General features: G+C 38.9%; 8 protein-coding genes and 2 pseudogenes across 10 annotated transcripts; 4 read left to right on the top strand and 6 right to left on the bottom strand.

Moving 5' to 3' along the window:
• Positions 1–5,109: 5,109 nt before the first annotated feature.
• Positions 5,110–19,233, bottom strand: LOC144639496 (proprotein convertase subtilisin/kexin type 4-like). The gene is made up of 13 exons (XM_078498794.1): positions 19,049–19,233; positions 18,538–18,642; positions 18,061–18,153; positions 16,415–16,552; positions 16,160–16,224; positions 13,641–13,729; positions 13,133–13,311; positions 12,253–12,468; positions 11,730–11,830; positions 10,536–10,775; positions 9,399–9,691; positions 8,732–8,866; positions 5,110–7,346 (listed from the first exon to the last, which is right to left on the bottom strand). Exons 1-13 carry the CDS (start codon positions 19,208–19,210, stop codon positions 6,790–6,792), a joined length of 2,373 nt encoding a protein of 790 aa, XP_078354920.1. The 5' UTR covers positions 19,211–19,233; the 3' UTR covers positions 5,110–6,789.
• Positions 19,234–24,324: 5,091 nt separating this feature from the next.
• LOC144639505 (uncharacterized) lies at positions 24,325–30,288 on the bottom strand. Its single transcript, XM_078498801.1, has 6 exons — positions 30,157–30,288; positions 27,149–27,214; positions 26,711–26,890; positions 25,864–25,977; positions 24,763–24,937; positions 24,325–24,551 (listed from the first exon to the last, which is right to left on the bottom strand). The coding sequence occupies exons 1-6, from the start codon at positions 30,286–30,288 to the stop codon at positions 24,325–24,327; spliced, it is 894 nt and encodes a 297-aa protein (XP_078354927.1).
• Positions 30,289–34,090: 3,802 nt separating this feature from the next.
• On the bottom strand, positions 34,091–38,463 carry LOC144639504 (uncharacterized; annotated as a pseudogene). The gene is made up of 6 exons (XR_013568163.1): positions 38,368–38,463; positions 37,784–37,849; positions 37,303–37,482; positions 35,872–35,985; positions 35,355–35,535; positions 34,091–34,526 (listed from the first exon to the last, which is right to left on the bottom strand). The product of XR_013568163.1 is annotated as an uncharacterized LOC144639504 (transcript).
• Positions 38,464–41,476: 3,013 nt separating this feature from the next.
• On the bottom strand, positions 41,477–45,892 carry LOC144639499 (uncharacterized). Its single transcript, XM_078498797.1, has 6 exons — positions 45,791–45,892; positions 45,239–45,304; positions 43,693–43,872; positions 43,161–43,274; positions 42,169–42,349; positions 41,477–41,791 (listed from the first exon to the last, which is right to left on the bottom strand). Exons 1-6 carry the CDS (start codon positions 45,791–45,793, stop codon positions 41,619–41,621), a joined length of 717 nt encoding a protein of 238 aa, XP_078354923.1. The 5' UTR covers positions 45,794–45,892; the 3' UTR covers positions 41,477–41,618.
• A 2,293-nt stretch (positions 45,893–48,185) lies between these two features.
• On the top strand, positions 48,186–49,438 carry LOC144639502 (uncharacterized; annotated as a pseudogene).
• A 12,956-nt stretch (positions 49,439–62,394) lies between these two features.
• Positions 62,395–64,083, top strand: LOC144639498 (uncharacterized). Its single transcript, XM_078498796.1, has one exon. The coding sequence runs from the start codon at positions 62,504–62,506 to the stop codon at positions 64,079–64,081; it is 1,578 nt and encodes a 525-aa protein (XP_078354922.1). The 5' UTR covers positions 62,395–62,503; the 3' UTR covers positions 64,082–64,083.
• A 1,698-nt stretch (positions 64,084–65,781) lies between these two features.
• Positions 65,782–73,598, bottom strand: LOC144639503 (uncharacterized). The gene is made up of 6 exons (XM_078498800.1): positions 73,548–73,598; positions 73,182–73,314; positions 72,949–73,095; positions 72,308–72,418; positions 71,782–71,950; positions 65,782–66,201 (listed from the first exon to the last, which is right to left on the bottom strand). The coding sequence occupies exons 2-6, from the start codon at positions 73,287–73,289 to the stop codon at positions 65,861–65,863; spliced, it is 876 nt and encodes a 291-aa protein (XP_078354926.1). The 5' UTR covers positions 73,290–73,314; positions 73,548–73,598; the 3' UTR covers positions 65,782–65,860.
• Positions 73,599–76,742: 3,144 nt separating this feature from the next.
• Positions 76,743–81,975, bottom strand: LOC144639501 (uncharacterized). The gene is made up of 6 exons (XM_078498798.1): positions 81,872–81,975; positions 81,451–81,580; positions 80,789–80,941; positions 79,034–79,144; positions 78,233–78,401; positions 76,743–77,185 (listed from the first exon to the last, which is right to left on the bottom strand). The coding sequence occupies exons 2-6, from the start codon at positions 81,553–81,555 to the stop codon at positions 76,863–76,865; spliced, it is 861 nt and encodes a 286-aa protein (XP_078354924.1). The 5' UTR covers positions 81,556–81,580; positions 81,872–81,975; the 3' UTR covers positions 76,743–76,862.
• Positions 81,976–85,569: 3,594 nt separating this feature from the next.
• LOC144639497 (uncharacterized) lies at positions 85,570–96,956 on the top strand. The gene is made up of 6 exons (XM_078498795.1): positions 85,570–85,685; positions 93,234–93,363; positions 93,961–94,113; positions 94,595–94,705; positions 95,186–95,354; positions 95,795–96,956. The coding sequence occupies exons 2-6, from the start codon at positions 93,259–93,261 to the stop codon at positions 96,142–96,144; spliced, it is 888 nt and encodes a 295-aa protein (XP_078354921.1). The 5' UTR covers positions 85,570–85,685; positions 93,234–93,258; the 3' UTR covers positions 96,145–96,956.
• Positions 96,957–100,594: 3,638 nt separating this feature from the next.
• On the top strand, positions 100,595–104,461 carry LOC144639495 (uncharacterized). 2 transcript variants are annotated; one of them, XM_078498791.1, is made up of 5 exons: positions 100,595–100,815; positions 100,938–101,090; positions 102,345–102,455; positions 102,914–103,082; positions 103,788–104,461. In XM_078498791.1, exons 1-5 carry the CDS (start codon positions 100,714–100,716, stop codon positions 104,132–104,134), a joined length of 882 nt encoding a protein of 293 aa, XP_078354917.1. In that variant the 5' UTR covers positions 100,595–100,713; the 3' UTR covers positions 104,135–104,461. The 2 variants fall into 2 exon arrangements, with proteins under 2 accessions (XP_078354917.1, XP_078354918.1); XM_078498792.1 differs by having other exon boundaries at positions 100,608–100,819.
• The last annotated feature ends 1,004 nt before the right edge of the window (positions 104,462–105,465 follow it).

The raw sequence follows: 105,465 nt of genomic DNA, 5'->3' as shown, positions 1-105,465 counted from the left end.
GCGGGTTTTTACTGTATATATATTTTAATCGCGAAAAACAGGACTTATCTCGTGTCCTCCCAATCCGATTCTTAAAATATACTTAAAAGAACCTTGTTATTGCTACTGAATGTAAAAATAGAAATTTTGCAGTTTCTTTGAAAAAGAGAAAGCCCAAAATTAATGAGACAGTTAGATTCAAACAACGAGAAAGCCATCAGAAGGGTTCTATCACACGCCAAACATGATGCCAAAGATGATGCGAGAAATGATGCGAGAGCTTTCATTCAATCGCCAGATACTGAATGAGTGATGTACTGGTACTCATTTATACGCAAGAAATTGACTGCCAAGAGCCGTGGTTCCGGATGGTGTTTAAAGTTCAAACAAAATACACTCAAGTACACAAAATTGTTTCATCAATGTTTGGTAAACAGTTGTGAAAAGTTGTTCATGCTTTCTCACTACTGGGATGCGATTCTGCAAACTTTGACATTGATAATGGAAAGCAAAATACTTGAAAACTCATACGTATTAACGCAGGCTTATCAAGAAATCTTAGGATGGTTGGAGAAAGCAGCAGGGTAGACCCGAGAACGGAGTTTGCTGGAGGAACTTCTGCCTGAATCTCTTCCCAAGCAAGGCTGACTAACTTGTACTATGGATGAGTCAAGTTGTGTCAAACTTGAGAAACAAAATAGCAAGTCTCTTCAACAAACGTCATTCAATCTTCCACTTAGGTTCTTGAATTAGTAAGATACATCAAAATTATTTTCCTTTAGTCAGGTAGCCCTTAGCTGAGTTTGTTTTACAAGGTAAGAGTGTAATTGAGCAACCCAATGAAGGGCCGAAAGCCACAGTTGACAGTCACTTTCTGCAAAATAACTTTTTAAGACTTATTCTGAAATATCTTGTCAACTTTTGCAGTGTTTTTTTTCTTGATGTCTTTCGTTGGTTTTTCACGACGTATGGCAGCATTATATCTTTTTTTTTACATATCCTCAACATTACATCATAAATGTCACTATTTCAGACACGAAGTCAGAAAATAATGTAAAATAATGCAACATTCATCCCAGAATGATAATGGCTGGCTACAATCTACTCATTCTGTATTGGAGCCTAAAATTAGTCAGGAACGTCGTGATTGCAACGAAGAAATATGTCGAAAAGCTGAAATAGGCTTAACCTACATGTCACTTAACAGGGTCCCAGGCAAACGCTCGGCACATCAAAACATTCACAGGGAAAATTGCTATAATGAACATTTCTGTATCAAAAAGTAGATCTTTTTTTAAAGTTTCAGAAAAAATCTCGAGGCTAAGTCTTACATCTTTCAGTTTTAAACGTTCGAGGGCTGAGGGAATAGAGCAGACATGGCAGGATTTTTAAAAAACGTAACAGTCTTGGATATCATTTTTTCTGTCGTTTCTTGAAAGCTATCTTCAAGGAAATGTATGTTTGTGCATGGAAGTTTACAAGCAGCTGCATCGCAAATTTTTTGTCAAGCCAGTGCAATCTCGGACACCACTGTTGAGACACTTGGCCAACTTACAACAGTTCTTTTTTTACCCTCCACCACCCTCCCTCATTTGTTCATTACTTATGTGGTGTTGTGAAAACAAAAAGAAATGAATAAAAAACCTTTAAAACCGACTAATGCAGTTCGAACGCGCTCTTGAGTAGAGACATTTGAAAGAACAAAATGTGACTACTTGTTACTTGGAATTTGTAACATTCTTGATGTCATTACGTCGGTATATAACTAACCAAATGGAGAACAAGTTATAATAAAATCTTAGAATATTTTTAAGCACCAATTGCGATCTCTAACTTTATTTTCTACTGTAACCGATTGACAACACCTGTTTTTAGATATTTTCTGTTAGGAAAAATGTTATCAAATGTTGTTTTTTCTAACCAAGTTTATTATCACTGTTCGTTTTCTTTTTAACACCAAAGCGAGGCTTCAGTTAAAAGGCGCCACTTTTACGGCTTTCACCAAATTTTTAACGTCAGCAAGTGATGAATTTTAAAAATACTGCCTTTTTTTTAGTAAGGAAAGAGCAAATTGAAAGAATAAATGTTTTGTAGGTGAACGTAAGCGAAAAGTTTCTGTTCCTATGTAACAGAGAATGAGAATGCTGTGACACGTCACACAAAACGAGGACAAATATCATGTGATTTCTTTGCAAGCCGTGGTGCTTTCCACAAAATCGACTTTCATAGAGTCCTATCAGTTATCTGGATAACATTTGTTTTCTTATCGAATAAGTTTCTATGAATAAATTGAGTGGCAATGTCAGCCTCGTTCTCATGTGAGACCTTTTTTAACCTGTACCGACTGACAAAAACATAGCTATAACTCAAAACGTATACCACAATTTGAAACCACAAACTACCTAGCGTGAAAGAGAAGGTTTTAATCTATTGAAATACGTTGTCAAACCTTTTCAGTACTCTTGAAGTGCAAAACATCATTTCTGTGCTCCTAGCTCCCGGACTAACATTGGATGGGGGGAGGGGGTATTTTAGCAGACAGTCATGAAATTTAAAAACTAGTGGTTAATTTGCCATAATTACAGCAGAGCGAAGTCAATGTGTCAACTACTTTTGTCAAAGATTGTAGGCTTAAGGGTTTCTGTCAGGTCATTGTAGAAATCCACCATGCGAGTGCTAGCCCAACCCACATGTCTGGAAATGTCTTCCTTTCTAACTCCCAAGAGGGGGAAGGGTCAGGATAGTAAATCTCCCTCCTCCCTACTTTTTTGCACCATTTCTCCCTCCTCCCTACTTTTTTGTTCCAATTTCTCCCTCCTCCCTAATTTTTGTAGCCAAAATTTCTCCCTCCTCCCTAATTTTTTTGGCCATTTCTCCCTCCTCCCTATTCTGTACCTTCCCCCCTCTCCCAACAATTATCACAGCGACGGACTGCAAAGACATTCTGAGCATCCCCTCTTAGGGTTTTCCCAAAGCCCTGCCTAAATAAAATCCCTGATTTGTCGGGAATAAAGAGAACCTCTTTAAGCATTATCCTTCCAAGATCCGATGATCGGTCCCCCGCGAGAAAAACCAAAGTGAAAAAACACAAATCTCTACTAAAAGTGTAAAGGTTGATAGGCAGGATATGTGGAGTACTAACTTGCGCAAGGATATATATACACAGCTAATTTTTCTAACTTATCGAGGAATATCGGGATGGCTTTCTTAGGGCGAGATCTAGCCTTAGCCTGTTCCTCCTTGATAGATTTGAGGTACTGCTTAATGGATGGGTGGGAAACTGGGTTCCCAATCCCAAGCATATCGTCCCATTCGCCACCGAGCTTTGCATTAACGAAGATCGTCAGGAGTTTTCTGATCATACTGATCATACTGTCCACGGTGCCAGCGGCTAACCGTGTAGGGCAAGGGCAAGGTGTCTTATCGCTGTTTCTTTTTGAGCAGTGCATCTGGTGGACCTTAGTTTTCCCTGCTCTGTCCTTCCAGGCAAGAAATTTCAAAATATCTCCAGGGGTGGCTGACTGCAAGGTCTTGGGTGTAGGCAAAGATGCCAACACAGATAAAAGTACTTTTATCTGTGTCGGCATCTTTGCCTACACCCAAGACCTTGCGCGGTGAAGAACAGACTTTTGTTTCTCATCGGGCTTACTAGATTTGTTCTTTGCCAGCTCCGACAGCCGGCTATTAATGCTATCCAGATCAATAGCAAAAGGATCCACAGGCTTAGCTGATACCATCTCTTTCCTGAAGCCGCATCTAGAAGCGGAGCCGCAGGAACTTGAGCCATGAAAATTGAAGACGAACGGGCGATGAAAGTAGAAACAAAATCTCCTAACAAGGGCGAGCCCTAAACTTTACTGGAACTGCAATTTCATTTCTGAAATATTAATTCGTAAATTCAGAAAGATATCTGAGTTTGAAGGATGTAACTGTGTGCTGAAAAACTAGACTTGCTCCAAATCGACCTCTTTAAGCGAGAGTTTCAAGGACAAAAAAAACATTGGGAATCCTAGTCATGACTAGGATGCTGTGGATCCACTGTTTTTATCCGAAAATTTCGACATCTTCGTGTAGTTAAAAAACGCAGAATTTTGTGAAGTCGTGCTACTTTTTAGCGCTGAAATGCAAATGATTGTACCACGATTTTCAACCTACGTGGGAGTTGCAAATGAGGTAAAACAAAGAACGACCAAATCAACAAACAACCTCGAAACAACAGAGCAGGAATAATAGCTTCGACCAGCACGGGAAAAATTACAATTTCAGTATTGAGTAATAGTTTTATTTTATAACAAACACCACATGTTGACAACAAGAACCTTTCCGGAGACATTTTCGCTGATTTAAAGACACAACTAAGAAAACTTCTTTTACTTCTAAAAAAGGAACCGACCTCTCCCACTGGCCCCATGTTGTTGTTATTGCTTTGCTAAGTTCAGAATGAGAGGAACTGCTCATGCGCTTTAGAGGAATCCGCTGACTACCGCCCCGCTGATTGCTTTGCAAGTTGTGAGAACATCGCTCAGATTTCCGCTTATAAGAGAATGTATGGGAAGTTGCTCTCTCCTCCCCCCCCCCCCCCCCCCCTTGCTATAAATCATTACGCATTATTCAAGCATAGGTGAAGTTTTTCCTGGACGATTGATTAAACTGCTCGACGCGAGGAAAAAAAAAATGAAGTAAATTTTAATTACTGTAGTGAAATCAATAAGCAATAAGGGGCCATTCGCACTTGTGGACACGTTTGGTAACAATTCGTAGATTTCATCGTAAATGTGTCAATTGTTGCAAAACACAAGTGCGAACTAGGGTTTTCCGATTAAAAGGGAACGGAAAGGCTTTTTCCGCCTATTATAGCTAATTAGATGCAAAGTGCCGTTTGTTTCAATTTGCACAATGCAATTTCAGTTGTTATTCATTGGCTGCGGTCACATAAAGTTTAACGGTAGTTAGTCTCAAGTTACGTGACGTCATACCTAACTATAGCGTAGCTGACTAAAGTTAGTGCTTTCGGTCGTCTCTGGGGTCACACCAATGCAGTAAACTATAGTTAGTTCTGATTAGCTTTTGGATAATTTCGAATTTAAATTAGTTCATGACAGCCCTTGTTGTTGATCTGTAAATTAAGTGACAGGTCAGAACATATTAAATAACGATGAATTTTATTCATTCTTTGACTAATAAACTATCACATAATCCACGTTTTACAGACAGGGATCTCTCTGTCAGATTAATAAAATTCAATGGCTAAATAATTTATTATAATCACATTATTAATAATAAATGTTAATATTTAATAGTTTTCTTTGTAAACACCAGTGCCAAAATGATTGGCCTTGGCACTCAGACGTTTTTGTTAAATTAAATGCAAAGAATACAAACATTGGCAACTTTACTTTTTTAAAGTGAAAGAGACCAAATCTGAAACATGTCTAAACAGATGATGAGGTTCTAAATCCTCTTTCCCTTTTTACATAACGCAATATAATATTATTTCAGAAAAGGCGAGCGAAACAACAACAAAAAACAAAGTTGATCTCTTAGCATTATAAGGAAAATCGTAGACCAATTGTTATGACGACAACAACAACTTTTAGCTTAAGGTTAAGCCCCCCCCCCGGGGGGGGTTGTTTATGTCTTTTAAAACCATTTGGGGGAGGGGGGACTTCATTGAGAGGAGGGTATTTTAATCATATATCAGTTAGGGTACAATGTTTTAGTGCCGTTTGGTGACACATTTTCACGAAATAGCAACAGTAATAAGTGAATGTGGTGGCCCTGTTCGCAGGCTATCATAAAATTGCCTAATTTTCCTTGTTCATAAATTGTCATGATTAACCACTGAGGGAAGGGGGGCTTATTAACAAATTGAACTCTTAGAAGGGGGAGGGATTATTTGAGAGGGGGGCTCAATACAGAATTTACGGTAAATTAATTTCTCTTGGCCTGAATTAGAACTAACTTTGCCTTTGTCTGTTTGTTTTTCTCTGAACATAACTTTGTGCACTTCTGGTTTAAACGGGATAACAAAGCGCCTTAAAGGAACTGTGTCACGGCTGAGCTAAGCTAAATACTCGCTATGAAACTTAATGTTTGCCAAGAAGTTACCTCCATGGATTAAAATAACAAAACCATAGCTTCATTGCAACCAAATGTGTCTCCCGGGTGTTATAATTTAAAGTTACAAGCAAACAAGATTAACTTTGAAAACCGTTCAGCCCAACAATATTTCAAAAACCCATATCGCAATCCGTTTCAATCTTCGTCACTTTTGGCCATCTGTACCTTCTTTTGTATTTGGTGTGTTATTGAAATGTTCCTTCACTGTTTTAAGAGGTTATTCACCGAATTTGATGGTCATTTCCCATCCATTAATTTAACTAAAATTCGTGACACAGTCCCTTTAATTCTCCAATGAACTGATTCTGTAAAGAAAACCACATCTCCGTACATGCTCTTAAATAAGTCATCGTCACCATGTTTGAAGAATATTTACATTACTGTACTTAAGTTATATCATATATTTCGACAACTTATATATTAGTGTTCCTTTTTCTAACAACATCATTTTAAAGTCACAGTTGACCATTACTAACGTAATAATCCTTTGTTTTAATCAACGGGAGTATACAAACCGCCAAGTTTGGGGCCTTTAACCGTTCTCTAGCGAGCCTTATATGAAACGTGACATACGTGGGTCGTCACCCTACCTCTCCGAGAACCCCGCCCCCTCCCACCGGCGGGTCTTTGCTACTCTCTCGTAGGGACCGTGTAATTAGCTTAGTTTCACATTTTTTTCCTATCTCTGGTCTAAACCATGTCTCCACAAATGTTAGTTTCTGGTGACGTTTTAAACGAATCAACGAACACAACCTTGGAGCGTAACTCGCATCTCGTATCTTCTTTTTGTCCTCTTTCTTTCTGTTTTTCCTCTTCTTCTTCGCTTTCCTTCGGCCATGTTTCGCCCTCTTTATTTCCTCCCTGCTTATCTTCTTTTTCTTCTTCTTTCTGCCTCACTAGCCGGCGATACAAACGCCACAAATAATCAACAGCAGCAACATCAGCAATAACCAAAACAACGAGAAGCAGGAATAACCCAACTATGAGCAAGGATCCTAACCAAAACCACAAACCGATCGAAATCGCCACAATAACAATAACAAACAGCAATACGCCAATTACATATTTGTATTTGCGCAATACGGGAACTACATTTTTGCGCAATACGGGAACTACATGTTTGCGCAACAATTTCCACCAGTACCACTGAATGATTAATATCGCCACAATAACACTACCAAAAACAATACCAAACAGCAATACTGCAACTTTGAACAAGTATTTCAGCCAGCTGGGTGGTCCGGGAACTAGAAATATTAAAATAAAATACAACACAACGTGATCAGTAAAAAACTAGTGAGGCCACAGGCTACCCAAGCGTAAGCGGTGAGTCAGTTACGATCATATTGCGTAATAACAGTAACGGCGAAAATGTAAAAGTTTGCATGGGAATATTTAGTAAATGTTAAAGAGGAAACAAGAATACTCTAAAAATCTTTATAAAAATACCTATCCTAACTTCCATGGTGTATTGCTTGTTGTTGGTGTATTGCTTGTTACATTAAGAGACTTCTAGTTATTACGCACAATATTTACCATGGAAATAGCATCGATCCTCTAAAGGACTTACTAGTGAAACCCGAGTCTACTTATAACTTTAGAAAATCCTTAAATGTTGAGGTTGATAGACCAAGAACAGAAGTGGGAAGATCTTCTTTTAAACATCGTGCTGCACTATCTTGGAATCTCCTTCCCGATGACATCAAGTCTTGCTCTAACCTTGATTCTTTCAAGAAAAAACTTAAGGCAAATAAGAGTCTCTTAAAATCTATCAGTTTCACTAAAGCGTCCTGCAGCGTTTCTAACAAATCTCTGGACTTCATATATTTTTAATTTATTCATTTATTTATCTTTTTACTGTATATTGTTATTAATTCATCTATTTTACCTATCATTATTTATTCAGATATTGTAAATAAATTTTGGATCATGTATTATATAGGATCTTATTGTAATTTATTATTTTAGATAGTGCAGGTCCACATCAGGACTCAACGTCTTGCCAATTATTTTGTAACCTGCTTTATCAAATAAACCATGTATGTATGTATGTATGTATGTATGTCTGTGCATTAACTTTACTGATTTACGGTGAATTTTAGCGAGTTACCGCTCCTATGGTTTTTCCACTTCCAAATAGACGGACAAGGCCTCACCGCCCCGCCCCCCTCTCCCCCGGGGAAGGGGGAAGGGGTACTCAAAAATATTTTATACTGGGAGGCTCCGCCCGAGGTCCAAACCCTTACACTTTCATATACCACTTCTGAAAACAAAGGTAACCCATAAGTGCTATTACCAATATGGCCGTCGCTCAGATTCGTGAATTTGTTATGGTTTATATGACAAAGTAACTTTTTAGCAGCCTAGCCTATCCTAGAAGCTCGTCTACTTTGCCTTAGTAGAAGGACCTCTCTCTCTTCGAGCAAGAATGACTTCTGAGATTCGACCTGAAGAATTCCATACTGATGACGAAGTACTAAAGATCTCTGATTGGTTGTTTCTCGGTTATGAATTTTCACGCGCGAGAAATAACCAATCAGAGCAGAATGAATTAAGCGCACGACTTTGCAAAATCTACCTCTAACTCGTTAGTTAGACATAAACGCTTTTAGAGGAAAAAATATTTGCTTACCGGGTTTGGTCGTGGGAGGCTGCTTCGTTGTAGTAACCGTCCTTGTTGGCTGACTTGAGGGGGCTTTCGGGATTGTTAAATTGTGGGAGACATTTGTCGTTCCATACAAAATCAGTGACCAGCTATAAAGTGTACCTAGAACGCAGAAAACACATTTCCGTTTGAACACAAGATGAAAGAGAAAGAGGAGAAATCTGACTGGCGTATTGCATCGGAAGGCAAGTGCAACAACCATAAGTTGATAAAGGTAAATTAACTACCTTAGCGACCTAGGAAAGCCGGCGTATAAGGTAAAGTCTTCATTAAATCCTAGTGGCCCATCGGGCCGATTCCTCTTTTTGTAACATGAAGCATCTGGGAATATTGCTACTCCCCCTGGACGGGATGTCCATCGCAGGTTAATTCCCAGCATTCTGTCAGGCTATTTAACGGTTCCCCTGTACCCACTTACACTCCCCTTGCCCAAGAACACAATAGTGACCCAAGTCGAGTGCAATAACCATTAGGCCATTACAACTCCACCCCACAGTTTCGAATGTACATGTATATAGTTGTTGAATGTCTTTTGGCCTGCTGGAGAAAACTAGACGAAATAACTGTGGTGATGATATTAAATCCCGCAGTATCGCTAAATGTTTTTTAAAAAAGTTTCAGATAAAGAAGTTACCTGTACTTGGGTATCTTTTGTCCAAATCTGCAATTTGAAGCTCCCATTCTCCTTCAGGACTTTCTCCCCAGTTAAACAGGGTTGTCATAACCCAGTCTGTCAGGTTTTTGACTCCCCGGAGGTTGTCAAAAACGCGCCTTCGAGTCATTGGAGATTTTGTGCCAGTCGGCGCCTTCAGCTGCAGAGACAGGTCCCCTCGACGAGAGAAATCAAGATCTACTTTGATCTGAACGTGTTCCAGGAATTTTATCGGACAATTCCTAAACCTTATTGAAACTGTACTTGGGATTGGCCTGAAAATAAAAAAGCAATTTATCCTGACAACAGCCTGAAAAATTCAACTGTCCACTTTTATCTTGGAAATGACTTCATAAAAATGACCTCATCCACAAGATTTTAGAATGGATCGCAGCTTAGACCAGCTTACATAGTAGCTTACATGTCCTTAGTTGTGGTCATGTAAGCTACAGTGAATTATGCATGAGTAAGACAACCTGGCGTATTCTGCGTCTCTGTTTCAGCAAGGGTCGTGTTGGTTTACATGCTGGGTGGTTTGGATAAAAAAATGCTGTGTCAGGACAGCCAAACAGTATTTGCTTGTAGAAGAAGTCGCCAAAGAAGGGATGAGTTGTGTTAAGGTGACAAAATAAATGGAAAGAAATAAACTTAGGGCGCTTTCCATTTGTCAGAACTGGCCGGCCAGACCGGTATATTCGAGAACAGAATTCTATTGATAGTCAGATTTGTCCTGTCAAATCAGTCAATGCATAAATATTATACAATGTTATGGTGGATTTGTGGGAAAATCTCGTGTCAAGGGCCCAATTCACATTCAAAACCACCGGACCGGCCAGCCTGACTTCTGATCCAAATGGAAAGCGCCCTCAAATAGAAACTTAATTATCCAGTGTCCCTTTAGATAGAAACATTAACCGTGTTATAAATAATAAAAATAGGAAAAAAAATTAGTAATGCTAACAGTTAGACTGCGAGCTCGAGGGTCTGATTACCAGTGGCATTACCAAAGCACCAAAAAGCCTTAATTAGCTTGGACACATAAAACAACAACAACCAACAACACACGGCAGGGGCGCTGTCATCTACAATAAAGATTTTTGTTTTAATTTTCAATCTTACTTGTTTTTATCGTCGCCTTTAATCTCACATCTCAGCTGCGGAGACACTGTCTTCCAATTCTTTGCCAGACTCACCATCTTGCCAGCATCCATGAGCCCAAAGCCGTAAAACTTGCTGACATACAAACCAGCTTTGTTTTGAACCCAGTCGCCTTTCTTGAGCGGGACTTCTGCCACCCCTGGCGCGTGTCTTGAGCTGTAAACTATGATATGTTGAACGTCACGCCATGTTAAGTCAGGGCTGAAAGAGAAGTTAAACCCAGTTAGGGTTTGCTGAGGACAAGATACGACGACCGAAAAGCTCTGATAAAGCTAGACCACCTGTCAGTAACAGAGTGGTCCTGCAATGACTGCTAAAAACAAACACGATCGAACCACATCTGGTTAGCCCTTTGAAGTCATCTGAAAATTTCCCAAGAAAGCTATACATCCTAAAATTTAATCAGTGAATCATATCCTCGTATTTTTTACAATATATTAATGTCAAAATGTGATTTAAATTTTACGGAAATTATGACATATAAGAATCCATTTTTTATACAACATGTATTTCACGTTCTATTTGCACTCTCAGAGGTATGAAGGTAAGAAACAAGCTCGGTCTCCTTACTTTAGCCCTAGAAATACTTGCCTTTTCAATTGTAATTAAGATTATTTCTGGTCTGTAGCTAAGGAGGAAGTCGAAATTTTCAAGTTGAATTTTTACACAGAGAGGCCTACTCTGGCACCCAAAATCGCCCAAAGTTGCCCAAAGTCGCCTAAAGTCGCTTAAAGTCGCCTAAAGTCACCCTAAGTCGCTCTAAGTTGTTTTATAGATAGTATAGATATTTTCTGTAACAATGCTTAATGGTGTACCATGATGATTCCCATGTACATGTATACCACAACTGTACTTAGGTCAGTCACCTAAAATTGCCTAAAAGGTCACCTAAAATTGCCTAAAGTCGCTCAAAATCGCCCAAAGTCGCCCAAAATCGCCTTAAATCGCCCATAATTTTTGACAAAATAAGCTAAAATCGCCTAAAGTCGCCCAAAGTTACGGCGACTTTGGGTCCCAGAGTAGCCCTACAGAGAAATGAAGAATCCTACTCTCTCTTGTGAAGCAAACTACAAGTCATAAGTCCACCATAATGGGATAGGGATGTCTGTTTGGTCTGGCCCTCCCCTCCTATTAATTTAGTTAAACAAGACTTACTTTGCTTGCAGGGTCAGTGCAATCAGACCTGATGCCATGGCTGTAGCCGCTGACGTGGCTCCAAAATCATCAACGCATCCTGTCTTGTTATCAATGGTTATCTGCATATAGAAATAGAAAATAGAAATATGTTTATAGTGGTCATGCACTTAGCTTCATATCTCAACGAGATAGCTAGTTTACAGGCATGCCACTGAAACAGAGGAAACAAATAATTTTAAATGAACATAACAAGGTTAAAAATCCCAACTGGCAGGAGGCAGACCAGTTGGCTATATACAAAGCGTGGTCGAGGATTTGAACTCGGGACAACCGAGAAACAAATCCAGCTAGTGGCAAGGGCAGGTCTTGAACCGGGGACCTCCGGATTACAATACCAGCCCCCTAAACCACTCGGCCATGCTTGCCTCCTATGTATCAAGAGATGAATATTATTAAATCTGCACAATCGAGCAGAACATCAAATCTAACTACAAATTCTGCTACTTGATTGTCAAAGAGATTTGAATTTTGTTTTACTTACAATTTTTCCAATGTCATTTAATGACTCCCTACTGTATGCGGTGGCCATGATCGCAGGGCACTGCTCGGCATAGGTCGGTTTGGAGCCATCTGAGTTCACACCGTTAATGGCAATGGTATAAATGCTATTAACGTAACCATTATACGAACAACTGTCTCCTGTCATACCACCATTTCCAGCAGCGAAGGTGTAAATGGCACCCAGGCCTCCACGACCCTGTCAAAACAAAAAGAACATATAAAAAAGTCTTCAGTGAAAAAAGATTGCAGCTACTTGCCCCCCCCCCCCCCACCCGAAACACAATTCATATTTTCTCGATATTTAAGCACCAGTGGCATTTAATACCCAGCAATTATTTGGGGGTGGCTTTTATTAAAGTAACAAGGGTGTGTCTTTTGTCATTTTTGGTAGTCTTATAATTTGGCCAAAACATTTCCAAAATAGGAAAGGAATGTCACCAATTTACCTGCAGTCAATTAACTATAAAGCAAGGTGAGAGAATAATGCCTATTATGTGTGGAGTGAAGAGTACAGTTAGTCGACTTACACATACAGTAGTAGTACAAGCCTTGCAATCAATTTGGTCTTAATACAGTAAGTCAATTAATTCGTTTTTAAAAAGACATTGTGACCTGACCCAACTTTTTAAAGCTGATTAAAATCGAGAAATACCCCATGTACTGGTACTTGGAAAAAGGATAAGACTGAAAGTTTACCAATCTATTGGGTAGTCTGCTCCAGGCATTTCACTAGTTGGGAGCATGAAGAACAGCAGGCCAGCTGCTGAGTGGCAATCCTGGAAATTAGCTAGCTCAAAGCTAAGTGCATTGTCTAAAATAATTATACATCTTTTCCACAAACATGTACAACACTTATGTACCTTTTCTATGCCATGCTTTAAAGCTTCACTGGTCAGTCGCCCAGGGCCCTCAACTTGCACGCCCATGTCCCCAGGGCCCCAGCTGTTGGAATAAATGTCAACACTTTCTATTTCATGAACTAGAGCCTTGGCCTCTGATGCATCATTTGAATTTATGTTAGCATCAAAAAGGCGAATACCTGAAACAAGAGAAAAGGTAGTTTGATACTTGTACAGTTGGGAGAATAAGTGCCAGTTAAATTTGGCAAATCTTCGTTGAAGTACTCGGTATTATTTCTTCTAATCAAAAACTAGTGCAAGCGCTTATGAATATTTCAAAAGCAATTTTGGGAACATTGTGTTGTTTAGCAACTGCTGGGACGAACACCACCATCATTAACTGGTACTTTAACTGGTACTTAAATAAAAGTTTTAAGAAAGTATAAATGAGAATGTGATGTATGTGTGGTGTTTAATTTAATTTTCACATTAAACAAAATTAATTGACATTTACAACATGGGCTATTACCTGCAATTTTGGTATCATATGCCAATCCCGCACCACATCTGCCATTACTGGCTATACCAGCTATAATACCAGCACAGTTATTTCCATGGCTAAGTGGAAATGTTAAGATAACATTGTTCATTAAAATCTTTAAAAATAATAACAATTCAATGGACATTACCGTCGATTGCATCTACCTGTGAACGCACACGCTAAAAACATGTTTTCAAACAACGTCAAACGTCAGCGTTTCAGGTGTCAAACTTTGAAGATTAGCAGACCATAGCGCAAACTTTTGCACTCAAAATACTCACCATAAACACTGAGATCGGGCGAAACTTTACACTACAGGGTTGGAAATTAGCGCTCGCCCACTCGCCCACTCGCCCAGGCGAGTGTGAAAACTGTCGGGCGAGTACAAATCACGGATCACTCGCCCAGTTTGGCGAGTATGATTTTCATATCCAGATTATACGAAACGCGGCAAGATTGCTTTTCCTGCCTCTTTTTCTGTACAATTTCGACACTTTGCTTGCAACATACAGGAATTTGGGAAGATGTATCAAATTGAAAACTGCATATCAACTTTTGAAGTAAGCATGCTCATGGTTAAATTGTAAAGTAAGGTCTTTTTTGGCGATTTTTCATCCAAGAATTAGATTGCAGTCTGTATCATGATCGACCCACAATGGCACAATGAGTATTGAACGTGATTAAAATTGTTAGAGGAGGGGGGCTAAATTTTCCTTTCTTTAATGGAGGAGACTGGGCGAGAGAAAATTTATCTGGGCGAGCGCAATTTGAAGGTCACTCGCCCAGATGGCGAGTGCTCCGAAATTTTAGTTTCCAACCCTGACACTAGAAATGATTCAAGTGAACCTGTGTATGTATATCGACACAGACCAGCATCAGTTTCTCAGAAGAAGTCTGTATATCTAATCTTTCCGCCATTTTGAAACCGGAATGTGTTGAACTTTCGGCACCAAATTTGCTGTACGGTCTGCCAAACTTGACACCTGAAACGCTGACGTTTGACATCGTTTGAAAACATGTTTATAGCGTGTGCATTCACAGGTAGATGCAATTGACAGTATGTCTTTTCAGAACTTTTTTATTACTCAGGTCATTTTCAAAATCCTGTACCAAAAAACTGTACCAAAAATAGAGAAAAATAAACTGGGTGAGTAACACACCTGCCAACTCTCCAAATTTTCCTGGGAGTCTCCAAGTTTTTCATCAAATCTCCCAGACTGATTTTCCGAGAGTATTCATACATTGTCTATGATATCCTTAAAATGCAAAGATTTCTAGATGTCTCCGGATTTTTGTACTCTGGGGTTTGGCAGGTATGGAGTACAAGGAAATGAGTGACTCCAGAAAATACCAAATGAATACCTATATACGATCGAATTCCGAGGGCAAGGGGGATTCTTTGAACTGGAATTCTGAAGGCATGAGGGATACTTACAATTGAAATTCTGAAAGTATGAGGTGGTGGTGTGGGTGGGTGGGGGGGGGGGGGGTCCAGAAATGGAATTTCCAGAGCCCTGGGATAGACTAGGCTTTGGTAGATTGTGCTAGCATAATTTTTGGCATAATTGGAGCTAAAAAGCATAATTTGTGAATCGAGCACTGCCACAGCATAATTAGCAATTTTTAGCACTTTTTGGAGCATAAATTCATAAAATTTAGTAAATATGGTGTACTTTCTACAGAAATAAATGAAATTTAGGTAGTTTGTTCTTGCAATGCGTGTTTTAGCTATACAATTGTGATTGTTAAGTCGTTGGAGGCATTTTACAAACGGTTCAGAGATGCGAGCAGCTAATTTGCACAGCTGACGGCCGTGACAAACTGCCATAAAACACAAATAAATTTGCAACAACAGTTTATTTGAAAAACATCATAATTTTGTGTCGTTATTGCGCACCTCTATGTACAGAATCTACGTCATTTTGTGACCATAATTTCGCAAATCAGAAGCATAATTTGGGAATTCAGGCATAATTTTTGCATAATTTGGCAAAATTTTGAGCACTGCTAGAAGCATAATATGCCACTTTTAGGAGCACAATCTACCAAAGCCTAGGATAGACATATGTGCATTCCTTAAGCACGCTAATTTTGTGGACTTATCTAATGCCAGGGTCCTTTGAAATAATTTGGCATAAATACCAAATTGGGCATATTTGCAAATCCTACCTGCTCAGTGCTGGTAATTCCAAAGTGCTATGTGAAAAACTGGAAATTCAGAATTGGAGTGGTGTAAAGATAATGGAATTTGAGGGCATGGAGGGATAATACATTTTGGAATTTCCGAAGACAGGGGTGGGGGGGGGGGGGGTGGTAAAATATGGAACAGGGTATGGATATTTTGTGGAGTCCCAATTACGCAGGCCAGACCTCATATACATGTACTCATTCTATTGCTGATTAATTTTAAGTTATTTTTTTTAAAAAGAAAGAAATTAAAAACTAAGATAAATTAACTTAAACTATCTTTCAAGAGTCATTTTAAGACTGGTCAAGCATTCACTTACCCTGATACTGGTTTTCCAAAAGGAACTGGTGTTCCATCCACATAATCGTAGCTTGCTGTTAAATTCTGTCAAAGCAGAAGGAGACCAATGGCATATTATTAATGCATGTATGTACATGTATGATTAAAGTACAAAATGGGAGAAGGTTGGCAACAGACCCTGCAGTACTGAGTGCACACATCCAAGAATCATTTGGAAGTGTAAAAAAAAAAAAAAACAGAAAAACAAGAGATAAGAGGAAACTTAGAATATTACATAGTTTTGTTGTATTTCGGGATGGCTGCCATCAACTCCATCATCCAGTACTGCCACCAGAATTCCTTTCCCTGTGTAGCCAGCTTCCCAAACAGAGGTGATATTATGCGTTGGCTCGCTAGATCCAACAGGTCTCTTCTAAGGTAGGGCAAAATTGAAAACAAGATTGATTTAAAAGTATATTCAGAAATGGTAGGCCCAAAATATATTGTGTGTCAGTTACAATACAATAATACAATGCAATATACTGTACATGATTAGGTTCCCCATAGATTTAGTTCTTATGATTTCCAAAACTCTATACTTGACTGACTTGATTTTTTTTCTTTCTCCAAAGCCAAAGATAATAAATATCTTATGAAACTTGTTCTCTCAGTCCGTACTCTAAGATACATATCTTCTTTTTTTCTTCCTTTCATTAATGGTGTCACATATGTACTTAATTGTGCTTTAATTTGTGTTTGATTTATGGCCTGTGATGTTCTAGCTTGTAGGCCAGGGCCCCATGTGGGGGACTCCCAGATACAAATAACAAATGTGCTTGTAAAAAATGTTCTAAAACACCCTTAAAAGTTGCTAGAATCTAGGGGTGACTATTGGGGTCATTTTGCCTATTGGGATAGTATTGCGATAGTCAAATTACTATTGCGATACTATTGTGATAGTATTGTAATTAGTGACTTTATAGCGTTGTAATCATTTCTTTCTCCTAGAGGGGGTGGAGTTAAAATTCGAACCACCATTTTGAACGCAGATAAGGCCGGGGAGACGAGCGACGTCTGTGAAGTTTGCTTTTATAGTTTGTAAAACAATGCAGACTACAAAACAACGAACAGAAAGCAGGGAAACGACGGCAGAGAACAAGCGAGGCATTTTTCAAGCAAGGAAAAAGTACTACAGGAAACCATTTGAAAAACTATTCGTAACTATCGATAGTTAATGAAACTATTCCGATTGTTATCGATAGTTGAATTTGCGATTGATGCATCGCTATCGGAGCACTCCCAATCGCGATGCACCCTAAGGTATGATGAGCACTCCTGTCATTTTTATATGTGAGTCCCCCCTTCCGGCAGGGCCCTCAACTGAAAACAAAAACCTTGGTCAGTATCTTAAGTATATGGACTTTAGGGTGCAAAGAGATTGCAGTGGCCAGGATGTACAGTACTAGCCCTAATGTCATTTTTAGTAGCCACAAACAAATTCTCATTATTAATAAGCAAGATGCTTATGATGCTTCACTTGCCCGGTGGGCATGTGAAGTCAAGGTTTAAGTCCACTATATAGCCTGCCCCACTTGTGTGAACATCGATATATCCAGTTGGGAAAATAAGCAATCAATAAACATTCCCCCAAAAACGGGGGGGGGGGGTGACAGAAGGGTCTGAACCTTCCGCTTCCTGTACCTTTTTCTCCCCCCTTCCCAGCCCTTTCCGTAGTGGTTCCCTCCTCCTTGTGCCATATCTATTGCAAAACATAATGAAATGTTGCAATTTTTTCTCAATTTATCCCAGTTCCTGCTACCTTGGGATTTACTGGTAATCCCCCTTCCCACCCTCTCTTCTCCTGCATCCTGCCCTTTTTCTCCTGGGTTCCACACTCCTGTCCCCCTCCAAAAAACATAGACATTTAAGAAAATGACTTACAATGTACCACTGATCTTCAAACATAGGGTCTTTAAAACTTGAAGAGAACATCAGTTTATACTGTTTCTCCTTCTGATGCATAAACCAGTCAACCTAAAACCATATAAATGTAAATAATAATTATTCAACTGATAATTTATGTCAATAAATACACTTTGATTTATTTAATATTAATATACTGAAACAATTAATGCATGGATTCAATGAGAAAACTGGCCTTAACAATGGATACTTATGAAAGATGAAAATTATCATTTATTTGTCATCATTATCAAGTATGCTGTACATGTAGTATGACAGAAATTGAAAGTGGCCTTGTACTAAAAGTCTAACCCCAAGACTTGTCAACATGATGCATGTCTAAGACTTCAAACCAATTAACTATAGGGCAACCATAACAGTTTTAATTTGTTGAATGATTGTTCTACAAAAAAAATTGCGTCAAAATCAGTTTGAATACTAGATGGTATGTCTTACCTTTGGCTCCCAATCGAGCTTTCTGTCAATTTGGGATGTTAATCGACTCTTTCCTGACTGTTTCTTTAATTCAGGTTTTTTAAAGATGTGATAGTCTTGAAAGAGCTAAAAAATAAATTTCAAATTTGCTTTAAAGAGGCCCTGCCAGGGTTAAATTCCGACAAGCGACATGGCCCAAAAAGTAGCGACAGCACATAAATGAAATTGCGACAAACAATAATAGCTCTAGCCAAATTCCGACAAGTGACAAAAATGCCTAGAATGGCCGATGAAACAGCGACACCAAGCATTTTGAAATTCAGACAAGCGACTCGAGGACCCCCCTGGCAGGGCCTCTTTAAATGTTCAGTATTCACCTAACTCAAACGGATGTGCCGAGGTAAAAGATTTGAGTAGCACATATAAAATACATTTGAGGTAGTTCAAATGAGTATCTTTAACGGAATCGAGAAAGAGAAAACTTAACCAGTTTCACAGAAAATTAAGGTATTAAAAACAGATTTTGACTCACATGTCCGTCGTATGAGAAACCATATTTGATGGCTAACTCCTCAGCATCTTGCTGACTACCACGAACTTTAACAGCCCAGATATTGGTGTAAATCTCTTTGGCAAAACTATCGGTTCCAAAGAAGAATATAACGAGCAGAGCAGAACACAAAAATCCAGCCATTACAACTTCCGTCAAAACTGCTTCTAGTGCTTCTTGTTTACAACTTTTTTATGCTGGCTGCTTAGTGGCCTGGCTCTCTAACTCTGAAAGGCCCTGGTGACGAGGAAGATATTCTTCAGAAACGTGACCGGCATAAATTAAATTTAGTCCTGTCAACATCTAGATATCCAAAACATCTGAAAAAATAATAATCGCTTATAGCTTCGTGGTGATGAGCTTATCGCAACGCGCACATATTTTTAAAATACTGATAATATATATTAAGAAAATCGTACCAGTTATATTTGAAACATAGTTTTTGTGCTCATAATGCCAGAACCGTGACCGGGATTTTTTTCTCTGACTACAATAGCTACGTTATGCATATTCAGATTTCTCACATAACTAACAAATCCTGCAGTGCTGAAGGGGAACTGTTTCAGAGCTAACCGCTAATAAGTCGCTGTTTTGATCACGTTCTGCATTGTTCTGTGGAGTCACGGACTTCTAAGAAATATAAAATGCTGACCGTAATTTGAATGCTTCCTGGTTGTTTTGATCACGTAGTGTGTTATATGCGCACAGGATTACCATCCTTTGTTTAAATTTTCCACTGCAAAAGTTTCCAATGACATTGAACAAAACCATATAACAAAACAAAAACTTTAAAAACAGTTTAACATGTTCCTTTGCAACAAAGTAGAGCTAGTTTGACGACTGTACCAAGGTATTAAATTAAATAGTAAACTGACGGCAACGTTGAATATTCATAACGAATTATATAGAAGGGTATCGAATTTCGCGTCGTTATTTTTCGCGAGAACCTTTTTTCGCGGGTCTTAAATTTTGCGATTTTTTTAAAATCACGAAAATCGCGAAAATTAAGTCCCGCAAAAATAAGTAACAATGAGGTACGTAAGACTGTCCACGGGTTGTTCTGCATTTCTCAAATGGTTGAAGAACGGGCTTTTTTTTTTTTTTTTACAAAATTTGCTCTTTTCTGAGAACTGCTGTTGGGAATTAGATGATTGCCTGACAATGCAATGGTTTTTCCCGATAAACTCGCGCTAAAAATCACTCACTTACGATAGAAGTTTTAAACTAGTGGTAACCACAGGTTAGAAAGTGCGGGCCTCGATGCAGTTAACTTCCTGTTTGAACAACACATTTTCGGATCCTTTCGCATTGTAACCGTTCATGATGGAAGAAGAAATAACTTAAGTCACCTCATTTCACGGCAATTTTTTCAACAGGTCACGAAAATTTTTCAGACAGTGTCGATAAATCACTGGACAAAAGAAAATTATTCCGAGTAAGGTCGAGTAACGCGTCACGCTTAAGTCACGAATGTTTTTTATCGTTTCCTATTGCCGCGAACCAATCATAGTTGTTTTTTTGATTGACAGTTTTGCGAAGTGTAGTCTAGCACGCGGTGTGAATTGAGATGTGATTTTCCTCCGTCGGCAAACTCGCTTTGTTGTCAGTGTTATAAGGAATTTCTCGAGAATAACCGTTGTTGGAATCATTCGCTTTGCCGTAGTTTATCTGTGATACAATCACAGCAGATCTTCTCAAAAGCAACACCTATAAAACAACGTCTGCAAAACGTAATGTCTGCAAGACAGAAGCCTCGATCTAATGTGACAAACTGTTGATTTTTCGCATTCTTATCGCTCTTGGAGACAAGATTTTTCTCTTCCGGTGTTACGACAAACTGTCGTGATTGACACATTTTTTGCATTCCGATCGTTCTTAGTGGAAGAACAAAATTTTCAACTTCCGGTTTGCAGATAGCCTTTATAAACGTGGCGCGCACGCGTAATACGCAATCCGCTGGTCACTGTCAAGATTAGGGTTGCGGGCCTCTCTTGGGCCCGCAACAAATATGTTCGCAGGCTAACTCTCACTTTGTTTCTAGAGCAAAAGATCAAACTATAAATCGTACAAGGCTTTCTTCGATTGGCTACAGTTACTAACGATGACAGATTCGATGCCTATCCCTATCTGGTCAACTAAGGCGCGTTAAAAGAGTTTTGATTATGTTAACACACGATTTCCGACACTGCAAAAGTAAGATTCCTATAAATCATTTTCTGATAATGATTTCTATAAACCGTTTTCGTCATTAGCTACAGGAATTTACAGGTTTTTCCCTCGCTAAAAAAACGTAACTTAAACTACAATGGATATGATACCTATAACGATGACGTCACGTTTGCTGACGCAAAAACAAAAATGACGAGCGAAGCGGGCCAAGAAGGGCCTGGGACAGAAAGAAACATGCCTCCGGGAGACTCCGGGAGTTAATTTGGGGATGATTTGGGGGGGATGTTTCGGAGGAAATAGTTTTTATCAAATGATTTGTAAAATTTAGAGAAATCCGAAATATTGAAGATTTAATGAAGTTTTAAAATAAGAGTTTAAAGTAAAAGAAATAAGTAGATGGACACCAATTTCCGGGTTAGTTTCTCCCCAAACTCGTTCCCAGGGCTTTTCCCTTGGAACGGGTCGGAAGGGGAAAGCCCTGGGAATTAGGTTGATTTCTCTCCGCCCTCACCCCCACCCCGCAAGCCTATGGAGTCATTTTTCTCGAGTCATTTATGAGAATAGGATTTCCATTTCCATTTCCGACGAGAAAAGCTATCTGATTATAAAGGTCAATAGATTATCAGTGATTATGATCTTTTTAAGATTTTAAAGAAGATCGCAAAGTTCTGCAATTTGCCGCATTTTTTAAAGAAATGGGCAATATCCCAATAACAGTTCCAAGTTTTTTTGGGTACTCAGACGAGTATAAATAACTATAGAAAAAGGAAATGAAGGGTTTTACTAAGGGAGCATTCATTATTTATGCCAGGGGGTGGGCCGGCAAGAATAGGGGGTGGGTCATGATAAATCCAGGACACTCAGAGGGGGGGGGGGGTCATCAGGAAATCTGCATACAAAGAGGGGGGGCTATCTGTTTTTATGTGTATTTTTGTTTTATTATTTTTGATAAATACATGTAATTTCATTGTTGCTTTCTAATAATGGAAAATGTCGAGAGTCTCTGAAACGTAATAGTTCATACATTAAATGGTCAAGGTATCACAAAATGATGTTTCAATATTACGTCCAGATTGACTTTAGCGAGGTAATTAACGGTTAAGCTGGTACTAGATTTTCCTTTGCATTGTTCTCCTCAGCATAGTTCTCGCTCTCTGAGTACTCTGCACTACTGTATTAAATGCACAACAACGTTTTCATTCGTTATCTTCACCAGAATCACTAGATTCATTGTCTGATAACATTTCTGGGTCTTGCCTAGGGACTATGTGTAGAGCGCTTCTTTCTGTTTATTTAGACACGTGCAACGACCCTTCAAACTTAACCATCTCTCTTGTCTTTCAACAGAAGATTAAAGTGAGTTAGATATATATACAGCTCTTGGATTTTTAGCTTCTGGAATTCACCAATGCGACAAGCTCAAGGAGTGTCACAGTTGTATTTTTCGAAACTTTTCTGTTGTCTCTGCTGCCATTTTTCAATGTGTCCTTTTTGTGAAGATTCTTTGTCCTCTGTAGTAAGATGAAGCATATGATCTTGCACTAGTTCTTTTTCCATGGTGATTTTTTTAGAAAACAATAAATGTATTTTTGTTCTCACTGATTGCAAGTGAATTAAAGCGTTGTTGGTACCCTCTGACTGGCTACTCAAACTCGGGATATCCTTTGCTATTTACCTGCGAGCAACTTGCACAGGAAATTTGCAATCATCGACGGGAATAAATGAGTTAAAAATCAATCTTTTATTATTATTTAATCTCAATACAGTCGAAGCTCTCGTAAGCGGACACCCTCGGGACGTGAAAAAAGTGTCCGTAACTGGAGCTGGCCGCTTACGAGAATCGGGTTCTTGTATTAAAGCGGCCACTAGAGGTGTAGGGGATAGATGGCCACTTCGGGAGTTTGCCCAGCTAACAATAACCGGGCGGACGTGAATGACGATAAAACAAACACTAAAATATGGTACTGTTATTACTGTAAAATCATTGTTACGAACGGCAATGTGAAGTTGATTGATAAAAACAAGATACAGAAGTTTTTTATAGGATTTTCTTTGGGGTGTCCGCTTACGGGAGCGTAAAAACAAAGAAAAAGTCTAATTCGTAATCTCTGAAAGTGTCCGCGGCCGCTTACGGGAATGTCCGCTTACGAGAATGTAAAAATGCAGAGTTTGTATGGGAGTAAAAACGGGGTTTTAGATAAGGCGGCCGTAAGTAGAGCTGTCCGCTTACGAGAGTGTCCGTTAAGAGAGCTTCGACTGTAGTTGTTAAATAGGCAGTGTTTCTGTGTGTGTGTAGATTTTTTTTTGCAGGCATGGGAAGAGGGGGGAGGGGGGGATATCTATTTTTCACATTGCTGTAGAGGGGTCGTGACCTTTCTTCTTTTCCTTAGAAGGGGGTCAACAACTTTTGTTTTGCTTGAAGATAGATCTTGCCGGCCCACCCCCTGGCATAAAGAATGCATGGTCCCTAATTTCAGCCTCCGTCATTTTCGATGCCATTAAAGTTAGGAAGACTGTATGGCGAAGAGAAATCTTATTGCATTGTTGTAAGTTGTGTTACTGAGGGTCTGTTTAATTACCTTTAGCAGTTTCACTGTGGTCTTTTTCAGACACGCTCAGCGTACGTAAATATAGTACCGAAACTCTCGCATAAAAGCTAAAGCAAAAGCATGGCTGACTAGGGTTCTTTATTAACTTCGCAGGTATCATAGATACACTTAACAGTCGTTAAATAAAATCATAAAAAGCGTTTATTTGCACTACAAACAATCGTTCGTTACATTGACAGGCTTTTAAAATTAGGCTACAATTACGTTCGCGTCAAATAAAATCAAAGAAAATTTTTATTTGCATCATGAACAATAGTACTAGTACTTCATTACATTGATGTTTTTAAAATTAAGGCACAATTAGGTTCGCGTTCGTTACTGTCATCTTTCTACGTTTAATTTGAAGTGATTGTCATCCAGTTCTAATACATTTGTAGTTTTTTAGGTAAACTGATCAAATGAATCTTTACTGATATTTTAAAATTTCTGAAAAAATTAAATAACAAAGGTAAATCTGGGTATCGTGATCGGCAGGATTTGTTACTGGGGGCACGTAGCATCACAGCACATCACCCTGCCAGACTCGTGTACCGGATGCTTGGCACATTCGTACCTTTTTGCTACATTGTTTGGCCAGCACCTCACGTAAAATACGCAGGAATGAATTGTGAATTTACACCTCAGTTTCCATTTTTTATAATTACATCCAGGATGGCCAGTACCACACACTTCTAATTCATCGAAATTTAATTGGCGTTTGGTTCTTTCTGTGTGAGTTAAAAAATAAAATCAATATTAAAATTTTAAAAAGAATCGTTAATTAAATGATAATGAATACATACTGCAGCTTCATCCTCAGATTGCCCTATGCGTGTAATCAAAAATATGTGATTTTCGCTAATTTATTTATACTGTTGTATGTTATTATATTTACTGACAGACGAGCAAAAATAAAACAAAGCTACCATAACTACTAACCTCCTGGTCGCTCAATGGCAAATGAGTCAGGTGTGTACTCCATAAGGCGGTAGACTGGGTACTGGGCACAAAAATCTCTCACTTCCCCCCTAAGTGTGGTTTTATCGACTTTCCCATATACTTTCCACTTGTGAGCAATTGCTTTGATCTGTTGGTTACCGGGAAGGGCTGTCACCTGAAAAACAGAATATTCATGCAGTTTAATGATTAATGCCTTATTTTTATCTTGAGTTACCTCCCCTTATAAAATTAACGAGTATCATTTATTTCACAACCAGGACTTTTCACCTTTAAGAAAATATTTCTGGCTAAGGATAACCTGCAAACTCAATCATTGTATGGCCTATCACAAAATCTTGTTCACACTTTAGAACTAGACTTGAACTGCGCAGCTCGCTTAATCATGCATGTGCAAGAGAAAACTTGAGCGTTTCACTCCAATATTTTTCAACTTCACTGGATTCACTCAGTATATCGTATTTCAGTAAAGATATCCTGAATCGTGACAGTGGAACGTCGCCCGAAGTGCCAAGGGACTGATGAAATTTGTTTGTTATATCGAGGGTTCGTTATATCGAAAACCTTGATATAACGAATTGGCGGAAAAACAATTCAAATGTTCGTTATATCGAGGTATAGTTAATCAGTTTTTAACGCTGTTACGTTGCACTACGTACCCAGCATTTCCGGATATTATCTATTTCTGAAAATAACATTTATAGTGTATAATATATGCACATAAATTTGGACATATGTATTTGAACTTGTTCTCTTGTTACAGGATTAAAGGATTTTCATCCTTGTTGGTCTGTTTCGCATGCATCTTTTGTCGCGTGGTGACATTTATTCGTTATATCGAGGTGCATTTTACGTTTGGGCTCCCAAATGGATTGTGTTCGTTATAACGAGGATCAGTTTCGTTTTATCGAGGTTCGTTATATCGGGGTCCTGTTCCATACATTTTACTCGGTAGCTTTGGACGGGCTGAAGAATATCGTTCGTTCTATAAACCGAGGACCTCGTTATATAGAGGTTCGTTAAATCGAGGTTCCACTGTACTTCAAAGAAACGTAATAGGCTTGCACCAAAATGTACTCTCACCTCTCGTAGTCCCATTTTTAGGAGACTTGGTTTCGGCAGTGCCGATGGAAGAGGGGTAAGAAAACACAAACCGCGATTCTCCTCATCTTCTTTAAATCGAGTCAGTGTAATGTTCTGTGAAACATAAAAGACAATCAAAAATAAGAATTAACGAACAAGAAAAGTACTGAGCGGTATACTCAAGAACAGCTTGAAAACAGCTTATAAATTAAAATAACTGTTTGATCTGTTCAAAAATCGTTAAACTGCGAGCTCGAGCTTTTCTGAATTGGCTCGTAGAAACTGAACTGATAGAATATCAAAGCTCGATAGGAACTGGGTGTCTGATAACTGGTAGTCTGATTGGTACCTTTTTTAAAAAAAATGTCTGTACAAATTTCTCATTATTTGGGTTGGGACTAAACAGTGGAACTGAACAGTGTTTCCATACATTTTTGTCTAAACTTGTCTGCAGGATTTATACGCAGGTATGTGACGAACGGTCACTGGTTAGGTGGATTAACAAATAAGAAATATGGACTTTAAGACAGTTTGTAAAGAGACAACGGGGAAGCGGGTGTTCATAGAATCATGGGGTCCTTAGGGGGGTGCATGAAATTGTAGCAGCTGCTTGGGCTTGGTTATATAAAATTTCTCCGACCGAACGACCCCCCCCCACCCCCCCCCCCCCCCGCCTCCAGGCTTTATTTAATGACCGGTCCTTAAAATACATGTTAGTGAAAGGTTTTGTTAAACGTTTTATTAAAAAAAAAACTTTTTGGGGAAACCCTATATCTTACGGAATAAAAAAGTGTTGTCCTTATTTTTAAGATTATTTCTTCAGTCTGCTTTTCTAAAGAACACTCACCATCCTAAAGTCATACAGATAGTCTGCACCAAGCACGTCATTGTGAGCTGGTACTGTAAAGTACTCAATGTCGTTGCTCTCGTCAATCTCTACTCGCTCAACAAAGTTTGTTCCTCTTTCAGTAATATGCAGGTTAAAAACCTCAGTGGTTTCTCTCAACTCAGAGTCAGAGGTTCGAACCTGTCGGTGGAGAAAAAAAAATGAGTATATAAATGCAAGTCTGCGATTGGATCTAAGCCGGGGGGGGGGGGACAATTCAGCGTGTCCTCTGTCCTGATAGCGGTGCCTGGATACAGTGACAAAATGCTGCCAACAAAAGCATCTTTACTTTTTATTTACGACAAGGACAGAACTTTGCTTCAGCAGTAATAACCCACTGAAAAGTCAAGAAGATCACATTTCCTTTTCGACAAATCGAAACTGGGAAAAACAACTCACCACAGAAGCTCTCATCGGACTGATGCAGGCCACGATGAGAAAGGCTGTGAAAACGGGCGAAAATGCCTATAGAAGCAAAAAGAAAAATAATATCACAAATATGTAAGTGAGAAGCTAACTAAAGATCTCACATAAATTACTTTATATTAAAGTAATAAAAACTTAGTATTGCATATTTAAACATCTAATATGACATGAAATTTTGCTGGCTTATTTGAGTCAAAAGCTGCAAGGCAAGAATTTCATCACAAATGTCCGATCTTATGACTTCAATCGTAATCGGTTGAAAAATAGCACATAAAAGATGTAAAACTTAACAGTATCCCTGTAAATCCGTAAAGTTTTTCCTTAAAACTGTTACACTCATATAAAATACGTTAAGTGTCAGTGACTTACCATGGCTCGTGTTCTTGGTACTGCTTAACTCCACACACTTGCACTTCAGGCAAACTTGGTCTGATTTGTGAAGAATCCACGATGGTTTATATAGCCTTGATTACATGTGAAAATTCAAGCAAAAAATAGCGCATGTCAATTAAATTATCTATCCAAGATTGGCAGTTTATTCTTGTTGCTCTGAAGCAAAGGTATTTCCTCATCAACTCAACAGGAAACTAAAACTCGGCATGCCAGCGACAAAGTGCAAATCCAGAATATGTGCTAGAAATCGAACAAAACCTCACAGTAAAAGTTAATGAACAAGAAAAGAGCAAATGCATGACTAATTTGAAGAAAGAAATTGGTACTTTAAGCATGGAAAAGTTCCGACGACTTAGGAAATAAATGCTTCTCTACTAATCGTAGTAACGCTGAAAAAAAAAACGGTGTTCCATTCATCTAACGTAATCCCTTGACTGATGCCACCGAGAAGACACGTCCTGTTTTACTCAGAAAAGTAGCCCGTCGACAAAAGTAAATACTCATGTCAAAGATCATTAAAAAGTAAACTTCCCTTTAATCTTATAGCTAATTTTGTACAAATTTTTCAGTTATATTTTTTATAGTCTCGTTTAGAATTTTAACGAATCTTCGTTTTGAAAACAACAAATAAGTATTTTAAAACTATTGAAAACTTATTAACGCCACAGCCGTTAACTATATTGACGACAGACCAATTTCTCCAGTTTTTAATTTTGCTGAAACTGTCCTTCCTTTGGTCTGAGGTGGGTCAGTTTTGTCCATAGAAGACCTCATAATAGTCTAAAAATTGTTATGGAGCAACAAATCAAAGACTTGCCAAAGATGCTAAATCAGACATCAAAACAGCATTTATTTTCTTTATGATCATTATGATCACCCTTTCTGTGCGTTTGTTCTTCGAAGAGTTCCTTTTTTCACAAACTAATAAAGAAGAAACTTACTTCAAATTGAACGAACATTTGCATTGCCAGAAAGAACAAAGTTACCGGCATATTTTTCAAGTCGACTATTACAAACATTTGCAGCCTGAACCGAGCGAAACTGGCTGTACATGTGCGGCGATGTAAAAAGTAACGTTCTATATTGAACAAAAAAGTGACATCAAAATATTCATTTTACAAAGGGAAACACCAAAGTAGTTATAACAAACCAAAAAGGAGCGTGGAATGTGGGAGATGGAGAGGGGTTATGTGCGAAGAACTATTAAATAGGTGAAATTATCCGAGGAGACAAGCAAAGAATGCGGAAAGGAATGGCATTTCAATAGAAAGTTTTCTTTGTTTTCTTCCTTGATTTCTTGTTCCTAGATGGCTTTCTTCCACCTTTACAGTCAACAGGGTACGTGTGACGTGAAGCTATTTCCTTGTTTTTTTGTTTTTTGTTTTTTGTTTTTCTCGGTTTCGATTTTGGCACGCATATCAATTATAGGTTTCAGCGAAACCTTCCGTTATCAATAGAAGTAATGAAGGACGAAATCGTGACAGATCGTATGTGTACTTGCGTGCATATTGCTATTCTGTAGCTGTACCATTCTTTGCGTTAGCATTAAAACCGTTATCCTGGTGACACGCTTAGAATTATGCACAAAGGAACGGCATTTCAATAGAAAGCTCCCTTGGCTTTCTTATTTGATTTCTTGTTCCTTGATTACTTTCTTCAACCATTCATGCAGTTTTTCTTTTTTTAACTCTCTTGTTGGCAGAGTACGTGAGACCTGTAGCTATTTCCTTGTTTTTATTTTTCTCGGTTTCGAGTTTGAGACACGCATTATACGTTTCAGCGAAACGTTCTTTTTTCATCAACAGGATTGCTGAAGGACTAAACGTGACGGATTGTTTGTGCACGTACTGCTGTACTGTAGCTAGACTACCGACTGGAATTTCAAATCTCAAACGCCAAAATAGTAGCATTATATTGTTGAAATCAAGCTCAAGGTAAAGTCCGTCATGTGCCCAAATTGAAAGAGCTGCAGAAGCTTTCACAAATAAATGGTTTCTGGCAATGAAAATTCTTAAAATTAGAATTCTTTAAATTACCGCGTATCAGTTGTAAGCCAGAAATAAGCTACGAGAAGGAAGGTTACTTAAGGTCACTTGTGATATTCGAGTGATAAAGAAAATACACCAAGGGGACACGTCAAAGTGTCCGTATTATCGGGGTGTCTGTATTAAGCGGGCTCTCAGACAAAACTGACGAACACATGTTTTATCGACACAAAGACGAAGGCATACATTTTTACGGCAACAAAACGTTGTATAAATTGTACTGCAACTATAACAAGTTTAAACTATGGAAACCTTATGGTCACTTTATTATCATGCTCTCGGACTAAAACTTATTTTAAAGTACTGTTCTTGAAATCACTTGAAAAAGTTCGTGACTTTATTTTATGGAAGAAATAAAGCAGAAATTTTAACAGCAACAAAATGTTGTTTCTGACGAATGAGCTTGCGAAGAAGGCTGAAACAACTATTTTGCCGGCACGGGACACAACACGGCCTGGGCCCCAGCCGGTGCATTATGGGGGTTAGCCAGGGGTATATAAGGGGAGTTTAACACGTGATAGTCATCTAGGCCTCTGAACCAACCGTGTTCAGGGCTCCGTTAATTTTTTTTGTTTTTAGTTTCTCATATTTTCTTCCGCCTTGTTGCTGGCTAGCCTTGATTTTACTTGTTAAGCCTCCGTAGGATGGGCTACCAATCGTTGGAGCATGAGCCATGGCTCCTACCCAGATTTCCGGCCTCTTTATGGCAGGTTTATTCTGGCCTCCGTGCTAATCGCGTTGTATTGTATGCGGTTACTCAGCTCCGTTAGTTTATTTATTTGTACTTGTATTCTTTAATACTCGGGCTGTTGTTACAGGGATGACATAGTTTGTATTTTTCCGCCGTAATTGTATCACAGTGTTATGTTTTGACACTTCAGTATGAGTTGTTTACTTATTGCGGTTTATGCCTTACTATTGCGGTTTATGCCTTACTAACAGCCTTACCGGCTGTTAGTAGTGAAAGTTTGTTCCTCCTGTAGTTTTTTAACCTACCTGGTACTAATTGTTTTGTACTTTTTGTTTTGTGTGAGTAGGTTCTTGGTTTTGGTCCAAAGTTGTGGACTGCTCAGCCCATCTGGCAGTTTTCGCAAATTAGAGTTTGTTTAACTTGCAACTATATTTGCCTTACTGGCTCTACAAGTTTGCATTTACGGGATTTAAGTCCAAAGAAGTGGGCCCCTCAGACTAACTGGCAGTTGTACACAAAGCTTGTTTAACTTGCAACTATATTTGCCTTACTGGCTCTACAAGTTTGTATTTACGGGATTTAAGTCCAAAGAAGTGGGCCCCTCAGACTAACTGGCAGTTGTACTCAAAGCTTGTTTGCCTTGCACTTTTTTTGCCTTACTGCCTAATTATTTGTATAAAGGGCATCTTGGTCAAATGTAGTGTACTCCCCAGTTCGTTTGCCTTGCAAGTTTGTTAGCCTACCTGGCATGGCGCTTTTGTATGTGGGGTATTTTGGTCCAAAGTTGTGGACTCCCCAGCCTAACTGGCAGTTTGAGATGTAAAGCTTGTTTAGTTACCGTTTGGTCGTGCTCTTACCGGTTTATGTAAACTTGAGAAATAGCTCCGCACTTTCATATTCATTTTTTCGTAATTGATTTACAGTGTGATATCATTCTACTTCAGTATACGTATGAGTTGTTTATTTACTATTGTTTATACACGCTGTGTAGCCCTAGCAGCTGTTTGTAGAGAATAGGTTTGTAGCTACTGTAGTTTATTAACTGGTACTATATGTTATTTCTGACGAATGAGCTCGCGAAGGAGGCTGAAATAACTATTTTGTCGGCACGAGATACAATTATACCATAACCGAGAGAATTCTCGCGCGCTGATTTGTCCAAAGTTATGGTCGATGAGAGTATAGACCATGAAAGTGACGTCAGATCACGCCACGCACACGCGCGGGCTAAACTGTGTAAGTTTGGTCTCAATGAATGAAAGCGAATTTCATCGTGTTTTGTTTGAATCAAGTACGCATTTGTTTTTGGAACTCAGGATTGGACTTCTACTTAAGTGAACTGTCGAAAGAAAATTGACCAGGCTTTTGAATTTTTGGTCTAACTAAGAAGAACTGAGCGGACTGTCGATGTTCAGTGAACGAGCGCTAACAAGATCTTCAGAAAGAAAAATAATCTCGCTCGCTTCAAGTGATAGGCACACACTCAACGAGAGAGGAAAAGGTGATTAAAATTTTTATTCTTTGAATTCTTGTTCATCTTCTTTTGTGTCATTGTCGTTTTTACGTGTCGGAAATCTTTACGTCCCCCGGCAAAGTTTCTTCACGGTCAGGCATCGCTTTTGATAAATACTTGTTCGAGTTTGTTATGGTATAAAACAAATCTTTAAAATGTCCAAAACTTTGCAGTGAAACCACTCGCCTAACGGCTCGTGGTTCCACTTGAGTTTTGAACATTTTCTGACGTCATTTCTATCACGGTCTATAAGAGTGTAGACCATGGAAAAATGTGGTCAATTTGTTAACTAGACCTGGGCTCCAGGCTGTGGGATCATGAGTAATGACGTAGGGCTTTATAAGGAAGGGTATAGCACGTGCTGTCATTTAGGCCTTAGAACCAACCGCGTTCTTGGTCTGCAGTTTACGTTTATTTTTATTTCATTTTGTAAAGCCACGTAGGATTGGCTTGGAGCTTGAGCCATGGTTCCTACCCAGATTTCCTGGCATTTTTCCCCACTGGGGTTTTTTGTGCCAGGTTTTTTCTGGCCTCCGTCTAACCGTATTTGTTTTGTAAGCGGTTGCTCAGCTCTGTACGCCTTAGGTTTTTTTCGTTTGTTTTTCATTTTCAATGCTTTAACGGTATGCTTTTCAATAATCTATTATCATAAACTTAAGTTTGAAATACTTTTCTTGTTTGTTTATTCCGCCTAACTGGCCTTTACTTCACGTTTTCGTCCACGTCGTTAGAACATATGAGATTTGTGACAGATCCTAGATTCTTGTTTTATCGGAGTTGTGGTTCTCCAGCCTAACTTGCTCTAAGCCTGTGATTAAGAGTTGCTCCCTAGCCTAACTGGCAGCCTAACTGGCACTAAGCCTGAGAGCTTACTGGGAGATGTAGGTCAAGGCGTGGATTTTCGTTGTAAATTTCGCCTAACTGGCGTCCTATCGCCTTGTCCAGTTGATGTCGTAGCGACTATATGTAATGCCAGTCATTTAATTAAGTTTAATATGGATAAGGAAAATTGACTATAGATGTGTTCCACGGTAACTAGAGTTTTGAATGTGTTCTACTTCTATGTAAACATTGTAAAATAGTGTAGGGAAATGTATGGGTTTGGGTTGGTTCTTTCCAGGCCGCCTTCCTAAATCCTTAAGCTGTGTACTTGTTTGTTATGTAGTGGAGGCAAAATACGTTGTTTATAATTAGTTTCTTCTGTAACTGTAACTGCAACTACATAGTAACGTTAGAAGTCTGAACTAGGGAAACCTTACGCTCATATACTCATACTCTCGGACTACGGATTCATCATTTGAAAAGGTCGGCGAATTTACTTCTTAGTACAAGGAATAAAGCAGGCATTTTAAAAGCAACAAAGTATTGTCTAGTTTCTTCTGTTACCGACTGTATGCAGTGAAACGTCAATTCACATCAAATCACATCAATCTCATTCGTTGAACTTTTTACACCGGTGTAAGTTCTTCACATACCCTTGTGTAAATCCCTTTTGCACTTTGTTATTATACAATAACGTGTGGTTAAAATCGGCCCAAGTTTGCCCTAGTCAGAATTTTTGTTGACATATTTTAAGTACACGAAGTACACCTGCTGTAACGTCATAAACTCGACATCTTATTAATTTACTTGCGTTATTCATTTGTTTTTCACTATTTATTCAGCTGTTGTAAAAATCAAACAACTGTTAATACAAATCTGATACAAATAAAGCGTCATACCAATTTACACCTACAGTAGATTAACAACAAAACTACAACAACAACAACAACAACAACAACAACAACAAAACTTTATTTAGGCACTCCAATTGGGAAGAGAAAGTAAACTACGATTGAGTGCATTCCTGTTTCAGAGTACTTGGTCCGTCCGAAGCCCATGCCAGTTGCCACAGATCCCTGTCTCCAGAAATAAATGACGGGTTAGTTTCTCCCCTCCTGCAAGCCCATCGAGTTTTTCACAGTTAATTTTCCCAGAGTCGTTTCTAAGTTCAGGGTTTCCAGTTCCTCTTCCGACGAGGAAAACTGATCTAGTTACAAAGGTCAATAGATTATCAGTGATTATAATCTTTTAAAGATTTTAAAGATGATCGCAAAGTGCTGAGATTAGCGATATTTTTAAGAAATGGGCAATATTAATGATATTACAGGGGTTACCTTTAATGTACTCATTTCCGTCATTGACGTCGCAGGCATCATAGATACACTTTAAATAAGAGTCGTGAAATAAAATCAAAGAAAGCGTTTATTGATCTTTATTTGCATCATAAACAGTCGTTCGTTACATTGACTGGTTTTAAAAATTAATTAAACTGCAATTAGCTACACGTCGTTACTGTCATGTTTCTACGTTTAATTGAAAGTGATTGACAACCAGTTCTAATATAATACAACTGAGTTTTACTAATGAATTGAATCTATACCGATGTTAGATTTCTTAAACAAAACAAAATTAAAGGTAAATTTTGGGTATCACGATCCGTTTAGTTGGGGCACGTAGCCTCACAGCACATTACCTTCCCAGACTCATGTATCGGATGCTTGTCGCAAACATAAGTCTTACGCTTCTCATTTGCCCGGCAGTACACGTAAAATACGCAGTGATGAATTGTGAATTGGCACTTCAGTTTCCATTGACTCCAGTGACATAAAGGATGGCCTTTACCACACACTTCTAATTTGTCGAAAGTTAATTGGCGTTTGGTTCTTTCTGTGCGAGTTAAAAAAAAATTGAAGAACATTGGAGAACTGAAGAGATTCCAAAACGTCCAGCTAAATATAATTGTTATACAGCTGACAATTAAACTGTTTCCCGCCAAAAGTCTTAGCCTGCGAAGCAGGCGCCTGTGTAGGGAAATGCGAAAGGCGCGAGATGGCGAGACGGCCACGCGTGGCTGTCTCGCGCCTTTCGGCTTTCCCAAATGCGCGACCAAAAATCGCATTTCTCATATGCGCGCCCAAAAGATACACAGGTGCCTGCCACGCAGGCTACAAAAGTCTCTGAGCTGACAACATTGCAAAATCTATGACGTCAGAGGGTAAAAGTGCACTGTTGCCCACGAACATTGACCGACCGCCTTTTTTCTAAGTCTTCGTTGTGTTATATAACAAATCACTTAATGATTGGTCTCTTGGGAAACCAGTTAATTTTGTTTCCCTCGAATCTCAATGTTTAGCTAATGTTTCCCTTAATGTTGCTACGCCTCGGGAAACATTGAGATTCGAGGGAAACAAAATTAACTGTTTCCCTCGGGACCATTTATTTAGTGTATAATATTAATAATTCCAGAAAGCCACATTTAGTGATCTTGTCCTCTGCACAAGCAAAGCTTGTGGATCATAAAATGATCATGGATACAAACTGCAGCTTCATCCTATTGCCCTATGCGTGCATGATCAAAAATATGTGATTTGTGCTAATTTAAGATGTTCCATATACTGTTGTATGCGTTATATGTTATTATATTGAACCACCCCTTCCCCGGCCTATTTAATGACGGTCGAGCTACAATCTGTCAGAGCTACCATAAAAACTAACCTCCTGGTCGCACTGTTTCCATGGCAACTGAGTCAGGTGTGTACTCCATAAGGCGGTAGACTGGGTACTGGGCACAGAAATCTCTCACTTCCCCCCTAAGTGTGGTTTTATCGACTTTCCCATATACTTTCCACTTGTGAGCAATTGCTTTTATCTGCTGGTTACCGGGAAGGGCTGTCACCTGAAAAACAGAATATTCATGCAGTTTAATGATTAAATTATAATGCCTTATTTATATCTTAAATTACCTCCCTTTATAAAATTAAAAACAATCATTTATTTCACACCCGGGACATTTCACCTTTATGAAAATATTTATGGCTAAGGAATACCTGCATGCAAACTCGTTAATTGTAATTGTTATGTGCCGGCAGGGAAGAGTAAGAGAAAACTTGATCGTGTCACTCCAATGTTTAACAACTTCACTGGATTCACTCAGTGTGTCGTATTCCAGTAAAGATCAGTCCTGAATAATTTCAAAGAAACGTAATAGGCTTGCACCAAAATGTACTCTCACCTCTCGTAGTCCCATTTTTAGGAGACTTGGTTTTGGCAGTTCCGGTGGCAAGGGGGTGAGATAACAAACACCACGATTCTTCTCGTTGTCTTTGATTCAAGTCAATGTAATGTTCTGTGAAACATAAAAAGACAAAACAATAAGTAGGAAGAAAAGTACTGAGCGATATACTCAGGAACAACTTAAAACAGCTTATAAATTAAAATCACTTTTTGATCTATTCAAATATCGTTAAAACTACGAAATCAAGCTTTTCTGAATTGGTCGTCAGTAGAAACTAAACTGATGGAATATCAAAACTCGATGGGAACTGGGTGTCTGACAACTGGTAAATTTAACGTCTGCTTGGTACTTTTTTAAAAAAAGAATGTCTGTACAAATTTCTCATTATTTGAGGTGGGACTAAACAGTGATTTAAATGTACCCACACAAGCTACGGACGAGATGCCTATCTTCGATTACTTTTTGGGGCACTAAATACAAAATAATGGCTTTAGGCAAAGCAATTATTTCCATACATTTTTGGTTTAACAAATGAGAAATATGAAATATGGACTCTAAGACAGTTTGTAAAGAGACAACGGGGGAGGGGGTGTTCATAGAATCATGGTGTCCTTTAGGGGGTGCATGAAATTCTAGCAGCTTCATATAGGCCTTTCTCGATTATGCTAGCATTTTTTTCGGCATTTTTTGGGAAAACGAGTATTTTTTTTTTCGTTTTTTCTTGAAAAAGAATTGCTTGCATTTTTTATCATTTTTCATGACTGTAATCCAGATTTCAGCACTTAGAACTCAGAAGGTTAAATAATCCTAAAGTTTTACAATTTTGATTACTTAATTTGATTGTTTTCTGTCTGTTTCGAGTCGACTGTTTGTGCGTTGTACTACTTGTGTGTGTACACCAACGGAAAAAAGGTATGGGTGGTCAGCGGGAAACTCTTTCTCTTGCTCAGCCAAGATCAGCGAAGATGGCGTCGGCCACGAACTTGCAAGATAGACCAGTTCCATCATCTATAGCAAGAGATCGATCACTACAGTCCACTACAGTATCACCTGTTGTTGATATGAGCATATAATGTAAGAGTTTGTACGTTTTGTTTGAAATAAAACAATGCATTCTTTGGAATTCAAGTGGCATTTTTTAAAGAAATCAGGCATTATTTTGGCATTTTTTGGCTTTATTCGAGAATTTCTAGTAGCATTAAATGCCAGTTTTACTAGCATAATCGAGAAAGGCCTAGCTTCATATCAGATTCCTCCCCCAACCCCCCTCCCCCAGGCTATAGTAAATGACACTAAAATAAATATTAGTACACGTTTTACTAACGAAAAAACTTTATGGGGAAACCCTATATCTTACGGAATGAAAAGATCATGTTGTCCTTATTCTTGACATTATTTCTTCAGTCTGCTTTTCTTAAGAACACTCACCATCCTAAAGTCATAGAGATAGTCTGCACCAAGCACGTCATTGTGAGCTGGTACTGTAAAGTACTCAATATCATTGCTCTCGTCAATCTCTACTCGCTCAACAAAGTTTGTTCCTCTTTCAGTAATATGCAGGTTAAAAACCTCAGTCGTTTCTCTCAACTCTGAATCAGAGGTTCGAACCTGTCGGCGGAGAAAAAAAATTGAAGTTTGCGATTGGATCTTAGCAGGGGGAGAGGGTGGGGGAGCAAGTTGGCATGTTCCTTTGTCCTTATGGCGGTGCCTGGATACAGTGACGAAATGCTGCCAATCAATATGTTGCTAAGAAACAACAGTTAAGAAATTTTAGCTTGATATAACAAAAGCATCTTTACTTTTTATTTACGACAAGGACAGAACTTTGCTTCAGCAGTAATAACCCACTGAAAAGTTACGAAGAGCACCTTTATTTTTGGGCAAATCGAATCTGGCAAAAACAACTCACCACAGAAGCTCTCATCGGACTGATGCAGGCCACGAAGAAAAAGGCTGTGAAAACGGGCGAAAATGCCTATAATAGCAAACAGAAAGTATGTAAGTGGAAAGTTAACTAAACCCGGCATCACACAAGATGCTATTCAAATACATGTAAGAATAAGCTTTTTTCTCACATAAATTGCTGTGTTTAGAGATTAAAGTCATACGCCCCTAACCTTAGCTGGTTTTCGTGCGGGCCACAATATCATATTAGCCGTGATTTAAAAATGTTCATTTTTGGCGAGGAACAGGGATACTCTTGTACGAAATAAGTAACAAATATTATATTAAAGTAATGATAACAAGTTAGTATTGCATATTTTAACATCTGATAGATCAACAAGATTAACATGATGACATAAAATTTTGCTGGCTAATTCGAGTTAAAAGCTGCAAGGCAAGAATTTCATCACAAATGTCCAATCTCATGACTAACCGTAATCGGTTGAAAAATGGCACGTAAAAAATGTAAAACTTAACAGTATCCTTGCAAATCCGTACAGTTTTTCTTTTAAACTCTTACACAAAATTCGTTAAGTGTCAGTGACTTACCATGGCTCGTGTTCTTGGTACTGCTTAACTCCACACACTTGCACTTCAGGCAAACTTGGTCTGATTTGTGAAGAATCCACGATGGTTTATATAGCCTTGATTACATGTGAAAATTCAAGCAAAAAATAGCGTATGTCAATTAAATTAACTGTCCCGCAAGATTGGCAGTTTGTTCTTGTTGCTCTGCAGCAAAGGTATTTCCTCATCAACTCAACAGGAAAACTAAAACTCGGCATGCCAGCGACAAAGTGCAAAATCCAGAATATGTGCTAGAAATCGAAGAAAACCTCACAATAAAAGTTAATGAAAATGAAAAGAGCAAATTCATGACTCATTTGAAGAAAGAAATTGGTACTTTAAGCATGGAAAAGTTCCGACGACTTAGGAAATAAACGCTTCTCTACTAATCGTAGTTACGCTAAAAAAAAAGCGGTGTTCCATTAATCTCATGTGATCCCTTGACTGATGCCACCGAACAGACACGTCCTGTTTTACTCAGAAAAGTAGCTCGTCGAGAAAGTAAATACTCATGTCAAAGATCATTAAAAACTAAACTTCCCTTTGATCTTATAGCTAATTTTGTACAAATTTTTCAGTTATATTTTTAACAGTTCGGGTTAAGAATTTTAACCAACCTTCGTGCGGCGATGTAAAAAGTAACGTTCTAATTGAACAAAAAAGTGACATCAAAATATTCATTTTACAAAGGTAAAGAAACACCAAAGTAGTTATAACAAACCAAAAAGGAGGGTGGAATGTGGAGAGGGGTTATGTGCAAAAACCAATTAAATATAGGCGACATTATCCGAGGAGACAAACAAAGAATACGGAAAGGAATGGCATTTCAATAGAAAGTTTTCTTTGTTTTCTTCCTTGATTTCTTGTTCCTAGATGGCTTTCTTCCACCTTTACAGTCAACAGGGTACGTGTGACATGAAGCTATTTCCTTGTTTTTTGTTTTTTGTTTTGTTTGTTGTTTGCTCGGTTTCGATTTTGGCACGCATATCAATTATAGGTTTCAGCGAAACCTTCTGTTATCAATAGAAGTACTGAAGGACGAAATCGTGACGGATCGTATGTATACGTGCGTGCATATTGCTATTCTGTAGCTGTACCATTCTTTGCGTTAGCTTTAATAACGTTATCCTGATGACACGCTTAGAATTGTGCACAAAAGAACGGCATTTCAATAGAAAGTTCCTTTGACTTTCTTATTTGATTTCTTGTTCCTTGATTAATTTCTTCAACCATTCATGCAGTCGTTTTTTTATCTCTCTGTTGCACAGGGTACGTGAGATCTGCAGCTATTTCCTTGTTTTTATTTTTCTCGGTTTCAAGTTTGAGACACGCATTATACGTTTCAGCGAAACGTTCTTTTTTCATCAATAGAATTGCTGAAGGACTAAACGTGACGGATTGTTTGTGCCCAAATTGTAAGAAAGCTGCAGAAGCTTTCACAAGTTAATGGTTTCTGGCAATGAAAATTCTTAGAATTAGAATTCTTTGAATTACGTGTATCAGTTGTACGTTAAAACAGCGGATCTCTTGGATTAAAAGGTTTACTTCTTTGAGTTTTCCACGAATCTTGTGTGTTATTACAGAAATAAGCTGCGAGAAGGAAGGTTAATGAAGGTCAATTGTGATACTCGAGTGATAAAGATGATATACTATTTCGTCACTTGGGAGAAAGGCGAAGGCGAAAACAACCCCAGTATAGCTTTTGCAATCAATTCAAGTTCTAGGAGAAACAAGCATATACCTAAATATTGTAGCCAGAAGTGAAGGCCACTAATAACCCTAAAAATTGCCCGTATATATATACCCCTGTCGGTGATTAAATTTTGGATTCAACCTTTGAAAATAAAATTTAAAATCACAGAAAACATTGTTTACAACTGTCACAAATTAAAAACTGAACTTGTGCAGCTAAGGCCACTCGACGCTTTGACAAATTCCGAGGTAACTTTTGGATAACTCTCTTTCTGATCTTCCGAAGAAGGGATTGCGCGTACTAGTTGTGGCAAAAAGTGTAGACAAACAACGGAAATAAAGATACATAGGCAGGCTTTTTGATGGCCAATATTTTGACTAGCAGTACTAGTCTTCTACAAGCAGGGCCAGAGTAACCCTGTGAGCAGAGCCTCTCTTAACAAGAAACTTGAAATACAAACAGCGGACACAAACATAACACATGGACTAACCATGGTTTGAAAAAAGAATCTAAAATTTACTTGACGTTTCGCATGCTACAGCACGCATCTTCAGAAGTGTCAGTTACAAAAACGCTCTTTCGCTTTTTGTAACCGTCACTTCTGAAGAACACCTAATGTTGGGAAGAGAAGGTAGACTGTTTAAGAGTACTGGGCCGGGTACTTGCAATTGGTCCGTGCGGAAGTTGGGCTCCAGATCTAGAACGGGACCTTCATTTTAGAGACAATTTCTAGAACGTGGTCGGATATTTTGAACGTACGAAAGTTTCAAATTATTAGCAGCCAAAACGGTGTGTTAAAAAATTGAACTGTTTCTAGAACAGGGTTTTACTTTGGATGCAAATTCTTTGTAAAATGGGGTGCTACTTTGGAGACCCGGGCGGCACATACCAACCCAAAACATACCTGAGTACCCCCCGGGGGGAGTTTCTCCCCTCCCGCATGCCCATAGAGTTTTTACAGTTAATTTTCCCAGAGTCACTTATAAGTTCAAGGTTTCCAGTTCCTTTACGACGAGACAAAAACCGATCTGGTTATAAACATTACAATAGATTATTTTAAAAAAAGATTTTGAAGAAGATCGTAAAGTGCTGAAATTAACGATATTTTCAAGAAATGGGCAATATTGCAGGAATAGCTCCCAGTTTTAGCTGGGGACTCAAACGAGTATAAATAACTGGAAAAAGGAAATGAAGTGTTTTTTACTGTTGCCGTCATTAACGTCGCAGTTATCATAAATACACTTATGAGTCGACAAATAAAATGAAATAAAGCGTTTATTTGCACCATAAACAATCGTTCTTTACATTGACTGATTTTTAAAATTATGTTACAATTAGGTACACGTCGTCACTGTCATCTTTTTACATTTAAATAAAGCGATTGTTCAGTTCAGTTCTAATACAATTGGAGTTTCACTAATGAATCGAATCTATATTGTTGTAAAATTTCTTAAACAAAACAGAGGTAAATTTGGGTTACCATGATCCGTTTATGTTAGTTTAAGCACACGTAGCCTGACAACACTTCAGAACTGGATGCTTATCGCATACGTACTGCCTTTGCGCCCGGATTTGGCCGGCACCTCACGTAAAATGCGCCATGGGGATTAACGAATTTGCACCTCAGTTTCCATTTTGTCCAGTTACATCCAGGATGGCCAGTACCACACAGGGTAAATTCGTCGAATGTTAATATTTGGCGTTTGGTTCTTTCTGTGTGAGTTTAAAAAAATAACATTGGTTCAAGCTCTAAGCTTCGTTGGAGAACATTGGACGAGCAGATGAGATTCCAAAACGACCAGCTCAATATAAATATTAGTAAAAACCGAAATCAATTAAAAGTTGTAAAGAAAATGCCAGGAAGCCATATTTTGTGATCTTGTTATATTCACACAAAGCTTTTGGAACTTAAACTGAAATGATCATGAATATATACTGTAGCTTCGTCCTATTGCCCTATGCGTTTAATAAAAAATATGTGATTTGTGCTAATTTAATTAAGCTGTTATTTATACTGTTGTATGTGTTGTATGTTATTATATTTACTGACAGACGAGCAAAAATAAAACAAAGCTACCATAACTACTAACCTCCTGGTCGCTCTGTTTCCATGGCAACTGAGTCAGGTGTGTACTCCATAAGGCGGTAGAATGGGTACTGGGCACAGAAATCTCTCACTTCCCACCTAAGTGTGGTTTTATCGACTTTCCCATATACTTTCCACTTGCGAGCAATTGTTTTTATGTCTTGGTTACCGGAAAGGGCTGTCACCTGATAAACAGGAGATTCATGCAGTTTAATCATTAATGCCTTCTTTATTCTAAGACCTTCTAAAGTTACCTCCCTTGATGGACTCTGTCATTTCTTTCGCATTCAGGCCATTTTACCTATAAGAAAATATTTATGACGGCTGAGGAATACCTGCAAACTCGAACATTCTATTTCTGTTGTGTGGCCTATCACAATATCTTGTTCACACTTTAGAACTAGACTTATTATCATCAAGAACTGTGCAGCTCGCTTAAACATGCATGTGCAAGAGCAAGAGAAAACTTCCAATGTTTATCAACTTCACTGGGTTTCTGTCACTCAGTATATCGTATTTCAGTAAATTTCAGTAAGGATCAGTCCCGAATACAATAAAAACCCGCTAGTAAGAACCTTGGCTATTGTTTTTCAGGTTAGCCTAAACAGGTTCTTACATTAAAGGTTATTAACACAAATTTAGGCTAATTAGGTTCTTAATAGCTAGGTTCTTAATTTTTGAAGAAAAAATTTCAATATTGTTATAGAGATTTTAGTGATATTTGGCCTTTTTCTTGTATAAAACTTGCATACCACATAGTGTTTAAGTCAAAATGAAGCAGTAATCATATCATATTTTCCCAAAAGTAAACATTTTTAATCAATTTCAGAAATTAAGAACCTGTTTCCAAATATTAGGCTTAATAGGTTCTTATAAAAATGTTATCTAATTTGCAAATTTTAGCCTAACAGGTTCTAAAATGTAACTGGTTCTTACTCGCAGGTTTAACTGTACTTCAAAGAAACGTAATAGGCTTGCATCAAAATGTACTCTCACCTCTCGTAGTCCTGTTTTTAAGAGACTTGGTTTGGGCAGTTCCGGTGGCAGAGGGGTGAGAAAACACACACCACGATTCTCCTCATTGTCTTTAAATCGAGTCAATGTAATGTTCTGTAAATTATAAAAAGACAAAAAAAGGAGTTAACAAGCAAGAGGAGCAGTTTCAAAACAGCATAATAAACACCACGGTTCTCCTCATTGTCCTTAATTCATGTCAGTGTAAATGTTCTGCGAAACATGGAAAGACAGTAGGAAAAATAACAAGCGAAAGAGTACGTAGCGTTATACTTAACTAAGAATAGTTTCAAAACGGCAAGTTATGAAATAACTGATTGGGACTAAACAGTGATTCAGATGTACCCACAGTACAAAGTAAACTACAGACGAGAAGCCTATCTTCGAGTACTTTAATTTTTGGGGCAATAAATGCAAAATAATTGTTTTAGGCATTGCTGTCTTACGTAATAAGAAGGTGTTGTCCTTATTCTTAAAATTATTTCTTCAGTCTGCTTTTCTAAAGAACACTTACCATTCTAAAGTCATAGAGATAGTCTGCATTAAGCACGTCATTGTGAGCTGGTACTGTAAAGTACTCAATGTCGTTGCTCTCGTCAATCTCTACTCGCTCAACAAAGTTTGTTCCTCTTTCAGTAATATGCAGGTTGAAAACCTCAGTGGTTTCTCTCAACTCAGAATCAGAGGTTCGAACCTGTCAGCAGAGAAAAAATTGAGTTTAATGGGAGTTTGCGTTGGATCTAGAGGAATAAGCGTACGGTTCGTGCAACCCAGGGACGGGTGGGGTGGTTCAGGCTCTTTTCGTCTGAAATGGCAGATTTTGCTTTATTGGGCATAACGAGGGCGCGCCTTTTTACTCGTGAATGCATAATGAACGAGTATAGTGGGGAAGCTGAGCCATCCGTCCTGCGTCCTTCCTTCCATCGTTGTTAACATTATGCAAATTAGGTATGCTCACGGGGGCGCTTTCTAAATTTCGTTTCCCTCGGCTGTGGATAAAAATACAGCTTTACAAAGGTATCATTTCAAAGAAATAAGTGTAGAAAATACTTCACCCCTGTAAATGAGAAACAATCGTTTCCCAAACGATGAAATATTGCCTTTTCTTATATAATAATCGCGAACATTCGGAAACGATGACCAGTGACTTTATGTACGTGCAGGAGTTAAAAGACTGGGAAGGTTATATCACGGCACGATTTATTAAAGGATAATCAGTAAAAGAGTAACGAAACTCTATACAAGACAGATATGTATATAATATCCGTGAAAAAAAAAAAATAAGAAGAATATAGCCACAGGGCATGAGAGTCGATTTCGGGTCACACGCTTTAGAACGCAGAGCAGTACCACTGAGCCATCGGTTAACTAAACAATTAAAATGATGAAAAAAGTCATTCTTATACCTAAGCAACCTGTTATATGTTCACCCTCTTTAAATAAAGTTGATTAATATTATTTATCACTATAATGAATATTTTCCATCGATACTATACTGTTCAAAGGAACGATTCAAATATATCTAACGCATTCACGAGTAGGTCATAGACCTCCTTGATTTAAAAGGTAACTATACATGCCGATACCGGTTATATTGGGTAATGATGTTTAAACCTACAAGGGAGAAGAAAGTTATAATTTGTAAAATCGCAATTTTTTTATTTATGGTCTAGTGGTTAGCCGGGTTAGAGCGCTAGCCGGGGTCACTGTGTTCATAGGCAAACACGTTTAAGTCTTTGAAAATTAATGCTCTCACATACCCTCTCCACCCAGGAGTAAAAAATTGTACAGGCAAAAGATCTGGGCAACCTGTATAAAATGCTGCAGGGATTGGGGGGGGGGGGTGGGGGTAGCCCTGCGGTGGACTAGCATTTCATCCAGAGAGAGAAGCAATGCTTATTGCAAACCACATTTAAGTACTTTCAGCTTGTTATATAAATAAAACATCTTAAATTTTAATCTATGACAAGGGCAGCTGCTTCAGTTATACTCCATGCACTGAAAAGTCACGGAGATCGCATTTCCTTTTCGACAAATCGAAACTGACAAAAACAACTCACCACAAAAGCTCTCATCGGACTGATACAGGCCACGATGAGAAAGGCTGGGAAAACGGGCGAAAATGCCTATAATAGCAAACAGAAAAATAATTTCACAAATATGAAAGTCAGAAGCTATGTTAAACTGAATGACAATAATATAATACTAAACTCTTACTGAACCATTTATCAAGATCTTGTTAGAATTTGAAAAACGGCTCATTTTTTGGTTTGGAAGAAAGAAACAATTAACAATTATAGCGAGAGTACCACTTGCTCTCTCACGGGGAGGAAATAGGAGACGACTGACAAGTATTCGAAGTAATGATAAATCTTAGTATTTCATCTTTTAGCATCATCAAGGGTTTGCTTGTTCATTCCTGTTATTCGAATCAAAAACGGAATGACAATAATTTTATTACAAATGTCCGATCTCGCAACTCTTGTATAGTTGCATTGTAATCGGTTGAAAAATAGCGTGTAAAGAATGTAAAACTTAGTAATATCCATGCAAATCCGTACATTTTTTAAACTCTAACACATAAGAGAATTCGTTAAGTGTCAGTGACTTACCATGGCTCGTGTTCTTGGTACTGCTTAACTCCACACACTTGCACTTCAGGCAAACTTGGTCTGATTTGTGAAGAATCCACTATGGCTTATATAGCCTTGATTACATGTGAAAATTCAACTGAATGAAAACAGCGTATGTCAATTCACTGTCCAAGATTGGCAGTTTGTTCTTGTTGCTCTGCAGTCAGTTTCCACCTTTGCTGGGATCAAAGGTGTTTCCTCTACAACTCAACAGGAAAATAAAAGTTGGCGCAGTATCAACGACAAGAAAGTGCAAATTCCAGAATATGTGATAAAATCTTACAATAGAAGAACAAAAAGGAAAAGAGGAAATCCATGGATGATTAGCAGAAAGACTTTCATTTAGTCTCGGTCAGTGTAATAAGCTAAACTGACTAACAAATGAATGGAAAAGTTCTGTCGACGCCATTTATCTAAATATAATCTCTTGACTGATACCATCGACATACACGTCCTGTCTCCTCAGAAATGAGTAGCCCGTCGATAAAATAAATGCTCATGCATGTCAAAAGACAAAAGACAAAACTTCCTTTTAATCTTACAGCTGCACTGTTTCATTTATATTTGTAATATTTTCGCTCAGAATTTAACGATTAAGGATCAGCAAGCCGTCAAAGATCTCATAAAGAGAGACGATTAATTTCTTACTTTCAACTTAGGTTTGCTATGATTATTTTAGCTTTCTGCTGTTAGTGAAACAAAACTGATTACGACTGTTATCACTGGTCCGCATGAGATGATTACAGAATGCCAAATCAAGCTTTGAAACAGCATTCATATTCTTTATTGTTTTTATGATCTTTCTGATCACCTTTTCTGTGCGTTCGCTCTTCGAAGGGTCACTTGCATCCTGAAATCAACCGAGCTAGCGAAAAACTTCGCAGTGAGCAAAACAACAACGTAGGTGAAGAAGCATAAAAGAGGTAATAGTTGGATAATAATGCGGAAGATTGAATGGGTTATGTAAGACGAATTTGAAAAAACTTGGCGAAACTTTTTCACATTAGCTTTGAAAATTTATCCGTGGAGACGGGCTTGGAATACGTAAAGGAACGGCATTCCAATAGAAAGTTTTCCTTGTTTTCTTCCTTGATTTCTTGTTCCTTGATTACTTTCCTTCACCAATCATGCAGTCGTTCTTTTTTTTTATCTCTCTGTTGGACACGTGAGACCTGTAGCCATTTCCTTGTTTTTATTTTTCTCGGTTTCGAGTTTGAGACACATTATACGTTTCAGCGAAACCTTCTTCTTCTTCTTTTGTTATCAACAGGAGCGCTGAAGGACTAATTAATAGTGAAGGATCGTTTGTCTACGTACGTGCTTAATACTTTTATGTAGCTTAATAAAACGACGGCCTGGAATGATTCCTAACGCTCAAAAACTGAAAATAAAAAGTTTCTAGAAGATGATAATTCGCCAATTATTGTTGTTTTTCATTTGTACGGTAAAACTGCACAGTGGAAATATTACCGTACACCTTCGCGGGTGTCCTTCGAGAAAAAAATTTTTGCGCCAAAAATAGGTTGTGAGAGGGAAGGTTTATTTAGGTCAACTGTGTTAAGCGCGTGTTTCCACGTAAAAATAAAATAGTCATCTATGCGATATTTGAGTGATAAAGACGGATAATTTCAACACTTCGGAGAAAGACGAAGTCGCTAAAGCAATGTATATTTTTGCAAGCCTTTTTTAACCAGCACAAATGTGAGCGCAGCCGTCAGAAATGAATTCTGTAGATAACCCATAACTGACTGGCGGTAGATACATCTATTTCTACCTTGTGGATTTACTAACCTGCCGGAAAATAATATTACAAAATTGTGTTCACAATCCCTCAAGGAAGTGACTGGTTAAACCAGCCAGGTGTGATCACGCATGCAGCAAGTTCAACTCGACAACTGAACTTGAGCTCCAATCACTCTAAATAAAGATAACGAAAATTTTGAAAAGATACCAAAAAATATTTGATGATCAGTTTATCACAGAATCGCAGAGGACCCGAGATATGTATTGGAACTGGTAGCAAACGAGATATTAATGATTAAAAGTCCATTGTAACACATGAAGTTTTGTTCTTTATATGGACTAAAACGTAAAAAGAGAAACAAACAGCTGCATAAGCATTTTCGTCGCGCTGTTTTCACCTGTTTAAACTTACTTTCGTCCGTTTTCACATTCGCTCTAGGTCTTTCAGGATGAAACTGTTTGTGAGTGGAGTTCACAAAGTGGCCTACCCTGGGTGCCAGAGGGTTTTTTTTTGCGGTGAAGCCGCGATCGTTGATAGAGTAGCGAAAAAGCGATCGCACCCAGGGTAAAAGTGGCCCTTCGAACAGCAAAAACAGAGAAAGGGTGTTCGGTTTTGGCGCCAAAATCCGAAATGTCACAAAGGCTAGAAGGATCGAGAGTCAGGTAATTGTCAAGTTATGAAGAAAGCTATTTATGGAATATAAACGCTGCTCCGATGTCTGATTTGACATTCTGTAATCATCTCGTGCGAATCAGTTGTAACATTCGCAATGTTTCCAGTGTTCAAATATCAGAAGAAAATAATCTTATTTGTGGATTGCAAGGACCGGTCATTATTTGTCGCCTTTGGGAGGTGGGGGGCGGGGGCGGTGGAGGGTCTTTTGGATGGGGTCACTTGATTTAGAGCTAAAACGGAAAGGGGGTGTCAAATGATGATGCCGGAGATTCATGCCGGCCTTAATGCCTTTGACGCTTGAAATGTGTAATGAGACGTATAAATTATGAAATTTCAAAATTTTTAGGTTAAGCCCTTTAAGGCGCATTTCCAGCAATTTAAGAAAACCTAAATACAAAAATGTCTTGGAGGAACATGCACCCAGACCCCCTTGTATGGGTTACGAACACGTAGTTAACTTTGCCCCTCTCTCTTTCAGGTGGCAGGCTTTCCCGCTTAACACCACATCACCACAGTGATCCACAAGTGGGAAGTTAATGCGAAAAACGATAAAACAACACTCAGGGGGGAAGTGAGAGATTTCTGTACCCAGTACCTAGTCTACCGCCTTATTGAGTACCAACCAGGAGGTTAGTGTTTATGGTAGCTCTGACCTATTTTAGTTCTTCCTTTAGTAAATAAAATACCATAAAACAATAAAAAGAACAGCTAAAGTTAGATCAGCGACACTTTTTTGCTTACATCTTATAGCTGCAGTCTGTTCCCTTGATTATTTTATGATCCACGAGCTTGTGCATATAACAATATAACAAATTATGGCTTCTTAGCATTATCTTTTCTATTTATGATATATCATTGTTTTCTTTTACTTGCTACTATTAAGATTTACATTTTCGTTTTCGAATCTCTTCAGCTCTCCATGATTTCCAACGAAACTAAGTGCTTGAAAAAATTTTTTAACTCGTACAGCAAGAACCAAACGCCAATCAACCATGGGTCTTGAAGAAATGGAATTGTGTGGTACTTGCCCTCCGTCTGGCTGACATTCGACTCAGTGGAGGCTGAGATGCAAATTCACAACTCATCACCGTCACCATTACCTGAGATGCAGGCCGCGAACCGTACAAGATAAAGTGTACATATGTGACCAGATACCAATACATGAGTCTGGGAGGGTTATGTGCTGTGAGGCTACATGTCTTAACTAACATAAAAGGATCATGATATGATCAAAAATTACCTTTAATTTTACCTTCTCGGTTTTTATGAAACTTAACTGATCAGTACAGATTCAATTCAGCCTGACGATGTTGTTTAGAACTGATGACATTTCCTTTAAATTAAGTGTAGAGATAAATAAATACATGTGTGTCCAACAGTAGCAATGGAATATATATGATCAATGATATGATAAATGCGAGTGCAGCCATACTACTGAAAAAACTTTAAAAAAATTCAAAGTGTAGAGAGATGACAGTAACAACTTGACTTAATTGAAGCATCACCGTCAATTCCGCGGCCTACAGTGGTTGAGGTCGGTCCCGAGGGAGAGTACTCCCTTTAATGGTATATACGGGAAGGTTCCGCCTGACCGAAAGGGGTACTTTTTCAGGCTGCAGGTATATAAAAGGGTAGGGATTTCGGCACTATTTTAGATATATGAAAGGGTAGGGAAATCTGTCATTCAGATATTAAAAAGGGCCTTTCATTAAAATATTTCAAACAGACGCATGTATCATTTTAATTTATTAAACGCAACATAAAAATGACAAGAAGACTTCCTGTTTTTGGTATATGTCATGTCATGTAGGTATATGAAAGAAGTACCTTTTTCGATAAGAGGTATAAGATTAAGGGGTACCTTATCTTTCAAAATGATATATAAAAGGGTACGGGTCGGACCTCGGGGTGAAGCCTCTCCGTATAAAACTGTTTTGAGTACAACCTTGTAGTTGCAAAACGCAAAATCACGCGTAAACCATCTTGCCATACATACGTTTAATCGAAGATAGATACGGTAACTGAAAATAACAACATTACAAACACAGAAATGAGCATAAAATAACTTACAACGAACGACATGAGGCAAACAGGAAAACGACAAAGCAAAATAAACGAGAAACTTACAAAGACGAATGTGACCACTGAAAAACCATTAAAGACAAACTGTAAACTTGGAACTTGACCATAAACTCGAAATAGACCGTAAACTCGAAACTTGACTCGGAACTCGCAAACAAAAACTGCCTGAATAAATTACACACAACAGAATATATACCAATATGCAAATAAAAGTAACATGTACAGAAATAAACTAAAAACAAAGGGAACTAATTAACGCGAAAACTAACACGAAACTATGACACTAAAAACTAAACGAAACGAAAATTCTGACGCCTACAAACCTATTACGAGAAACTGACGGGACGTTGGGACAGATTCGTTGTAAATAATTAATATAGGAGCACAAATTCATTTAAGCTTATTTGTTATTATTTCCCATTATTCCTACCAACCGCCTATATTTCCCCTAAATTATTTTGCGGGGAAGGGAGTGACGTGATGCACTCTGGCATCCGACTTCAGATAAGTTCTTCCGTTCTTTTTTTGACTCCCGTTCTTTTTTACTTCAATGGCAAGAACACTGCAAACAGGTCTGAACTGATAGAAGTTCAAAGCTTTCACGAACTAAAAAATCATCTGGTAACGCGATCATGAATTAATTGCTGTTTCTGTAGTGTTACTCAGTTATTTTTGCTTTTGAGATGTCACAATGTCGAGGTGGTTTTTCAGCTTACCGCCGTGAAAACCGTGCCTATCGGTTGTAGATATGTGCCCACAGAGAACACAATTATGTCCTTTCACCTTAAAAAATTTAATTAGCATACTGAACTAACGACAAGTAAAACAGCGAAATCCCGTGCGGCGTCCGACAACGTGAACCAATCAGATTTCGTCTTTAGTTGAGGGTGTACATTAAAGCAGTTGGCGCGCAATTTAAATTTAGTTAAATATTCGGCTTCTACACGAGAGTAAAGGAAGAACGTTGCTAACATTTTGAACACTAAATCACCGAAGACTTTTGCGTCTTAGTTGAAGGATCCAATTCTAAATAACTCTAAAGCTGTAGCTGGTCTTACTACAGAACCAAAGAAATGATATTGGCCGGGAAAATGGTGAGTATTAATAAGAATATTTTAGTTCGCCGGACAATGAGTTGTTTTATTCTGTGAGAGCTGAACTCGAATTCAAACCAAAAAATTTCAATGTATTTGCGGGTACTTGTCATATTAGTTTAGTCGGTCTCTTGCTGTTTTCATTTCAGAGCCTAACGACCGAAGGATTTACTCACTGAAGGCAAAGCCTGAAGAAACGTATTCCAAGCAAACTTTGTGAAATAATCATGGCGCCGAAATGTGGCCGTTATTGTGCAGAAACGCAGATATTCATGCCAGGTACGTTTGTCTGTTTACTTATCTTCTTCATTAGTTTATATTTCGCCCGTAGTTTTAATACATGTAGTGAACCTTGTCCGTCTTATTAGAACATGCTGGGCAACTTTTCATTACTGAATGGTGGAAGAAAGACGTGGAAGTTTATAAATTGAAATGACCGGTCTGAAATCAAATGTCACCTTAAAATATTTTTCTTTTTTTTAACTTATTTGAGGGAAATGTTCGTACAATCGTATTTAAGATCTGAAAAGGTTAAACAACCCAACAAAATGGTGTGGATCTGGTGCAATATTTCCAAAGACAAACGTTATATTTAATTATGCATGTCTCGATCAGAACTTCGGCTAGTGTAACTGAATAGTATAAACTAACTGCAGGTGTAATTAAGTATAAGGTTATATACAAATCTACAAATATTTCATTTAGGTGTAAAAATTGACTCATAGATTTTATTTTCTCTGTCCTTTTCAGTTTGGTTCCTCCCGACCTCATCAAGTAGTCAGTCCACTGTCCTAAGTTAGCAGTCCATGCCAGCTCAACCCATGTTCTCAGCGTCGTCTTGACAACGAAAGACACAAGTTCTTCTTGGTAGTGGTTAGTGTGGTTTTTTGTGGGGCAGGGAAGGGTGGGTAAATAGAGCTCTGGATGAACCTTACACTCGGCTAATTTTCGGCTTGCATTCGGCCTATATTCGGCTTATACGACTGTTTCGGCTTAACTTAATTTAGACAGTTTAGTTAGTGCTGGGTGGGTTGGGTATGGGCCTTCCCTTTTCCTTTCTTGGGTTTCATAATTCGGCTTCGAATATTTCATTCGGTCAATTATTCGGTACTCAGTTTAAGTTTCGGGTTTTCTTCGGCACGCTTCGGTTTTTGTTTCGACAAGACTTCGGGCTTCACTTCGGCTTCTGCGCCATCTCCCGCTTAGTGCTTTTACCAAAATTTTTTTTCTTATCTAAGTTCCTCTCAATGACAGCAATATCACTGTTATTGACTGGAACTTTACCCCTTAAATAGCAGTATTATTGCTGTTATTAACAGGGTCGTTTTCGGTTCAAGGTTCATCCAGTTAATTAAATATCTAATTAATCGACTAATTAACTTATTTAGTGATAAAAGCTAGGAAACTAGAGAATGACCACTTAACACGGAAATGAAGACGGTTTTGTTTTCTCCTGTCACGTTAAGTTGTCAGTTTTCTAGTTAGCTTATTAGTGTAGGCTCGCACTTGCGAGTGTAGTTCAGCGCCAAGGCTTAAGTAGTTAGCCGGGAATCTGGGACAAAGCACACATCCTAGTTAATATCGCTTACAAATTTCAGCTTAGGCAGCCTCCAAAAGCGTTTACGGGACAATTCACCAGATGCATCCTATGAGAAGATCTTATCATCTATCTAGACAGTGAAGAGACTGAGAGCATAGCATATAGTTACTTGTAGTTACTTGAGAGGCTTTTCTCGCTTACAGGCGGTGTTAGCAACCGGGCATATACATGTCTCTTTGTTAGCGTTGCCTCGTGGGACGAGTCTCCTCAAGGAATCCGCTTGCATTGCACCTCGCAGGCGCAGGTCGCTTAGACCGTCTACAAATTGTAGGCGTTGGTAGACTTCACTTCCGGCGGAGAACTGGAGCGCCACTTGGAGACTGGATCGACACAAGCTTACTCAATAAACAGTTGTTAAGACCTGTTTAGTTATACGTTACTAAGGCCTGGAGAAAGGAAAGCCAAGCTCGACCTCACGCAATAGCAAGACAGTAATAGAGTAAATTAGTCAGGTAGACGCAACATCGACGAGCCAAGACAATCAAAACAAGTGAAGCAAGGAGATAACATTGGAAACACGCACGGATAACGAGGACACATGAAAAAACAGCATCCCTTTTCATTGCATCTGAATTGATAGACAAGAAAGAATAGATAGCGTAAAAAATAATTATAAAACCAGTATGAACCGCACTGGTGAATATTGGTTTGATTTCGGGCGCTTGGATTCTCCACATAGTCTAGCTAGAACAAAAAGCGTGCTTGAAGATTTCAGTAATCAGCAAGATTTCGCAAAATATGTCTAATTAGCTTTTTTACCGTGTTCACCCTTATTCGCCCATATGGTACATGCTACAGCAATTATTCATTCTGAGGTCGGTGAATAATTGTTTATTTATTAAAGACATTTTTAAGGTAATATAAAATCATATTTGCAAAATAATAATAAGAAGAAGGTTGTTGTTGTTGTGCTGTTGTTGTCTTTGCCACACGCGTGACAAGCGTGGAAAGCGCGCGCGGATAAATGCTGTAAGACTTTGGAAGTGCAACACGCGCTCTGCACCACAATGTTTGTTTCCTTTGAGAATCAAACCTGAATTGCTGTTGTTTGAAAAACAAAATCACTTAATTTACTCCAGAACGTATAAACCAAGGCGAAACAGACATTGTGGACTGCAGTGCGGGTTGCATTCCAGCGTTATACAGCATATATAGCCTCGCTTCGGCTCCGGCTCAGTGAACGTTTCGATTCGGTTGCTTTCGGAAGGCTTCGAACGTGGTCGGCTTTCGGATTTCGGCTTTCGGCTTTCGGTTTAACCGCGAATATACGACAAGGGCCATGGTATCGCGGTTTTCTCGATAGCAGGCCATTGCGAACCCTATATAAATGTCCGAGCAACCCTGCGTGTTCCACGAGCAGTGTCAAGTTTTACAGACACAGGAACATTCTTGGTTTCTCTGGGCACTTTTTTTCAAATAGGAGCGCACCCCCTCATGGATTACTTTAGGTCCTGTGTAATAATTTAAGCTAATGTACCTAGAAGTATTGTAATATTCTTTTGGAAATGTAAGAATAGTAGGGACTAACGTTTATGAATAGTGTTATGAGGCATTTTAACCAACTGTTTTCTTGGGGGGGGGGAGGGTATAGAATACATTAAGATAAATCCATGTAGAAGGTTTATACTTTTAAGATCTTCTTCTCTGTCGGGGCTCATTTTCGGGAGCAAAAACGGCCGGCACGAAACAAGAATTTGGGAATAAAAATTACATTTCAGTTAACAGTGTGTTTTGTCGTTACTTTGTGGGTTTCTTTTGTCTGGATGAATAACTAACTCTAAAGTATTTATTCTTTGGTATGCACGCTCACCGCCGCTTTAAAGCTATGGTGGTGGGAAGGGATTATGTTTATGCTGCAAACTTTAACTTGTCCACTTTCGGGGACGTCTTCGTTACTGTAAAATCGAATCTTCTGGTTGGTTCCGTTCTCCAAGCGTTCATTTTCGGGGACGCAGAACATGATATTTCAACAAGAATTTTTTAAAGCACCTCAGCTGGCAACGTATGGCAGTCATTTTTCGGGGATGACTTGTTCGATTTTAATTTGCTCAACTTCGCTTCGGGTCGGGTCCTAAGTACGCCAGTTTTCGGTGGCGTAAAACATGTTTCATTTGCGGGTACAACGAATTCTTACAACGTACAGGTAAAGTTCTCCTTTTAGCGTTTCTACTTAGCAAAGCCACAACAAAGAACTACGTTTACGCTTAACACAAGGTAAGTGTCCGTTTAGCGTACCTCAGCTCCGTCTATCAGGACCTATCAGGTTCAAAAGCATATTGTATAACTGAACTGAATATCCGTACTGTGTGTAGTTAGTGCTATGTTCAGCTTAAGAATAAATAAATAAAACTTTTACTTTTGTGTCACTTTGTTCTAAATACTGTAAATAATTTATTAATAAAAACTGATCTGCACACAACCGACTCACAGTCTCGTTTCATTTCTTCTCCCTTCGACTGGCTCCTTCTCTTTCGAGATCGCTCTTTGTAATATTTTATAATGGTGGTGAAGACTGCAAATATTTAACAGTGAAAGGTTGCTGCTCTCAGTTATTTTTTCCTAGCGTCCATTTTCGGGGACGCAGTAATTCGTTTAAATTGTATACAAAGAACTTTTTCCAGTGGTCAGGTCGTCCATTTTCGTGGATGACTCGGATGAGTTTGTCAACTCGTGCGTTTTGGTGGATTCTAGCTGCGCCTATTTTCGTCGGCGTAAAACGTGGTACCGTACAATATATGTCCATTTTCGGGGACGTAGTAATTCGTTTAAATTGTATACAAAGAATTCTTTCCAGTGTTTATGTCGTCCATTTTCGTGGATGACTCGGACGAGTTTGTCAACTCGCGCGTTCTGGTGGATTCTAGCTGCGCCTATTTTCGTCGGCGTAAAATGTGGTACCGTACAATAGCTGTCCATTTTCGGGGACGTAGTAATTCGATTTAACTGTATACAAAGAACTTTCCAGTGTTTATGTCGTCAATTTTCGTGGGTGCCTCGGAAGAGTATGTCAGCTTGCGCCGCGTTCTGGTGGATTGTAGCTACGCCAAATTTCGTCGGCGTAAAACGTGGTACCGTACGTAGGTGTCCATTTTTGCGGACAAGCGAATTTTCGCAACCCAGTTTTTCGTTTGGGGTTGCTTCAGCTAAAAAAAACAACAAAAAGGCAATGCTTACAGTCAGTTAACACCAGGAGCTTTGTCCAGAAAGGATCTGAACGACATCGCGACATTAATGACTGAGGTACGAACGTTACTAGCTGCACATCGTTATATTTATACAAGGTTAACTCACACATTTTAGATTCTTTTTCGCTTTGAAGTACAGGTTGATAAACCACGTGCGGCCATCTGCAACTGACTGTTCAGTACTCCACATACCTTTCCTTTCAGGCGAAAGAGACTTGGTAAGTATTGCTCTGTAGATTCAACTCTTTGCTAGCTTAAATGTTTTTCATTTCAAATCATTTGAGAGTTAAGTCTTTGTTTGAAGAGTTTACTCGTATCTGCATGACAGTATATGCTTCGATTTTCCACAGGAAAGTAGTCAGATGCCCTAACCGACAGAAAACCGGCCACGAGGCAAGCGAAAGTGAGCGTCTTGAGTCATGTTTTGATTGGTATTAACTTATCTCGAAGTTAAGTATTTACAGGTTGGTTTGATGTTGCCTCAATGAAGCCAGGACGAAAAACAAGTGGTTGGGCCATTGACAGCTATAAAGGATGGAGCTTTCCCCAGGGATGCTTGATTGTGAGTATTATATGCAATTTTCGCCGGCTACTTTATGCGGGTTGAATCTAGTTATCACTTTAAACAACCTAGAAGAATAAAGAAAACACACGAACAAGAGGATGCCACTTTCTTGATGTACTATCAAATTTTTATGTGACCAATATATTGAATCGTTTAGATGACACAACAATTATTTGTCATCAGTCTAAAGCTTAGTACGCCAGTAATGACATAGGACAGCAGAGATACGCGCGCATACAGTGCTCAGTGTACTTGTCCATAGCCACGTCATATCTACACTGAGAGAGTTGGACGGGGAGCCCTCGTGCATGGACATTGTACGTTGGTCTCGTCAGAAAACCATCCTAGAAACGATATCAGGTTTGACGTAATATTTCATGCCCACATGTCAGATTCATAGGAGCAAATGTGTTTATGCAGGGACCCTAAAGGCTACACTAAATCACTGCAAGAATCATTATGGGCCGTAGATCCATTATCTGTCAGAGGAGATCCCGAGGGTTCTAGTGTAGGGCCCTTGAAGCTTTTGAAATGTAAGGAGAAGAACATTCTTTGATCAGTCTAACTTTGTTAAAGTTTCCAAGTACAGTAATCTTAATTCATGGAAACTACCACTGATATCCTGGTTACATCGTTAACACATGTATATTCATGTGGTCGACAATTTAAGTTCCTGGATATTCAAAATTTTAAGCAATCCATAGTTTCCAAGAGCCCCAGTTTTAATCGTCTTTTGCCCTATTTCAGCCTTAGATCTCGTTCTATCTCTCCTCCCTGGCTGTATATCTCATATGTGCCTCCTGTGGAATATGTCCTGGCTATATTTCTGTAACTTTGTGTAGTTGGGTAGTACTTTTTTTTATCTTGCAGCTTCGTACGTAATCAGCAACATTCCATCTGTAACTTCAATGCTGCCAGTTTATGGCATCCCAACTGATATGCTGTTTGGACATTTAGTTGAGAACTCATGCAGATTTACACCTGAATGGCATAATACCAGTCTTTGATCAGACAACTATCATCTCAGCTATTCAGCGGTAATAACGTCCTGCAGACTTCGTGCTCTGAGGATCATCTTCCCGGGGCATGCCGATTCTTCCTGTTGCTTAAGCATCCAAATCCGACAGACTTCGGGCTCTGCGGAACATCTTCCCTGTCACCAGAAAACCATGCTGATTCTTCCTGCTGCTTCAGCAAGCTATATCCTGCAAACTTCAGGCATTGTGAATGATCGTCTCCGCCACCAGACAGCGCCGATTCTTCCTGCTGCCTCGGAATCTGAGGATCATAATCCTTCCACCAGACAGGCCTGCCGATTCTCCTGTTTAAGCAACCCTACATCATTCAGACTACGGGCTCTGACGATCATCTTCCCCACCACCAGAGAGGCCAGCTAATGCTTCCTGCTGCTTCAGCTTTCAGGATCGGCATCTCGGAGCCAAGACCTTATGGTTAAGAGAGGTGAGTTTGTAGCTGCGTGCATTTTTAAGCAGTATTTGGCTTTTAAGAGATGTTAGCAGTCTTGATAAAAACGATCCCTTTCACCTTTATTTTCAGCAATAAAACAGCGTGCCAAGTCAACAATCATATACTTGCAGCGTAAGAGTGTTCGATGTGACCATTTCATCACGAGTGGGCGGGCGGCGCAGTGATCCTGACTTACAGCATCAATCCAGTTAGTCAGTCAGCCGTCCTCTAAGAGCTTCTCCAGAACAGCAGACCTGCCATCGACCTATGCAGCCTACAGCTACGTTCTCAAGACTAATGCAGTTCCATTGAGCTACACAGCCAGTTACTCTATATCTGCAAATAGCAACGACGTAGAAAAGCAGTTAGCAGGCCTCTCTTGGCCCATTGCAGCGTATCTTTAGACCAGATACACTTAAGACTGATGGTTCAATATCCAACGGAAACAGAACTGATGCTCAAGGACGTCAGGTAAACTGTCCAAGTTGACGGACCATCTATAGAGTTACAAACAGTTCGCTTCTGTTAATGAACAACGCATGCGTAAAGATTGTTTAAAAAGAGGTGTGTCCTGTGACGTCACGGCGGCCATATTGACGTTTCCAAACGTGATATTTTCAGTTTCTTTGATAAATGAATTTTGACTGACTATTCAAACGGAAACATTTTGAATGACGATTTTGGAGCCACCAGTATGACAGCCTTAAAAACACTCAGCTCAGTCGATGTATATTTTATAGAAATAGGGATAACAAATGATCAAGGCATGTTCGGAGAATATGGAACTACATCACGAAAACACTGCTGTTTGACGGAATACAGTTACTTGTTGTTTGACACTTTATATATAGTAAGGAGAAATGATCTCTTAATCACTCTAGTTAGGTTTCAGGACAGGATCACATTCTAGCAGGCCTATTCGCTGCTCCTACAAATGGAATAAGTTAATCCAGATCTAGAGTGGTTTTACTTAACCCGTGAAAAAGATCCATGAGTAATAAAAGTAAAGTTAAATTACTCGACTCGTTTTTAAAGCATTCTGTTAGGGTCAAATAGAAGACACTTTCCTTTAATTTACATTTTGCTTCACTGGTTAGGAAAATCCACTCCTAAAATGTTGTGTCTGATATACAATTTTATATAATCACAAGTTCGGTGATAAGAGATAATGAGATAATAAATTTTATGATATTTGTTATATCAAAAAAATTCATTATATGGTTAAATGAATTATAAAAAACTGATCTGCACGCAACCGACTCACAATCTCGCTTAACCTCTCTCTCTCTAATTATGTGAGACCATGTTCCTAAAAAAAAAACTTGTATTTCAAACAATGCAGTAGGGCTTGTAAAATTATATGAAACCATACATTCTGAAACTTTAGATTCATGATTTAAACAATTTTCCACTTATACTATGGTATGTTATTATATATTACTTTCACACAATTCATTATATCATATGTTTAATTACATCATATAATCCGTTATATCATAATTCATTTATCATACAATTTACAATGAGATAATGAGATACTAAATTTTATGATATTTGTTATATCATAAAATTAATTATATGGTAAAATGAATTATATGATATTAATCGATATATCATATTATTAGTTTATGATACATCGAATTACATCTCATGATTCATTATAATTATCACATAATCAATTGTATGAATGAATTATGATATATTGAATTATATGATATAAAAAATTATATGATATAACCAACTTAACTGTTATCTATAAAAAGGGTCCTCATAAAAAGTAAAAATTAACTTACCGTATACCTAAAATATAATTTAAAAAGATTAAAATATAAAAAAACTAAGATTTAAGCTCAAATAACTTCTGGATAATGAATTAAATAATATAATTAACTGAATGGAAGAAAAAAATATTAAATATTGCATTTTGTATTGCAACTGATATAATGACATTGCATACGTTGGACGAACTTGTTTTAATCACGAATCTAAATTTCGAATACATGGTTTCAATAATTTTGTTAGTCCTACTGTAGTTTTTGAAATAAGAGATTATTTGACGAACATGGTTTCGCATAATTTTAAAATGGAAGGTTTATTGTTTTTTTGTTTCCTTTTTTTTTTAATTTGTACACGTGGCGCCCAATCTAGTCGCGGTATATAGTCTCGTGTGAAAAAGACAGTAGACGCGATGGAATGTATAAGGATGACATAAGACATGGTATCGGAAAATAAGATTAAAAGAAAACAACAGGACATTAAAGGGACTGTGTCATGGCTGAGTTAAGTTTATTTATTAAGTTTTGCTAAATACTCACTATGAAACTTAATGGTTGAAAAAAAATTACTTCTACGGAACTCAATGACAAAACCATAGCTTCATTGCAACCAAATGTGTCTCCCAGGCGTTATAATTTAAAGTTACAAGCAAACAAGATTAACTTTGAAAACTGTTCAGCCCAACAATATTTCAAAAACCCATTTCGAAATCCATTTCAATCATCATCAGTTTTGACCATCCGTACCTTCATTTGTATTTACTGTGTTATTGAAATGTTTCTTTACTGTTTTGAGAGGTTATTTTTTATATTTCACCGAATTTGATGGTCATTTCCCTTGCCTAAATTTGGCTAAAATCCATGACACAGTCCCTTTAACACCTGTCTTGTGATGTTTACAAAGATTTAATGAAATAACTTTAGGCATTGAACCGGCACGTGATGATTTAAAAAATCATATTATTACATATAAAAAGAAAACAAACACAACTAAACGACTGAGGTCTAACACTTAGAAAAATAAAATTTACAATCTTTCTTTATGTATCACTTAGAAAGTATTGGACCAACAATAAAACATCCTGATTGGTTTATTATTCTTAGTTCAGTTGTGTAATGAATAGGCATTTTTTTAGGTAAATAAAATTAAAATTACACTTCTTGTCTGCATGTGTGGTTCTTTTTTGTCACTGATTGTCTGTTCCAGGCTCACTAATGGCCAATTCCCTCTATGAGGCACGCTTGCAGGAAATCATGGTAATCGTATTCAACGTTCCCAAAACTCATGCATGTTTTGCTAAATACAACTACCATGATTCCCTGTAGGCGCGTCTGATAAGGGGAACGGGTCATTAGGGGCAAGCAAACGAAAAAGGAAGCATAAAGGAAAACGGATTAGGGTAAATGGAAGTGCAAAAAAGCTGGTGTGCGGATTAGCTCCTCGGTTCCGGTTTGAAACTTTCTTTTTTTGTTTGTGCGCCCAGTTTAATTTTCCTCCACTGCAAAATTAAGGAGACCTTATACATTCAAGAACTACAACCTTCTTTAAATGCCAATGTCGGCAGTGAGAGGTTGTTACTTTATTAACTGAAATGTAAATATTAAGTTACTGCTGAAGATCAATTGTCTCAGTCTAGGTTCCAGACCCCTTTCATAATAATATATAAAGAGTTGCCAAAATTTTAACGGTCATACTTTTGAAAATGTATGTAGCTTAGCATACGAAACGTCAAGTTTAGTAAAATGCGATTTTTCATAATGTTTATCACCGCTGTTTGTGTTATATTTTTAATCAAGTTACGATGGGTATAATCACTGCATTCTATTTTTAGACCTCGCGCGCTTCGCTATTCATAAAATTAAACGGATGGCGTAAGAAGTCACGCGAGTGGCATAAATAATATCAAGAGAGTAAATGATTGCATAATCAGTTCCGGAAATTCAAGAAGATGCCTCCATATATGAATGGCTTGTCTGGTTCTCTCTTATCATTGATATTCAACTGGAAAGACAGGTAATTAGTTATAGCTAGTACTGAGTACTCTTTCTATTATCAGCCTTTCTTAGAAGTATGTACATTTGGTAATTCTTGACGCAAATAGGCATGACAAAAAGGACATTCAAACGTCATCATTTCCCAAAATTGTTTGTGCAGGCTTCGTGACTGAGGTCAAGAAAGGAAACCAGCGATGCGAACTGTTCCAAAGGGAATAAGAAGCCTTGTTCTTGTATAAAATCAACTTGGATCAGGAATATTTTGTCATACTTTCACTCTTTCTTGAAACTGAAATCATAAAAATATAGTAAATGACCTTAATCGTAATTTATTTCATTTTTCTCAAATTATCTTGAGCACATAACTTATATGGTCCGGCCTGTTTACTTCTCAGTCTTTACGCTTAGTATTTCAAGGAGTGGGGAGTACTAACGCGCTGCTACGCAAGAAACACAGATAATACCAAAAGAACGAGACAGTTTCGCTGTGAATTACTCTCACTACTAAAGATGGCGACGACTCCATTCTCGTTCGAAGGCGTGCTTGCATATCTAGCAGAAACCTTCACCGCTGGAGTGATTCAGTCTTATCAGGGACAGGCTAGAGTCCTTGAAGATGATCCTTTGATACGAGGCCAGGATCCCTTGGAGGACTTTAAGAAGTTCAGAAACAATGATACGATCTTTCAGGAGTACGATCCACCCCCGGGAGACGACAGCAAAATGGGCTGGAAAAGATCTCGACCGGCAAAATGGTGGATGTCGCTTTGGAAGGCCGTGAAAGATGTCTTCTGTATTCAAATTCTTGGAGGTTTGGCTCTCGGGTCGGTTGCTATTTTAATTTTGGTTTTGGATTTCAATTCCGTTGATCTTTGCTACGAGCAGAAGACGAATGGCCATTGGAAGACGATTCCTCCTTACATTCAAGCTATCATTGTGACTGCTGATACCACAGAAGCATATGTGATCCAAATGTGGCCATTTCTTCTCATAATCACAATGTTTGGCTGGCATTTAGTAAAGAAACTCAATCTGTTGATTCTCAATCTACTGGCTGCTTTTTTGGACACTTGCTACAGACTTTACCTTCAGGTTTACGGAATATACGATAAGTCCTGGAAGATGGTTCCTTTGAATGCTTTATTTCTATTCATAGTACTATTAAATTCTTTACTTGTCGGAAGAGAAGTTGCTAAAAACAGCGAAACTGAAAGATCCAGAAAGCTCAAGAAAATTATCAAGGTTTCTGCGATCCTCGCAGCCCAATTAGCCTTTGGGGTTCCAATTGCTTATGGCATCGTTTATGGCCTCATTCCTTTTTATAATCGTCAGAACGAAACCTACAGGGCTGTCATTGCTGGCGCATTGCCTCTAGTAACGGCTATTCCAAAGGTCATCGTGCGTTTGGCAGCTCAAAGAATCGATTTCATTCACCCGGGCGACGCGCACGTGCTGTTAATCGTTCTGTACACTGCGTCTGCTATCGGTTTCCGTGTCATGCAAGCAGAGCTCACAAGTCTTCGACTGTTCATTCTTTTGAGCTTCGCACACGGCTCTGTAGACCTACTAGAAAGGTTAACCATTGTTGTGCGAGATTATCTGTGGTACTTTATTTACAAGAAGATTAAACGAGACGGAACAGAGACCATCATGAGCGCTGAGAAATTTCGCACCCCAAGAAGCATGCGCTTTATCGCCGACATGAGCATTCAGATGATTCTCGGAGAATCGACTGCGTTGATAGCAGCGGTCGGCTTTATCCAGCTGTACAGTTTCATGTACAACAACAATAGTCCGTCCTTCGCCGACATGCATTTGATTTACGATTTCTTTATTCGCGTTTCCATCGCTCTTAGCATCGATTTCGTCTTCAATTCATTCTCGTTTTGGCTGCAAATGTCATATTTAAACATCGCTGTGGTGCGAGTTTGGAAGAAAAAATGGCGGAAGCACTTGGTTGTTGGTCTTATTTTGACCTCCATGACAATGTGCTACTTTACTACTTATTTGATCGCAGTTGTAAGAGACAAACATTCGGGAGAGACAATGCGTCATTTTAATTGCACGGGGCCGTTTTCTAGGTTCTAGCTAAGTTTTAACAAACTAGTACCTTAAGGTTACTATTTTCAGCGGCTACTAATTTTAGCGATTTTTTCAGAGCAAGATTTAGCGACTATTTTATTCAGCGATTTTCCGAAAATTTTAAAAAGTAAGTGATATTGTGTAAACCTGTTTTTACAGCAAGGCGCCCAAATGTGTGACCACTTTTAATTTATTCACATTCTTTCGTGCAGATTTAATCCAATCGAAAGCCGTGGATAGCTTGCAGTTGACTTTTGATTGGATTAAATCTGCACGAAAGAATGTGAATAAATTAAAAGTGGTCACACATTTGGGCGCCTTGCTGTAATGAACATATAACTAAGATGGAAATAAATGTTCAGTAAAGAACCCCGGGTAAAGAACAAACTCACTTGAAATTTATCAAAACATTTGCATTCCAGAAAGAACAAAGTTACCTGCATCTATTTTAAAAAGAATTTTTCAAGTTGACTATGCTTATTTTGTTTCTTTTTGGGGTGGGAGGGAAGGTACTTAAATTCAGTAAGCGAGTAGTAAATTTAACCGAGACAATTTTTAGCGAGTACTAAATTTAGCGATTTTTACTCAACTCGCTAAAATCGCTAAAATTAGTAGCCGCTAACAATAGTAACCTTAAGGTAAATGCTTTAACAGTGCAAAAAAGAAGAATCAGTCTGTACATAAGGCTTCGCTTTTAGTTTTCGATGAGAACAGCATAGGCCATCATAATGCCTCGTTGCCTCGTCAGCAGCGGTCTTCATTCAACTGCCACGCACAGTGAGTCAGGTATAACAACTTATACAACTTAGATGCCCAAATTTGCATCATATTTGCTCAATTTTCAAACTTAAGTAAATCCATTGTTTCGTCCAGTGACACTGTCCCCCTCTGAACGTATATATGTATGGCTCTTAGAGCTTGTTATTACAATACTGCACGTTAATACCTGTATAACTACAAACTCTATTATTATAAAGTTTATATTGATGGATAATTAATTTAAATCAAACAGACTGACAATTATTTCTTTCAATCTCTCGATTTAAAATTATTTAAAATCACGCGTTTACATGCAGTACACATGAGTACATGCTCATTTCACGTGATTGTAAGTGACGGCTACAAAATCACATTTCAATGCGAACAAAAAACTCAATTTCTCGTTTCACGGAAAATTATTACACAGTGGTAAATCACGGCTCACGGCTATATAGCAGATCAAACCTTCGAGAAAATAATCCAAAAAAACATCCCGATGAATCGTTTCACGTTTTAATGGACCCTTTGCAGCTAACGGTCACATGGTACAAAATAACACCTCGCTGGAGGGCAAGCTACACGCTGGGACACCCAAACGTAACGACTTCAACAAGTCATGCTTCGAGATCATGCTTGACTTAATTTTGTTTTGGAATGTCCCAGAGTGTAGCTTGCCCTCCAACATGGCGGATTTTGTACCATGTTGCCGTAAAAGGACTCATTAGAGAGGTTAAGCATGACGTTTACGGCAAATGACAAACGGCAAAAATGAAACTTTTGCCGTCTCTCTTTAGTTGTATGTACAGTACAGTGAAATTATTTGTATTTGCAATGAATAGTAGGAGACGTTATTCCGTTTTTGTGTGCTTTATTTACGGGTTAGAACAAAAGAACTCCTGAAAATCAGAAGTTATATTTGCCGTCTGCCGTTAACGTCATGTTTAACCTCTCTATTACATCTGTAAAAAACAAAATATGTCATATCACGACCAGCAAAAACTGTCTTGATCCAAGAATATACTCGCGTCACAGTCTTTCAAAAATCTCTGCTGTTCCGTTGTTAGAGTTTCCAATGTTGTTGCAAATATATTTGCAGCACACCGTGACTAGCCTTATGGTGTGCTCATTCCAACATCGTGATCGACGACGACGGTTTCGAGCCATCCAACCATAATGAAAGAATGACGGCATACTCCGGACCCAACGCCGCATATTACATTTGGGGTTCTTGATACAGCTTACATTTGTCTCGCAGTCCAATTCAGGCTCGGGACATATTTGGTAGGCTGAATTGAGGTCCATTCCCCCTGAGCACAGTGCTGTACCGTTTAGACCACTCCCAGTCTGCCTTCGCACTCGATCAGTTTCTCTCTCTGCAAAAGAACCAAATGAAAATCATCTATCAAAGAGAAAATACCATAAATTTCCGAACGTAACAACCCTCGTAACGTTTGGATTTAGCACTGAACCTTTTCCTTTTGCTATTTTTGCAGTGTCGCAACTTAAAGTGCTACTATGATCAAAATTTTACCTTCCCTTTTCTCTTCGGTTTTGGAAAGTACTTACATTAAATAGTAACCTTGCCAAATTTTAAGTTCAAATTCGAATTGGAAGACCACTTATTTCACGCGTAAACTTCGACTTCGGCTTGCCGCCATTACTAGATTCAAAAATGTCCGAGGACCAAATAGAGATCTGGAACTAGTTGGGGCGAGTGCATGCTAACGTCATATGCGCATCAACAAAATGGCTGCTTCGAAGTCTGGAGTGACCGATCTGGAAAAACATTGGTTTTCTTTTTAATCTGTAGTGATGTAGAAGCCTTATCTACTGCGCAAATGTTTTTTAAACATACTTCAAGGCATCTCCAGGTCACTTTTGCACAACATAGTGGCAGAAAACAACTCAAGAGGCGGAATTTCGTGACATCTTAACTCGCCCGAACTATTAAACCACGCAAGATGAATAATAGATCGCCTGATAACTTTGAGGGAAACTTGTACTCTTGGAAATGCTTTATAGATATTTCTCCCTGCAACCATTGTGAGGTTAACTTCTTCAACTATCCAAGGGAAGTGAATAGAATAGAACGCTTCGAATTATCTACAGTGAGTTTACGGTATTCGCTACTTTTTAGAAGCAAAACATTGGGTGAGTGGCGTATAAATTTACTTCTGTTGCTCAAGCGCTCGTGTTCTAGAATAGTCATTTTTAAATTAATTGTAAATACTTCATGTCAAAAAAGGTAATTTTTGGACAAATCGGCCTGTATGTTTCTGAATTATATCCTCTATTGTACAAATAAACTTAAATAAATTCGCACGAGGCGGTACATTATGTGAAAGTACATACAGAAGGGATGCAAAGCTTAGCAATATCTTTTTACTGATTATATGTACTGAGAATGTTTCCATTATAGTCCTCTGTATACTCTGCAGTCTTAATAAACTCACCAGCACGTCTTCAGTGTTGGTCACTTGCTTATTTCTGCCATGCAATGTAAAACACTACAGTACTGACTGTACTTCATTGTGCACTTAGAATAGTATTCATAAACATTTTCTGAGAAGTAAACTCAGGATAGAACACTGTTAGCCTGTCTCAGAGACATACATGCTATCCGGATTTTACTCAGTAAATCTTTATTATATTTAAGTACAACAGGGGCCATGAGCTATAATTATGACCTGTGCCAATCACTTATGCTGTGTGCAACAGAGCACTGTTGAAATCCTAGCTACTCTTTATTTTAAGTTTGCAATATATTTATTTTTGGCATGCTCTTTTTGTTCATAAGTTGAGAATGTAGTAGCCAACAATAAATCATGTGAATGTGCCAGAGAACTCCTGAGCTGCTGATCCATCATAATTTCTAACACAAGTACAGTCAAATCTGTACCATAAATAAAAATGTTGTATTGATTGAGGTGCAGTGGCCTAAGTGTAAGTTGTTGGACTCCGGATCAAGCGGTTCAGGTGTGAACTCTTACTGGTGTCATTGTGCTGTGTTCTTGGGCAAGACTACTCTCATGGTGCCTCCTCTCCAAGTGTAGAATGGGAACCGGCAAATTGATGGTGTGAGGAGGGGGGAGGGGGGGGGGGGGGGTAAACCTTTGATGAGCTTATACTTGCATCTCATCCAGGGGGGAAGTAGAAATACTCCTGGTTGCTTAATCCTACTTAGCCAGGATAAAGTTGCTTGATGGGCAACTAGACTTGCATGCAGACCTTGCCTTTATGTAACAAGGGGGTAATTTTGAGGCCACGCAGGACCCCTGCAACCATTATATATGTATATTTATTTAAAGAGTATACACGAACTCTGAAGCCGACAACAAATACAGTCAAACCTGTACCATAAATAAAAATGTTGTCATAGTAATGGGGTAGTTGTATTGATTTAGGTGCGGTGACCTAATGGTCAGTGCGCAAGACTCTGAATCAAGCCGTTCAGGTGTGAGCCCACACCAGTGTCATTACATGTATGTGGGGGGAGTGGGGAGGTTAAACCTGTGATGCAATTGTACTTCCATCTCATCCAGGTTGCTTAATCCTACTTAAACCAAGATATGCTCTGGCCTGATGGGCAACTAGGCTTGCATGCGGACTTTGCCTTTTTGCATCAAGGGAGCACATTTAGAAGCACATTTATGGGAATTAATCCCTTATGGAAGGAGAAAACTGTCTCCAATAGGGTGTCTGTTTATTTAGGGTGGTACACGGAGCTGGCTTGTTTACAGTCACGTTAAGTTGACACAAGATTAGTCCCAAAATTGAACCCTCAATTACATACACATACTGCAGATGCACAATGTACTGCCAGTGGTGTTCTCTAGAAAGAGCCACTGTCATATTGCATATGATACCGTATTTTCTTGAGTAGACGCCAGACCCCGACTCAACGCGGGCTTCATTTAAATGCCGGTTCAAAACTGGAAACGTTTGATCAAGGTCCCAGTGTTTGTTCGAGGTCCAGGTGTTCCCGTTTATGAGCTTAAAACTCCTTATTTTACTTGCTCCCATGTTGTGCATATATTGTTTCAGTTATTTGTATCATCAAAAAAATCATGGGGCCAAAAGGAAAACAAATGGGTGAAATGAATAAGAAAACCTACTCCTACCCAGTTTTGCTGCTACTTGTTGGTCAGTTTCATAACATTGTCAGTAAATAGAGTGAAGGACTCTACAGTGTTCAAATAGTTTTCTTATTTTAAGAAACAGGAATACTGAATGCTGGCTGAAGCTGGATGTCTGAAGTGTTATCACCCATTAAAACACTTAGTTTTAAAAAGGTTTATTACCTATTATTGTAGTCAAGGAAGGTAAAACTGTATAAAACTCAAGGAGCTAAATCCATTGATCACCTGCACCATCTTGTTGACTTTAATTTTTCTGTATAAATTTTACATTATTTCATGTTTATCAAGCTTTTTTTCGGAATAAACAGCTGAGATAGATTTCTAATTAGCTCATTATGCCCATGGCGTGTATGATAGATTACAAGAATGAAAACAACAGTTAAGATCATTTCAATCCTTCGCAAACGGCAATAGCAACCTACATGTAAGCTTATATGCAGCTCTATTAATTCAAACATTGCAGACATTTAATCATAACTATTCAATTACGTTTTTCTCGTCATACAATGTATTCAAACGTATGTAGTCCGTGAATCGCCGTTCCTCTTCGTTCTTCGAGGCTTCTTCGAATCGGTGCTTCGATCGGACAAGAAGACGACAGCTTCGTTGTAGGCATACAGCGCCAAAACCTCATCGAATGAAATAATTGAAGTATTTGCATACAAACATTGCCCTTTAGACCGACGGCAAACGGCTTTAAATTCTCATTATAAGAAACGATACCGCTAAATTGCAATGTCTCTTCGTTGCGGCTCTCTTCGGTTTCGCCACCGGGCAAACTAGACGAAGAATTTGTCGAAGAAAATATACTTTATAACCCTCTTAATTCTCAGTATATTCTCTCTTGGAACACTCGAAGCTCGAAGCGACGATGCGCATATGACGTCACGATCCAACTCATGCGTAAATCCGCTTTTCAGTACAGTCGCTGGCTCACTTTAGACGTCCGAGTAATGGCGGACGGGTTTTCCACGATTTTCGGCAAGCTATTTCAAGGTTTATATCGCTCGCAACGTTCTAAATTCTAGCGCGCTAGTTAAATATAGACTTATTGAACAAATTGACTTTAGAAAAAGTCGAAAAGAAAAACAAAAATTTTGGTCATAGTAGCACTTTAAGGGGCCGGGGGTCGTTACATGCATTTGGGCATTTGGGCCGATCATTCCTACTATAGCCTGAGTACAGTGGTATCAAATGTGAAAACATGCGCAACACCAGCACAAAACTACTTTTGTTTATCCGTAAAGAGAGAGACCAAAAGGGGATAAGTTGTTGAAAAGAATTAACATCAAAACAGAATACCGTAAAATTCCGGCTATAAGCCCTGGGCTTATACAACTTCGTAAGGGGTTTTGGGTGGGCTTATAAACGGAGGGGCTTATATCCGGGAGGGCTTATAAGCGGAATAAAAAAACGTTTCGAAACGAGCCATGGGAGTGTTGATCGAAATACGTTTTTAAGTTAAAAACGCATATTAAAGCAACATTTAGCCCTGTTTAGTACTGTCATCCGGCAGAAGGGGGCTTATATCCGGGAGGGCTCATAATCGGATGTATTTTTTGTTGCCAGATAGATGGGCCTATAACCGGGAGGGGGGGGGGGGCTTATAACCGCAATTTTACGGTAGTCGATATATCATCCTTGATGTCTCAATTCTCTAGTGTTGTTTTTTTAGTTAGCTACTTTCAGAGGATCGTTACATTCGGAATTTACTTTGTCGCTACTTTTGTTGCCGATAATCTTATTTCGGGGCTAGTTACTTTTGGAATCCTATGGTAGGAGACCATGGTTCGCCTCCGGCATAATTTTCATAGGGACTTGGAATTTACCCTTGAAATAGCTTTGCCCCCCGGGGGGACTCCCATATAGAAGGGACGGGGATGCTCGTCGGAAGCTTATGAAGACCCCTAAAATAGACTTTGTTTATATGAATCGAGTAAATATAACGAATGAAAATTCTTTCTTTTTGGTTATTTCTTCGCGTGCAACCCTAAACGAGACCTTGACAGCTAAAAATAATGACAGTTTGCAGAGAACACCCTAAGCGAGACCAAAATCCGAAATCAATTTACACCCCTAAGTGAGACGACGAGCATCCCCGTCCCTTTCATATGGGAGTCCCCCCCGGGAGCTTTGCTTCAGTTGAACCAACATTTGCCAGCATATTTGTACAAACTCTGGTCTTACAAGGGTGTTTTCAACCTCGTTTCCAGGGCCTCTCTCCTTTTCCTCCCTTGTCGTCGGAGAGAGGCCCTGACCATCAATTGTTATGGCGGCCTTGTTTTCTTTAATCGATTCAAAGCGGCTTGTCTTCTTACAGTGGGAAGATTAGGTTCGAGTAGGGCTGGAGTGAACGCTGAAATTAACCCCGGGGGGGTACTCCCTATAATGGCCTATACGGGGAGGCTCCGCCCGAAAGGGGTACCTTTTTCAGGCTTCTGGTATATAAAAGGGGAGGGATTTCACAAGTTTAGGTATACTAAAGGGTATGGAAATTTGTCATTTAGGTTTTTCAAAGGGACTTTTTTAAAATATTTTGAACAGATGCAATTTATGGCTGTATTATTTCAACTTTTTAAGCGCTATATGAAAATGACAAGAAAACGTCGTGTTCTAAGTCTATGCCATGTCTTTCAGGTATAAGAAAGGGGTATCTTTTTCAGTAAAAGGTATACGAAAGGGGTACAATTTCTGTAAAAATGGTATATAAAACGGGGTAAGGGGTTAGAGCTCGAGGCGGAGCCTCCCCGTACAAAACTTTTTTGAGTACCCCCCCCCCCCCCGGGTAATTAACTTGCATCGCCTCACTTTCTGTTTGAACTCCTGTCACTTTCAGAGTCTCCTGCGCCTCTCGCACGTGGTATATCGGATACTGTGCACAAAAATCTGCTAATTCATCACTGAGTACAGAACGATCAGTCACTTCACCGTCAATTATCCACGTAGTATGAACTCGTCTAGTCTCTGTAATAACCATCTGATTAAAAGAAAATATGTTAGTGTGAGCAGATGAATCTCTCGTGTGGTCGTCTTGTTTGGATCTTTTCGATGTCTTTTCTCGTTGCGAGTGATTGAAAAGCGTAGGAAGATTTATGTCAGTTTATTCAGGCTGTGAACACGGATTTATTAGGAAATAACGTTTGTTGATTCCTTCAGGTTGGGATCTCCTGCCCTCATACGGACCACTAGTTATTTAGTAATGAGTTCGTTTGACGTGTTTTCCTATCGTGTTTTTCGTCTATTAAGCCAGAAGTCTAAACAAAGATAGAGAGAAGGAAGTTTTCACTAATTATTTTTAACTGAACGGTTAGTAAAATCGATTTCGTGTTCTCACCTGCTTTGCCTTCTTAAGATCTCTCACTAGTTTCTCAGGAGTCGATTGCTCGTTTAAAAGAGGGAAAATGTAGCACATTTTGTTGTCTGGGAATCGCAGCATGGTCAAATTCTGGAATAATAAGCATATTATTAATTAATTATTAAGTATTCGAGAGAGAAGTTTTGAGAGCAAAATTCTAGAGCTCGCGTTAACAGAGAAGGTGAAAAAGAACATAAACCAGAGGAAATGATTGGAGTAACATCTATGCATGGCAAGCAAACTGATAAAAGCAAACTGAATCATTACAGCGTGAAATCTCATCGAAATCTCAGAATGGAGAAAACCTCTGGAAAAAAGTACATTTTGCCGCAATCATTCTGTAAACATGACTACATGAAAAAAAGCTATATGGAGCCCAGAAAAACGTACGTTCAGGTTGCTTCTATATCAAACGAGCAAAAACTTTTCACAACGTGCAAATTAGGGAACCCCTTTGTAGTAACTTGAAAACAAGCCAACGCCATTATCAGTCAGACTTCCGAGTTCCTGCTTGTTAAATGCCTGTTTGTTAAAAGGCAAGTTTACGTAACTTTTCCTTCACATGACTTTTCGAGTAAAATGATCGTAAACAAGAGGGAAAATTAAATTGTTCAGCTTACTTGTTTGAAATCATGTAAGGTATCACTGCGATCCACTCCAGGATGAGCAGGAACTTCAAACAATTCTGTTTGCTTGTCTGGGTCGACCTCAATCTTCTCGTTGTATTCTTCTCCAGCCTCGCTGATGTGGACAGTGAAATCCACGACCTTGTTGTGTAAAAAAAGAAAATTAGCTTTTTAGACGATATTCGTGTATTAAACATTATGCCAATGAAATAAAAACAGAAACGTACCTCTTTGGAAAAAGAATCCTTTCTTGGTTTGTCGCTTTTATGACTGACATGGTTGCCAGATGTAGAACTTAGCAAGACGAATATGATTGCGACGAAAAAGCACGCCATTTGGGATTGGGACAGTTGAGTCTGTCTATCTAAAAACAAGAAACATAAATTTGAAGGTAGGATTTAATCAAATCAACTAACTCAAATCCAAAGCGTGATTCATATCTAGCATAGCAATACGTTCTACATCGTTGTTGCTGCCGGCTAAAAAAAGCATACCAACAAACAAAATTTTCTGAACAACCTAACGTTTTTTGGCCCATATAAAAATTCTAGAAAACACTGAATAAAACTGACTACAATAGAAAGATCACTTACATGCTCCAAGAGACTCGAAAGACTCAAACGGGACGCTTGTGTTGAAGTACGCGTACGACGTTTTGGACCGGAGTATTTATAACCAATTATCAGAAACAAAATCCGGTCTTCTAACATCCTGCTTTTTCAACAAGTCGATTGATTTACTACAAAAATAGGAAGTTCCTGTCTTACTTGTTGTTTTTTTTTCTACAAAGATATATTACAGTAGGTGTAGCTGCCATAAGGCGAAATAAATTCTCGCGACCAGTAAACCACACAATAGTAAACTCTCACACAGTAAACAGTATATTTAGATTGAAGTTCAGTGTCCTTAGCGAGGTCTTTAGCGAGGTTTAAACTGAAAAGCAAAATAAAGAAACTTATAAAGCACAAATTACAAGGTAGCGAAAACGAACTATAAACAAACTTACATTTTTTTGGCGCTGTGGCCGCGAAAGTGGTTATCTGTATAAAACAGGCGAAAACTGCAGAAAACTGCGCTACAGCTCGTACAACACTATGACGGAAAACTAACTAAACGACGCCGTGAATTTAAATATAAAAGTAAAAACAAAAGCTAATGATGTAATAGAATTCCTAAGGGATCTGAAAGGGCGCGAAATATGTAAGATCCAACAGTAAGCACCTTCCGGGGGGGGGGTGTAAAAGGGTAGGAAAAACTATCATTTAGATATTTAAAAAGACCTTTCAAAAATTAAGTATCTAAAGGGATTATTCAAGGAGAAAAAAAACAGATACAGTATTTCTTCTGTAGGTAGGGGAAAGGAGTTCCAATTTGCTATCGAAGATATACGAAAGGGTAAGGGTTTGGACACCACCTTCTACAACTCGTCCTCTTTAAGTGGGAAAAAGAAAGTTCTGCTCGCAAGCTGGCTAACGAGTAGTTGTATCACCAAAGGTCACATCAAGGCGATCTAAAATACTTTGGCAATTTCCCACAATTGTGGCTGAGCCCTTGAACGCGCGCCAGTAATCTGAAGCTCTCATCCTGTTTTCGATCGAGGCTAATGAAGACATAAGATACTTTGTGACAGAAAATAATAATAAGTTTTCTGTTTGATTTCTTTCTGATATTCCTGTTTCATCGGCTAAACGCTCTCTTAAATATTAGTTTCAGAGAGGGATATTCTAGACCACCAACAACCATGGCCAAAAAGTGTAGGGAAGGTTTCCTATTTCTTTCCTCCCTTCGCCAATAATTCAAAGTTGTGGTATCATAAAGACGTACTTCACACCATATTGTTTACCATACATCTCGTTCAGTTCGACCTCGACATTGATTTGGGGGTAAGGGGGACTCTTAAACACCTCATGCTTAACTAAAGTTTAGATACATTTAAAAGATGTTGTAATCAAAGCGTTTTTTTAAATCCATCCTGCTACTTTTATTCAGTTTGGTTGTAGCTTAGGACGGGTTAGCCTACGTTGCAGCCGGACGTGTCACAAAATCTTCGATATAAGCGGTTAAAACTGTCTGCGACGTGGGCTAAGTTCGGGTGGGTGTGTACCATTTAGCTAACTGTTTCCGGTGATTTGGAAGCAAAATTGTCGGAAAGCTTCCCGGAATTGTTTTCGGAAATGTTAAAAACCTCTAATGGTATTCAGTTGTTTTCTCGGTGAGAAGACCGCAAATTAGAATGATTAGCACGGTTAAACTGGTTTCGGGCTGTCCTCTGTGACAACGTAATTGGTAAAAAGCGCCGTCTATTTCGGTTGGTCAGCTTATTTTGAACGATTCAAAGGCAACATCATAATTTCATCCTGATATACTTCTATGATCAGTTCACTTCAGTTCGTGTTCAGGATGCGAAGTACTCTAAACTAAACTTTCGGAACGTTTTTGGAAAGTTTTTGAGTCAGGAAAATTATATGAGAGACATTCTCGTCCCCAGAGCTTCTCGTCTCTCTTAGCAGGCAGAACCTGTGCACGAGAAACAAATGGCTCTGAGGAACATTATTTCGGCTAAGAGGGACAAGCGTCTCTGGAGACGAGAATAATCAGAGAGAATCAAAAACTCAAACGTGTTACCAGTTTTATTTTAGGTATCAAACTATTGTGTGTTTTTATTTGCCATATAAACAGGATGAACGCTTCAGATTACACATACGGCCCTGTAGTGACCTTTTGTGCTAATGTAACACGTATTTTGGCAGCAAGCAGTTAATATGATATTTCCATGTAAAATTCTCATCAATATAGACACCTAAGAATTTTGTATCACTGACTTGTTTCAATGTTTGATTACCAAAGGATAAAGAAAAGGATTTACTGAGGTGCTTCTGCCTCGATTTAAAAATAATATAATTAGTTTTCTAATAAAATGAGTCTGAAATTGGTCTAGCTGCACATTCACAGCGAAATTACTAACTTATTGCTAACCCGAGGTGGCCTCCCCCATAAGCCTTGTGGTTTCTTGGAGGTCTCCTCGCCCTATCTATTTTAGTTATTTTGTATGTATTTATTCTAAAGTGGCAAATAAAATAAAATGATGATGAAGCAAGCAGAACCTTCTTTTAATCACCCAAAGAGGGGGAGTTAAGGAAGGCTGGGCTCACAGGGTCATGCCAATGTATCTTTGTAGCAAAAAGATTTGACCAATCGCCTTGTTGAAATAGGATGTAATAATTATCAGACAGTTGTGTTTCTGATCATATTGCCGAGATAACTTCGTTTTAAATACTCCAACAATCGTTCACATTTCAATGCGAACTAAAAACTCAATTGTCGTTTCACGGAAAACTATTAGAGAAGCTTCACGTTCTAACGGAAAACAGCAAGTATCAAAATGCTGCTGATTCTGTTTACTTTTTCTCCTATTATTGAATAAATCCATAAGAAAAAGGAAAATAATATGCTTATTCACACCAAACACGAAAATACTCGCTTTGACGAAAAGAAAGGCACTGAACGGCAAACAGCAAAAGTTGGTGTTTTGCCGTTCGCGGGAAAAACAAACGTGGAGCTTAATCTCTCTAATATCAATGGTAAATCACGGCTTACGGCTATACAGCAGATTACCCTGGGTGCCAGAGCGTTTTTTCTTTTTTGCAGGAAAGACAGTATTTGTGAGCCACTCCATCAACGATCGCGGCTTCGCCGCTCTTTGTCGCCGTAAAAAAACCCTCTGGCACCCAGGGTAACAGCAGATCGTCTCTTGCGAGACAATCAGATTAAAAAAAAAAGGAATTCCGGTCGTTTTCACGTTTTATTTACATCCGTCAAAAACAAAATATGTCAAATCACTACCGTCGCGAAAACTCCCTTCGCCACGCTCAAGGGCGGGGTGGTGACCAAAAACTATCCTCTGACAGTCACAGTCTTTCAAAAATCTCTGCTGTTCCGTTGTTAGAGTTTCCAATGTTGTTGCAAACATATTTGCAGCACACTGTGACTAGCCTAGTGGTGTGCTCATTCCAACAACCCCCGTCCCAACCAAATGACCGGCGTCGACGCCCCCACATAAGGAAAGGCCGGTTAGAACATTTGGGGGATTTGATACAGCTCATATTTGTCTCACAGTCCAATGCGGGCTCGGGACATATTTGGTGGGCTGCATTGAGGTCCATTCCTCCTGGGCACAGTGCTGTACCGTTTAGACCATTCCCAGTCTGCCTCCGCACTCGGTTTGCTCTTTCTGCAAAACAACCAAAAAATCGAAGGTCATGCAAAACATCCACCAAAAGAGAAAATATCATCAATTTATTCAATACTATGATGCAAGCATGAAATTCATTCAAAAACATTGCTTTGTAATGTTCAGTACTCTTTCCTTGCGCCCCATCGCCCGCCATATTGAATTTTATACTGTTGCTAGGCAATAATGTCGCGTGCACGAAAATTTGAGTAGCGATTGGTTGATGGTTTGTTTTGGTCGAGGTTATCAAATTTGATAACGATCCTGGACTGATCATGAAGTTAAGAAAGTAACAAAGCTGGCAACTTTTGGATTTAGCAATGAAAGTTTTCCTTTCATTATTTCTTGAGGGCCGCAACTTAAGATCTATGGGATTGTTAATTTTGGTAGCTAAAACGTAATGGGCTTGATTTCCGCCGCTATATCGAGTCCGGTCTTCGTTCCTCCCCGCGGAGAAGAAGCGCGAGCTCATTTTTCCGAAAAGCGGCTGGAAATCGAGCCGGCCTATACTGTGTACCTTATATGGTTCGATCCAGCAGTTAAAACATGCACAACACCGACACAAAAAGTGAGTATAAACAGAACTACATTTTGTTTTTCCATAAAGAGAAAGCCCCAGAAGATATTAGTTATGGAAAAGAATTAACATCAGAGCACAAAAGTCTATCTATCGTCCTTGATATCTCAATTATCCAGTGTTGTTTGTTCGCTACTTTTAGAGTATCCTTGCATTCAGAATTTACAAACAACCCTTTAAAATTTGTCGCTACTTTCGTTGTCGACTTTTGGAACCCTATGATAGGAGAGCATGGTTGGCCTCCGGCATAATTTTCATAGGGACTTGGAATTTACCCTTGAAATAGCTTTGCTTCAGATGAACCAACATTTGCCAACATATTTGTGCAAGCTTTGATCTTTGTAAGGGTACCTTCACCACCGTAACCCATTCTATCGAAGGCTATCAAAGGTTTTTCGTACCTTGAGAAGATTCAAGGTTCGACTAGAGAGTGTTGAATTAAATGAACACTGCAAGTTCTATCGCCTCACCTTCTGTTTGAATCCCTGTCACTTTTAGAGTCTCCTGCGCCTCTCTCACGTGGTATATCGGATACTGTGCACAAAAATCTGCTAATTCATCACTGAGTACAGAACGATCAGTCACTTCACCGTCAATAATCCACGTAGTATCCACCCGCCTGGTCTCTGTAATAACCATCTGATGAAAACAAACGAAAAATACGTTAAAACGAGTAGATATGAAACCTCCTCAAACAAAGGAAATCAGGGCAGTCCCTAAGTTTTCGCAGGGTCAGTTGAGCGGGCAAACAGGCGAGCGCGCAATAAAATCAATTCAATTCACTCGAGGAAACGCGACTGTCTATAGTCTTTCATTTTTTTTTTGCGCTCGCGTGTCGCGACTACTCGCGTGAAGTAATTTTCTCGCGTGCTGAGACAAAATGAGGAACAACTGGTATAGCGGTTATGTAGTATAAAAATATAGTGCAGGTCAAGTCTAAAATAGAGTAAGGAAAATCATTTATCTTGATCTGAAATAGGGTAGGGATTTCGGGCAGGAAGTGCGCCGCACACCATCGCCCACATTTTCGGAGAGTACCCCCGAGGCTGTAGTTAATGACGCTTAAATCTGGAAATTTACCTCTCCCAAGATCTGTAAAACTGAGTTATAATTAAGAGAGTATCTACAAGTTGGTTTGACTTGTTGTTAGTTCTCTATGGAACTGCCCAACAGAGTTGTAAATGCCAAAGTCTTGCAAGGGGTAGGTAAACGAGAGAGGAAGAGAGTTTTTATTTTTAAGAGAATCGTTATTGAAATAGATGTGTTCTCACCTGCTTGGCCTTCTTTAGATCTCTCATCAGTTTCTCAGGTGTCGATTGTTCGTTCATCAGAGGGAAAATGTAGCACATTTTGCTGTCTGGGAATCGCAGCATGGTCAAATTCTGTGGTAGTAAGTATAAACAATTTGCGTTAAAGGCGGAGATTTTCAACAGTAATATTACTCCATAATATCTGAGGTAAAAGACTGAGTGAATGACTGACTGACTGACTGACTGACTGACTGACTGACTGACTGACTGACTGACTGACTGACTGACTGACTGACTGACTGACTGACTGACTGGCTGGCTGGCTGGCTGGCTGACTGACTGGCTGGCTGACTGGCTGGCTGGCTGACTGAATGACTGACTGACTGACTGACTGACTGACTGAATTAATCTCTCACGGAAATAAGTTTCTGAGAACACAATGTTTATTAGTTTGCAATCATCCTGTAAGCATGTACGGTCAGAGCGATAGCTTCTCAGCAGTGGAAAGGGAATTCCCAGCATTTAGAATCATGAACCACAAAGAAAAGCTTAGATAAACGCGTGGCTTGAAAACGAGCTAACGCTAGTTCAGTCACGTGACTTGCTTTCTAACGAGTTCCTGTTTGAAGATGAATTTTTCAACAATGACACGAGCATGGGACAAAGAAATATTCTTAGTCCCCGATGGGAATCGAACCCATGGCCTCCCAGATACCGAGTTCCTGTTTTTTTCCAGTTTGTTTAAAAATGTCACAAGAAAAGTATAAGTCTTGATTAAGGAGGCTCGATGTAGTTTTTTTAGCCGAAGGGTGGTTGTTTTGAATATTCAAATTACCTAGAAAGCCAATGTTCTATTTTTGCCAAAATACACCATAATGATCAAATATGACCAAATTTTAATTTTTTACTCGTCACTTAGTCACAACGGTTACCATAGCAACGATTGACGTTTTCTTTTGTTCTCAAACAAGCTTGATTTTCTCGAAATCTAGATTGACACTTGGTGTTTATTTTTTGATATGTTAAAGTTTAGTACATTGACTAACTGTTGACGAAATTTTAGAAAAATCTGTACGAGCGTTTTCAAGTAAATCAAGAATGAAATTCTCAGAAAAACACCGTTTTAATATAAAATAGGCGCTTTAAAATTGTTTCGTATTATTTGAGCACAGTTACTCTCACTGAAATATAAATACTTACACCATCAAAGACCATTAACTAAAAGCGAAAGACTTTTTGCTTTAATTTGTTAAAATATATCGACTTCCGATTGTAAGAAATTATAAGAAAATACCAAAAACTTCATTCTTGATTTACTCTAAAACGCTCTTACAGATTTTCCTAAAATTTTGTGTACAGGTAGTAAATCTACTATACTTGAACATATCAAAAAAATGAATACCAAGAGTCAATCTAGATTTCGAGAAAATCAAGCTTGTTTGAGAACAAAAGAAAACGTCAATGGTTGCTATGGTAACCTTTGTGACACAGTGACGGGTAAAAAAATAAAATTTGGTCATATTTGATCATTATGTTGTATTTTGGCAAACATCGAACATTGGCTTCCTAGATAATTTTAATTTTCAAAACAACCACTCTTCGGCTAAAAAAACTACATCGAGCCTCCTTAACAATAAATGATATAAAAACAATACCCGAAACAAACGTGTGCAAGGTTTGCAAAGAATAAAAGTATAGCAACTCCTCCACTGAAAAATTTCGCGAGTGGAATGAGTGGAAATAATATAAGAGCGAAAATGAAAATAAAAAACTCACGTGTTTAAAATCATGTAAGGTATCACTGCGGTCCACTCCAGGGTGAGCGGGAACTTCAAACAATTCTGTTTGCTTGTCTGGGTCAACCTCAATCTTCTCGTTGTATTCTTCTCCAGCCTCGCGGATGTGTACAGTGAAATCCACGACCTTGTTCTATAAAAAGAAAAATTCAGTCTCAAATCCGCTCGGGTAATATAAGTACTATACTATTTTGCCTCATTAGCATACGACTTTGCATAGAGAAGGGTCGAGAAGGCATCATGCTATATACAAAGTGACTCCAGATATTTAAAGAGATTGTGAAACTTAATTATCGGCGACATTTTCAGCTTTTTATGTGAAATATTCAAGGAGATATAAGCGTTCAAAAACTGCAAAATGTTTGGGTGGTAAAAACGCTAATGAGCCCCATACATTCTTTGTAAAATATCAAGCTTTCAATCCTGCGTGAAATTTATAGCGAAAGTTAATCGTCCCATGTACTTTCATTATTCAGAATTGATATTTTTGCAGCTCGATCAGAAAGTGAAGTGCTTATGCTAAAGAGGCAAATATTGTAAACAAAGATTCCCCCCATACAAGAACGGCTGTTCTAAATTTTCCGGCGATTTAATTTGTCCTGCCCATGTTTCAGTAAAGAAAACCGTGACCCAGATACATACCTGTCGTGACGAAGAATCCTTTATTGGCTCGTCGCTTTTATGAACATGGCTACTTGCCGATGTAGAACTTAGCAGGATCACCATGACGAGGATAAAGTACGCCATTTGAGAGTGGAACGGTTAAGGCTGTCTATTTAAAAACAAAACAAAGCAGACATTTGAAGGCATAAATCCTGGAAAAGCTAAGGAAACAAACACATCCTTAAATAATAAAGATGTATTTTTTAACAATGACACGAGCATGGGACTAAGAAAAATTCTGAGTCCCCGACGGGAATCGAACCCATGGCCTCCCAGATACCGGTTGAGCCTCTAACCAATTGAGGTACGAGAGACTCGTGTGAGCTGGGCCATTTACTAGTCTATGGCCGGTGTAATTATACCAATAACATGAACAAATCCTACAGTGGAAAGAACTTACCTGCTCTGAGGGAAAATCGAAACACGTTCACTCAACAAGCTGGATGCTTAATATGTTAAATTACATCGTTGTGGGTGTATTTATAACGAGGCCATCTCGGCAATATGATCAGGAACACAGATATCCATTAACTCCTTCCTTAACTCCTCCTCTTGTGTGGGTAGAAGAAGATCCCGGGAAGAAGATTCTGCTCGCCTGCTTCCAAACTACGAGTAACATTAACACAAAAGGTCACTACAGAGCCGTCCTAGTCTACAATATTTTGAATTAGATGGCCAATGTAATTATACCAATAACATGAACAAATCCTTCCATGGAAAGAACTTACCCGCTCTAAGGGAGTATTTTTGACGAGGTCATCCTGGCAATGTGATCAGGAACACAGATGTCCATTAACATCCTATTTCAACAGGACGATTGGTCAAATCTTTTTGCTACAAAGATACATTGAACTTAACTCCTCCTTTTGAGTGGGCTGAAGAAAATTCTGCTCTCTTGCTGCCAAAATATCTGTAACATTAGCACAAAAGGTCACCAAAGAGCCGTCTAGTCTACCATATTTTATGCGTTGGCAGTTTCCCACAATTGTGGCTAAACTCCAAACGTGTAATTTGAAGCGTTCATCCTGTTTATGAGGCAAATGAAAACATACCGATAGTTTGATACTTGAAGTAAAGCTAGTAATACCTTTGAGTTTTTGATTTCCTCTGATCATTCTCGTCCCCAGATCCACTCGTCCCTCTTTAGCCAAAATCATGTGCGCTTCACATTTGTGTGGAAAAATTAGTTGTTTCGGTGGGAAATTAAATGGAACGGGTTTTTGCACTGGAAGATTTTCAAAAAAAAAAGGAATACAGTGGAACCCCGCTATACGGACACCCGCTTAATATGGACACCCTGATATTATGGACAGTTTTGTTTGTCCCGACGAAAACCTCATACATTTTCATTTTCAATTAACCCGCTTACGGACACCCGTTAATTCGGACAACGGACACTGTTTGAGAGAAGCAATGACCATGCTGGAGGACTTGACAGAATACCTTAACAGTGAAAATTTAACGGAAACGGCAAATAGCCTTGCAAAGGTTTTGTCGAATCTATAGTCCGCCTGGTTGTGTCGCAAGCTATTAAAAAGCTTCCGTGCAAAGTAAAGTTACCGACTTTTTCAAATGAGTTTTTAGAGTTTAAGAACGGTTACGGTCAGAGTTTCAGTTACAAAGGAAACTTTATAGAAGACGTTCTGTTGCTGTTGAAATGTTTTTTATTTCTTGTATATAGTTAAGTTGCAAAATTTTTAAATAATTCCACTGTTGAGTTTATTAAAGTTTAGTTTGAAAAATGACTAGATCGAAAGGTTTTCGTAAAAACTATTAATTTTAGTCAGAGTTCACAGTTTGCATTTGTTACAGTGGCAGTATAATTAAACAAGGTTTTGTTGCCGTAAAAACGTTTGCCTTCGTCTTTGTGTCGATAAAACATGTATCCGTGACTTTTTCTTGAGACCCCGCTTAATACGGACACCCCGTTAATACGGACAATTTGGCCTGTCCCCTTGGTGTCCGTATTAACGGGGTTCCACTGTACCTTCAAATGTATTCCTCTTTTCCGTTTTCCCGGTATGACCGAAAATTTACTGTCCTATTTGCCACAACCAGACCGTTCGTTTGCAGAGCAAGGTCAGCAACTGAACCAAAGAACCCTAAAATTCAGTACCCTTTGAATCGACTCAAATTTATCCAAAATTCCTTTCGAGTGTAAATAGGGGACGTTTCTTATCTAAGAGCGAGGGTTCTCCCCTTAAACTTTCTTCGAGGCTTCATGAAGAAGGAAGATAAAGTAGAAAAGTTTCACCTTCTATCACCATATTTTTTTTTTACCCAGGCTCTTTGCAGTTCTATCAAAACGGGAATTTTCAAAAGGAAAAACTTCTTTCCGTTCCTTTTACGTGATTGCCAGATTTGTACTGTTCCATTCCCACCAAAAATTCCATGTAAATGGAAAGCGCCTCATATGTCCTCAGAGCCACTTGTTTCGCACAGGCTCAGCCGGCTAAGAGGGACAAGCAGCTCTGGGGACCAGAACGTCTCCTAATATAATATTACTGACTCAAAAACTTTCAAAAGAATTAACTTTCTGAAAGTTTATTTTGGAGTACTGCGCATCCTGAACACGAATCAAAGTGAGCTGATAGTAAAAATCTCAGTGTGAAACTACAATGTTGCCTTTGAATCGTTCCAAATTAGCTGACCAACCGAAATAGACAGCGCTTCGTTATACCAATTAGGTTGTCACAGAGGACAGGACGAAACCTGCTAAAACGTGCTAATAGTCGTTCTTAAATTTGCGGTCCCCCAACCAAGAAAACAACCGAATACCACTGGAGTTTTTTTTATTAATGTTTTCGTTTTGAACGTTAATTAGACTTCCTACATACCGGAAACAGTTAGCTAAATGGTATACACCTAATTTAAGAAATGTCGACCCTGTGAAAAGCATAAACCATGAACGATAAGACCGAATGGCAGTCTGGGTAGACAGCATTGGCAAGCTGACTGTGATATTCCATTTATTGGTAATCACGATGTTTTCTTCTTTTGGAGCCTTAAGAGCTTGATTTATGCATCTTGACGTATCATAATGTTTATTCTGCCACAGACGGGGATTACTTTTTTACGATATCTTAACCAAAATTTTTTTTTTCTTTAGTAGCAAAATATCACATGTTTTCCTTCACCCAGTAAACAGGATAAGAGCGTTAGATTACTGGCGCGCATTTAATTGAGGGAAATTGCCAAAGTATTTTTTTAAATCACACCGTTGCGAATAGTCAGCCGGTATGAAAGCAGAATCTTCCATCCCCACTGCGTTTTAAGAGGCGGAATTTTGAAAGGTAGACATAGTGTCGTGCAAGTGTAATGAATCATTGTAGCAAAAAAGAACAATTAAAACAAGAACTTCCTCTGTTTGTGATTGATCAAAGGAGCGCTATGACCAAAGTTTTCACAAACGGATTTCTTTTTCATTTATCACTGTTTAGTCACAAATATGCTGGTAAACGTTGGTTCAACTAAACAAACAAGGTATTACAGAAACAATAAAGACAGAAAGCGGTTACTGCCCGAGGGGGGGCTTCCATATGAAATGAGTGGTGATGCTCATCGGAAATTTTGAAAAGAACCTCTAAAAGAAACCAATCTGGGCGTGGCGCACGTTCTTTTTTTTATCTCTAAAAGATACCAGAATACTAAAAATAGAATTTATATTTGTATATGTCCTCGTGTGCAACCCTTCAACGAGACCTTGACGGCTAAAAATATTGGTGTTTTGCCCAGAACACCCTAAATGAGACCAAAATCCGAAATTTCACCCCTAAGCGAGACGACGAGCACCCCGCCCCTTTCAGAGATAAATTAATTTCTTTCATTTAGTCAGCAAAATATCACATGATTTCATTCACCTAGTAAACAGGATAAAAGCTTTAGATTACTGGCGCGCATTCTGGAGTTCCGATACAATTATGGGAAATTACCAAAGTATTTTTTAGATCACACCGCTGTGAATAGTCAGCCGACATGAGGGCAGAATCTTCCTTCCCTACTGTGCTTTGAGAGGAAGAATTTTGGAAGGTAGACATAGTGTCGCAGGTGTAATGAATGTTTGTACCAGATTAATCAGTTGACTTGTTGAAAAAACAGGATGATATTAATTAGGCTGTTCTGATAACGTCGATATAAATATTCCCACAACATCGTGCTTTGACACAAGTGTTCTGTTTGCTGAGTGAACAAGTCTTTCAAGTCTCTTAGAGCAGGTAAGTGTCAGTTCCATTGTAGTCAGTTATATTTAGTGATTCTGCAGGTTCTGGAACTTTAATCGGCCATCGAGCTCCAAAAATTAAGTTTCCTTAGCTTTTCAGGTTAAAAGGGACACTGTCAGGAAGATTTTAATGCTTTTCGGATAAAAAGTACTAGAATTGGCGAATAGGTCTTCTTGCACTTAATGCACCTAGTGCATCAAGATGGAGATATAAAGCAAATTGTTGTTGAAGGAAGAAGGGAGCCATAATAATTTTTAGGTGTTTTTCCAGTCAGCCACAAAGACAAAACTTGAAAAAATCAGCCTTATATTTTCAAGTTGAAATCTTAATTTTCTAATTGCATCACAATAATATCACATCTTTATCGCTTTAGGAGACTTGCATGGTGATTTTTAACAAAATTGGACCACTATTCGTAGTTTCCATATGTCTTTTGACTCTTGAAGTTTTTTAAGTGAAACTGGAGACAGCGTCCCTTTAAGCTTTGTTTTTTAAGAGCTTGTGACTCAGAGATCCAGGCAGCGGCCGGAAGAAGGGGGTCGGCCGATCTCCACCATATTTATACGGTATGGAGGCCTTACCTAACTAGTAACCATGGTAACATTTTTTGATTGATTGACTTTATTGTTTTCGAGAACAGACCACCCCCCCAAAAATTGCCCCAGTGGCGTGACAAAAGTTGTGATTTTAGGTCAACTTTAGCAGCGTATATCTCTAGATTTATTCAAGCAACAGACTCCAATTTACATCAACATAACACTTGTCCTTTGGTTGTTGAAATGCATACTAGAACAAATCTTCTCTGTATATCATTCACGATCTGCATGCAAACTAAGAAGGCATGCTTCCCGACATTTTCAAAAGTCGCAAAACTAGGCATTTTAAAATTACAGTTTCTCCAGGGTCCGGGAAGATACAGATATAAACCTAACTGCAATTTACTCACCAAAGATAGGAAAACATTTTAGGCCAGTGTTGAAATTGGACCAGCGAATTTAAATTTTTTAACGGTTCACTGTTTCACCGCTTTGGCTCATTTCATTTTCAAGGCCAGTGCTATACAGTGTACGGCTCCCTTGCTGCTGTCGATCTGATTATCCGGATTTCGCCGTTTAAACGCCTCCGACAGGTGTAGAAAACAAAATGCTTTGGTTTCTTGTCATATTATCCTTGATTTGGCTGCAAAGTATTCGTTTTAAGCGAGAGCGAAGGGAATGTTATGCCAGAGATTGCGTGACAGAAATTGAACACGTAGCTTTCTGACAGTTCGGCCTTAAAACCAAAGAAACATTGTCGACATCTTCTCCTTGAATACGTGCTCCTTATTGAAAAACAGCTTTCTGACATCCCAAAGATGAGTCCCAAATCCAGTACACAACGGATAAAACAACATGGTCGAATCTTCCCTTCAGACGGCCGCACACGTTTGTTAAATCAGTCAGTAAAATGTTTGGACATTTCAACTAAGTTTCGCCCCTTTGAAGCTTGGTTTTAGTCCGTTAATACGTCGGAAAATTTCGATCCATGGAACAGATTTGTATAAAGAAGTGGATGAAATGTGCTTACCCATTGGCAAAGTTTTCACGGAAGCTTGGATTCACCACGAATTCATGCGGCTGAACTGGCCTGATACGGCAACAGTGATGCAGAGGCTAGCGAGATTGTCGGGTGGGAGGAAGGGGTGGGGGGGGGGGGGTGAGGGGGGGGGGGTGAGGGGACGGTGGACAACGAGATGTGTTTTGCAGGATTTTATGATTTATAGTTCATCTCAATTATTTTCCCTTCCGTTTTGATTCGCTCGCCATTCATCACTGTCAATTTGCAAACAAACCTTTCATTATGAAGCTTTATGAAGAACCCTATGATTTTTTTTGTACAAAGTCTCGGCACGATCGAGTTAGTGTCTTACACATCGATACCCAGCTTTCGAGCAAAGACTTTACTGCTACCCTAATTTTTTTATGAATTATATCAGTTCTACTAAGGACATGTTATCCTCAGAAAGAAAACAATTAAAAAATTAGTTTTTTGTAACAGTTACCGTCTATGTGAACTGATATGTTTCCTAATATTAAACCGACCTAATTCCTTGAAAGACGCTAAACCTCCACGAGGGAAAGGGAATAGGTTTCTTCGCCATAAAGTAATGCTTTGAGCTTTCGTGATATCAGTGCTAATTCAATTATTTCCAACTAGAAAAGTATGTATATTTCATCGTGGGAACAAGACGTTTTGTCTGGCTTCAAGGAAGGTAAAACAAACAAAGTGCAGGTATTAACAATTGAAAAAGATATTTTTCTTAGAAATATCTTCACTGAAAATGTTCACCTTAAAGTTTGTAGAATAATTGTGGCTTTCTGCTGTTCATTAACATAAAAGGCCGCTTTGAATTCCGACAATCCCCATGATGACATAAACTTATTCTTAGAAAACCAGTGCTTTTATTTTTGCGCCACGCAAGCAGTTGTTCAGTATTTACAAAAGAAATGCAATTATAAAAGTTAACGTTCGTCCCTAATACAGCACTTGAAAGTTCGAGATAAAAAATTCGATTATATCCCATTGCAGGTCAACTAACCAAGCACGCAAACAGTTTTTGTTTGAAATTCTTCAGCGGAATGTTTTACACTGCGAATTTCGCCGCTCTGTTTCATTAATTTGATTAATATGTTACCCACGTAACGAGAAACAAAAACAAAAGTCAATTTCGCTTTAGGGAAGATAGAGAAGTAATGAAATGGCTTGCTCTATTTCCATTTTGGTTGACTCGTCTCACTCCAGATGCGGATGATGTGTTTCGGAAGTGGACCTCATCTTAAATAGAGCTGGCCTGTTTGCGTTGAGCGACCAAGAGATAGAACAAATGACAATATGTCCACGGCATAGGAAACTTTTGACAGTATTAAAACTGGCCAGGGGGTAAAGCCGTCACGTGTCGCTATCCCCTGCACCAAAAGAGACGCTCAAGAACAATATGCACTGGAAAACCTCGGCGCATAACGAAGCAACTGTCTGAAGAAATGTACTGGATGTACGATGCCGTAATACCGATTGGAGAAGGTTAGTAAAAAACACCCCTCCTTAAATTTTGAGACTAAACAAAAGTGTTTTTTTAGTTTTGTTTTTGAGGAAGTCAATTGAGAGCATTTTTTGCAGGGTAACCACTTTACTGCTATCAATATGGCTTTGTTAAAATAATAAAAAGGATTTAAATTGCTTTGCTCACTTATGGGATCATTAATTTCAAAAGGTAATCCGAGAAAGCTGCAAACTTAACTCTGGATACGGAGGGATTGGTCGACAGCGAATTGTTGCTATTTTTCCTGCCTGGGTTTATATGTTGCGCGAGTAGAAAGTAATGTAGCGGGAAAATGTATACCCTGGGAACTCGCTTTTCTCATTACCTTTGTTTTAAACCTGGACAAATTACCCCCTAGTCCAGTCCCTGAACTCTCTCTTTCGCGCGCCCTTTATAGGAGTTGAACCAGGGCGCGCAAAGAGAATCCAGGCAATCTCGTCCCAAGAGCCTGCGCTCCCCTAGACCAGCGGTCAAGAAACTTAACGGCTCTGGACGAATCCAAACCGGAACCAAGAAATCCTGGTTTCGGTTTGATTGTGCGCATGCGCCGGAGATTGTGGTGAAACGAACAAGTTTTTCAACAGTCAATCAGATTCAGACGCCTTTGGGGCGGGTTTTCAGAATACCCCATAGGCCCCGATCCCTGGCGCAAACCAGAAGGATCGCGGCCTCTGGGGACGAGATTGGAGTCCAGGATAACTTGCGTATGCGTATGAGTGTGGCGTTTTTGGGAGGCGAGCCGTAAGTTTAAAATGCTCGCTCAAATGACGAATTCAACTACGCGACCAAGCGCGCGAATAAATGCAAGAAAAAAATGTGCACAATTGCACCCAAAACCAATTCAACAAACGGCTACAAAATACTAGGAATAGTTGACGGATAGTGAAGTGTGTTTTGGCCGTTAGCTTTTAGTAGACACTGACTGGAAAGCTAGGCTTTTTTAAAGTTATTCCGGTGATTCCGCTTTAGTACACGATCGCGTAGTTGTACTCGTCATCTGTGCGCGCGCGTTTTCACAAGTGCTGCCAAATACGGTTTTATCCCGATTTCGGGGAAAAAACTGGCGCATGCGCATGCAAGTTATCCTGGACTCTCTCTTCTCGCACCTGGATTCAACCCCTGGGTTCAACCCCTGAGTTCAACCCCTGAGTTTACCCCCTATAAAGCGCGCGCGAAAGAGAGAGTTCAGGGACTGGACTAATTATTCCCGGGCATAGGATCTGAGGGAAAGGGCGTGACATTAACAAAGGCACGATGAAAAGTGCTGTATTGTATTTATACTTTTTTGTTTGGTTATTTTTTTCAGCTATATGTAAGACCTGCAGGCTCAAACACGCAGATCACAGAAAGCGTGCAATGGAGAATGTTAGTATCTTTTAATTTAATTCATAAAAAAAAGAAATTAAGAAAAGAAAGAAGTTTTCATGGAAATTGAACAAATGGACAAATGACTCCAAATGGCTGAAAAGAGAACAGAAATGCAATATAGAATTGATACTTTGTCATATAGCATATCGCCTGTTCGATTTCCATAGTGTCGACAAAGAAATACTACTTACCCTGTTTTTTTTCACATAGTCCGTCGTCGCGTGAAGCGCCATAAAAGGCCATAAAGGGAAGAGTAAAAATATCTTTTCACTGGTATTTCCAAGACAATAATTAGCCGTCGACATATCAGGATACATGTGATGTGCATACCACCATGTCTACCAAACCACTTTATTATGTGGAACATATATTCGTTATTGTTGCTACTATGGTTTTTATTTGTCATGCAATATGTTTTAACTATTAACCCTAACTAATTAACCCTAGTTTTATTTACTGTCTTTGCAAAATAAAGTTTGTGTAAAAATTAATTATCCCGCTGAAACCTGCAGTTCTAGCAAGCCAAGTAGAAAAGAAATACTCATTAATAATATTGCACACTGAAACGTGGTGAATCACACTGATCGAAAACGTCATTGGTTGCAACTTACACTAACGAAATTGTTTCTAACGAGAAAAAAGAACTAAAGTTCGAATGTATTAAATAATTGTTTGTTTTGGAATGAAAGCAATCCAACTCATTCAATTCCGTGATCGCTCGTTCCACGGATTTCAGGGGTATTCCGGTAGTCCATGCCCGTCAATTTCTTAAATCCATGCCAGGTTACTAAGCGCTATGATTTATCAGGTTTTCATCTGAATGACAAAATCCACAGGGCACAGAGGAGTCAAGTTTGTCCGCAATTTAAAATCTCTACCGTGCAAAACGACCTTCAAAAGCTGTGTGAGCCGTACGTGATACAACGCCGTCATGCGATACTTGTTTACAGATTGTCTGGTCTGGTGATATCGTATTCATACCCTCATGCGACATCCGCAGACATCAATGTTTGTGGGCGTTACCAGAGAGACCAGCAGTAAGAAAAAGAGCAAGGGACGAAAGAGATTTGAGGCGAAATTCCGATCCCTCGTTACTCGCTAAAAATCAAACGAAACGATCTCATTTTTAACATATGGTTTAAGACTAGGATTGTCTCCCCATACGCTGTAAGAAAATCTTCAAACAAGTCGTTTAAGCTGTATTTCGGGGGACGAGTTTTAGGCAGTTAAAAATTCGTTTTCGTACAATGTGGACCGGAGGATACTGGTGGCGGAAATGCGTCACGAGACATGTGATGTTGCAATACCGTAATGTGTTTCACAAGTAACTTACCACTTTGAAGAGAAAACATTGTTTTCCACATTCAATTTCTTCGGATTTCGTTGTTCCTCGTTTGGTAAATTTCGCTTTTCTCGGAGAGCACTATTCATATTTTGAATCTTACCGCCGGTCGAAAGATCAGTTGTTGTTTTGAATTTCGGATTAGTAACGGTTGATTTCAGCTGTCACAGCATGGATCTACACACGACTTCCGTTTCCGCCACCAGTATGCTTCGGGTGACATCGAGCCGATCACGTGGTATAATGTTTCGTCCCTTGTCTCTTTTTCTTCTCGGCACTTCGTGCCTCGTCGGAAAGCTTCGCTTTCCGAAAAAATTCGTCGCCCTTCGGGCGACGATTTTTTCGCCCCAGGCGACCATTGTCAGAATACGATATCACCAGACGATCTGCAAACAAGTATCGCATGACGGCGTTGTATCACGTACGGCTCACACGATCGCTTTGAAAAGCTTTTGAAGGTCGTTTTGCACGGTAGAGATTTTGAATTGCGGACAAACTTGACTCCTCTGTGCCCTGTGCAAAATCTTGCCAATACGTAGCTGAAAGCAAATAATATCCGCCTCCGCAACTTGTATCCATGGCCTTGTCTGACGAATAAACCGATCGCAACTAAGCTTCAAGATGGCATATATCAGCGGGATATCGGAACGTTTTACAAACCTACAGACATCAGCGATGTTTCCACGAGTCTGTTGTCTACTTGTGATCACTTGTGGCGAGCTTTATTAAGACCAGTTCAATCCACATTGGGATAGTTAAAAGCCTTTCTGGACCAGGATCAAGTATTGAAGGAAAAAGCTATCAGTCTGTTAATCAACGTGGAAAAGTTTGCTTTGGTTCGATGGCCTCCCTGAAAACTGCGTATTCCACTCCTGTCACGCAATCTCTGGCATAATGTTTCCTTGGCGCTCGCTTGAAACGAGGAACATTTACAGCGAAACCATAAATAATATGACAAGAAGCCACAGCGTTAAGGTTTTTACACCTGTCGGAGGCGCTTAAACGGCGAAATCCGGGGAATGAGATCGACAGCTTCAAAGGGAGCCGTAGTGGCCTTGGAAAATGACATCAGCCGAAGCGGTAAAACAGTGAACCGTTAAAAAAAAATTAAATTCGCTGGTCCAATTTCAACACTGGCCTAAAATGTTTTCCTATCTTCGGTGAGTAAATTGCAGTTAGGTTTATATCTGTATCTTCCCGGACCCTGGAGAAACTGTAATTTTAAAATGCCTAGTTTTGCGATTTTTGAAAATGTTGCGAAGTATGGCTTCTAAGTTTGCATGCAGATCGTGAACGATGTACAGAAAACATTTAATTTAGTATGCATTTAAACTACCAAAGGACAAGTGTTACGCTGACGTGAAATTGAATCTGTTGCTTAAATATATCCAGAGATACACGCTGCTGAAGTTGACCTAAAATCACAACTTTTGTCACGCCATTTGGGCAATTTTTGGGGGGGTGGTCTGTTCTTGTAAACAATAAAGCCAATCAATCAAAAATTGTTACCATGGTTACGAGTTGCGTAAGACCTCTATGCAACATAAATATGGTGGAGATCGGCCGACCCCCTTCTTCCGACATTTTTTAATATTGCCTGGGTTTCTGAGACAGACATTCTTAAAGCATTTTTAGCTACATTTCTTAAAGGTACTCTGACGAAGAACTTACTGCTGTTCCAGATGAACTAATCATGTTTTTTTTAGTTTGATTGACTACGTTCGCATTTCTGTTGTGTCTTGTTTTTAAATAGACAGACTAAATCTTCCCACTCCCAAATGGCGTACGTTTTTCTCGTCATCTTTGTCTTGCTAAGTTTTACATCTGGTAACCGGGCCAGTCATAAAAGCGACGAGCCAAGGAAAGATTCTTCATCTAAAGAGGTGTGTATCTAGGCCTTGTATCTGGGTCATGGTTAGACTTGCCACAAGTTAACCTTATGAGTGGGCCTGGGACTTTGTCATGGCTGAGTGAAGTTTATTTTACTGATTTAGTTTTGCCAACAAAATACTCGCTATGATCCTAATGTTTGCATAGGGATTACTTCTATGGATCTAAATAACAAAACCATAGCTGCATTAAAACCAAATTTGTCTTCCGGGGGTTAAAATTTAAAGTTACAAGCAAACAAGATTAACTTTGAAAACTGTTCAGCCCAACTGAGAATATTTCAAAAACTCACACCGCAATCCGTTTCAATCTTCGTCACTTATGGCCATCCGTACCTTCTTTTGTATTTGGTCTGTTTTTTAAATGTCCCTTCCCTGTTTCAACAGGGTTATTTTTATATTTTACTGAACTTGTTGGTCATTTTCCCTTGCCTAAAATTTGGCTAAAATTCGCGACACAGTCCCTTTAAGCGAAAGAAGCGATTTCTTTACTGAAACATGGGATGGATAAATTGCCAAGAAATTTAGAACGTTCTTGTAAAAACATTGCAGAACCCGAGCGGATTTGAAAATAAATTGTCTTTCTTATAGAACAATGTCGTGGATTTCACTGTCCACATCCGCGAGGCCGGGCGAGAATACAACGAGAAGATTGAGGTTGATCCAGACAAGCAAACAGAATTGTTTCAAGTTCCCGCGCATCCTGGAGTTGACCGCAGTGATACCTTACATGATTTCAAACAAGTAAGTCATTTAAATAATTCGACTTTCTCTCTTATCTCCATCTTTTTTCAGGGTGGTCTTTTCATTCGACGGATTTTTCTGCGAAGGAATCGTTAGAAAGTTAGGTCATTCATTTATTTGTTCGTTCGTTCTTTCGTTTGTTCTTTCATTCAGTTATCAGTCAATCATTTAGTCATTTAGTCATTCAGCCAGCCAGCCAGTCAGCCAGTCAGCCAGTCAGCCAGTCAGCCAGTCAGTCAGCCAGCCAGCTAGCCAGTCAGTCAGTCATTCAGTCAGTCAGTCAGTCGGTCAGTCAGTCAGTCAGCCAGTCAGCCAGTCAGTCAGTCAGTCAGTCAGCCAGTCAGCCAGTCAGCCAGTCAGCCAGTCAGCCAGTCAGCCAGTCAGACAGCCAGCCAGTCAGTCAGTCAGCCAGTCAGTCAGTCAGTCAGCCAGGGGTAATTCGCCGCTCTTATACGCAATTTGTTTACACCTATTACCACAGAATTTGACCATGCTGCGATTCCCAGACAGTAAAATGTGCTACATTTTCCCTCTGATGAACGAACAATCGACACCTGAGAAACTGATGAGAGATCTTAAGAAGGCTAAACAGGTGAGAACACAAAATCTATTTCATTATGGTGCTGCAAAAAAAAAAACTTAAAAGGTTCTTCCTTTCTCATTTAGCTACCCCTGGCAAGAATCTGGCATTCTGAGAAAACTCGGTTTGGCAATCCGACGGAGGATTTCTAACAAGTCAAACAAACTCATACTCCCTTTCCTTTGTTCTGCAGATCTTGGCAAAGGCTATTTCTACATTTGTAAGCGTTAACCACAGCTTCCCCCGTTCCCCCGGGGAGTGGGTTAGTCTCTGGGTGGGAGTGTGTGGCGCGAGAAAACGCGACACGCGAGCGCGAAAACAAAAATGAGACTTAAAGCAAAGCCATTCTCCAAGCCATTCTCGTTCTCGCGCGTCGCGATTCCACGCGTGAACTGATTTTCTCGCGCGGTCACCAGTTTCCCGCGCGACTGACGCTGAGAAAACTGTTCGTAGTCTTTGTAAGCTCATACCAATTTATTTTACGCTCATCAGATGGTTATTAGAGAGACCAGGCGGGTTGATACTGCGTGGATTATTGACGGTGCAGTGACTGATCGTTCTGTACTCAGTGATGAATTAGCAGATTTTTGTGCACAGTATCCGATATACCACGTGAGAGAGGCGCAGGAGACTCTGAAAGTGACAGGGATTCATATAGAAGGTGAGGCGATAGAGCTTACAATCTTCACTTTTTTAACATCCCTACTCTAACCTGGAATCTTCACACCGGTTCGGAAAAGTAGTCTTTGATAAGATCAAAGGGAAAAGCCGCCTTTATAAATTCATGTTATAAATTAGCGACAATCCGAACTAGCGATAAAATTAAAAGGGTTGTTAGTAAATTCCCAAAGGAAAGAACCTCTTCGAAGTATACGTAGCTAGCGTTCTCAAAAAAAATTCGACTCTGGATGACGATAATTTCACGTTTTCGCTACCCGAATGGCGGTATAACGACCCGGACCCCTAAAGATGCGATCCTCCAAAAGTAACGTAAGGTTTCAGTGCTAAATCCGAAAGTTACGAAGGTAGTCATTTTCTGAGCGTCGTACACGGTATTTTCTTATTGTAGATTATGCTTGACCTATTTTGGTTGTTTTGCAGAGAGAGCAAACCGAGTGCGGAGGCAGACTGGGAATGGTCTAAACGGTACAGCACTGTGCCAAGGGGGAATGGACCTCGATGCAGCCTACCAAATATGTCCCGAGCCCACATTGGACTGCGAGACAAATATGAGCTGTTCCAAGTCCCCTAAATGTGAAACCCGGCACGGGCGCCAGCGTATACCATTCAGTTTATATCGTCAGTCAGGTTGTTTAAATGAGCACTTCACTAGACTGATCACGGTGTGCTGCAAATATATTTGCAACAACATTGCAAACAACCCTTCCAACTCCAACAACAGAACAGCAGAGGTCTCGGAATGGGCTCGAAGGATGATATTAGGTCTTTAAAGGTGGGAAAAGAGTTCTCTTTAGCCGTGATTTGACGTATTCTGTTTTGACGTAATAAAAACACTTGAAATGATAAGGTTTTTTTCTTGTTTTTCTTCCTCGCAAGTATGATCTTGCTATATACCTTATTACATGAAATTTTCGCCACACTCAGTAATTTCGCGAATTTCGCGATTCTAAAAAAAATCGCGAAATTAAGTGACGCGAACAATAAGTGTCGCGAACATAACATGACGCGAATATTAAGTGACTCGCATATGTCAGTAATCAATGTAAATGGATGTTGTCGTCAATTGACTCACTTGTAGACATTTGAGAACTGCTCTGTTGTTGCTATTACCGAGATTAAGTCCCCCCCCCTGCGTTTTTGTTAATTTTGACGTTATTGTTCCTTTGATGAAGTCGTTTTATATAATTCAAAGGCATGTCAAAATATATTGCCAAGAAAATGTAAATTGTGTCTCACTCAAAAACGCGAAATTAGATTGATCAAAGTACAAAATTTTCGCAAAATCGCGAAATTTAAGTGTACGTGTCGCGAAAATTTCATGTAATAAGGTAGCCATACGCCGTGATTAAATAATTATGCATAAAACAAACATTTAGTTTTCAATAAGCATGGAATTGTGATTTCGTGGCTGTCTCTGTCTTGAAAGATCATGAACTTATAAGTGTTTTATTTTGCATGAATATCCTTAAGAATTATCTTTATCAGAACTGTAACTCGTTTATAAGTGGGATTTTTATATCAAAGTTATATATGTACGTTTTCCTTATTTTCACTGAATAAAGAATGTTTAGCAAAACTTGAACACGGCTGCTGTAGTTTGATTGTTATGAAAATCACTTGGGCTGCGTGATCAACTACAAATTTCTCCTCACAATATCGCTTCAATGTCAAGTATGCACGAAGTGAGAAGATAGGAACCCATCACCAAAGGGATAGAGAAATAATAATATAATAATATTTTTAAAAAAATATACTATAAACTTTATTCAGTACTCATAAAAATGACCTATGTACAATAAAAGAATTAAAAAATTATTATTATTACTATTAACAGGATTAACATTAACCCATCAGTACTTGAGAGTACTGTTATCTTAGGGGTCCTGTAAGAATTAAAAATTTAAAAAGGTAAAAATACCAAGTTTAAAAATGTTAAAACTACAATGGTCAAAAACATATAAAAGCTTATGAATAAAAATTACAAATAAAAATGGTCTTTAACTAATCATTATCTATAACGCAAAACTATTTACAATAAACGGTTCTATGATACAGTTGTTAAAATGAAAAGCAAAATATGTTATATAGAAAATGAATAAAAGCTGAGAAGCGCTTAAAATTGGAATGAGCGATTAAAAATGCAAAGGAAACATAATGGTTACATTGTGCGTTTGATGAAAAAAATAATAAAAACAACAATAATAATAAAGATAATGATGATGATGATGATGCATTTTATAGTGTTTTTCCTTTGCGTTCAAAAGCGCTAAAAATCTAAAAAATATCTAAGAAATTAATTAACCCTTAAACTACCAACAACGCATATTTGCGTAGAAAATACCAGCAGTGATTACAAAATCTGCAGCCTTCGCATATCTGGGCACATGATAGTGATGATCGCTTGTTCTGGTAAAGTGATTATTTTCATAGTTTTTAAAGCCAACTAACTGACTACAGCTCTAGATTTCCGTTGTATATGGCTGTTTTTCTGCAGCAAATCCGAAAATGCCCGTTTTTTACTCCATAGGACAACAACAAAAAACATACATCTTTGCCTCCAATTTTGTTTAATGAAAAAGTATTTCTGAATCCAAAAGTGTACATTTGCAGCAAACTTCAAGCCTATTTCTTTCTGTTCACCAAGAAAAATTCTCATCAATCTTTCAGCAGACTGAGCAATTACCATTCGATTAGAGCAATGCTTGCAAACCTGCAATTTCCTTATTGGTGACCGAAAGGAATGCCTGGGTAAAACTGTCTTGTCGGCGAAATGCAAGTCCACCTACCTCTATTTCATAGATTTTTTATAAGTGTCGAGCCACCCAATCCTACCGGCAAAATACTGCACCGACTGCATTCTTTGGAAGTCAAAAGTTGTCCAAATTGCCTTGGCAGGTCTCGGAATCCATCCACAGAACGGCCAGAGAGACAATTTCATTCATGAACCTCCATGTTCCGATACAAATGTTTTTGGCGTTCCAATCATCGTCAAATCATCTCTCACCTCTGGTTTCTTTCAGAAGTTTGCCTCTACCCACCATTCTAGCTTAATGATGCCAGCCTGGGGGCTTCTGCAGTGGAAAATGACTCGGAAAAACACTTATAAACGAAAATTTTGCCAGATTCGAGCCCGTGTGCTTGCTTATCAAAGAAGCAACGGCTGAATACTGACGTCACAATAAAAGTTTGAGCCATCAGTGTTTTGAAACAGCACATATTAATTACTTAAGCTTCTTATATGCAAACACGAAATTCAAAAGATTGCCTAAGCCCAGAAAACTGCTGAAAAAATCCCAGAAGCGTGGTAATTTAAGGGTTAAAGAACTATATCCTTGAATAACCTTGATCAGAGGCAAAAGTATTAGATTTTAATTACTTTTTAAGTATCAAAGTATCATATGTTTTCACTTGCCTTATAAACAAGATGAACGCTTCAGATTGCATTTTTTAGAGCTCGCACTGTAGTGACCTTTTCTGCTAATCAAGTAGAGCACGTACAATTACGCCTGCACGTGAGCAGAACCTCAAGCGATTTAAAATATTCGATTACCGTATAAATCCCCCGGTTATACACCCATCTACCTAGAAGGCTCGCTCCAAATTCCTTGCGGCTCCGCGGTTCCCTCTCTTTGCCGTTCGCCGGCCCGTCTCAAAGCAAGCACTAGCACTCGAATCCCGCCAGCTACGCAGGCTACCTAGAGACAAAAACATAATCCGATTTTAGCCCCTATATAGTTGTCCTTGTTTCCTTAATACAGTCGAAGCTCTCGTAAGCGGACACCCTCGGGACGCAAAAAACTTGTCCGTAACTGGAGCTGGCCAAGAATGGTTCTCGTAAGCGGCCACTAGAGGTGTAGGGGAAAGATGGCCGCTTACGGGAGTCTACACAGCTAACAATAACCAGACGGACGTGGATGACGACAAACAAACACTGAAATATTGTACTGTAATTACTATAAAATCATTGTGACAAACGGCAATGTGATGTTGATTGATAAAAAACAAGATACAGAGGTTGCTAAAAGGATTTTCTTTAGGGTGTCCGCTTACGGGAGCTTAAAACCAAGTTAAAAGTGTCCGCGGCCGCTTACGGGAATGTCCGCTTACGAGAATGTAAAAATACAGAGTTTGTATGGGAGTTAAAACGGGGTTTCAAACAAGGTGGCCGTAAGTAGAGCTGTCTGCTTACGGGAGTGTCCGTTAAGAGAGCAGCTTCGACTGTACTAAGCTTTCTGACAGAACACTGTACTTTTTCAAACAGAAAATTTGAAACGATTGCAGAATAATAAGGTTTTTATTATCTTATTATTATCTATCTTTTAGCAAAAAGTCGTTCCGAGAAAACTCTTAGCTGCCATTTTGTTGCGTTTCGGATAGGTTCGTGTTGTTAAGTTTTGATTTTGCTCCAAATGAATTCGATTTATTATGACGTTTTAAAACTCAATTAACAACCAGTCTAATGAAAACCTTATTTCGATCAACACTACTGTAACTCATTTTGAAACGTTTTCTTTTTATTCCGCTTATACTGAAGCTTCCCTCGGATATAAGCCCCCACCCCATTTTCAAGCCCAAAATATATTTTCAATAAAAATTACACTTCATTTTCGGTAAATTTTCTCGCACTCCATTTCTCTGTCAATATTTACTCGATTTCTATAGATTTTCTTTTAATTAAAGGTGATCATGTGAAACTCCTTTTTAAGCGATAAAACATTTTGGACCCATTTTGGCCTTCAAAGGTATACGGTAAGGTAAACGATAAAGTCTGTGTCCGAGTCAAGTGGCCCATACAGCCGGAGCTTATCCCGGTTTCTGTAGCATTCAGCGACTAAGAGTATTGCTACTCCCCCCCCGGGATGGGATGCTAGTCCATCGCAGGGCTACCCCCAGCAGTAAATTCACCAGTACCCATTTATACACCTGGGTGGAGAGAGGCACTATGAGAGTAAAGTGTGTTGCCCAAGAACACTACGCAGCGCCCGGCCAGGGCTTGAACCCGGGCCGTTCGACTCGGAGTCGAGCGTGCTAACCATTAGGCCACCTACGCGGTAACCTAAGAAAGGCTGGTCTCAAGGGTTCAGGTGCAATGTATCTCTGTGCAATGAGAACAGAAAGGCTTACTAAGTTTGTGGTTTACCAGGCTATGATTGACCAATCAACTTGTTAATAATGGAATGTTAAGAGATGTGTTTGTTTCTAATCATGTGATGACCTCGTTGTAAATACACCCATATCGCGCCTCGCTTGTTCGGTGAACTAGTCTTCCGATTTTCTCTAAGAGCCGGTAACGGTTCATTTGTATTGTTTTTAAACAGCCTTGTCTTTTCCACTCACAAATGGCGTACGTTCTCCTTGTCATGTTTGTCTTGCTAAGTTCTACATTGGGAAGTAACCATGTTCATAAAAGCGACGAGCCAAGGAAAGATTCTTCAAAAGAGGTATGTAACTCGATTTTCTTTACGTAAACATGGGCTGGGCAAATCGCCTTAAAATCTAGAACGTTCCTGTAAAAAACAACATAGTACCCGAGCGGATTTGAGACTGAATTTCCTTTTTATAGGACAAGGTCGTGGATTTTACTGTCCACATCAGCGAGGCTGGGCAAGAATACAACGAGAAGATTGAGGTTGACCCAGACAAGCAAACAGAATTGTTTGAAGTTCCCGCTCATCCTGGAGTGGACCGAAGTGATACCTTACATGATTTCAAACATGTGAGTTTTATAATTTAATTTCAGTTCCCTCTTATTTACGATCATTTTACTCGAAATTTCATGTGAAGGAAAAGTTGCGTTTGTCAAGGAACTCGATGGGAACGGCAAGTCAAGTATGAATGACGATTGCGCTGGCTCGTTTTCAAGTCACTTGAAAGCTTCTCTGTTTCATCCGATAGCACGTTGAAAAAAGGTTTTGTTCGTTTGATATAGATGCAATGTTTTCCTGAGCTTTATAAAGCTATTTTTCAGGTAGTTTATGATTCCAAATCCTGATAAAGTTTTGTTTATTTCACTGTAGAAAAGACTTTTCTTTATGCTTTGTTTTCATTTGGCAGGATGAGATGTGCATGACGTCTTATTAAATAAATAAGTATAAACATAATTTCGTGATCGATTTGCTCCTCAAGGGGGAATTATACCCGAAGATCATTTTTTCATCACAGCTTAACACACAGGGAGCAGAGGAGCCAAATTCGACCTTTCTACATGATTAAAATGTTATCCGATCTTTTTGTTTACGCTACGGTTAAAAGTCAGCTGGAATCCTGTTGCGCTTGGCGAAGCCGCAGGCTAAATGACCGTGGGCGCCACTAGATCGTTACACAGTCAGAAAAGAGACTCTTTAAGGGGAACCCATCTTGAAAAAATTGGTAAGTTTTTTTCAAGTGTGTCGATCATAATCCGTTTAAATCTTCGTCAGTTGAAACCATCCTTGTTTACTTTTGCGTTTTTATTACTCCTTTGTTGTTTTTCTATGCTATAAAACTATTATTTTGAGGTTTTCTTCAATTTGAAAGTAGCTCCTTTAACTAATTAATTAATTGATTCTCCTTTTAAAAGAAGTAAAGTTCTTTTATCTTTTTAACGTCATCAAGATAAACCTTTTACCTTAGATATTAGAGCAGTTTTCAATTGAGTGTCGTAAACCCAAAACCAAAGTAATTACTCTGGCCAATCACAAAGGACACAGACAATCCAGTGAACCAATCAAAATTCGAAGCAAATACATGTAGCTGGCAGAAAGCGCGGGAAAACGTGCGCAAGCGAGTCACGATTGATTTTGGTTTTACTTCTGATTGGCTGAGAAAGTGGCGCGAGATTTTTAAGCCAACCACTAAGCGTAGTAATGCAAAACCAACGCAAACGCAATTTACTTTCGACACTCAAGCGAAAACCGCTCTATGTATGGACTAATTTTACTGTCAGGAATTGCCGCTTTTTAAAGAAATTTATTTATACTAACTACCACAGAATTTGACCATGGTGCGGTTCCCAGACAGCAGGATTTGCTATATCTTCCCTTTAATAAACGAGCAAGCGACACCTGAGAAACTGATGAGAGATCTTAAGAAGGCAAAGCAGGTGAGGACACGAAATATATTTCATTATTAAAAACTGGCAATGGTATATTGCAATTCTTGCGTTTTGATTGGTTAACAGGCAATGGTACACGGGCTCATATACCATTGACCACAAATATAGTTGCCAAAACACGTCAACAAAAATAATTTGGGAGCTTAAATTTGCAATTCTTTAGGCGTTTTTAACAAAACAATTATTCCACTCGCTCTTGTTGGATATGAGATCGTTTTAGCCAACTCGACGCTACACGGAGATCGTTATAGCTACTATCTCATATCCAACGCGCGCTCGTGGAATAATTGTTAATTGTGGTTCTGTTAAAACTCGAAATGTCCCTCCTTTCTCGAGCACGCGAACGCGCGCGCATGAATTGATTTTCTCTCGCGTACGCCTGCACGCCCATTTAACTAAACCTGAGAGAAATGTAAGTTTTCACTAATCTATTTTACGCTCATTAGATGGTCTTTACAGAGACAAGACGGGTGGATACTGCGTGGATTATTGACGGTAAAGTGACTGATCGTTCTGTACTCAGTGATGAATTAGCAGATTTTTGTGCACAGTATCCAATATACCACGTGAGAGAGGCGCAGGAGAGTCTGAAAGTGACAGAGATTCAAACAAAAGGTGAGGCGATAGAACTTACAACGTTTAATTCATTCATCGCTTTATGAATTGAATCTTGACTTGGTAGGCGGAGCAAACAGTACTTAGTTTTTCTCTATTGTTCCAATTACACAGGAGCAGAATTCGAAAAAAAGATGCCCCGATGACTTTTTCCGGCCATTTTGAGACAAAAACCTATTGCATGCTTAATTCATGATAACACCCGTTTTATAACTTCAGTGCACTAGCATGGTAAATTTTTAGAAGTCTTGACCATCTTATTTTTAGATTTTCATCTTTTGACCTTTAACTTCTCGACCACTTTGTTTATCAAAAGGTCTATCTGTATTATCACTGGCATTCTTTGACTTCTTTATTTAAACCCCGCGAATAGCACAGTCGCTCTTTTTCTTATTTACAAAAAATGCCCCTTTTACACGACCAGGCGTTGTTGGTCCGTTGCAAATAGCGTTCGGATTAACCAGGCTCCACTGTACCAACCTCGTTTCCAAGACTTTTACGTTGGTAATTTTGAACGCCAGTTCCAAATTACCTAGGGAAAAGTCCTGGGAACGAGGTTGCCACTGTACTTCAAAATTATCATACCTTACCAATATGTTGTTATTAATTTAAAAGGAGAAGGATACATAAAATTGTTTGGTAGAAGTTTGCATGACCTACTTTGTTTGTTTCGTTTTTGTTTTGTTTGTTTGTTTTGTTTTACAGAGAGAGCCAATCGAGTGCGGAGGCAGATTGGGAGTGGTCTAAACGGTAAAGCACTGTGCCTTGGAGGCATGGACCTTAATTTAGCCTACCAGATATGTCCCGAGCCTAAATTGAAGTGCGCGACAACTCGGAGCTGTACCCACACCACAAAATGTAAAACCCGGCGTCGGCGTTGGATTGGTGGTGGATGGTCTCGTTCTCATAGACAATCGACTCAATCAAGTTCGAGTCGATCGGACTGTTGGACTGAGCATGTCTATCGGATGGTCACAGTGTGTTGCCAATACATTTGCAACAACATTGGAAACTGTAACAACGGAACAGCAGAGATTTTTGAAAGACTGTGATCCAAGGATAGTTTTGGATCACCACCTCGTTCTTGAGGGGTGCTGAAGGGAGTTTTCGCCAACCTCGTTCCCAGGGTCTCTCTCTCCCTGCCCCCCTCGCTCTGGGGTAAGGAAGAGAGAGACCCTTGGGAACGAGGTTGAGTTTTAGCGAGTCGTGATTTGACGTTTAGTATTTTGTTTTTGACGTAATGTTTTTTTTTCTTTTTTTTCTCACGAGATGTGATCTGTTATAATGCCATGAGCCGTGATTTAACAGAAACAAACATTGCTTTTTCAGTTGGCATTGAGTTGTGATTTTGTGATCGTCACTCGTAATCGCGTGAAAATTCATGACGTTCATGAAGTAAATAAAACACAAAGTAATATATTACAAAATAACTGTTTTATTTTGGATGAATATCCTTAAGTATCATCTAGATCAGAATTGTAACACGTTTGTAAGTGTTATTTTTTTATGAAAGTTATATATGTGAGTTTTCCTCATTTTAAATAAAGAACGTTTAAGCGAAACCTAACCACTGTTGTTGTAGTTTGATTGGTTAATTACAGAGAAAAGTACTTGGGCCGCGTGATCAACATAAAATTTCTCCTCACAATATTGCTGCAATGGCGAGTATGCAGGGAATAAGAAGAAAGAAATCGGTCAGCAAGGATAATTCATTGACTTCGTAGACAAACGTGGGTTCTCTTAACCAGTACACTGCAGATGGGGGAGGGGGAGAGGGGCTAATAATAAGCTAGAATGAACAGAAGAGAGCAAGTTAAAGGAGACCAAAAATATGCTGAAGTGTGCTGGGAATGACCGAAACCTTTCTTTTACCGTATCGATTCAATTTAGTGCCCTCGTTCCAGTAAGCGCTTCCTCACTTAATTAAACTCTCCCTAGTTTAAGACTTTTTTGCGATAAGCGCTACCAATCGCCCTTTTTGCAATAAACGCCCCCTATTCCAAAAGGTATGTTTTAGTTTTAGAACGATTTGTTTTGTTAGTTTAAATTTAATTCAAACCCGTTAGAGCAGATTTAACTAAATTGAATTTCAACGGTTATCACAATCGTTAAGCACTTTAATGTTCGTTTGCCGGAAGCGAAGCTAAAACTGCCGGACCTAAAACTGAAAAGGAAGTTGGGCGTTCCGGAAATGTATCATTACAGGAAGTGATTCCGGATGGGAGATATTTCGTAGTTGAAATACACATTCTAAGAGTACGACATAAATCAATATAGTGGTGTATATTTGATAAATCTACCACGGATGAGTTAACATTCGAAAAACATTTAAAATTGTAAACTGTTTAGAACTGAATTAAGAAAGATAATTCTGTGGGAAAAT

Source organism: Oculina patagonica, unplaced genomic scaffold, assembly GCF_052425735.1.
Source record: "Oculina patagonica isolate OP01 unplaced genomic scaffold, crgOcupat unplaced10, whole genome shotgun sequence".
Taxonomy (NCBI): domain Eukaryota; kingdom Metazoa; phylum Cnidaria; class Anthozoa; order Scleractinia; family Oculinidae; genus Oculina; species Oculina patagonica.
Note: the sequence above shows the minus strand (reverse complement) of the source record. Positions and strands in the feature narration are given on the sequence as shown.

Excerpts from the sequence above, each read along its gene's own strand:
- LOC144639496 (XM_078498794.1), bottom strand. The coding sequence starts at position 19,210 with ATGGCTGGATTTTTGTGTTCTGCTCTGCTCGTTATATTCTTCTTTGGA. Across the intron at positions 16,225-16,414 it reads CCGAAATACAACAAAACTAT|AATTTAACAGCAAGCTACGA; the intron begins GTAATATTCTAA and ends CTGCTTTGACAG. Across the intron at positions 13,730-16,159 it reads TTTGGAAAACCAGTATCAGG|CCATGGAAATAACTGTGCTG; the intron begins GTAAGTGAATGC and ends ATTTCCACTTAG.
- LOC144639505 (XM_078498801.1), bottom strand. The coding sequence starts at position 30,288 with ATGGCTCATGCTCCAACGATTGGTAGCCCATCCTACGGAGGCTTAACA. Across the intron at positions 25,978-26,710 it reads ATCTGTATGACTTTAGGATG|AACATTACACTGACTCGATT; the intron begins GTGAGTGTTCTT and ends TATGTTTCACAG. Across the intron at positions 24,938-25,863 it reads TAAAAATGGGACTACGAGAG|GTGACAGCCCTTCCCGGTAA; the intron begins GTGAGAGTACAT and ends TCTGTTTTTCAG.
- LOC144639499 (XM_078498797.1), bottom strand. Across the intron at positions 43,873-45,238 it reads GTCCGATGAGAGCTTTTGTG|GTTCGAACCTCTGATTCTGA; the intron begins GTGAGTTGTTTT and ends CTCTGCTGACAG. Across the intron at positions 43,275-43,692 it reads ATCTCTATGACTTTAGAATG|AACATTACATTGACTCGATT; the intron begins GTAAGTGTTCTT and ends TATAATTTACAG.
- LOC144639498 (XM_078498796.1), top strand. The coding sequence starts at position 62,504 with ATGGCGACGACTCCATTCTCGTTCGAAGGCGTGCTTGCATATCTAGCA.
- LOC144639503 (XM_078498800.1), bottom strand. The coding sequence starts at position 73,289 with ATGGCGTGCTTTTTCGTCGCAATCATATTCGTCTTGCTAAGTTCTACA. Across the intron at positions 73,096-73,181 it reads AGGATTCTTTTTCCAAAGAG|GTCGTGGATTTCACTGTCCA; the intron begins GTACGTTTCTGT and ends TTACACAACAAG. Across the intron at positions 66,202-71,781 it reads GACAGGAGTTCAAACAGAAA|AAACTGATCGAGTGCGAAGG; the intron begins GTGAGGCGATGC and ends TTGCAGAGAGAG.
- LOC144639501 (XM_078498798.1), bottom strand. The coding sequence starts at position 81,555 with ATGGCGTACTTTATCCTCGTCATGGTGATCCTGCTAAGTTCTACATCG. Across the intron at positions 79,145-80,788 it reads CCTTACATGATTTTAAACAC|AATTTGACCATGCTGCGATT; the intron begins GTGAGTTTTTTA and ends TTACTACCACAG. Across the intron at positions 78,402-79,033 it reads ATCTAAAGAAGGCCAAGCAG|ATGGTTATTACAGAGACCAG; the intron begins GTGAGAACACAT and ends TGTTTTCATCAG.
- LOC144639497 (XM_078498795.1), top strand. The coding sequence starts at position 93,259 with ATGGCGTACGTTTTTCTCGTCATCTTTGTCTTGCTAAGTTTTACATCT. Across the intron at positions 94,114-94,594 it reads CCTTACATGATTTCAAACAA|AATTTGACCATGCTGCGATT; the intron begins GTAAGTCATTTA and ends CTATTACCACAG. Across the intron at positions 94,706-95,185 it reads ATCTTAAGAAGGCTAAACAG|ATGGTTATTAGAGAGACCAG; the intron begins GTGAGAACACAA and ends TACGCTCATCAG.
- LOC144639495 (XM_078498791.1), top strand. The coding sequence starts at position 100,714 with ATGGCGTACGTTCTCCTTGTCATGTTTGTCTTGCTAAGTTCTACATTG. Across the intron at positions 100,816-100,937 it reads GGAAAGATTCTTCAAAAGAG|GACAAGGTCGTGGATTTTAC; the intron begins GTATGTAACTCG and ends TCCTTTTTATAG. Across the intron at positions 103,083-103,787 it reads GACAGAGATTCAAACAAAAG|AGAGAGCCAATCGAGTGCGG; the intron begins GTGAGGCGATAG and ends TTTGTTTTACAG.